This window comes from Lithobates pipiens, unplaced genomic scaffold (genome assembly GCF_037356315.1).
Source record: "Lithobates pipiens isolate NorthernLeopardFrog02 unplaced genomic scaffold, aLitPip1_a1.2 Scaffold_18, whole genome shotgun sequence".
In the NCBI taxonomy this organism is placed as follows: Eukaryota; Metazoa; Chordata; class Amphibia; order Anura; family Ranidae; genus Lithobates; species Lithobates pipiens.
In genome coordinates this window covers 658,041,619-658,178,423 of record NW_027507758.1, presented here as the reverse complement: position 1 = coordinate 658,178,423, position 136,805 = coordinate 658,041,619, and the positions used below count along the sequence as shown (strand labels likewise).

At 50.8% G+C, this 136,805-nt stretch overlaps 2 protein-coding genes across 3 annotated transcripts; one reads left to right on the top strand and one right to left on the bottom strand.

Moving 5' to 3' along the window:
• Positions 1 to 41,550: 41,550 nt before the first annotated feature.
• LOC143989370 (male-enhanced antigen 1-like) lies at positions 41,551 to 72,110 on the bottom strand. Its single transcript, XM_077489470.1, is given in 5 exon segments — positions 41,551 to 41,771; positions 44,524 to 44,592; positions 44,595 to 44,613; positions 45,673 to 45,867; positions 71,996 to 72,110. Coding segments are annotated over 4 exon segments (438 nt in total). The 5' UTR covers positions 45,865 to 45,867; positions 71,996 to 72,110; the 3' UTR covers positions 41,551 to 41,613.
• A 51-nt stretch (positions 72,111 to 72,161) lies between these two features.
• On the top strand, positions 72,162 to 89,528 carry LOC143989369 (kelch domain-containing protein 3-like). Of its 2 annotated transcripts, none has more exons than XM_077489468.1 (11): positions 72,162 to 72,246; positions 77,005 to 77,213; positions 77,278 to 77,442; positions 77,514 to 77,629; positions 79,534 to 79,605; positions 79,692 to 79,905; positions 82,851 to 82,937; positions 84,509 to 84,617; positions 85,233 to 85,306; positions 86,077 to 86,155; positions 89,126 to 89,528. In XM_077489468.1, exons 2-11 carry the CDS (start codon positions 77,060 to 77,062, stop codon positions 89,190 to 89,192), a joined length of 1,137 nt encoding a protein of 378 aa, XP_077345594.1. In that variant the 5' UTR covers positions 72,162 to 72,246; positions 77,005 to 77,059; the 3' UTR covers positions 89,193 to 89,528. The 2 variants fall into 2 exon arrangements, with proteins under 2 accessions (XP_077345594.1, XP_077345595.1); XM_077489469.1 differs by having other exon boundaries at positions 86,077 to 86,212.
• The last annotated feature ends 47,277 nt before the right edge of the window (positions 89,529 to 136,805 follow it).

Sequence of the window (136,805 nt, the reverse complement as noted above, 5' to 3'; positions counted from 1 at the left end):
CAAATCATCCCCTCCCCCATCTACATCACCAACCTCATCTGTAGATATCACCCAAATCACCCCCCTCCCCCCATCTACATCACCAACCTCATCTGTAGATATCTCCCAAATCATCCCCCCCCATCTACATCACCAACCTCATCTGTAGATATCTCCCAAATCATCCCTCCCCCATCTACATCACCAACCTCATCTGTAGATATCTCCCAAATCATCCCCTCCCCCATCTACATCACCAACCTCATCTGTAGATATCTCCCAAATCATCCCCTCCCCCCCCATCTACATCACCAACCTCATCTGTAGATATCGCCCAAATCATCCCCTCCCCCCCATCTACATCACCAACCTCATCTGTAGATATCACCCAAATCATCCCCCCCCCCATCTACATCACCAACCTCATCTGTAGTATCTCCCAAATCATCCCCCCCCCATCTACATCACCAACCTCATCTGTAGATATCACCCAAATCATCCCCCCCCCCATCTACATCACCAACCTCATCTGTAGATATCGCCCAAATCATCCCCTCCCCCATCTACATCACCAACCTCATCTGTAGATATCACCCAAATCATCCCCCCCCCCATCTACATCACCAACCTCATCTGTAGATATCGCCCAAATCATCCCCTCCCCCATCTACATCACCAACCTCATCTGTAGATATCACCCAAATCATCCCCTCCCCCATCTACATCACCAACCTCATCTGTAGATATCACCCAAATCATCCCCCCCCCATCTACATCACCAACCTCATCTGTAGATATCACCCAAATCATCCCCCCCCCATCTACATCACCAACCTCATCTGTAGATATCACCCAAATCATCCCCTCCCCCATCTACATCACCAACCTCATCTGTAGATATCGCCCAAATCATCCCCTCCCCCATCTACATCACCAACCTCATCTGTAGATATCACCCAAATCATCCCCTCCCCCATCTACATCACCAACCTCATCTGTAGATATCTCCCAAATCATCCCCCCCCCCATCTACATCACCAACCTCATCTGTAGATATCTCCCAAATCATCCCCTCCCCCCATCTACATCACCAACCTCATCTGTAGATATCACCCAAATCATCCCCTCCCCATCTACATCACCAACCTCATCTGTAGATATCACCCAAATCATCCCCTCCCCCATCTACATCACCAACCTCATCTGTAGATATCACCCAAATCATCCCCTCCCCCATCTACATCACCAACCTCATCTGTAGATATCACCCAAATCATCCCCTCCCCCATCTACATCACCAACCTCATCTGTAGATATCTCCCAAATCATCCCCTCCCCCCCCATCTACATCACCAACCTCATCTGTAGATATCACCCAAATCATCCCCCCCCCATCTACATCACCAACCTCATCTGTAGATATCTCCCAAATCATCCCCCCCCCCCATCTACATCACCAACCTCATCTGTAGATATCTCCCAAATCATCCCCCCCCCCATCTACATCACCAACCTCATCTGTAGATATCTCCCAAATCATCCCCTCCCCCCCATCTACATCACCAACCTCATCTGTAGATATCTCCCAAATCATCCCCCCCCCCCATCTACATCACCAACCTCATCTGTAGATATCGCCCAAATCATCCCCTCCCCCCATCTACATCACCCAACCTCATCTGTAGATATCGCCCAAATCATCCCCTCCCCCCCCCATCTACATCACCAACCTCATCTGTAGATATCGCCCAAATCATCCCCTCCCCCATCTACATCACCAACCTCATCTGTAGATATCTCCCAAATCATCCCCTCCCCCCCATCTACATCACCAACCTCATCTGTAGATATCTCCCAAATCATCCCCCCCCCCATCTACATCACCAACCTCATCTGTAGATATCTCCCAAATCATCCCCCCCCCCATCTACATCACCAACCTCATCTGTAGATATCTCCCAAATCATCCCCTCCCCCATCTACATCACCAACCTCATCTGTAGATATCACCCAAATCATCCCCCCCCCATCTACATCACCAACCTCATCTGTAGATATCTCCCAAATCATCCCCTCCCCCATCTACATCACCAACCTCATCTGTAGATATCTCCCAAATCATCCCCTCCCCCATCTACATCACCAACCTCATCTGTAGATATCACCCAAATCATCCCCTCCCCCATCTACATCACCAACCTCATCTGTAGATATCTCCCAAATCATCACCCCCCCATCTACATCACCAACCTCATCTGTAGATATCTCCCAAATCATCCCCCCCCCCCCATCTACATCACCAACCTCATCTGTAGATATCTCCCAAATCATCCCCTCCCCCCCCATCTACATCACCAACCTCATCTGTAGATATCACCCAAATCATCCCCTCCCCCATCTACATCACCAACCTCATCTGTAGATATCACCCAAATCATCCCCCCCCCCCATCTACATCACCAACCTCATCTGTAGATATCTCCCAAATCATCCCCCCCCCCATCTACATCACCAACCTCATCTGTAGATATCTCCCAAATCATCCCCTCCCCCATCTACATCACCAACCTCATCTGTAGATATCTCCCAAATCATCCCCTCCCCCCATCTACATCACCAACCTCATCTGTAGATATCACCCAAATCATCCCCCCCCCCCATCTACATCACCAACCTCATCTGTAGATATCTCCCAAATCATCCCCTCCCCCCATCTACATCACCAACCTCATCTGCAGATATCGCCCAAATCATCCCCCCCCCCCATCTACATCACCAACCTCATCTGTAGATATCGCCCAAATCATCCCCTCCCCCATCTACATCACCAACCTCATCTGTAGATATCACCCAAATCATCCCCTCCCCCATCTACATCACCAACCTCATCTGTAGATATCTCCCAAATCATCCCCTCCCCCCCATCTACATCACCAACCTCATCTGTAGATATCTCCCAAATCATCCCCCCCCCCATCTACATCACCAACCTCATCTGCAGATATCTCCCAAATCATCCCCTCCCCCATCTACATCACCAACCTCATCTGTAGATATCACCCAAATCATCCCCTCCCCCATCTACATCACCAACCTCATCTGTAGATATCGCCCAAATCATCCCCTCCCCCATCTACATCACCAACCTCATCTGTAGATATCACCCAAATCATCCCCTCCCCCATCTACATCACCAACCTCATCTGCAGATATCTCCCAAATCATCCCCTCCCCCATCTACATCACCAACCTCATCTGTAGATATCTCCCAAATCATCCCCCCCCCCCATCTACATCACCAACCTCATCTGTAGATATCTCCCAAATCATCCCCTCCCCCCCATCTACATCACCAACCTCATCTGTAGATATCACCCAAATCATCCCCCCCCCCATCTACATCACCAACCTCATCTGTAGATATCACCCCCCCCCCCCATCTACATCACCAACCTCATCTGTAGATATCGCCCAAATCATCCCCTCCCCCATCTACATCACCAACCTCATCTGTAGATATCTCCCAAATCACCCCCCCCCCATCTACATCACCAACCTCATCTGTAGATATCACCCAAATCATCCCCCCCCCCCCCATCTACATCACCAACCTCATCTGTAGATATCTCCCAAATCATCCCCTCCCCCATCTACATCACCAACCTCATCTGTAGATATCTCCCAAATCATCCCCCCCCCCATCTACATCACCAACCTCATCTGTAGATATCTCCCAAATCATCCCCTCCCCCCCATCTACATCACCAACCTCATCTGTAGATATCACCCAAATCATCCCCCCCCCATCTACATCACCAACCTCATCTGTAGATATCACCCCCCCCCCCATCTACATCACCAACCTCATCTGTAGATATCGCCCAAATCATCCCCTCCCCCATCTACATCACCAACCTCATCTGTAGATATCACCCAAATCATCCCCTCCCCCATCTACATCACCAACCTCATCTGTAGATATCGCCCAAATCATCCCCTCCCCCATCTACATCACCAACCTCATCTGCAGATATCACCCAAATCATCCCCTCCCCATCTACATCACCAACCTCATCTGTAGATATCTCCCAAATCATCCCCAACCTCATCTGTAGATATCACCCCCCCCCATCTACATCACCAACCTCATCTGTAGATATCTCCCAAATCATCCCTCCCCCATCTACATCACCAACCTCATCTGTAGATATCTCCCAAATCATCCCCTCCCCCCATCTACATCACCAACCTCATCTGTAGATATCTCCCAAATCATCCCCTCCCCCATCTACATCACCAACCTCATCTGTAGATATCTCCCAAATCATCCCTCCCCCCCATCTACATCACCAACCTCATCTGTAGATATCTCCCAAATCATCCCCTCCCCCCATCTACATCACCAACCTCATCTGTAGATATCTCCCAAATCATCCCCCCCCCCCATCTACATCACCAACCTCATCTGTAGATATCTCCCAAATCATCCCCCCCCCCATCTACATCACCAACCTCATCTGTAGATATCTCCCAAATCATCCCCCCCCCATCTACATCACCAACCTCATCTGTAGATATCTCCCAAATCATCCCTCCCCCCCATCTACATCACCAACCTCATCTGTAGATATCTCCCAAATCATCCCCTCCCCATCTACATCACCAACCTCATCTGTAGATATCTCCCAAATCATCACCCCCCCATCTACATCACCAACCTCATCTGTAGATATCACCCAAATCATCCCCTCCCCCATCTACATCACCAACCTCATCTGTAGATATCACCCAAATCATCCCCTCCCCCATCTACATCACCAACCTCATCTGTAGATATCTCCCAAATCATCCCCTCCCCCATCTACATCACCAACCTCATCTGTAGATATCTCCCAAATCATCCCCTCCCCCATCTACATCACCAACCTCATCTGTAGATATCACCCAAATCATCCCCTCCCCCATCTACATCACCAACCTCATCTGTAGATATCGCCCAAATCATCCCCTCCCCCCCATCTACATCACCAACCTCATCTGTAGATATCACCCAAATCATCCCCTCCCCCCATCTACATCACCAACCTCATCTGTAGATATCACCCAAATCATCCCCCTCCCCCCCATCTACATCACCAACCTCATCTGTAGATATCACCCAAATCATCCCCCCCCCCCCCATCTACATCACCAACCTCATCTGTAGATATCACCCAAATCATCCCCTCCCCCATCTACATCACCAACCTCATCTGTAGATATCACCCAAATCATCCCCTCCCCCCATCTACATCACCAACCTCATCTGTAGATATCGCCCAAATCATCCCCTCCCCCATCTACATCACCAACCTCATCTGTAGATATCACCCAAATCATCCCCTCCCCCATCTACATCACCAACCTCATCTGTAGATATCGCCCAAATCATCCCCTCCCCCATCTACATCACCAACCTCATCTGTAGATATCACCCAAATCATCCCCTCCCCCCCATCTACATCACCAACCTCATCTGTAGATATCACCCAAATCATCCCCTCCCCCATCTACATCACCAACCTCATCTGTAGATATCTCCCAAATCATCCCCCCCCCCATCTACATCACCAACCTCATCTGTAGATATCACCCAAATCATCCCCCCCCCATCTACATCACCAACCTCATCTGTAGATATCACCCAAATCATCCCCTCCCCCCATCTACATCACCAACCTCATCTGTAGATATCTCCCAAATCATCCCCTCCCCCATCTACATCACCAACCTCATCTGTAGATATCACCCAAATCATCCCCCCCCCATCTACATCACCAACCTCATCTGTAGATATCGCCCAAATCATCCCCCCCCATCTACATCACCAACCTCATCTGTAGATATCACCCAAATCATCCCCCCCCCCATCTACATCACCAACCTCATCTGTAGATATCACCCAAATCATCCCCCCCCATCTACATCACCAACCTCATCTGTAGATATCTCCCAAATCATCCCCCCCCCCATCTACATCACCAACCTCATCTGTAGATATCTCCCAAATCATCCCCCCCCCATCTACATCACCAACCTCATCTGTAGATATCTCCCAAATCATCCCCTCCCCCCATCTACATCACCAACCTCATCTGTAGATATCTCCCAAATCATCCCCCCCCCCATCTACATCACCAACCTCATCTGTAGATATCGCCCAAATCATCCCCTCCCCCATCTACATCACCAACCTCATCTGTAGATATCGCCCAAATCATCCCCTCCCCCCATCTACATCACCAACCTCATCTGTAGATATCTCCCAAATCATCCCCCCCCCCCATCTACATCACCAACCTCATCTGTAGATATCACCCAAATCATCCCCTCCCCCATCTACATCACCAACCTCATCTGTAGATATCGCCCAAATCATCCCCCCCCCATCTACATCACCAACCTCATCTGTAGATATCTCCCAAATCATCCCCCCCCCCCATCTACATCACCAACCTCATCTGTAGATATCACCCAAATCATCCCCTCCCCCATCTACATCACCAACCTCATCTGTAGATATCGCCCAAATCATCCCCCCCCCCCATCTACATCACCAACCTCATCTGTAGATATCTCCCAAATCATCCCCTCCCCCATCTACATCACCAACCTCATCTGTAGATATCTCACAAATCATCCCCCTCCCCCCATCTACATCACCAACCTCATCTGTAGATATCGCCCAAATCATCCCCTCCCCATCTACATCACCAACCTCATCTGTAGATATCGCCCAAATCACCCCCCCCCCCATCTACATCACCAACCTCATCTGTAGATATCTCCCAAATCATCCCCTCCCCCATCTACATCACCAACCTCATCTGTAGATATCACCCAAATCATCCCCCCCCCCATCTACATCACCAACCTCATCTGTAGATATCTCCCAAATCATCCCCCCCCCCCATCTACATCACCAACCTCATCTGTAGATATCACCCAAATCATCCCCTCCCCCATCTACATCACCAACCTCATCTGTAGATATCTCCCAAATCATCCCCTCCCCCCCCATCTACATCACCAACCTCATCTACAGATATCTCCCAAATCATCCCCCCCCCATCTACATCACCAACCTCATCTGTAGATATCTCCCAAATCATCCCCCCCCCCATCTACATCACCAACCTCATCTGTAGATATCTCCCAAATCATCCCCCCCCCCATCTACATCACCAACCTCATCTGTAGATATCGCCCAAATCATCCCCTCCCCCATCTACATCACCAACCTCATCTGTAGATATCTCCCAAATCATCCCCTCTCCCTCCCATCTACATCACCAACCTCATCTGTAGATATCTCACAAATCATCCCCTCCCCCATCTACATCACCAACCTCATCTGTAGATATCTCCCAAATCATCCCCCCCCCATCTACATCACCAACCTCATCTGTAGATATCTCCCAAATCATCCCCCCCCCATCTACATCACCAACCTCATCTGTAGATATCTCACAAATCATCCCCTCCCCCCATCTACATCACCAACCTCATCTGTAGATATCTCCCAAATCATCCCCCCCCCATCTACATCACCAACCTCATCTGTAGATATCTCCCAAATCACCCCCCCCCCCATCTACATCACCAACCTCATCTGTAGATATCTCACAAATCATCCCCTCCCCCATCTACATCACCAACCTCATCTGTAGATATCTCCCAAATCATCCCCTCCCCCCATCTACATCACCAACCTCATCTGTAGATATCTCCCAAATCATCCCCCCCCCCCATCTACATCACCAACCTCATCTGTAGATATCACCCAAATCATCCCCCCCCCATCTACATCACCAACCTCATCTGTAGATATCGCCCAAATCATCCCCTCCCCCCCCATCTACATCACCAACCTCATCTGTAGATATCTCCCAAATCATCCCCTCCCCCCATCTACATCACCAACCTCATCTGTAGATATCTCCCAAATCATCCCCTCCCCCATCTACATCACCAACCTCATCTGTAGATATCGCCCAAATCATCCCCCCCCCCATCTACATCACCAACCTCATCTGTAGATATCTCCCAAATCATCCCCTCCCCCCATCTACATCACCAACCTCATCTGTAGATATCACCCAAATCATCCCCCCCCCCATCTACATCACCAACCTCATCTGTAGATATCGCCCAAATCATCCCCCCCCCCATCTACATCACCAACCTCATCTGTAGATATCTCCCAAATCATCCCCCTCCCCATCTACATCACCAACCTCATCTGTAGATATCTCCCAAATCATCCCCCCCCCCATCTACATCACCAACCTCATCTGTAGATATCTCCCAAATCATCCCCTCCCCCATCTACATCACCAACCTCATCTGTAGATATCGCCCAAATCATCCCCTCCCCCATCTACATCACCAACCTCATCTGTAGATATCGCCCAAATCATCCCCTCCCCCCCCATCTACATCACCAACCTCATCTGTAGATATCGCCCAAATCATCCCCTCCCCCATCTACATCACCAACCTCATCTGTAGATATCTCCCAAATCATCCCCTCCCCCATCTACATCACCAACCTCATCTGTAGATATCACCCAAATCATCCCCCTCCCATCTACATCACCAACCTCATCTGTAGATATCTCCCAAATCATCCCCTCCCCCATCTACATCACCAACCTCATCTGTAGATATCTCCCAAATCATCCCCCCCCCCCATCTACATCACCAACCTCATCTGTAGATATCTCCCAAATCATCCCCCCCCCCCATCTACATCACCAACCTCATCTGTAGATATCTCCCAAATCATCCCCTCCCCCCCATCTACATCACCAACCTCATCTGTAGATATCTCCCAAATCATCCCCTCCCCCATCTACATCACCAACCTCATCTGTAGATATCTCCCAAATCATCCCCTCCCCCATCTACATCACCAACCTCATCTGTAGATATCTCCCAAATCATCCCCTCCCCCCATCTACATCACCAACCTCATCTGTAGATATCTCCCAAATCATCCCCTCCCCCCCATCTACATCACCAACCTCATCTGTAGATATCTCCCAAATCACCCCCCCCCCCCATCTACATCACCAACCTCATCTGTAGATATCTCCCAAATCATCCCCTCCCCCATCTACATCACCAACCTCATCTGTAGATATCTCCCAAATCATCCCCTCCCCCCCATCTACATCACCAACCTCATCTGTAGATATCTCCCAAATCATCCCCTCCCCCATCTACATCACCAACCTCATCTGTAGATATCTCCCAAATCATCCCCTCCCCCATCTACATCACCAACCTCATCTGTAGATATCTCCCAAATCATCCCCTCCCCCCCATCTACATCACCAACCTCATCTGTAGATATCGCCCAAATCATCCCCTCCCCCCCATCTACATCACCAACCTCATCTGTAGATATCTCCCAAATCATCCCCCCCCCCCCATCTACATCACCAACCTCATCTGTAGATATCTCCCAAATCATCCCCTCCCCCATCTACATCACCAACCTCATCTGTAGATATCTCCCAAATCATCCCCTCCCCCATCTACATCACCAACCTCATCTGTAGATATCACCCAAATCATCCCCTCCCCCCCATCTACATCACCAACCTCATCTGTAGATATCGCCCAAATCATCCCCCCCCCCATCTACATCACCAACCTCATCTGTAGATATCTCCCAAATCATCCCCTCCCCCATCTACATCACCAACCTCATCTGTAGATATCTCCCAAATCATCCCCTCCCCCATCTACATCACCAACCTCATCTGTAGATATCTCCCAAATCATCCCCCCCCCCATCTACATCACCAACCTCATCTGTAGATATCTCCCAAATCATCCCCTCCCCCATCTACATCACCAACCTCATCTGTAGATATCACCCAAATCATCCCCTCCCCCATCTACATCACCAACCTCATCTGTAGATATCACCCAAATCATCCCTCCCCCCATCTACATCACCAACCTCATCTGTAGATATCTCCCAAATCATCCCCTCCCCCATCTACATCACCAACCTCATCTGTAGATATCACCCAAATCATCCCCTCCCCCATCTACATCACCAACCTCATCTGTAGATATCTCCCAAATCATCCCCTCCCCCATCTACATCACCAACCTCATCTGTAGATATCTCCCAAATCATCCCCCCCCCCATCTACATCACCAACCTCATCTGTAGATATCTCCCAAATCATCCCCCCCCCCATCTACATCACCAACCTCATCTGTAGATATCTCCCAAATCATCCCCCCCCCCATCTACATCACCAACCTCATCTGTAGATATCACCCAAATCATCCCCCCCCCATCTACATCACCAACCTCATCTGTAGATATCTCCCAAATCATCCCCCCCCCCATCTACATCACCAACCTCATCTGTAGATATCTCCCAAATCATCCCCTCCCCCATCTACATCACCAACCTCATCTGTAGATATCTCCCAAATCATCCCCTCCCCATCTACATCACCAACCTCATCTGTAGATATCTCCCAAATCATCCCCCCCCCCATCTACATCACCAACCTCATCTGTAGATATCTCCCAAATCATCCCCTCCCCCATCTACATCACCAACCTCATCTGTAGATATCTCCCAAATCATCCCCCCCCCCATCTACATCACCAACCTCATCTGTAGATATCTCCCAAATCATCCCCCCCCCCATCTACATCACCAACCTCATCTGTAGATATCACCCAAATCATCACCCCCCCATCTACATCACCAACCTCATCTGTAGATATCACCCAAATCATCCCCCCCCCCATCTACATCACCAACCTCATCTGTAGATATCTCCCAAATCATCCCCTCCCCCCCATCTACATCACCAACCTCATCTGTAGATATCACCCAAATCATCCCCCCCCCCATCTACATCACCAACCTCATCTGTAGATATCTCCCAAATCATCCCCCCCCCCATCTACATCACCAACCTCATCTGTAGATATCACCCAAATCATCCCCCCCCCCATCTACATCACCAACCTCATCTGTAGATATCGCCCAAATCATCTCCCCCCCCATCTACATCACCAACCTCATCTGTAGATATCTCCCAAATCATCCCCCCCCCCATCTACATCACCAACCTCATCTGTAGATATCTCCCAAATCATCCCCCCCCCCATCTACATCACCAACCTCATCTGTAGATATCTCCCAAATCATCCCCTCCCCCATCTACATCACCAACCTCATCTGTAGATATCTCCCAAATCATCCCCTCCCCCATCTACATCACCAACCTCATCTGTAGATATCACCCAAATCATCCCCTCCCCCCATCTACATCACCAACCTCATCTGTAGATATCTCCCAAATCATCCCCTCCCCCCATCTACATCACCAACCTCATCTGTAGATATCTCCCAAATCATCCCCCCCATCTACATCACCAACCTCATCTGTAGATATCACCCAAATCATCCCCCCCCCATCTACATCACCAACCTCATCTGTAGATATCTCCCAAATCATCCCCCCCCCATCTACATCACCAACCTCATCTGTAGATATCTCCCAAATCATCCCCTCCCCCATCTACATCACCAACCTCATCTGTAGATATCTCCCAAATCATCCCCCTCCCCCCATCTACATCACCAACCTCATCTGTAGATATCTCCCAAATCATCCCCTCCCCCCCCATCTACATCACCAACCTCATCTGTAGATATCTCCCAAATCATCCCCTCCCCCATCTACATCACCAACCTCATCTGTAGATATCTCCCAAATCATCCCCCCCCCCCCATCTACATCACCAACCTCATCTGTAGATATCTCCCAAATCATCCCCTCCCCCATCTACATTACCAACCTCATCTGTAGATATCTCCCAAATCATCCCCCCCCCATCTACATCACCAACCTCATCTGTAGATATCTCCCAAATCATCCCCCCCCCCATCTACATCACCAACCTCATCTGTAGATATCACCCAAATCATCCCCCCCCCCATCTACATCACCAACCTCATCTGTAGATATCTCCCAAATCATCCCCTCCCCCATCTACATCACCAACCTCATCTGTAGATATCTCCCAAATCATCCCCTCCCCCATCTACATCACCAACCTCATCTGTAGATATCACCCAAATCATCCCCTCCCCCATCTACATCACCAACCTCATCTGTAGATATCTCCCAAATCATCCCCCCCCCCCCCATCTACATCACCAACCTCATCTGTAGATATCTCCCAAATCATCCCCTCCCCCATCTACATCACCAACCTCATCTGTAGATATCACCCAAATCATCCCCCCCCCCCATCTACATCACCAACCTCATCTGTAGATATCTCCCAAATCATCCCCCCCCCCATCTACATCACCAACCTCATCTGTAGATATCACCCAAATCATCCCCTCCCCCCATCTACATCACCAACCTCATCTGTAGATATCACCCAAATCATCCCCCCCCCATCTACATCACCAACCTCATCTGTAGATATCTCCCAAATCATCCCCCCCCCCATCTACATCACCAACCTCATCTGTAGATATCACCCAAATCATCCCCTCCCCCCCATCTACATCACCAACCTCATCTGTAGATATCGCCCAAATCATCCCCTCCCCCATCTACATCACCAACCTCATCTGTAGATATCTCCCAAATCATCCCCTCCCCCATCTACATCACCAACCTCATCTGTAGATATCTCCCAAATCATCCCCTCCCCCCCCCATCTACATCACCAACCTCATCTGTAGATATCGCCCAAATCATCCCCTCCCCCATCTACATCACCAACCTCATCTGTAGATATCACCCAAATCATCCCCTCCCCCATCTACATCACCAACCTCATCTGTAGATATCACCCAAATCATCCCCCCCCCCATCTACATCACCAACCTCATCTGTAGATATCGCCCAAATCATCCCCTCCCCCATCTACATCACCAACCTCATCTGTAGATATCACCCAAATCATCCCCTCCCCCCCATCTACATCACCAACCTCATCTGTAGATATCGCCCAAATCATCCCCTCCCCCATCTACATCACCAACCTCATCTGTAGATATCACCCAAATCATCCCCTCCCCCATCTACATCACCAACCTCATCTGTAGATATCACCCAAATCATCCCCCCCCCATCTACATCACCAACCTCATCTGTAGATATCACCCAAATCATCCCCTCCCCCATCTACATCACCAACCTCATCTGTAGATATCTCCCAAATCATCCCCTCCCCCCCATCTACATCACCAACCTCATCTGTAGATATCTCCCAAATCATCCCCTCCCCCCATCTACATCACCAACCTCATCTGTAGATATCTCCCAAATCATCCCCTCCCCCCATCTACATCACCAACCTCATCTGTAGATATCTCCCAAATCATCCCCTCCCCCATCTACATCACCAACCTCATCTGTAGATATCACCCAAATCATCCCTCCCCCCCATCTACATCACCAACCTCATCTGTAGATATCGCCCAAATCATCCCCTCCCCCATCTACATCACCAACCTCATACCTCATCTGTAGATATCTCCCAAATCATCCCCTCCCCCCCATCTACATCACCAACCTCATCTGTAGATATCTCCCAAATCATCCCCTCCCCCCCATCTACATCACCAACCTCATCTGTAGATATCAGCCCAAATCATCCCCTCCCCCATCTACATCACCAACCTCATCTGTAGATATCACCCAAATCATCCCCTCCCCATCTACATCACCAACCTCATCTGTAGATATCTCCCAAATCATCCCCTCCCCCCCATCTACATCACCAACCTCATCTGTAGATATCTCCCAAATCATCCCCTCCCCCATCTACATCACCAACCTCATCTGTAGATATCTCCCAAATCATCCCCTCCCCCCATCTACATCACCAACCTCATCTGTAGATATCTCCCAAATCATCCCCCCCCCATCTACATCACCAACCTCATCTGTAGATATCACCCAATCATCCCCTCCCCCCATCTACATCACCAACCTCATCTGTAGATATCGCCCAAATCATCCCCTCCCCCCATCTACATCACCAACCTCATCTGTAGATATCACCCAAAATCATCCCCCTCCCCCATCTACATCACCAACCTCATCTGTAGATATCTCCCAAATCATCCCCTCCCCCCCATCTACATCACCAACCTCATCTGTAGATATCACCCAAATCATCCCCCCCCCCATCTACATCACCAACCTCATCTGTAGATATCTCCCAAATCATCCCCCCCCCATCTACATCACCAACCTCATCTGCAGATATCTCCCAAATCATCCCCCCCCATCTACATCACCAACCTCATCTGTAGATATCACCCAAATCATCCCCCCCCCATCTACATCACCAACCTCATCTGTAGATATCTCCCAAATCATCCCCTCCCCCCCCATCTACATCACCAACCTCATCTGTAGATATCGCCCAAATCATCCCCTCCCCCCCATCTACATCACCAACCTCATCTGTAGATATCACCCAAATCATCCCCCCCCCATCTACATCACCAACCTCATCTGTAGATATCGCCCAAATCATCCCCTCCCCCATCTACATCACCAACCTCATCTGTAGATATCACCCAAATCATCCCCTCCCCCCCATCTACATCACCAACCTCATCTGTAGATATCTCCCAAATCATCCCCCCCCCATCTACATCACCAACCTCATCTGTAGATATCTCCCAAATCATCCCCTCCCCCCCCATCTACATCACCAACCTCATCTGTAGATATCACCCAAATCATCCCCCCCCCCATCTACATCACCAACCTCATCTGCAGATATCTCCCAAATCATCCCCTCCCCCCCCCATCTACATCACCAACCTCATCTGTAGATATCGCCCAAATCATCCCCTCCCCCATCTACATCACCAACCTCATCTGTAGATATCACCCAAATCATCCCCTCCCCCATCTACATCACCAACCTCATCTGTAGATATCGCCCAAATCATCCCCTCCCCCATCTACATCACCAACCTCATCTGTAGATATCTCCCAAATCATCCCTCCCCCATCTACATCACCAACCTCATCTGTAGATATCTCCCAAATCATCCCCCCCCCCATCTACATCACCAACCTCATCTGTAGATATCTCCCAAATCATCCCCTCCCCCATCTACATCACCAACCTCATCTGTAGATATCTCCCAAATCATCCCCTCCCCCCCCATCTACATCACCAACCTCATCTGTAGATATCGCCCAAATCATCCCCTCCCCCCATCTACATCACCAACCTCATCTGTAGATATCACCCAAATCATCCCCCCCCCATCTACATCACCAACCTCATCTGTAGATATCACCCAAATCATCCCCCCCCCCATCTACATCACCAACCTCATCTGTAGATATCGCCCAAATCATCCCCTCCCCCATCTACATCACCAACCTCATCTGTAGATATCTCCCAAATCATCCCCCCCCCATCTACATCACCAACCTCATCTGTAGATATCTCCCAAATCATCCCCCCCCCCCATCTACATCACCAACCTCATCTGTAGATATCTCCCAAATCATCCCCCCCCCCATCTACATCACCAACCTCATCTGTAGATATCTCCCAAATCATCCCCTCCCCCCATCTACATCACCAACCTCATCTGTAGATATCACCCAAATCATCCCCCCCCCCATCTACATCACCAACCTCATCTGTAGATATCACCCAAATCATCCCCCCCCCCATCTACATCACCAACCTCATCTGTAGATATCTCCCAAATCATCCCCTCCCCCATCTACATCACCAACCTCATCTGTAGATATCACCCAAATCATCCCCTCCCCCATCTACATCACCAACCTCATCTGTAGATATCGCCCAAATCATCCCCTCCCCCATCTACATCACCAACCTCATCTGTAGATATCACCCAAATCATCCCCTCCCCCATCTACATCACCAACCTCATCTGTAGATATCACCCAAATCATCCCCTCCCCCCCATCTACATCACCAACCTCATCTGTAGATATCTCCCAAATCATCCCCTCCCCCCATCTACATCACCAACCTCATCTGTAGATATCTCCCAAATCATCCCCTCCCCCCCCATCTACATCACCAACCTCATCTGTAGATATCGCCCAAATCATCCCCCCCCCCATCTACATCACCAACCTCATCTGTAGATATCTCCCAAATCATCCCCTCCCCCCCCATCTACATCACCAACCTCATCTGTAGATATCTCCCAAATCATCCCCCCCCCCATCTACATCACCAACCTCATCTGTAGATATCACCCAAATCATCCCCCCCCCATCTACATCACCAACCTCATCTGTAGATATCTCCCAAATCATCCCCCCCCCCATCTACATCACCAACCTCATCTGTAGATATCTCCCAAATCATCCCCCCCCCATCTACATCACCAACCTCATCTGTAGATATCTCCCAAATCATCCCCTCCCCCCCATCTACATCACCAACCTCATCTGTAGATATCTCCCAAATCATCCCCCCCCCCATCTACATCACCAACCTCATCTGTAGATATCGCCCAAATCATCCCCTCCCCCATCTACATCACCAACCTCATCTGTAGATATCGCCCAAATCATCCCCTCCCCCCCCATCTACATCACCAACCTCATCTGTAGATATCGCCCAAATCATCCCCTCCCCCATCTACATCACCAACCTCATCTGTAGATATCTCCCAAATCATCCCCTCCCCCCCATCTACATCACCAACCTCATCTGTAGATATCTCCCAAATCATCCCCCCCCCCCATCTACATCACCAACCTCATCTGTAGATATCTCCCAAATCATCCCCCCCCCCCATCTACATCACCAACCTCATCTGTAGATATCTCCCAAATCATCCCCTCCCCCATCTACATCACCAACCTCATCTGTAGATATCACCCAAATCATCCCCCCCCCATCTACATCACCAACCTCATCTGTAGATATCTCCCAAATCATCCCCTCCCCCATCTACATCACCAACCTCATCTGTAGATATCTCCCAAATCATCCCCTCCCCCATCTACATCACCAACCTCATCTGTAGATATCACCCAAATCATCCCCTCCCCCATCTACATCACCAACCTCATCTGCAGATATCTCCCAAATCATCCCCCCCCATCTACATCACCAACCTCATCTGCAGATATCTCCCAAATCATCCCCCCCCCATCTACATCACCAACCTCATCTGTAGATATCTCCCAAATCATCACCCCCCCATCTACATCACCAACCTCATCTGTAGATATCTCCCAAATCATCCCCCCCCCCCATCTACATCACCAACCTCATCTGTAGATATCTCCCAAATCATCCCCTCCCCCATCTACATCACCAACCTCATCTGTAGATATCTCCCAAATCATCCCCTCCCCCATCTACATCACCAACCTCATCTGTAGATATCTCCCAAATCATCCCCTCCCCCCCCATCTACATCACCAACCTCATCTGTAGATATCACCCAAATCATCCCCTCCCCCATCTACATCACCAACCTCATCTGCAGATATCTCCCAAATCATCCCCCCCCCATCTACATCACCAACCTCATCTGTAGATATCACCCAAATCATCCCCCCCCCCATCTACATCACCAACCTCATCTGTAGATATCTCCCAAATCATCCCCCCCCCCATCTACATCACCAACCTCATCTGTAGATATCTCCCAAATCATCCCCCCCCCCATCTACATCACCAACCTCATCTGTAGATATCTCCCAAATCATCCCCTCCCCCATCTACATCACCAACCTCATCTGTAGATATCTCCCAAATCATCCCCTCCCCCCATCTACATCACCAACCTCATCTGTAGATATCACCCAAATCATCCCCCCCCCCCATCTACATCACCAACCTCATCTGTAGATATCTCCCAAATCATCCCCTCCCCCCATCTACATCACCAACCTCATCTGCAGATATCGCCCAAATCATCCCCCCCCCCCCATCTACATCACCAACCTCATCTGTAGATATCGCCCAAATCATCCCCTCCCCCATCTACATCACCAACCTCATCTGTAGATATCACCCAAATCATCCCCTCCCCCATCTACATCACCAACCTCATCTGTAGATATCTCCCAAATCATCCCCTCCCCCCCATCTACATCACCAACCTCATCTGTAGATATCGCCCAAATCATCCCCTCCCCCATCTACATCACCAACCTCATCTGTAGATATCTCCCAAATCATCCCCCCCCCCCCATCTACATCACCAACCTCATCTGTAGATATCTCCCAAATCATCCCCTCCCCCATCTACATCACCAACCTCATCTGTAGATATCACCCAAATCATCCCCCCCCCCATCTACATCACCAACCTCATCTGTAGATATCGCCCAAATCATCCCCTCCCCCATCTACATCACCAACCTCATCTGTAGATATCTCCCAAATCATCCCCCCCCCCCCATCTACATCACCAACCTCATCTGTAGATATCTCCCAAATCATCCCCCCCCCCATCTACATCACCAACCTCATCTGCAGATATCTCCCAAATCATCCCCTCCCCCATCTACATCACCAACCTCATCTGTAGATATCACCCAAATCATCCCCCTCCCCCATCTACATCACCAACCTCATCTGTAGATATCGCCCAAATCATCCCCTCCCCCATCTACATCACCAACCTCATCTGTAGATATCACCCAAATCATCCCCTCCCCCATCTACATCACCAACCTCATCTGCAGATATCTCCCAAATCATCCCCTCCCCCATCTACATCACCAACCTCATCTGTAGATATCTCCCAAATCATCCCCCCCCCCATCTACATCACCAACCTCATCTGTAGATATCTCCCAAATCATCCCCTCCCCCCCATCTACATCACCAACCTCATCTGTAGATATCACCCAAATCATCCCCCCCCCCATCTACATCACCAACCTCATCTGTAGATATCACCCCCCCCCCCCCATCTACATCACCAACCTCATCTGTAGATATCGCCCAAATCATCCCCTCCCCCATCTACATCACCAACCTCATCTGTAGATATCACCCAAATCATCCCCTCCCCCATCTACATCACCAACCTCATCTGTAGATATCGCCCAAATCATCCCCTCCCCCATCTACATCACCAACCTCATCTGTAGATATCTCCCAAATCATCCCCCCCCCCCATCTACATCACCAACCTCATCTGTAGATATCACCCAAATCATCCCCCCCCCCCCCCATCTACATCACCAACCTCATCTGTAGATATCACCCAAATCATCCCCCCCCCCCATCTACATCACCAACCTCATCTGTAGATATCACCCAAATCATCCCCTCCCCCATCTACATCACCAACCTCATCTGTAGATATCGCCCAAATCATCCCCTCCCCCATCTACATCACCAACCTCATCTGTAGATATCACCCAAATCATCCCCCCCCCCCATCTACATCACCAACCTCATCTGTAGATATCACCCAAATCATCCCCTCCCCCATCTACATCACCAACCTCATCTGTAGATATCACCCAAATCATCCCCCCCCCCCATCTACATCACCAACCTCATCTGCAGATATCACCCCCCCCCCCCATCTACATCACCAACCTCATCTGCAGATATCACCCAAATCATCCCCTCCCCATCTACATCACCAACCTCATCTGCAGATATCACCCAAATCATCCCCCCCCCCCCCATCTACATCACCAACCTCATCTGCAGATATCACCCAAATCATCCCCTCCCCATCTACATCACCAACCTCATCTGTAGATATCTCCCAAATCATCCCCCCCCCCCATCTACATCACCAACCTCATCTGCAGATATCTCCCAAATCATCCCCTCCCCCCCATCTACATCACCAACCTCATCTGTAGATATCACCCAAATCATCCCCTCCCCCATCTACATCACCAACCTCATCTGTAGATATCTCCCAAATCATCCCCTCCCCCATCTACATCACCAACCTCATCTGTAGATATCTCCCAAATCATCCCCTCCCCCCATCTACATCACCAACCTCATCTGTAGATATCTCCCAAATCATCCCCTCCCCATCTACATCACCAACCTCATCTGTAGATATCTCCCAAATCATCCCCTCCCCCCCATCTACATCACCAACCTCATCTGTAGATATCTCCCAAATCATCCCCCCCCCCCATCTACATCACCAACCTCATCTGTAGATATCTCCCAAATCATCCCCCCCCCCCATCTACATCACCAACCTCATCTGTAGATATCTCCCAAATCATCACCCCCCCATCTACATCACCAACCTCATCTGTAGATATCACCCAAATCATCCCCTCCCCCATCTACATCACCAACCTCATCTGTAGATATCACCCAAATCATCCCCTCCCCCATCTACATCACCAACCTCATCTGTAGATATCTCCCAAATCATCCCCTCCCCCATCTACATCACCAACCTCATCTGTAGATATCGCCCAAATCATCCCCCTCCCCCATCTACATCACCAACCTCATCTGTAGATATCTCCCAAATCATCCCCTCCCCCATCTACATCACCAACCTCATCTGTAGATATCTCCCAAATCATCCCCTCCCCCCCCATCTACATCACCAACCTCATCTGTAGATATCGCCCAAATCATCCCCTCCCCCCCATCTACATCACCAACCTCATCTGTAGATATCTCCCAAATCATCCCCTCCCCCATCTACATCACCAACCTCATCTGTAGATATCTCCCAATCATCCCCTCCCCCCATCTACATCACCAACCTCATCTGTAGATATCACCCAAATCATCCCCCCCCCCCCCCCATCTACATCACCAACCTCATCTGTAGATATCACCCAAATCATCCCCCCCCCCCATCTACATCACCAACCTCATCTGTAGATATCACCCCAAATCATCCCCTCCCCCATCTACATCACCAACCTCATCTGTAGATATCGCCCAAATCATCCCCTCCCCCATCTACATCACCAACCTCATCTGTAGATATCACCCAAATCATCCCCTCCCCCATCTACATCACCAACCTCATCTGTAGATATCGCCCAAATCATCCCCTCCCCCATCTACATCACCAACCTCATCTGTAGATATCACCCAAATCATCCCCTCCCCCCCATCTACATCACCAACCTCATCTGTAGATATCTCCCAAAATCATCCCCCCCCCCATCTACATCACCAACCTCATCTGTAGATATCTCCCAAATCATCCCCTCCCCCCATCTACATCACCAACCTCATCTGTAGATATCTCCCAAATCATCCCCCCCCCATCTACATCACCAACCTCATCTGTAGATATCTCCCAAATCATCCCCTCCCCCATCTACATCACCAACCTCATCTGTAGATATCTCCCAAATCATCCCCCCCCCATCTACATCACCAACCTCATCTGTAGATATCTCCCAAATCATCCCCCCCCCCATCTACATCACCAACCTCATCTGTAGATATCTCCCAAATCATCCCCCCCCCCATCTACATCACCAACCTCATCTGTAGATATCACCCAAATCATCCCCCCCCCATCTACATCACCAACCTCATCTGTAGATATCACCCAAATCATCCCCCCCCCCATCTACATCACCAACCTCATCTGTAGATATCACCCAAATCATCTCCCCCCCCATCTACATCACCAACCTCATCTGTAGATATCACCCAAATCATCCCCTCCCCCCATCTACATCACCAACCTCATCTGTAGATATCTCCCAAATCATCCCCTCCCCCATCTACATCACCAACCTCATCTGTAGATATCACCCAAATCATCCCCCCCCCCATCTACATCACCAACCTCATCTGTAGATATCGCCCAAATCATCCCCTCCCCCATCTACATCACCAACCTCATCTGTAGATATCACCCAAATCATCCCCCCCCCCATCTACATCACCAACCTCATCTGTAGATATCACCCAAATCATCCCCCCCCCCATCTACATCACCAACCTCATCTGTAGATATCTCCCAAATCATCCCCCCCCCCATCTACATCACCAACCTCATCTGTAGATATCACCCAAATCATCCCCCCCCCCCCCCATCTACATCACCAACCTCATCTGTAGATATCTCCCAAATCATCCCTCCCCCCATCTACATCACCAACCTCATCTGTAGATATCTCCCAAATCATCCCCCCCCCCCATCTACATCACCAACCTCATCTGTAGATATCGCCCAAATCATCCCCTCCCCCATCTACATCACCAACCTCATCTGTAGATATCGCCCAAATCATCCCCTCCCCCATCTACATCACCAACCTCATCTGTAGATATCACCCAAATCATCCCCCCCCCATCTACATCACCAACCTCATCTGTAGATATCGCCCAAATCATCCCCCCCCCATCTACATCACCAACCTCATCTGTAGATATCTCCCAAATCATCCCCCCCCCCCCATCTACATCACCAACCTCATCTGCAGATATCACCCAAATCATCCCCTCCCCCCATCTACATCACCAACCTCATCTGTAGATATCACCCAAATCATCCCCCCCCCCCATCTACATCACCAACCTCATCTGTAGATATCACCCAAATCATCCCCCCCCCATCTACATCACCAACCTCATCTGCAGATATCTCCCAAATCATCCCCTCCCCCATCTACATCACCAACCTCATCTGTAGATATCTCACAAATCATCCCCTCCCCCATCTACATCACCAACCTCATCTGTAGATATCTCCCAAATCATCCCCCCCCCATCTACATCACCAACCTCATCTGTAGATATCTCCCAAATCATCCCCTCCCCCATCTACATCACCAACCTCATCTGTAGATATCTCCCAAATCATCCCCCCCCCCATCTACATCACCAACCTCATCTGTAGATATCACCCAAATCATCCCCCCCCCATCTACATCACCAACCTCATCTGTAGATATCTCACAAATCATCCCCTCCCCCATCTACATCACCAACCTCATCTGTAGATATCACCCAAATCATCCCCTCCCCCATCTACATCACCAACCTCATCTGTAGATATCGCCCAAATCATCCCCCCCCCCATCTACATCACCAACCTCATCTACAGATATCACCCGAATCATCCCCCCCCCCATCTACATCACCAACCTCATCTGTAGATATCACCCAAATCATCCCCCCCCCATCTACATCACCAACCTCATCTGTAGATATCACCCAAATCATCCCCCCCCCCCATCTACATCACCAACCTCATCTGTAGATATCACCCAAATCATCCCCTCCCCCATCTACATCACCAACCTCATCTGTAGATATCACCCAAATCATCCCCCCCCATCTACATCACCAACCTCATCTGTAGATATCTCCCAAATCATCCCCCCCCCATCTACATCACCAACCTCATCTGTAGATATCGCCCAAATCATCCCCTCCCCCATCTACATCACCAACCTCATCTGTAGATATCGCCCAAATCATCCCCTCCCCCCCCATCTACATCACCAAACCCTCATCTGTAGATATCGCCCAAATCATCCCCTCCCCCATCTACATCACCAACCTCATCTGTAGATATCACCCAAATCATCCCCTCCCCCATCTACATCACCAACCTCATCTGTAGATATCACCCAAATCATCCCCCCCCCATCTACATCACCAACCTCATCTGTAGATATCTCCCAAATCATCCCCTCCCCCATCTACATCACCAACCTCATCTGTAGATATCTCCCAAATCATCCCCTCCCCCCCCATCTACATCACCAACCTCATCTGTAGATATCGCCCAAATCATCCCCTCCCCCCCATCTACATCACCAACCTCATCTGTAGATATCTCCCAAATCACCCCCCCCCCCCATCTACATCACCAACCTCATCTGTAGATATCTCCCAAATCATCCCCTCCCCCCCATCTACATCACCAACCTCATCTGTAGATATCGCCCAAATCATCCCCCCCCCATCTACATCACCAACCTCATCTGTAGATATCTCCCAAATCATCCCCTCCCCCATCTACATCACCAACCTCATCTGTAGATATCACCAAATCATCCCCTCCCCCATCTACATCACCAACCTCATCTGTAGATATCTCCCAAATCATCCCCTCCCCCATCTACATCACCAACCTCATCTGTAGATATCTCCCAAATCATCCCCCCCCCATCTACATCACCAACCTCATCTGTAGATATCACCCAAATCATCCCCCCCCCCCATCTACATCACCAACCTCATCTGTAGATATCTCCCAAATCATCCCCTCCCCCCATCTACATCACCAACCTCATCTGTAGATATCACCCAAATCATCCCCTCCCCCCATCTACATCACCAACCTCATCTGTAGATATCGCCCAAATCATCCCCTCCCCCATCTACATCACCAACCTCATCTGTAGATATCACCCAAATCATCCCCTCCCCCCCATCTACATCACCAACCTCATCTGTAGATATCACCCAAATCATCCCCTCCCCCATCTACATCCTCCCCCCCCATCTACATCACCAACCTCATCTGTAGATATCTCCCAAATCATCCCTCCCCCATCTACATCACCAACTCTTCTGTAGATATCCCAATTCATCCCTTCCCCCATCTACATCACCAACCTCATCTGTAGATATCTCCCAAATCATCCCCCTCCCCCATCTACATCACCAACCTCATCTGTAGATATCTCCCAAATCATCCCCTCCCCCATCTACATCACCAACCTCATCTGTAGATATCTCCAAATCATCCCCTCCCCCATCTACATCACCAACCTCATCTGTAGATATCACCCAAAATCATCCCCCCCCCCCATCTACATCACCACCTCATCTGTAGATATCTCCCAAATCATCCCCTCCCCCCATCTACATCACCAACCTCATCTGTAGATATCTCCCAAATCATCCCCTCCCCCCATCTACATCACCAACCTCATCTGTAGATATCTCCCAAATCATCCCCTCCCCCATCTACATCACCAACCTCATCTGTAGATATCTCCCAAATCATCCCCCCCCCCATCTACATCACCAACCTCATCTGTAGATATCTCCCAAATCATCCCCTCCCCCCCCATCTACATCACCAACCTCATCTGTAGATATCTCCCAAATCATCCCCCCCCCCCATCTACATCACCAACCTCATCTGTCAGATATCTCCCAAATCATCCCCTCCCCCCCCCATCTACATCACCAACCTCATCTGTAGATATCTCCCAAATCATCCCCCTCCCCCATCTACATCACCAACCTCATCTGTAGATATCACCCAAATCATCCCCTCCCCCATCTACATCACCAACCTCATCTGTAGATATCGCCCAAATCATCCCCTCCCCCATCTACATCACCAACCTCATCTGTAGATATCTCCCAAATCATCCCTCCCCCATCTACATCACCAACCTCATCTGTAGATATCTCCCAAATCATCCCCCCCCCCATCTACATCACCAACCTCATCTGTAGATATCTCCCAAATCATCCCCTCCCCCATCTACATCACCAACCTCATCTGTAGATATCTCCCAAATCATCCCCTCCCCCCCCATCTACATCACCAACCTCATCTGTAGATATCGCCCAAATCATCCCCTCCCCCCCATCTACATCACCAACCTCATCTGTAGATATCACCCAAATCATCCCCCCCCCATCTACATCACCAACCTCATCTGTAGATATCACCCAAATCATCCCCCCCCCCATCTACATCACCAACCTCATCTGTAGATATCGCCCAAATCATCCCTCCCCCATCTACATCACCAACCTCATCTGTAGATATCACCCAAATCATCCCCTCCCCCATCTACATCACCAACCTCATCTGTAGATATCACCCAAATCATCCCCCCCCCCATCTACATCACCAACCTCATCTGTAGATATCTCCCAAATCATCCCCTCCCCCATCTACATCACCAACCTCATCTGTAGATATCGCCCAAATCATCCCCCCCCATCTACATCACCAACCTCATCTGTAGATATCACCCAAATCATCCCCTCCCCCATCTACATCACCAACCTCATCTGTAGATATCGCCCAAATCATCCCCTCCCCCATCTACATCACCAACCTCATCTGTAGATATCACCCAAATCATCCCCTCCCCCATCTACATCACCAACCTCATCTGTAGATATCTCCCAAATCATCCCCCCCCCCCATCTACATCACCAACCTCATCTGTAGATATCTCCCAAATCATCCCCTCCCCCATCTACATCACCAACCTCATCTGTAGATATCACCCAAATCATCCCCTCCCCCATCTACATCACCAACCTCATCTGTAGATATCTCCCAAATCATCCCCTCCCCCCATCTACATCACCACCTCATCTGTAGATATCTCCCAAATCATCCCCTCCCCCATCTACATCACCAACCTCATCTGTAGATATCACCAAATCATCCCCCTCCCCATCTACATCACCAACCTCATCTGTAGATATCACCCAAATCATCCCCTCCCCCATCTACATCACCAACCTCATCTGCAGATATCGCCCAAATCATCCCCTCCCCCCATCTACATCACCAACCTCATCTGTAGATATCTCCCAAATCATCCCCCCCCCCATCTACATCACCAAACCTCATCTGTAGATATCACCCAAATCATCCCCCCCCATCTACATCACCAACCTCATCTGTAGATATCTCCCAAATCATCCCCCCCCCATCTACATCACCAACCTCATCTGTAGATATCTCCCAAATCATCCCCCCCCCCATCTACATCACCAACCTCATCTGTAGATATCTCCCAAATCATCCCCTCCCCCCCATCTACATCACCAACCTCATCTGTAGATATCTCCCAAATCATCCCCCCCCCCCATCTACATCACCAACCTCATCTGTAGATATCGGCCCAAATCATCCCCTCCCCCATCTACATCACCAACCTCATCTGTAGATATCGCCCAAATCATCCCCCCCCCATCTACATCACCAACCTCATCTGTAGATATCGCCCAAATCATCCCCTCCCCCATCTACATCACCAACCTCATCTGTAGATATCTCCCAAATCATTCCCCTCCCCCCCATCTACATCACCAACCTCATCTGTAGATATCTCCCAAATCATCCCCCCCCCATCTACATCACCAACCTCATCTGTAGATATCTCCCAAATCATCCCCCCCCCCCATCTACATCACCAACCTCATCTGTAGATATCTCCCAAATCATCCCCTCCCCCATCTACATCACCAACCTCATCTGTAGATATCTCCCAAATCATCCCCCCCCCCCCATCTACATCACCAACCTCATCTGTAGATATCACCCAAATCATCCCCTCCCCCATCTACATCACCAACCTCATCTGTAGATATCTCCCAAATCATCACCCCCCATCTACATCACCAACCTCATCTGTAGATATCTCCCAAATCATCCCCCCCCCCATCTACATCACCAACCTCATCTGTAGATATCTCCCAAATCATCCCCTCCCCCATCTACATCACCAACCTCATCTGTAGATATCTCCCAAATCATCCCCTCCCCCATCTACATCACCAACCTCATCTGTAGATATCACCCCCCCCCCCATCTACATCACCAACCTCATCTGTAGATACTCCCAAATCATCCCCTCCCCCCCATCTACATCACCAACCTCATCTGTAGATATCACCCAAATCATCCCCTCCCCCATCTACATCACCAACCTCATCTGCAGATATCTCCCAAATCATCCCCCCCCATCTACATCACCAACCTCATCTGTAGATATCTCCCAAATCATCCCCTCCCCATCTACATCACCAACCTCATCTGTAGATATCTCCCAAATCATCCCCCCCCCCATCTACATCACCAACCTCATCTGTAGATATCTCCCAAATCATCCCCTCCCCCATCTACATCACCAACCTCATCTGTAGATATCTCCCAAATCATCCCCCCCCCATCTACATCACCAAACCTCATCTGTAGATATCACCCAAATCATCCCCTCCCCCATCTACATCACCAACCTCATCTGTAGATATCACCCAAATCATCCCCTCCCCCATCTACATCACCAACCTCATCTGTAGATATCTCCCAAATCATCCCCCCCCATCTACATCACCAACTCATCTGTAGATATCACCCAAATCATCCCCCCCCCATCTACATCACCAACCTCATCTGTAGATATCTCCCAAATCATCCCCCCCCCATCTACATCACCAACCTCATCTGTAGATATCTCCCAAATCATCCCCCCCCCCATCTACATCACCAACCTCATCTGTAGATATCTCCCAAATCATCCCCTCCCCCATCTACATCACCAACCTCATCTGTAGATATCTCCCAATCATCCCCCCCCCCATCTACATCACCAACCTCATCTGTAGATATCTCCCCAAATCATCCCCTCCCCCATCTACATCACCAACCTCATCTGTAGATATCACCCAAATCATCCCCCCCCCCCATCTACATCACCAACCTCATCTGTAGATATCTCCCAAATCATCCCCTCCCCCCATCTACATCACCAACCTCATCTGCAGATATCGCCCAAATCATCCCCCCCCCATCTACATCACCAACCTCATCTGTAGATATCGCCCAAATCATCCCCTCCCCCATCTACATCACCAACCTCATCTGTAGATATCACCCAAATCATCCCCTCCCCCATCTACATCACCAACCTCATCTGTAGATATCTCCCCAAATCATCCCCTCCCCCCATCTACATCACCAACCTCATCTGTAGATATCGCCCAAATCATCCCTCCCCCATCTACATCACCAACCTCATCTGTAGATATCTCCCAAATCATCCCCCCCCCCCATCTACATCACCAACCTCATCTGTAGATATCTCCCAAATCATCCCCTCCCCCATCTACATCACCAACCTCATCTGTAGATATCACCCAAATCATCCCCCCCCCCATCTACATCACCAACCTCATCTGTAGATATCGCCCAAATCATCCCCTCCCCCATCTACATCACCAACCTCATCTGTAGATATCTCCCAAATCATCCCCCCCCCCCATCTACATCACCAACCTCATCTGTAGATATCTCCCAAATCATCCCCCTCCCCATCTACATCACCAACCTCATCTGCAGATATCTCCCAAATCATCCCTCCCCCCATCTACATCACCAACCTCATCTGTAGATATCACCCAAATCATCCCCTCCCCCATCTACATCACCAACCTCATCTGTAGATATCTCCCAAATCATCCCCTCCCCCCATCTACATCACCAACCTCATCTGTAGATATCTCCCAAATCATCCCCTCCCCCATCTACATCACCAACCTCATCTGTAGATATCTCCCAAATCATCCCCCCCCCATCTACATCACCAACCTCATCTGTAGATATCTCCCAAATCATCCCCTCCCCCCCATCTACATCACCAACCTCATCTGTAGATATCTCCCAAATCATCCCCCCCCCATCTACATCACCAACCTCATCTGTAGATATCACCCCCCCCCCCCCATCTACATCACCAACCTCATCTGTAGATATCGCCCAAATCATCCCCTCCCCCATCTACATCACCAACCTCATCTGTAGATATCACCCAAATCATCCCCTCCCCCATCTACATCACCAACCTCATCTGTAGATATCGCCCAAATCATCCCCTCCCCCCATCTACATCACCAACCTCATCTGCAGATATCACCCAAATCATCCCCTCCCCTTCTACATCACCAACCTCATCTGTAGATATCTCCCAAATCATCCCCCCCCCCATCTACATCACCAACCTCATCTGCAGATATCTCCCAAATCATCCCCTCCCCCCATCTACATCACCAACCTCATCTGTAGATATCACCCAAATCATCCCCTCCCCCATCTACATCACCAACCTCATCTGTAGATATCTCCCAAATCATCCCCTCCCCATCTACATCACCAACCTCATCTGTAGATATCTCCCAAATCATCCCCCCCCCCATCTACATCACCAACCTCATCTGTAGATATCTCCCAAATCATCCCCTCCCCATCTACATCACCAACCTCATCTGTAGATATCTCCCAAATCATCCCCTCCCCCATCTACATCACCAACCTCATCTGTAGATATCTCCCAAATCATCCCCCCCCCCATCTACATCACCAACCTCATCTGTAGATATCGCCCAAATCATCCCCTCCCCCATCTACATCACCAACCTCATCTGTAGATATCGCCCAAATCATCCCCTCCCCCATCTACATCACCAACCTCATCTGTAGATATCTCCCAAATCATCCCCCCCCCCATCTACATCACCAACCTCATCTGTAGATATCTCCCAAATCATCACCCCCCCATCTACATCACCAACCTCATCTGTAGATATCACCCAAATCATCCCCTCCCCCATCTACATCACCAACCTCATCTGTAGATATCACCCCAAATCATCCCCTCCCCCATCTACATCACCAACCTCATCTGTAGATATCTCCCAAATCATCCCCTCCCCCATCTACAATCACCAACCTCATCTGTAGATATCGCCCAAATCATCCCCTCCCCCATCTACATCACCAACCTCATCTGTAGATATCACCCAAATCATCCCCTCCCCCCATCTACATCACCAACCTCATCTGTAGATATCACCCAAATCATCCCCTCCCCCATCTACATCACCAACCTCATCTGTAGATATCTCCCAATTCATCCCTCCCCCCCATCTACATCACCAACCTCATCTGTAGATATCGCCCAAATCATCCCTCCCCCCCATCTACATCACCAACCTCATCTGTAGATATCACCCAAATCATCCCCCCCCCCATCTACATCACCAACCTCATCTGTAGATATCACCCAAATCATCCCCCCCCCCATCTACATCACCAACCTCATCTGTAAGATATCGCCCAAATCATCCCCCCCCCATCTACATCACCAACCTCATCTGTAGATATCGCCCAAATCATCCCCTCCCATCTACATCACCAACCTCATCTGTAGATATCACCCAAATCATCCCTCCCCCCCACCTACATCCACCAACCTCATCTGTAGATATCACCCAAATCATCCCCTCCCCCATCTACATCACCAACCTCATCTGTAGATATCGCCCAAATCATCCCCTCCCCATCTACATCACCAACCTCATCTGTAGATATCACCCAAATCATCCCCTCCCCCCCATCTACATCACCAACCTCATCTGTAGATATCTCCCAAATCATCCCCCCCCCATCTACATCACCAACCTCATCTGTAGATATCTCCCAAATCATCCCCTCCCCCCATCTACATCACCAACCTCATCTGTAGATATCTCCCAAATTCATCCCCCCCCCATCTACATCACCAACCTCATCTGTAGATATCTCCCAAATCATCCCCCCCCCCCATCTACATCACCAACCTCATCTGTAGATATCACCCAAATCATCCCCCCCCATCTACATCACCAACCTCATCTGTAGATATCACCCAAATCATCTCCTCCCCCATCTACATCACCAACCTCATCTGTAGATATCACCCAAATCATCCCCTCCCCCCATCTACATCACCAACCTCATCTGTAGATATCTCCCAAATCATCCCCTCCCCCATCTACATCACCAACCTCATCTGTAGATATCACCCAAATCATCCCCCCCCCCATCTACATCCACCAACCTCATCTGTAGATATCGCCCAAATCATCCCCTCCCCCATCTACATCACCAACCTCATCTGTAGATATCACCCAAATCATCCCCCCCCCATCTACATCACCAACCTCATCTGTAGATATCTCCCAAATCATCCCCCCCCCATCTACATCACCAACCTCATCTGTAGATATCTCCCAAATCATCCCCCCCCCCCATCTACATCAACCTCATCTGTAGATATCGCCCAAATCATCCCCTCCCCCATCTACATCACCAACCTCATCTGTAGATATCACCCAAATCATCCCCCCCCCATCTACATCACCAACCTCATCTGTAGATATCTCCCAAATCATCCCCCCCCCCATCTACATCACCAACCTCATCTGTAGATATCTCCCAAATCATCCCCCCCCCCATCTACATCACCAACCTCATCTGTAGATATCTCCCAAATCATCCCCTCCCCCCCATCTACATCACCAACCTCATCTGTAGATATCTCCCAAATCATCCCCCCCCCCCATCTACATCACCAACCTCATCTGTAGATATCGCCCAAATCATCCCCTCCCCCATCTACATCACCAACCTCATCTGTAGATATCGCCCAAATCATCCCCTCCCCCATCTACATCACCAACCTCATCTGTAGATATCACCCAAATCATCCCCCCCCCCATCTACATCACCAACCTCATCTGTAGATATCGCCCAAATCATCCCCCCCCCCATCTACATCACCAACCTCATCTGTAGATATCTCCCAAATCATCCCCCCCCCCCCATCTACATCACCAACCTCATCTGTAGATATCACCCAAATCATCCCCTCCCCCATCTACATCACCAACCTCATCTGTAGATATCACCCAAATCATCCCCCCCCCCATCTACATCACCAACCTCATCTGTAGATATCACCCAAATCATCCCCCCCCCCCCATCTACATCACCAACCTCATCTGTAGATATCTCCCAAATCATCCCCCCCCCCATCTACATCACCAACCTCATCTGCAGATATCACCCAAATCATCCCCTCCCCCATCTACATCACCAACCTCATCTGTAGATATCACCCAAATCATCCCCCCCCCATCTACATCACCAACCTCATCTGCAGATATCTCCCAAATCATCCCCTCCCCCATCTACATCACCAACCTCATCTGTAGATATCTCACAAATCATCCCCTCCCCCATCTACATCACCAACCTCATCTGTAGATATCTCACAAATCATCCCCTCCCCCATCTACATCACCAACCTCATCTGTAGATATCTCCCAAATCATCCCCTCCCCCCATCTACATCACCAACCTCATCTGTAGATATCTCCCAAATCATCCCCCCCCCCATCTACATCACCAACCTCATCTGTAGATATCACCCAAATCATCCCCCCCCCATCTACATCACCAACCTCATCTGTAGATATCTCCCAAATCATCCCCCCCCCCATCTACATCACCAACCTCATCTGTAGATATCGCCCAAATCATCCCCTCCCCCATCTACATCACCAACCTCATCTGTAGATATCGCCCAAATCATCCCCTCCCCCCCCCATCTACATCACCAACCTCATCTGTAGATATCTCCCAAATCATCCCCTCCCCCATCTACATCACCAACCTCATCTGTAGATATCGCCCAAATCATCCCCTCCCCCATCTACATCACCAACCTCATCTGTAGATATCACCCAAATCATCCCCTCCCCCATCTACATCACCAACCTCATCTGTAGATATCTCCCAAATCACCCCCCCCCCCATCTACATCACCAACCTCATCTGTAGATATCTCCCAAATCATCCCCTCCCCCATCTACATCACCAACCTCATCTGTAGATATCTCCCAAATCATCCCCTCCCCCCCCATCTACATCACCAACCTCATCTGTAGATATCGCCCAAATCATCCCCTCCCCCCCATCTACATCACCAACCTCATCTGTAGATATCTCCCAAATCACCCCCCCCCCCCATCTACATCACCAACCTCATCTGTAGATATCTCCCAAATCATCCCCTCCCCCCCATCTACATCACCAACCTCATCTGTAGATATCGCCCAAATCATCCCCCCCCCATCTACATCACCAACCTCATCTGTAGATATCTCCCAAATCATCCCCTCCCCCATCTACATCACCAACCTCATCTGTAGATATCACCCAAATCATCCCCTCCCCCATCTACATCACCAACCTCATCTGTAGATATCTCCCAAATCATCCCCTCCCCCCATCTACATCACCAACCTCATCTGTAGATATCTCCCAAATCATCCCCTCCCCCATCTACATCACCAACCTCATCTGTAGATATCTCCCAAATCATCCCCTCCCCCCATCTACATCACCAACCTCATCTGTAGATATCTCCCAAATCATCCCCTCCCCCCATCTACATCACCAACCTCATCTGTAGATATCTCCCAAATCATCCCCCCCCCATCTACATCACCAACCTCATCTGTAGATATCTCCCAAATCATCCCCTCCCCCATCTACATCACCAACCTCATCTGTAGATATCACCCAAATCATCCCCCCCCCCCATCTACATCACCAACCTCATCTGTAGATATCTCCCAAATCATCCCCTCCCCCCATCTACATCACCAACCTCATCTGTAGATATCACCCAAATCATCCCCTCCCCCCATCTACATCACCAACCTCATCTGTAGATATCGCCCAAATCATCCCCTCCACTCCTCCAAGGACCTCCTGCTCTGTAGTTCCCTTCTTACCTCCTCTCATGCTCACCTTCAAGACTTCTCCAGAGCCTCTCCCATCCTCCGGAACTCCCTGCCCCAGTCTGTCCGCTCAGCCCCTACCCTGTCCACCTTTAGCAGTTCCCTGAAAACTCTATATTCAGGGAAGCCGATCCCACCCCCCCACCCCCACCTAACTGTCCCCGAGCCCCCCATCAAATCATTCTCTGCAGCTATTACCTTTTGTACCACCACCCCCTCCCTTTAGAATGTAAGCTCTACGGGCCGGGCCCTCCTGTACCTTTTGTACTATAATTGTGTTGTCCCCCCCATACATTGTAAAGCGCTGCATAAACTGTTGGCGCTATATAAATCGTGTATAATAATACTGATTCTCGGGTTTCTGACCTGTCACCTTTGGAGGATCTTTTATTCTATGAATAGTGTAGGACACACTGAAGATCGGGTACTTTGATGCCGTAGTGGGCTCAAGCACTGTGTGGCCAAATCCCCATATTTGTTATATTCAGGTGATTTCATTAGCCTTGTAGGATTTTATGCGCTGAAATATTTTGTTGTGTTTTCTTTGGAGGTAAGGCTGCTTTTCCCCCACAGTTACCTTTTGGATGAAGGCCTCACAGGACGGTCCAAACAAACGTTCTCCTTGAAGGGCGGCCTCTTGATTTGCGTCCTGCAGAAGTTCGGCTGATTAGCATTTGATGTTTCTCGACATGATGACCAACGAGGAAATCTGCCTTATGGAGTCTTCCAAGACATCCACCAAGAAACTCAAAGCTCTCAGGAAATCTTCAGGAAGTGCCAATGGCCGGATCTCGTGGGTCCAAATGTCTGACCCAAACCTGGAGACCATGGTAAACTTCCACTGCAGCCACCGCCGGCTGCGCCTACCAAATACAAGTGCCTAAAAGAGAACCTCTAACCACTTATTTATGGGACCCCCAAGAGTCGTATTCAAGTAGAAAATGGCCAGGTCAACAGCCGGGGATCCCCATTTCTTGTATAATTACTCCCCCATGGGGGGGGGGGGGGGCTCTTTTTCTTTTGAGATGAAAAGATCATTTATAGGAGCACCACTGCTGAAATGTCTCTATAGGAGCGGATGCAGAGTAAGTATATGAACCTTATTTGGGAAGCACAGTGTATGTCTGAGCCGCGTTATTGTGCGTTTTATGCAACGTTGTTGTGTGATTGGACAGCCTCTGATATTTGGTTGGCCAAGTTCCCTACTAGTAGTATATTGCCTAAAATATTTGTAAGTGTCCATGTGGTGTTCAAATGTCTAGTTTTGTGGGAAGTTTATGTTTCTAGTGAAGAAATCTTGATTTTGGTGGGATCAACAACTGCATTTCATGTGTTAATGGCACCATTTTGTCGTGGACTGACTTTCTTCGGCCATTTTATTTTCTTTTGTTGTCACCATGCGGCCATTGTCGTCAGCCATTTTTCCCTCTCTGCCAATCCCTCCACTGACCCCCATTCAGTGTCCTTCACCCCTCTCTACCAATCCCCCCCCACTGACCCCCATTCAGTGTCCTCCACCCCTCTCTACCAATCCCCCCCCCCCCACTGACCCCCATACAGTGTCCTCCACCCCTCTCTACCAATCCCTCCACTGACCTCCATTCAGTGTCCTCCACCCCTCTCTACCAATCCCTCCACTGACCTCCATTCAGTGTCCTCCATCCCTCTCTACCAATCCCTCCACTGACCTCCATTCAGTGTCCTCCATCCCTCTCTACCAATCCCTCCACTGACCTCCATTCAGTGTCCTCCACCCCTCTCTACCAATCCCTCCACTGACCTCCATTCAGTGTCCTCCACCCCTCTCTACCAATCCCTCCACTGACCTCCATTCAGTGTCCTCCACCCCTCTCTACCAATCCCTCCACTGACCTCCATTCAGTGTCCTCCACCCCTCTCTACCAATCCCTCCACTGACCTCCATTCAGTGTCCTCCACCCCTCTCTACCAATCCCTCCACTGACCTCCATTCAGTGTCCTCCATCCCTCTCTACCAATCCCTCCACTGACCTCCATTCAGTGTCCTCCACCCCTCTCTACCAATCCCTCCACTGGTCTCCATTCAGTGTCCTCCCCCCTCTCTACCAATCCCTCCACTGACCTCCATTCAGTGTCCTCCACCCCTCTCTACCAATCCCTCCACTGACCTCCATTCAGTGTCCTCCACCCCTCTCTACCAATCCCTCCACTGGTCTCCATTCAGTGTCCTCCACCCCTCTCTACCAATCCCTCCACTGACCTCCATTCAGTGTCCTCCACCCCTCTCTACCAATCCCTCCACTGACCTCCATTCAGTGTCCTCCACCCCTCTCTACCAATCCCTCCACTGACCTCCATTCAGTGTCTTCCACCCCTCTCTACCAATCTCTCCACTGACCTCCATTCAGTGTCCTCCACCCCTCTCTACCAATCCCTCCACTGACCTCCATTCAGTGTCCTCCACCCCTCTCTACCAATCCCCCCCCACTGACCCCCATTCAGTGTCCTCCACCCCTCTCTACCAATCCCCCCCCCACTGACCCCCATTCAGTGTCCTCCACCCCTCTCTACCAATCCCTCCATTCAGTGTCCTTCACCCCTCTCTACCAATCCCCCCCCCCCCCACTGACCCCCATTCAGTGTCCTCCACCCCTCTCTACCAATCCCCCCCCACTGACCCCCATTCAGTGTCCTCCACCCCTCTCTACCAATCCCCCCCCCCCACTGACCCCCATTCAGTGTCCTCCACCCCTCTCTACCAATCCCCCCCCCACTGACCCCCATTCAGTGTCCTCCACCCCTCTCTAACAACCCCCCCCCCCCACTGACCCCCATTCAGTGTCCTCCACCCCTCTCTACCAATCCCCCCCCCCCCCACTGACCCCCATTCAGTGTCCTCCACCCCTCTCTAACAACCCCCCCCCACCCCACTGACCCCCATTCAGTGTCCTCCACCCCTCTCTACCAATCCCCCCCCCCCCACTGACCCCCATTCAGTGTCCTTCACCCCTCTCTTCCAATCCCCCCCCCCCACTGACCCCCATTCAGTGTCCTTCACCCCTCTCTACCAATCCCCCCCCCCCACTGACCCCCATTCAGTGTCCTCCACCCCTCTCTACCAATCCCCCCCCACTGACCCCCATTCAGTGTCCTCCACCCCTCTCTACCAATCCCCCTCCACTGACCCCCCATTCAGTGTCCTTCACCCCTCTCTACCAATCCCCCCCCCACTGACCCCCATTCAGTGTCCTCCACCCCTCTCTACCAATCCCCCCCCACTGACCCCCATTCAGTGTCCTCCACCCCTCTCTACCAACCCCCCCCCCCACTGACCCCCATTCAGTGTCCTCCACCCCTCTCTACCAATCCCCCCCCACTGACCCCCATTCAGTGTCCTCCCCCCCCCCCCTCTCTACCAATCCCCCTCCACTGACCCCCATTCAGTGTCCTCCACCCCTCTCTACCAATCCCCCCCCCCCCACTGACCCCCATTCAGTGTCCTCCACCCCTCTCTACCAATCCCCCTCCACTGACCCCCCATTCAGTGTCCTTCACCCCTCTCTACCAATCCCCCCCCCCCCACTGACCCCCATTCAGTGTCCTCCACCCCTCTCTACCAATCCCCCCCCACTGACCCCCATTCAGTGTCCTCCACCCCTCTCTACCAACCCCCCCCCCCACTGACCCCCATTCAGTGTCCTCCACCCCTCTCTACCAATCCCCCCCACTGACCCCCATTCAGTGTCCTCCACCCCTCTCTACCAATCCCTCCACTGACCTCCATTCAGTGTCCTCCACCCCTCTCTACCAACCCCCCCCCCCCCCCCACTGACCCCCATTCAGTGTCCTCCACCCCTCTCTACCAATCCCCCTCCACTGACCCCCATTCAGTGTCCTCCACCCCTCTCTACCAATCCCCCCCCACTGACCCCCATTCAGTGTCCTCCACCCCTCTCTACCAACCCCCCCCCCCCCCCCACTGACCCCCATTCAGTGTCCTCCACCCCTCTCTACCAATCCCCCCCCACTGACCCCCATTCAGTGTCCTCCACCCCTCTCTACCAATCCCTCCACTGACCTCCATTCAGTGTCCTCCACCCCTCTCTACCAACCCCCCCCCCCCCCCACTGACCCCCATTCAGTGTCCTCCACCCCTCTCTACCAATCCCCCCCCACTGACCCCCATTCAGTGTCCTCCACCCCTCTCTACCAACCCCCCCCCCCCACTGACCCCCATTCAGTGTCCTCCACCCCTCTCTACCAATCCCCCCCCACTGACCCCCATTCAGTGTCCTCCACCCCTCTCTACCAATCCCTCCACTGACCTCCATTCAGTGTCCTCCACCCCTCTCTACCAACCCCCCCCCCCCCCCACTGACCCCCATTCAGTGTCCTCCACCCCTCTCTACCAATCCCCCCCCCCCCCACTGACCCCCATTCAGTGTCCTTCACCCCTCTCTACCAATCCCCCACTGACCCCCATTCAGTGTCCTCCACCCCTCTCTACCAATCCCCCCCCCCACTGACCCCCATTCAGTGTCCTCCCCCCCTCTCTACCAATCCCCCTCCACTGACCCCCATTCAGTGTCCTCCACCCCTCTCTACCAATCCCCCCCCCCCACTGACCCCCATTCAGTGTCCTTCACCCCTCTCTACCAATCCCCCACTGACCCCCATTCAGTGTCCTCCACCCCTCTCTACCAATCCCCCCCCCCCACTGACCCCCATTCAGTGTCCTCCACCCCTCTCTACCAATCCCTCCACTGACCTCCATTCAGTGTCCTCCACCCCTCTCTACCAATCCCTCCACTGACCTCCATTCACTGTCCTCCACCCCTCTCTACCAACCCCCCCCCCCCCCCCACTGACCCCCATTCAGTGTCCTCCACCCCTCTCTACCAATCCCTCCACTGACCTCCATTCAGTGTCCTCCACCCCTCTCTACCAATCCCTCCACTGACCTCCATTCAGTGTTCTCCACCCCTCTCTACCAATCCCTCCACTGGCCTCCATTCAGTGTTCTCCACCCCTCTCTACCAACCCCCCCCCCCCCACTGACCTCCATTCAGTGTCCTCCACCCCTCTCTACCAATCCCTCCACTGACCTCCATTCAGTGTCCTCCACCCCTCTCTACCAATCCCTCCACTGACCTCCATTCAGTGTCCTCCACCCCTCTCTACCAATCCCTCCACTGACCTCCATTCAGTGTCCTCCACCCCTCTCTACCAATCCCTCCACTGACCTCCATTCAGTGTCCTCCACCCCTCTCTACCAATCCCTCCACTGACCTCCATTCAGTGTCCTCCACCCCTCTCTACCAATCCCTCCACTGACCTCCATTCAGTGTCCTCCACCCCTCTCTACCAATCCCTCCACTGACCTCCATTCAGTGTCCTCCACCCCTCTCTACCAATCCCTCCACTGGTCTCCATTCAGTGTCCTCCCCCCTCTCTACCAATCCCTCCACTGACCTCCATTCAGTGTCCTCCACCCCTCTCTACCAATCCCTCCACTGACCTCCATTCAGTGTCCTCCACCCCTCTCTACCAATCCCTCCACTGGTCTCCATTCAGTGTCCTCCACCCCTCTCTACCAATCCCTCCACTGACCTCCATTCAGTGTCCTCCACCCCTCTCTACCAATCCCTCCACTGGTCTCCATTCAGTGTCCTCCACCCCTCTCTACCAATCCCTCCACTGACCTCCATTCAGTGTCCTCCACCCCTCTCTACCAATCCCTCCACTGGTCTCCATTCAGTGTCCTCCATCCCTTTCTACCAATCCCTCCACTGGCCTCCACCCCTCTCTACCAATCCCTCCACTGATCTCCATTCAGTGTCCTCCACCCCTCTCTACCAATCCCTCCACTGATCTCCATTCAGTGTCCTCCACCCCTCTCTACCAATCCCTCCACTGATCTCCATTCAGTGTCCTCCACCCCTCTCTACCAATCCCTCCACTGATCTCCATTCAGTGTCCTCCACCCCTCTCTACCAATCCCTCCACTGATCTCCATTCAGTGTCCTCCACCCCTTTCTGGCTTAAGAAATAACATTTAAAAAAATGAACAACATACAACACCATTCCCCGAGATGTATCATCAGTCTAGTCTCAAAATATCACCCAAATCATCCTCTCTGATTCTCCTATCTAGCTCCCTTGTCTCCTCCTCCCGGGCTCATCGCCAGGACTCTGGAGCCTCTCCCATCCTTGGATCTCTATACCCCCAGTCTGTCTGGCCATCTATTGTCCACCTTTAGGGAATCTCTGAAAACTCAAATATTGAGGGAAGTCTATCCCAAAGTCTATCCCAACTCCACCTAACAAATGAACTTGTGTCCCCGCCGGACCTGGGATCACCAGACGTGTCCCCGCCGGACCTGGGATCACCAGACGTGTCCCCGCCGGACCTGGGATCACCAGACGTGTCCCCGCCGGACCTGGGATCACCAGACGTGTCCCCGCCGGACCTGGGATCACCAGACGTGTCCCCGCCAGACCTGGGATCACCAGACGTGTCCCCGCCAGACCTGGGATCACCAGACGTGTCCCCACCAGACCTGGGATCACCAGACAAGACAAAGGATTGTTCACATGAAAGGGGGTTGTAAATCCTCGTGCACCCTTTGCATTAAGGTGAAAAACACGTGTCAGTGAGCCCCCCCCCCCCATTTTACTTACCTGAGCCCCGTATTTCCCTCGGCGGGGATGCGCTGTCCTTCTCTCCACAGGTCCCGGCTCTTGATTGGATAGATAGCAGCACAGCCATTGTCTCCCACTGCTGTCAATCAAATCCAATGACACAGGTGCCGGGGCCATCTATGGACGTAAATGCTGGACTTGGGAGCGCCCCCGCAAGGTAACACCCCCGGGAGAGAGCGCTTCTTCTAGGGCAGTGATGGGGAACCTCAACACCCCAGATTTATTGGAACTACATTCCCCATGATCCTCGTGCACGCTGCAGTGTAGTGGAGCATCATGGGAAATGTAGTTCCACAAGATCTGGAGTGCCGAGGTTCTCCATCACTGCCCTAGGAAGTTATCTGATGTGGGGAGGAGCCACGAGAGCAGCCGAGGGACCCCAGAAGAGGAGGATCAGGGCCACTCTGTGCAAAACCAGCCGCACAGCGGAGGGAAGTCTGAGATGTTTGTTATTAAAAAATAAATGATCCATTACAATCACTTGAATTATTTTATATACACAGACGACACATACAAGGTATATACAGCAGAGGAGCTCCTCATTTCTTGCTGGATGCTGGAGCTGCACATCGGGATTGGATGGTCTGATGTACCATGTGATCCCAGTCTTCATCCGAGATCTGCTGAGCCCAACCCGGGACCGAGACCGGGGGCAACTTCACCGCCGCCATCGTCTTCTTCACCAACTCCACGTGATCTGCACAAGGGGAAGGGCATGAGTGATCCGCTGCGATACCCCCCAATCCATCCCCCGACACTCCACCCCCCCCCACTCCACCCCCCCGCTGTGACACCCCCCCCCACTCCATCCCCCGACACTCCACCCCCCCCAACTTCACCGCCATCGTCTTCTTCACCAACTCCACGTGATCTGCACAAGGGGAAAGGCATGAGTGATCCGCTGTGATACCCCCCACTCCATCCCCCGACACTCCACCCCCCCCCACTCCACCCCCCCCGCTGTGACACCCCGACACTCCACCCCCCTCTGTGACACCCCCCCCACTCCATCCCCCGACACTCCACCCCCCCACTCCACCCCCCCCCGCTGTGACACCCCGACACTCCCACCCCCCTCTGTGACACCCCCCCACTCCATCCCCCGACACTCCATCCCCCGACACTCCATCCCCCGACACTCCCACCCCCCCGCTGTGACACCCCCCCCACTCCATCCCCCGACACTCCACCCCCCCCCCACTCCACCCCCCCGCTGTGACACCCCCCCATTCCACCCCCCCAACTTCACCGCCATCGTCTTCTTCACCAACTCCACGTGATCTGCACAAGGGGAAAGGAATGAGTGACCCGCTGCGATACCCCCCACTCCATCCCCCGACACGCCCCCCTCCCCACTCCACCCCCCCGCTGTGACACCCCCCCCCACTCCACCCCCCCAACTTCACCGCCATCGTCTTCTTCACCAACTCCACGTGATCTGCACAAGGGGAAAGGAATGAGTGACCCGCTGCGATACCCCCCACTCCATCCCCCGACACTCCACCCCCCCCCACTCCACCCCCCGCTGTGACACCCCCCCCACTCCACCCCCCCCCAACTTCACCGCCATCGTCTTCTTCACCAACTCCACGTGATCTGCACAAGGGGAAAGGCATGAGTGACCCGCTGCGATACCCCCCACTCCATCCCCCGACACGCCCCCCTCCCCACTCCACCCCCCCGCTGTGACACCCCCCCCCACTCCACCCCCCCAACTTCACCGCCATCGTCTTCTTCACCAACTCCACGTGATCTGCACAAGGGGAAAGGAATGAGTGATCCGCTGCGATACCCCCCACTCCATCCCCCGACACTCCACCCCCCCCCACTCCACCCCCCGCTGTGACACCCCCCCCACTCCACCCCCCCCAACTTCACCGCCATCGTCTTCTTCACCAACTCCACGTGATCTGCACAAGGGGAAAGGCATGAGTGATCCGCTGCGATACCCCCCACTCCATCCCCCGACACTCCACCCCCCCCCACTCCACCCCCCGCTGTGACACCCCCCCCACTCCACCCCCCCAACTTCACCGCCATCGTCTTCTTCACCAACTCCACGTGATCTGCACAAGGGGAAAGGCATGAGTGATCCGCTGTGATACCCCCACTCCATCCCCCGACACTCCACCCCCCCCACTCCACCCCCGCTGTGACACCCCCCCCCACTCCACCCCCCCCAACTTCACCGCCATCGTCTTCTTCACCAACTCCACGTGATCTGCACAAGGGGAAAGGCATGAGTGATCCGCTGCGATACCCCCCAATCCATCCCCCGACACTCCACCCCCCCTCTGTGACACCCCCACTCACCCCCCCCGCTGTGACACCCCCCATTCCACCCCCCGCTGTGACACCCCCACTCCACCCCCCTCTGTGACACCCCCCATTCCACCCCCCCAACTTCACCGCCGCCATCGTCTTCTTCACCAACTCCACGTGATCTGCACAAGGGAAAGGCATGAGTGATCCGCTGCGACACCCCCCACTCCATCCCCCGACACTCCACCCCCCCCACTCCACCCCCCCGCTGTGACACCCCCCCACTCCACCCCCCCCCAACTTCACCGCCATCGTCTTCTTCACCAACTCCACGTGATCTGCACAAGGGAAAGGAATGAGTGATCCGCTGCGATACCCCCCCACTCCATCCCCCGACACTCCACCCCCCCACTCCACCCCCCCGCTGTGACACCCCCCCCACTCCACCCCCCCCCCCCCCAACTTCACCGCCATCGTCTTCTTCACCAACTCCATGTGATCTGCACAAGGGGAAAGGAATGAGTGATCCGCTGTGACACCCCCCAATCCATCCCCCGACAATCCACCCCCCTCTGTGACACCCCCCATTCCACCCCCCGCTGTGACACCCCCACTCCATCCCCCAACACTCCACCCCCCCCCCCCGCTGTGACACCCCCCACTCCACCCCCCCCGCTGTGACACCCCCCACTCCACCGCCATCGTCTTCTTCACCAACTCCACGTGATCTGCACAAGGGGAAAGGCATGAGTGACCCGCTGCGATACCCCCCACTCCATCCCCCGACACTCCACCCCCCCCCCCCGCTGTGACACCCCCCACTCCACCCCCCTCATCTTCTTCACCAACTCCACGTGATCTGCACAAGGGGAAAGGCATGAGTGACCCGCTGCGATACCCCCCACTCCATCCCCCGACACTCCACCCCCCCCCCCCGCTGTGACACCCCCCACTCCACCCCCCGCTGTGACACCCCCCACTCCACCGCCATCGTCTTCTTCACCAACTCCACGTGATCTGCACAAGGGGAAAGGCATGAGTGACCCGCTGCGATACCCCCCAATCCATCCCCCGACACTCCACCCCCCCTCTGTGATACCCCCCCCCCCCCACACACACAGCCGACGAATGGTTTGCTCAGATTGTGTACGCCCCCCCCCCCCCCCAATAATGGTTTCCTTGGATACCTGCGTCCATTGGAATGGAGTTGTGTGCGGAGTCACCCTCCTCCTCATCCTCACTGTCCACAGGGGGTCCGGCAGGTGGAGCCTCATTGCCTAAAATGAGAACATATATAGAATCTTCATTCCTCAGGACGGGGGCCCTTCACTACCCCCGGGGAGCCTACTTCTCCTACTGGGGACTCTCCTCCCCTTGTGGGTGAATTTCCACCCTACCAGCCCCCACATCTTCTTCTTTGGCCTTTATCCTCTACCAGGGGTCTATCTTCCCTATGGAAACCCATCTCTTCTTCCAGGGGGCCCATCTTTCCTATGGGGGCCCCAGCTCCGCCTCCATCTCCTCCTCGGGGGGGTCCCCCCCCCCCATCTCCTCCTCGGGGAGGCCCATATCTACCTCCAGGGGCCTATCTTCCCTATGGAAACCCATCTCTTCTTCCAGGGGGCCCATCTTTCCTATGGGGGCCCCAGCTCCGCCTCCATCTCCTCCTCGGGGGGTCCCCCCCCCCCCATCTCCTCCTCCGGGAGGCCCATATCTACCTCCAGGGGCCTATCTTCCCTATAGAAACCCATCTCTTCTTCCAGGGGGCCCATCTTTCCTATGGGGGCCCCAGCTCCGCCTCCATCTCCTCCTCGGGGGGGGGTCCCCCCCCACCCCATCTCCTCCTCCGGGAGGCCCATATCTACCTCCAGGGGCCTATCTTCCCTATGGAAACCCATCTCTTCTTCCAGGGGGCCCATCTTTCCTATGGGGGCCCCAGCTCCGCCTCCATCTCCTCCTCGGGGGGGCCCCCCCCCCCCCCCATCTCCTCCTCGGGGAGGCCCATATCTACCTCCAGGGGCCTATCTTCCCTATGGAAACCCATCTCTTCTTCCAGGGGGCCCATCTTTCCTATGGGGGCCCCAGCTCCGCCTCCATCTCCTCCTCCAGGGGCCCACTTCACATAAGGGAAAGAGACAGATTTGTGTAAAGTCAAAAGTATGACTTCCCCTCCTCCTCCTCCAGCACACATCTTGCAGTGTCAGGGAAGGACCACCTCCCCAGAAGCCCCCCCAAGAGACACTGGAACCCCTCCCCCCGTCTACACAGAAGGTCCCAATCCTGGAGTCTAGCGGGGATCAGAGGGTTACCCCAGAGGTCAGCCATAATGGGGGTACCTGTAGCCTCTCCTGTAGGTCGGTCTCGGATTGGGTGGTGTCCTCTGGATCCTGGTTGAGTGGTTGGTATTGATATCCGCTCTGCCCTTCCTCTTCATCCTCCTCTTCTCCGGCACTCCACTCTCCAGGCCCGGCGTCCTGCGGGTCCCCCAGCTCCTCGCTCTGGTTCGGGAAGATCCTCTCAGGCCCCATTCTCTGCAATCAAATCAAATGACAACGGATACGACCCGGGGGATGGAAATCAGCCTTGGTTTTTGTTTTGTTTTTTAATGTAAAAAAAAAAAAAAAGAAATAAATTGGATTTTATTTTTAGATTTTTTATAAAATTTATTTTAATAAAATGCTTTTGGAGTAAAAATCGATCTAAAGATAGTTTTCTATTTAAGATCCATTAATAATTTTGTTTATTCAGCATGAAATGGAGCAAGAGGCTGTATATTCTGCAGATATGTCACAGGAACAACGAGATACATATTCCTGGATGTGCACTGAACTGTACGATCGTGTACACTACAAACTGAACGATCGTGTACACTACAAACTGAACAATCGTGTACACTACAAACTGTACGATCGTGTACACTACAAACTGAACGATCGTGTACACTACAAACTGAACAATCGTGTACACTACAAACTGTACGATCGTGTACACTACAAACTGAACGATCGTGTACACTACAAACTGAACAATCGTGTACACTACAAACTGAACAATCGTGTACACTACAAACTGAACAATCGTGTACACTACAAACTGAACAATCGTGTACACTACAAACTGAACAATCGTGTACACTACAAACTGAACAATCGTGTACACTACAAACTGTACGATCGTGTACACTACAAACTGAACGATCGTGTACACTACAAACTGAACAATCGTGTACACTACAAACTGAACAATCGTGTACACTACAAACTGAACAATCGTGTACACTACAAACTGAACAATCGTGTACACTACAAACTGAACAATCGTGTACACTACAAACTGAACGATCGTGTACACTACAAACTGAACAATCGTGTACACTACAAACTGAACGATCGTGTACACTACAAACTGAACGATCGTGTACACTAAAAACTGAACAATCGTGTACACTACAAACTGAACAATCGTGTACACTACAAACTGAACAATCGTGTACACTACAAACTGAACGATCGTGTACACTACAAACTGAACAATCGTGTACACTACAAACTGAACAATCGTGTACACTACAAACTGAACAATCGTGTACACTACAAACTGAACGATCGTGTACACTACAAACTGAACGATCGTGTACACTACAAACTGAACGATCGAAACGATTCTGATATTGCAGTTTTACTAACCTGACAGCTTATTATTCTAAATAGGAAACCTTCATTTTGTTTGCAAATATTAACCCCTTCTGGACCACCCACTGTGTGTGTATATTATATATTACACACACACACACACTGAGCACATACCTGTACGTGATTTTGGGCACGCGATTTGGGGCGCACACTTGTCCAATCACAGCGGGAGCCAATCAGCAGGTCCAGTGGCCACCGATCGCTGGGAGGAGAGGCAGAACGGCAGTCTTCCTATGGTAAACAAGGCTGTTCTATCAGAGAGGGAAAGAGAGATCTGTGATTCCTGCTAAGCTGAAACACGGATCTCTCTCTCTTTTCCTCCAGTGTGTCCTTCCCCCATAGTTCCTAAGCCCTCCCTAGGAGCACACTTAACCCTTTGATCGCCCCCGATGTTAACCCCTCCTCCTGCCAGTGTCATTTATACAGTGACAGTGCATATTTTTAGCACTGCTCACTGCATTGGTGTAACTGGTCACCAAAAAGTGTCACTTAGGGTCAGATTTGTCTGCCGCAATGTCGCAGAAAAAAAATAATAAAATCACTGATCGCCGCCATTAACAGTAAAACAATGAAAAAAATAAAAAGTCCATAAATCTATCCCTTAGTTTGTAGATGTGATAACTTTTGCACAAACCGATCAATAAACTTATTGGGATTTTTTAAAATATTTAGCAGAATATATATTGGGACATCGGTGAAGAGATTTGATTTTTTTATAGCAGAAAGTAAACAATATTTTTTTATTTTTTTCCGAAATTGTCGCTCTATTTATAGCACAAAAAATAAAACCCGCAGAGGTGACCAAATCCCACCAAAAGAATCTCTATTTGTGGGGAAAAAAGGGACATCAGTTTTATTTGGGTACAACGCCGCACAGCCGCGCAATTGTCAGTTAAAGCGACGTATCACAAAAAAATGGCCTGGTCATGAAGGGGGTAAATCTTCCAGAAGTGAAGTGGTTAAAGATTCTAACTACCAGCAAGAATGAGTCCTCACATGTAAAGAGCACCTGTCATTCCAGATCCATCATGGCAGTGCCTGTTAGCGGGCGTCCAATCACCCGCTGCCGCCATGTCCCTCGCCTTGTGTCACCACCGCCCCAACCCCAGCAATCCCATTCAAGTGAATGGGAGTGTCGGGGAGTCACCAGGGGGGTCAGAGGAGGAGCGGCTGCGGGACAGAGGAGCCAACAGAGGAGGGGCCAACAGCTGGTCAGAGGAGGGGCCAACCGCTGGTCAGAGGAGGGGCCAACCGCTGGTCAGAGGAGGGGCCAACCGCTGGTCAGAGGAGGGGCCAACCGCTGGTCAGTGATGACAGTAACTCTTTAAAATTTATGGATTTCAATCAAATCCACCCCGGATACAACATCAGCCAACTGAACAAACGTCTCCGAATCTACCCAAACTACAGAATCAGACCACACAGAGCTCCTCCCCTCCAACCAGAACCTTCCTACTTCCTCCAACCAGAACCCTCCAACCTTTGACCAAATCCCTCCAACAAGAACCCTTCCCCCCACACTTCCTCCAAACATCAGCCTCTCCCGTCCAGAACCTTCCCACCTCCTCCAACCACCAACCACTTCCTACCAGAACCTTCCCACCTCCTCCAACCACCAACCACTTCCTACCAGAACCTTCCCACCTCCTCCAACCACCAACCACTTCCTACCAGAACCTTCCCACCTCCTCCAACCACCAACCACTTCCTACCAGAACCTTCCCACCTCCTCCAACCACCAACCACTTCCTACCAGAACCTTCCCACCTCCTCCAACCACCAACCACTTCCTACCAGAACCTTCCCACCTCCTCCAACCACCAACCACTTCCTACCAGAACCTTCCCACCTCCTCCAACCACCAACCACTTCCTACCAGAACCATCCCACCTCCTCCAACCACCAACCACTTCCTACCAGAACCATCCCACCTCCTCCAACCACCAACCACTTCCTACCAGAACCATCCCACCTCCTCCAACCACCAACCACTTCCTACCAGAACCTTCCCACCTCCTCCAACCACCAACCACTTCCTACCAGAACCTTCCCACCTCCTCCAACCACCAACCACTTCCTACCAGAACCTTCCCACCTCCTCCAACCACCAACCACTTCCTACCAGAACCATCCCACCTCCTCCAACCACCAACCACTTCCTACCAGAACCTTCCCACCTCCTCCAACCACCAACCACTTCCTACCAGAACCATCCCACCTCCTCCAACCACCAACCACTTCCTACCAGAACCATCCCACCTCCTCCAACCACCAACCACTTCCTACCAGAACCATCCCACCTCCTCCAACCACCAACCACTTCCTACCAGAACCTTCCCACCTCCTCCAACCACCAACCACTTCCTACCAGAACCATCCCACCTCCTCCAACCACCAACCACTTCCTACCAGAACCATCCCACCTCCTCCAACCACCAACCACTTCCTACCAGAACCTTCCCACCTCCTCCAACCACTTCCTACCAGAACCTTCCCACCTCCTCCAACCACCAACCACTTCCTACCAGAACCTTCCCACCTCCTCCAACCACCAACCACTTCCTACCAGAACCTTCCCACCTCCTCCAACCACCAACCACTTCCTATCAGAACCTTCCCACCTCCTCCAACCACCAACCACTTCCTACCAGAACCTTCCCACCTCCTCCAACCACTTCCTACCAGAACCTTCCCACCTCCTCCAACCACCAACCACTTCCTACCAGAACCTTCCCACCTCCTCCAACCACCAACCACTTCCTACCAGAACCTTCCCACCTCCTCCAACCACCAACCACTTCCTACCAGAACCTTCCCACCTCCACCAACCACCAACCACTTCCTACCAGAACCATCCCACCTCCTCCAACCACCAACCACTTCCTACCAGAACCTTCCCACCTCCTCCAACCACCAACCACTTCCTACCAGAACCTTCCCACCTCCTCCAACCACCAACCACTTCCTACCAGAACCTTCCCACCTCCTCCAACCACCAACCACTTCCTACCAGAACCTTCCCACCTCCTCCAACCACCAACCACTTCCTACCAGAACCATCCCACCTCCTCCAACCACCAACCACTTCCTACCAGAACCTTCCCACCTCCTCCAACCACCAACCACTTCCTACCAGAACCTTCCCACCTCCTCCAACCACCAACCACTTCCTACCAGAACCTTCCCACCTCCTCCAACCACCAACCACTTCCTACCAGAACCTTCCCACCTCCTCCAACCACCAACCACTTCCTACCAGAACCTTCCCACCTCCTCCAACCACCAACCACTTCCTACCAGAACCTTCCCACCTCCTCCAACCACCAACCACTTCCTACCAGAACCTTCCCACCTCCTCCAACCACCAACCACTTCCTACCAGAACCTTCCCACCTCCTCCAACCACTTCCTACCAGAACCTTCCCACCTCCTCCAACCACCAACCACTTCCTACCAGAACCTTCCCACCTCCTCCAACCACCAACCACTTCCTATCAGAACCTTCCCACCTCCTCCAACCACCAACCACTTCCTACCAGAACCTTCCCACCTCCTCCAACCACTTCCTACCAGAACCTTCCCACCTCCTCCAACCACCAACCACTTCCTACCAGAACCTTCCCACCTCCACCAACCACCAACCACTTCCTACCAGAACCATCCCACCTCCTCCAACCACCAACCACTTCCTACCAGAACCTTCCCACCTCCTCCAACCACCAACCACTTCCTACCAGAACCTTCCCACCTCCTCCAACCACCAACCACTTCCTATCAGAACCTTCCCACCTCCTCCAACCACCAACCACTTCCTACCAGAACCTTCCCACCTCCTCCAACCACTTCCTACCAGAACCTTCCCACCTCCTCCAACCACCAACCACTTCCTACCAGAACCTTCCCACCTCCACCAACCACCAACCACTTCCTACCAGAACCTTCCCACCTCCTCCAACCACTTCCTACCAGAACCTTCCCACCTCCTCCAACCACCAACCACTTCCTACCAGAACCTTCCCACCTCCTCCAACCACTTCCTACCAGAACCTTCCCACCTCCTCCAACCACCAACCACTTCCTACCAGAACCTTCCCACCTCCTCCAACCACCAACCACTTCCTATCAGAACCTTCCCACCTCCTCCAACCACCAACCACTTCCTACCAGAACCTTCCCACCTCCTCCAACCACTTCCTACCAGAACCTTCCCACCTCCTCCAACCACCAACCACTTCCTACCAGAACCTTCCCACCTCCACCAACCACCAACCACTTCCTACCAGAACCTTCCCACCTCCTCCAACCACTTCCTACCAGAACCTTCCCACCTCCTCCAACCACCAACCACTTCCTACCAGAACCTTCCCACCTCCTCCAACCACCAACCACTTCCTACCAGAACCCTCCCACCTCCTCCAACCACCAACCACTTCCTACCAGAACCCTCCCACCTCCTCCAACCACCAACCACTTCCTACCAGAACCTTCCCACCTCCACCAACCACCAACCACTTCCTACCAGAACCTTCCCACCTCCTCCAACCACTTCCTACCAGAACCTTCCCACCTCCTCCAACCACCAACCACTTCCTACCAGAACCTTCCCACCTCCTCCAACCACCAACCACTTCCTACCAGAACCTTCCCACCTCCTCCAACCACCAACCACTTCCTACCAGAACCTTCCCACCTCCTCCAACCACCAACCACTTCCTACCAGAACCTTCCCACCTCCTCCAACCACCAACCACTTCCTACCAGAACCTTCCCACCTCCTCCAACCACTTCCTACCAGAACCTTCCCACCTCCTCCAACCACCAACCACTTCCTACCAGAACCTTCCCACCTCCTCCAACCACCAACCACTTCCTACCAGAACCTTCCCACCTCCTCCAACCACCAACCACTTCCTACCAGAACCTTCCCACCTCCTCCAACCACCAACCACTTCCTACCAGAATCTTCCCACCTCCTCCAACCACCAACCACTTCCTATCAGAACCTTCCCACCTCCTCCAACCACCAACCACTTCCTACCAGAACCTTCCCACCTCCTCCAACCACCAACCACTTCCTATCAGAACCTTCCCACCTCCTCCAACCACCAACCACTTCCTACCAGAACCTTCCCACCTCCTCCAACCACTTCCTACCAGAACCTTCCCACCTCCTCCAACCACCAACCACTTCCTACCAGAACCTTCCCACCTCCACCAACCACCAACCACTTCCTACCAGAACCTTCCCACCTCCTCCAACCACTTCCTACCAGAACCTTCCCACCTCCTCCAACCACCAACCACTTCCTACCAGAACCTTCCCACCTCCTCCAACCACCAACCACTTCCTACCAGAACCCTCCCACCTCCTCCAACCACCAACCACTTCCTACCAGAACCCTCCCACCTCCTCCAACCACCAACCACTTCCTACCAGAACCCTCCCACCTCCTCCAACCACCAACCACTTCCTACCAGAACCTTCCCACCTCCTCCAACCACCAACCACTTCCTACCAGAACCTTCCCACCTCCTCCAACCACCAACCACTTCCTACCAGAACCTTCCCACCTCCTCCAACCACCAACCACTTCCTACCAGAACCTTCCCACCTCCTCCAACCACCAACCACTTCCTACCAGAACCTTCCCACCTCCTCCAACCACCAACCACTTCCTACCAGAACCTTCCCACCTCCTCCAACCACCAACCACTTCCTACCAGAACCTTCCCACCTCCTCCAACCACCAACCACTTCCTACCAGAACCTTCCCACCTCCTCCAACCACCAACCACTTCCTACCAGAACCTTCCCACCTCCTCCAACCACCAACCACTTCCTACCAGAACCTTCCCACCTCCTCCAACCACCAACCACTTCCTACCAGAACCTTCCCACCTCCTCCAACCACCAACCACTTCCTACCAGAACCTTCCCACCTCCTCCAACCACCAACCACTTCCTACCAGAACCCTCCCACCTCCTCCAACCACCAACCACTTCCTACCAGAACCCTCCCACCTCCTCCAACCACCAACCACTTCCTACCAGAACCCTCCCACCTCCTCCAACCACCAACCACTTCCTACCAGAACCTTCCCACCTCCTCCAACCACCAACCACTTCCTACCAGAACCTTCCCACCTCCTCCAACCACCAACCACTTCCTACCAGAACCTTCCCACCTCCTCCAACCACCAACCACTTCCTACCAGAACCTTCCCATCTCCTCCAACCACCAACCACTTCCTACCAGAACCTTCCCACCTCCTCCAACCACCAACCACTTCCTACCAGAACCTTCCCACCTCCTCCAACCACTTCCTACCAGAACCTTCCCACCTCCACCAACCACTTCCTACCAGAACCTTCCCACCTCCTCCAACCACCAACCACTTCCTACCAGAACCATCCCACCTCCACCAACCACTTCCTACCAGAACCTTCCCACCTCCTCCAACCACCAACCACTTCCTACCAGAACCTTCCCACCTCCTCCAACCACCAACCACTTCCTACCAGAACCATCCCACCTCCTCCAACCACCAACCACTTCCTACCAGAACCATCCCACCTCCTCCAACCACCAACCACTTCCTACCAGAACCTTCCCACCTCCTCCAACCACCAACCACTTCCTACCAGAACCATCCCACCTCCTCCAACCACCAACCACTTCCTACCAGAACCTTCCCACCTCCTCCAACCAGAACCCTCCAACCTTTGACCAAATCCCTCCAACAAGAACCCTTCCCCCCACACTTCCTCCAAACATCAGCCTCTCCCGTCCAGAACCTTCCCACCTCCTCCAACCACCAACCACTTCCTACCAGAACCTTCCCACCTCCTCCAACCACCAACCACTTCCTACCAGAACCTTCCCACCTCCTCCAACCACCAACCACTTCCTACCAGAACCCTCCCACCTCCTCCAACCACCAACCACTTCCTACCAGAACCTTCCCACCTCCTCCAACCACCAACCACTTCCTACCAGAACCTTCCCACCTCCTCCAACCACCAACCACTTCCTACCAGAACCTTCCCACCTCCTCCAACCACCAACCACTTCCTACCAGAACCTTCCCATCTCCTCCAACCACCAACCACTTCCTACCAGAACCTTCCCATCTCCTCCAACCACCAACCACTTCCTACCAGAACCTTCCCACCTCCTCCAACCACCAACCACTTCCTACCAGAACCTTCCCACCTCCTCCAACCACCAACCACTTCCTACCAGAACCTTCCCACCTCCTCCAACCACCAACCACTTCCTACCAGAACCTTCCCACCTCCTCCAACCACTTCCTACCAGAACCTTCCCACCTCCACCAACCACTTCCTACCAGAACCTTCCCACCTCCTCCAACCACCAACCACTTCCTACCAGAACCATCCCACCTCCACCAACCACTTCCTACCAGAACCTTCCCACCTCCTCCAACCACCAACCACTTCCTACCAGAACCTTCCCACCTCCTCCAACCACCAACCACTTCCTACCAGAACCATCCCACCTCCTCCAACCACCAACCACTTCCTACCAGAACCATCCCACCTCCTCCAACCACCAACCACTTCCTACCAGAACCTTCCCACCTCCTCCAACCACCAACCACTTCCTACCAGAACCATCCCACCTCCTCCAACCACCAACCACTTCCTACCAGAACCTTCCCACCTCCTCCAACCAGAACCCTCCAACCTTTGACCAAATCCCTCCAACAAGAACCCTTCCCCCCACACTTCCTCCAAACATCAGCCTCTCCCGTCCAGAACCTTCCCACCTCCTCCAACCACCAACCACTTCCTACCAGAACCTTCCCACCTCCTCCAACCACCAACCACTTCCTACCAGAACCTTCCCACCTCCTCCAACCACCAACCACTTCCTACCAGAACCTTCCCACCTCCTCCAACCAGAACCCTCCAACCTTTGACCAAATCCCTCCAACAAGAACCCTTCCCCCCACACTTCCTCCAAACATCAGCCTCTCCCGTCCAGAACCTTCCCACCTCCTCCAACCACCAACCACTTCCTACCAGAACCTTCCCACCTCCACCAACCACTTCCTACCAGAACCTTCCCACCTCCACCAACCACTTCCTACCAGAACCTTCCCACCTCCTCCAACCACCAACCACTTCCTACCAGAACCTTCCCACCTCCTCCAACCACCAACCACTTCCTACCAGAACCTTCCCACTTCCTCCAACCACCAACCACTTCCTACCAGAACCTTCCCACCTCCTCCAACCACCAACCACTTCCTACCAGAACCTTCCCACCTCCTCCAACCACCAACCACTTCCTACCAGAACCTTCCCACCTCCTCCAACCACCAACCACTTCCTACCAGAACCTTCCCACCTCCTCCAACCACCAACCACTTCCTACCAGAACCTTCCCACCTCCTCCAACCACCAACCACTTCCTACCAGAACCTTCCCACCTCCTCCAACCACCAACCACTTCCTACCAGAACCTTCCCACCTCCTCCAACCACCAACCACTTCCTACCAGAACCTTCCCACCTCCTCCAACCACCAACCACTTCCTACCAGAACCTTCCCACCTCCTCCAACCACCAACCACTTCCTACCAGAACCATCCCACCTCCTCCAACCACCAACCACTTCCTACCAGAACCTTCCCACCTCCTCCAACCACCAACCACTTCCTACCAGAACCTTCCCACCTCCTCCAACCACCAACCACTTCCTACCAGAACCTTCCCACCTCCTCCAACCACCAACCACTTCCTACCAGAACCTTCCCACCTCCTCCAACCACCAACCACTTCCTACCAGAACCTTCCCACCTCCTCCAACCACCAACCACTTCCTACCAGAACCTTCCCACCTCCTCCAACCACTTCCTACCAGAACCTTCCCACCTCCTCCAACCACCAACCACTTCCTACCAGAACCTTCCCACCTCCTCCAACCACCAACCACTTCCTACCAGAACCTTCCCACCTCCTCCAACCACCAACCACTTCCTATCAGAACCTTCCCACCTCCTCCAACCACCAACCACTTCCTACCAGAACCTTCCCACCTCCTCCAACCACTTCCTACCAGAACCTTCCCACCTCCTCCAACCACCAACCACTTCCTACCAGAACCTTCCCACCTCCACCAACCACCAACCACTTCCTACCAGAACCATCCCACCTCCTCCAACCACCAACCACTTCCTACCAGAACCTTCCCACCTCCTCCAACCACCAACCACTTCCTACCAGAACCTTCCCACCTCCTCCAACCACCAACCACTTCCTACCAGAACCTTCCCACCTCCACCAACCACCAACCACTTTCTACCAGAACCATCCCACCTCCTCCAACCACCAACCACTTCCTACCAGAACCTTCCCACCTCCTCCAACCACCAACCACTTCCTACCAGAACCTTCCCACCTCCTCCAACCACCAACCACTTCCTACCAGAACCTTCCCACCTCCTCCAACCACCAACCACTTCCTACCAGAACCTTCCCACCTCCTCCAACCACCAACCACTTCCTACCAGAACCATCCCACCTCCTCCAACCACTTCCTACCAGAACCTTCCCACCTCCTCCAACCACCAACCACTTCCTACCAGAACCTTCCCACCTCCTCCAACCACCAACCACTTCCTACCAGAACCTTCCCACCTCCTCCAACCACCAACCACTTCCTACCAGAACCTTCCCACCTCCTCCAACCACCAACCACTTCCTACCAGAACCTTCCCACCTCCTCCAACCACCAACCACTTCCTACCAGAACCTTCCCACCTCCTCCAACCACTTCCTACCAGAACCTTCCCACCTCCTCCAACCACCAACCACTTCCTACCAGAACCTTCCCACCTCCTCCAACCACCAAGCACTTCCTACCAGAACCTTCCCACCTCCTCCAACCACCAACCACTTCCTATCAGAACCTTCCCACCTCCTCCAACCACCAACCACTTCCTACCAGAACCTTCCCACCTCCTCCAACCACTTCCTACCAGAACCTTCCCACCTCCTCCAACCACCAACCACTTCCTACCAGAACCTTCCCACCTCCACCAACCACCAACCACTTCCTACCAGAACCATCCCACCTCCTCCAACCACCAACCACTTCCTACCAGAACCTTCCCACCTCCTCCAACCACCAACCACTTCCTACCAGAACCTTCCCACCTCCTCCAACCACCAACCACTTCCTATCAGAACCTTCCCACCTCCTCCAACCACCAACCACTTCCTACCAGAACCTTCCCACCTCCTCCAACCACTTCCTACCAGAACCTTCCCACCTCCTCCAACCACCAACCACTTCCTACCAGAACCTTCCCACCTCCACCAACCACCAACCACTTCCTACCAGAACCTTCCCACCTCCTCCAACCACTTCCTACCAGAACCTTCCCACCTCCTCCAACCACCAACCACTTCCTACCAGAACCTTCCCACCTCCTCCAACCACTTCCTACCAGAACCTTCCCACCTCCTCCAACCACCAACCACTTCCTACCAGAACCTTCCCACCTTCTCCAACCACCAACCACTTCCTATCAGAACCTTCCCACCTCCTCCAACCACCAACCACTTCCTACCAGAACCTTCCCACCTCCTCCAACCACTTCCTACCAGAACCTTCCCACCTCCTCCAACCACCAACCACTTCCTACCAGAACCTTCCCACCTCCACCAACCACCAACCACTTCCTACCAGAACCTTCCCACCTCCTCCAACCACTTCCTACCAGAACCTTCCCACCTCCTCCAACCACCAACCACTTCCTACCAGAACCTTCCCACCTCCTCCAACCACCAACCACTTCCTACCAGAACCCTCCCACCTCCTCCAACCACCAACCACTTCCTACCAGAACCCTCCCACCTCCTCCAACCACCAACCACTTCCTACCAGAACCTTCCCACCTCCACCAACCACCAACCACTTCCTACCAGAACCTTCCCACCTCCTCCAACCACTTCCTACCAGAACCTTCCCACCTCCTCCAACCACCAACCACTTCCTACCAGAACCTTCCCACCTCCTCCAACCACCAACCACTTCCTACCAGAACCTTCCCACCTCCTCCAACCACCAACCACTTCCTATCAGAACCTTCCCACCTCCTCCAACCACCAACCACTTCCTACCAGAACCTTCCCACCTCCTCCAACCACTTCCTACCAGAACCTTCCCACCTCCTCCAACCACCAACCACTTCCTACCAGAACCTTCCCACCTCCACCAACCACCAACCACTTCCTACCAGAACCTTCCCACCTCCTCCAACCACTTCCTACCAGAACCTTCCCACCTCCTCCAACCACCAACCACTTCCTACCAGAACCTTCCCACCTCCTCCAACCACCAACCACTTCCTACCAGAACCCTCCCACCTCCTCCAACCACCAACCACTTCCTACCAGAACCCTCCCACCTCCTCCAACCACCAACCACTTCCTACCAGAACCTTCCCACCTCCTCCAACCACCAACCACTTCCTACCAGAACCTTCCCACCTCCTCCAACCACCAACCACTTCCTACCAGAACCTTCCCACCTCCTCCAACCACCAACCACTTCCTACCAGAACCTTCCCACCTCCTCCAACCACCAACCACTTCCTACCAGAACCTTCCCACCTCCTCCAACCACCAACCACTTCCTACCAGAACCTTCCCACCTCCTCCAACCACCAACCACTTCCTACCAGAACCTTCCCACCTCCTCCAACCACCAACCACTTCCTACCAGAACCTTCCCACCTCCTCCAACCACCAACCACTTCCTACCAGAACCTTCCCACCTCCTCCAACCACCAACCACTTCCTACCAGAACCTTCCCACCTCCTCCAACCACCAACCACTTCCTACCAGAACCTTCCCACCTCCTCCAACCACCAACCACTTCCTACCAGAACCCTCCCACCTCCTCCAACCACCAACCACTTCCTACCAGAACCCTCCCACCTCCTCCAACCACCAACCACTTCCTACCAGAACCCTCCCACCTCCTCCAACCACCAACCACTTCCTACCAGAACCTTCCCACCTCCTCCAACCACCAACCACTTCCTACCAGAACCTTCCCACCTCCTCCAACCACCAACCACTTCCTACCAGAACCTTCCCACCTCCTCCAACCACCAACCACTTCCTACCAGAACCTTCCCATCTCCTCCAACCACCAACCACTTCCTACCAGAACCTTCCCACCTCCTCCAACCACCAACCACTTCCTACCAGAACCTTCCCACCTCCTCCAACCACCAACCACTTCCTACCAGAACCTTCCCACCTCCTCCAACCACCAACCACTTCCTACCAGAACCTTCCCACCTCCTCCAACCACTTCCTACCAGAACCTTCCCACCTCCACCAACCACTTCCTACCAGAACCTTCCCACCTCCTCCAACCACCAACCACTTCCTACCAGAACCATCCCACCTCCACCAACCACTTCCTACCAGAACCTTCCCACCTCCTCCAACCACCAACCACTTCCTACCAGAACCTTCCCACCTCCTCCAACCACCAACCACTTCCTACCAGAACCATCCCACCTCCTCCAACCACCAACCACTTCCTACCAGAACCATCCCACCTCCTCCAACCACCAACCACTTCCTACCAGAACCTTCCCACCTCCTCCAACCACCAACCACTTCCTACCAGAACCTTCCCACCTCCTCCAACCAGAACCCTCCAACCTTTGACCAAATCCCTCCAACAAGAACCCTTCCCCCCACACTTCCTCCAAACATCAGCCTCTCCCGTCCAGAACCTTCCCACCTCCTCCAACCACCAACCACTTCCTACCAGAACCTTCCCACCTCCTCCAACCACCAACCACTTCCTACCAGAACCTTCCCACCTCCTCCAACCACCAACCACTTCCTACCAGAACCTTCCCACCTCCTCCAACCACCAACCACTTCCTACCAGAACCTTCCCACCTCCTCCAACCACCAACCACTTCCTACCAGAACCTTCCCACCTCCTCCAACCACCAACCACTTCCTACCAGAACCTTCCCACCTCCTCCAACCACCAACCACTTCCTACCAGAACCCTCCCACCTCCTCCAACCACCAACCACTTCCTACCAGAACCCTCCCACCTCCTCCAACCACCAACCACTTCCTACCAGAACCCTCCCACCTCCTCCAACCACCAACCACTTCCTACCAGAACCTTCCCACCTCCTCCAACCACCAACCACTTCCTACCAGAACCTTCCCACCTCCTCCAACCACCAACCACTTCCTACCAGAACCTTCCCACCTCCTCCAACCACCAACCACTTCCTACCAGAACCTTCCCATCTCCTCCAACCACCAACCACTTCCTACCAGAACCTTCCCACCTCCTCCAACCACCAACCACTTCCTACCAGAACCTTCCCACCTCCTCCAACCACCAACCACTTCCTACCAGAACCTTCCCACCTCCTCCAACCACCAACCACTTCCTACCAGAACCTTCCCACCTCCTCCAACCACTTCCTACCAGAACCTTCCCACCTCCACCAACCACTTCCTACCAGAACCTTCCCACCTCCTCCAACCACCAACCACTTCCTACCAGAACCATCCCACCTCCACCAACCACTTCCTACCAGAACCTTCCCACCTCCTCCAACCACCAACCACTTCCTACCAGAACCTTCCCACCTCCTCCAACCACCAACCACTTCCTACCAGAACCATCCCACCTCCTCCAACCACCAACCACTTCCTACCAGAACCATCCCACCTCCTCCAACCACCAACCACTTCCTACCAGAACCTTCCCACCTCCTCCAACCACCAACCACTTCCTACCAGAACCATCCCACCTCCTCCAACCACCAACCACTTCCTACCAGAACCTTCCCACCTCCTCCAACCAGAACCCTCCAACCTTTGACCAAATCCCTCCAACAAGAACCCTTCCCCCCACACTTCCTCCAAACATCAGCCTCTCCCGTCCAGAACCTTCCCACCTCCTCCAACCACCAACCACTTCCTACCAGAACCTTCCCACCTCCTCCAACCACCAACCACTTCCTACCAGAACCTTCCCACCTCCTCCAACCACCAACCACTTCCTACCAGAACCTTCCCACCTCCTCCAACCAGAACCCTCCAACCTTTGACCAAATCCCTCCAACAAGAACCCTTCCCCCCACACTTCCTCCAAACATCAGCCTCTCCCGTCCAGAACCTTCCCACCTCCTCCAACCACCAACCACTTCCTACCAGAACCTTCCCACCTCCACCAACCACTTCCTACCAGAACCTTCCCACCTCCACCAACCACTTCCTACCAGAACCTTCCCACCTCCTCCAACCACCAACCACTTCCTACCAGAACCTTCCCACCTCCTCCAACCACCAACCACTTCCTACCAGAACCTTCCCACTTCCTCCAACCACCAACCACTTCCTACCAGAACCTTCCCACCTCCTCCAACCACCAACCACTTCCTACCAGAACCTTCCCACCTCCTCCAACCACCAACCACTTCCTACCAGAACCTTCCCACCTCCTCCAACCACCAACCACTTCCTACCAGAACCTTCCCACCTCCTCCAACCACCAACCACTTCCTACCAGAACCTTCCCACCTCCTCCAACCACCAACCACTTCCTACCAGAACCTTCCCACCTCCTCCAACCACCAACCACTTCCTACCAGAACCTTCCCACCTCCTCCAACCACCAACCACTTCCTACCAGAACCTTCCCACCTCCTCCAACCACCAACCACTTCCTACCAGAACCTTCCCACCTCCTCCAACCACCAACCACTTCCTACCAGAACCCTCCCACCTCCTCCAACCACCAACCACTTCCTACCAGAACCTTCCCACCTCCTCCAACCACCAACCACTTCCTACCAGAACCTTCCCACCTCCTCCAACCACCAACCACTTCCTACCAGAACCTTCCCACCTCCTCCAACCACCAACCACTTCCTACCAGAACCTTCCCATCTCCTCCAACCACCAACCACTTCCTACCAGAACCCTCCCACCTCCTCCAACCACCAACCACTTCCTACCAGAACCTTCCCACCTCCTCCAACCACCAACCACTTCCTACCAGAACCTTCCCACCTCCTCCAACCACCAACCACTTCCTACCAGAACCTTCCCATCTCCTCCAACCACCAACCACTTCCTACCAGAACCTTCCCACCTCCTCCAACCACCAACCACTTCCTACCAGAACCTTCCCACCTCCTCCAACCACCAACCACTTCCTACCAGAACCTTCCCACCTCCTCCAACCACCAACCACTTCCTACCAGAACCTTCCCACCTCCTCCAACCACTTCCTACCAGAACCTTCCCACCTCCACCAACCACTTCCTACCAGAACCTTCCCACCTCCTCCAACCACCAACCACTTCCTACCAGAACCATCCCACCTCCACCAACCACTTCCTACCAGAACCTTCCCACCTCCTCCAACCACCAACCACTTCCTACCAGAACCTTCCCACCTCCTCCAACCACCAACCACTTCCTACCAGAACCATCCCACCTCCTCCAACCACCAACCACTTCCTACCAGAACCATCCCACCTCCTCCAACCACCAACCACTTCCTACCAGAACCTTCCCACCTCCTCCAACCACCAACCACTTCCTACCAGAACCATCCCACCTCCTCCAACCACCAACCACTTCCTACCAGAACCTTCCCACCTCCTCCAACCAGAACCCTCCAACCTTTGACCAAATCCCTCCAACAAGAACCCTTCCCCCCACACTTCCTCCAAACATCAGCCTCTCCCGTCCAGAACCTTCCCACCTCCTCCAACCACCAACCACTTCCTACCAGAACCTTCCCACCTCCTCCAACCACCAACCACTTCCTACCAGAACCTTCCCACCTCCTCCAACCACCAACCACTTCCTACCAGAACCTTCCCACCTCCTCCAACCACCAACCACTTCCTACCAGAACCTTCCCACCTCCTCCAACCACCAACCACTTCCTACCAGAACCTTCCCACCTCCTCCAACCACCAACCACTTCCTACCAGAACCCTCCCACCTCCTCCAACCACCAACCACTTCCTACCAGAACCCTCCCACCTCCTCCATCCACCAACCACTTCCTACCAGAACCTTCCCACCTCCTCCAACCACCAACCACTTCCTACCAGAACCTTCCCACCTCCTCCAACCACCAACCACTTCCTACCAGAACCTTCCCACCTCCTCCAACCACTTCCTACCAGAACCTTCCCATCTCCTCCAACCACCAACCACTTCCTACCAGAACCTTCCCACCTCCTCCAACCACCAACCACTTCCTACCAGAACCTTCCCACCTCCTCCAACCACCAACCACTTCCTACCAGAACCTTCCCACCTCCTCCAACCACTTCCTACCAGAACCTTCCCACCTCCTCCAACCACTTCCTACCAGAACCTTCCCACCTCCACCAACCACTTCCTACCAGAACCTTCCCACCACTTCCTCCAAACATCAGCCTCTCCCGTCCAGAACCTTCCCACCTCCTCCAACCACCAACCACTTCCTACCAGAACCCTCCCACCTCCTCCAACCACCAACCACTTCCTACCAGAACCCTCCCACCTCCTCCAACCACCAACCACTTCCTACCAGAACCCTCCCACCTCCTCCATCCACCAACCACTTCCTACCAGAACCTTCCCACCTCCTCCAACCACCAACCACTTCCTACCAGAACCTTCCCACCTCCTCCAACCACCAACCACTTCCTACCAGAACCTTCCCACCTCCTCCAACCACTTCCTACCAGAACCTTCCCATCTCCTCCAACCACCAACCACTTCCTACCAGAACCTTCCCACCTCCTCCAACCACCAACCACTTCCTACCAGAACCTTCCCACCTCCTCCAACCACCAACCACTTCCTACCAGAACCTTCCCACCTCCTCCAACCACTTCCTACCAGAACCTTCCCACCTCCTCCAACCACTTCCTACCAGAACCTTCCCACCTCCACCAACCACTTCCTACCAGAACCTTCCCACCTCCTCCAACCACCAACCACTTCCTACCAGAACCATCCCACCTCCACCAACCACTTCCTACCAGAACCTTCCCACCTCCTCCAACCACCAACCACTTCCTACCAGAACCTTCCCACCTCCTCCAACCACCAACCACTTCCTACCAGAACCTTCCCACCTCCTCCAACCACCAACCACTTCCTACCAGAACCATCCCACCTCCTCCAACCACCAACCACTTCCTACCAGAACCATCCCACCTCCTCCAACCACCAACCACTTCCTACCAGAACCTTCCCACCTCCTCCAACCACCAACCACTTCCTACCAGAACCATCCCACCTCCTCCAACCACCAACCACTTCCTACCAGAACCTTCCCACCTCCTCCAACCAGAACCCTCCAACCTTTGACCAAATCCCTCCAACAAGAACCCTTCCCCCCACACTTCCTCCAAACATCAGCCTCTCCCGTCCAGAACCTTCCCACCTCCTCCAACCACCAACCACTTCCTACCAGAACCTTCCCACCTCCTCCAACCACCAACCACTTCCTACCAGAACCTTCCCACCTCCTCCAACCACCAACCACTTCCTACCAGAACCTTCCCACCTCCTCCAACCACCAACCACTTCCTACCAGAACCTTCCCACCTCCTCCAACCACCAACCACTTCCTACCAGAACCTTCCCACCTCCTCCAACCACCAACCACTTCCTACCAGAACCTTCCCACCTCCTCCAACCACCAACCACTTCCTACCAGAACCTTCCCACCTCCTCCAACCACCAACCACTTCCTACCAGAACCTTCCCACCTCCTCCAACCACCAACCACTTCCTACCAGAACCTTCCCACCTCCTCCAACCAGAACCCTCCAACCTTTGACCAAATCCCTCCAACAAGAACCCTTCCCCCCACACTTCCTCCAAACATCAGCCTCTCCCGTCCAGAACCTTCCCACCTCCTCCAACCACCAACCACTTCCTACCAGAACCTTCCCACCTCCACCAACCACTTCCTACCAGAACCTTCCCACCTCCTCCAACCACCAACCACTTCCTACCAGAACCTTCCCACCTCCTCCAACCACCAACCTCTTCCTACCAGAACCTTCCCACCTCCTCCAACCACCAACCTCTTCTGACCAGAACCTTCCCACCTCCTCCAACCACCAACCACTTCCTACCAGAACCATCCCACCTCCACCAACCACCAACCACTTCCTACCAGAACCATCCCACCTCCACCAACCACCAACCACTTCCTACCAGAACCATCCCACCTCCTCCAACCACCAACTACTTCCTACCAGAACCTTCCCACCTCCTCCAACCACCAACCACTTCCTACCAGAACCTTCCCACCTCCTCCAACCACCAACCACTTCCTACCAGAACCTTCCCACCTCCTCCAACCACCAACCACTTCCTACCAGAACCATCCCACCTCCTCCAACCACCAACCTCTTCTGACCAGAACCTTCCGACCTCCACCAACCACCAACCACTTCCTACCAGAACCATCCCATCTCCTCCAACCTCTGACCAGAACTCTCCCACTTACTCCAACCAGAACCCTCCAACCTCTGACCAAATCCCTCCAACAAGAACCCCCCCACCTCCTCCAACCAGAACCCTACCATTTCCTTCAACCACCAACCTCCTCCAATCACAACCCTCTCATCTCCTCCAACCTCTGACCAGAACCCTCCCACTTCCTCCAACCTGCTCTGACCAGAAACCTCCAACCTCCTCTAATCAGAACCCTTCCACCTCCTCCAACAAGAACCACCCCACTTTCTCCAACCTCCTCCAACCAGAACCCTCCCACCTCCTCCAACCAACCTTTCCGACCAGAACCCTCCCAATTCCAACCTCTGACCAGAACCTCCCACTTCCTCCAACCTCTAACCAGAACCCCTCCAACTTCCCCCGACCAGAACCCTCCCACTTCTCCCGGCCACAACCCTCCCACTTTTTCTAACCACCAACCTCCTTCAGAACCCTCCTACCTTTGACCAGAACCCTTCCACTTTCCCCAACCAGAGAGGTCAGGGATGAGGAATGATTAGAAGGGTCAGTGAGGAGGGATCAGGGTGATGGGAGGGGTCAGTGATGAGGGATCAGGAATTATGGGAGGAGTCAGTGATGATGGGAGGGGTCAGTGATGAGGGATGATGGGAGGGGACAGTGATGAGAGAAAAGGATGATGGGAGGGATTGGGATAATGGGAGGGGTCAGTGATGATCGGAGGGATTCAGTGATGATGGGATAGGATGATGGGAGGGGTCAGTGATGATGGGAGGGGTCAGTGATGGTGGAAAAGGATGATGGGAGGGGTCAGTGATGGTGAAATAGGATGATGGGAGGGGTCAGTGATGGTGAAATAGGATGATGGGAGGGGTCAGTGATGGTGAAATAGGATGATGGGAGGGGTCAGTGATGATGGGAGGGGTCAGTGATGGTGGAATAGAATGATGGGAGGGGTCAGTGATGGTAGAATAGGATGATGGGAGGGGTCAGTGATGATGGGAGGGGCCAGTGATGGTGAAATAGGATGATGGGAGGGGTCAGTGATGATGGGAGGGGTCAGTGATGATGGAATAGGATGATGGGAGGGGTTAGTGATGATGGGAGGGGTCTGTGTCGATGAATTAGGATGATGAGAGGGGTCAGTGATGTGGAATAGGATGATGGGAGGGGTCAGTAATGATGGAATAGGATGATGGGAGGGGTCAGTGATGATGGGAAGGGTCAGTGATGGTGAAAGAGGATGATGGGAGGGGTCAGTGATGGTGAAAGAGGATGATGGGAGGGGTCAGTGATGGTGAAAGAGGATGATGGGAGGGGTCAGTGATGGTGAAAGAGGATGATGAGGGGGGTCAGTGATGATGGGAGGGGTCAGTGATGATGGGAGGGGTCAGTGATGGTGAAATAGGATGATGAGAGGGGTCAGTGATGTGGAATAGGATGATGGGAGGGGTCAGTGATGATGGGATAGGATGATGGGAGGGTTTAGTGATGATGGGAGGGGTCAGGGATGATGGAATAGGATGATGGGAGGGGTTAGTGATGATGGGAGGGGTTAGTGATGAGGGATGATGGGAGGGGTCAGTGATGAGGGATGATGGGAGGGGTCAGTGATGAGGAATCAGGAATTATGGGAGGAGTCAGTGATGAGAGAAAAGGATGGTGGGAGGGATTGGGATGATGGGAGGGGTCAGGGATGAGGGAATAGGATGATGGGAGGGGTCAGGGATGAGGGAATAGGATGATGGGAGGGGTCATGGATGATGGGAGCGGTCAGTGATGAGAGAAAAGGACGATGGGAGGGATTGGGATGATATGAGGGGTCAGTGATGAGGGATGATGGGAGGGGTCAGGGATGATGAGGGATCAGGATGATGGGAGGGGTCAGGGATTAGAGAAAAGGATGGTGGGAGGGATTGGGATGATGGGAGGGGTCAGGGATGAGGGATTGGGATGATGGGAGGGGTCAGGGATGAGGGATGATGGGAGGGGTCAGGGATGAGGGATCAGGTTGGTGGGAGGAGTCAGGGATGATGGGAGGGGTCAGTGATGATGGGAGGGGTCAGTGATGATGGGATAGGATGATGGGAGGGGTCAGTGATGGTGGAATAGGATAATGGGAGGGGTCAGTGATGATGGGAGGGGATAGGATGATGGGATAGGATGATGGGAGGGGTCAGTGATGAAGGGAGGGGTCAGTGATGAGGGGATAGGATGATGGGAGGGGTCAGTGATGATGCGAGGGGTCAGTGATAATGGGAGGGATGATGATGGATCAGGATGATGGGAGGAGTCAGGGATGATGGGAGGGGTCAGTGATGAGGGATCAGGATGACGGGAGGAGTCAGGGATTATGGGAGGAGCCAGGGATTAAAGGATGGTGGGAGGGATTGGGATGATGGGAGGGGTCAGGGATGAGGGATTGGGATGATGGGAGGGGTCAGGGATGAGGGAATAAGATGATGGGAGGGGGTCATTGATGATGGGATAGGATGATGGGAGGGGTCAGTGATGATGCGAGGGGTCAGTGATGATGGGTGGGATGATGAGGGAAGTCAGGGATGATGGGAGGGGTCAGTGATGAGGGATCAGGATGATGGAAGGAGTCAGGGATTATGGGAGGAGTCAGGGTTTAAAGGATGGTGGGAGGGATTGGGATGATGGGAGGGGTCAGGGATGAGGGAATAGGATGATGGGAGCGGTCAGTGATGAGAGAAAAGGACGATGGGAGGGATTGGGATGATGGGAGGGGTCAGTGATAATGGGAGGGGTCAGGGATGAGGGATGATGGGAGGGGTCAGGGATGAGGGATGATGGGAGGGGTCAGGGATGATGAGGGCTCTGGATGATGGGAGGAGTCAGGGATTATGGGAGGAGTCAAGGATTAGAGAAAAGGATGATGGGAGGGATTGGGATGATGGGAGGAGTCAGTGATGAGGGATCAGGATGATGGGAGGGGTTAGTGGTGAGGGCTCAAGATGATGGGAGGGGTCAGGGATTATGGGAAGAGTCAGTGATGAGAGAAAAGGATGATGGGAAGGATTGGGATGATGGGAGGGGTCAGTGATGGTGGGAGGGGTCAGTGATGGTGGGAGGGGATGATGGGAGGGGTGAGTAATGATGGGAGGGGTTAGTGATGATAGAATAGGATGATGGGAGGGATCAGTGATGATGGGAGGGGATGATGGGAGGGGTCAGTGATGATGGGATAGGATGATGGGAGGGGTCAGTGATGATGGGATAGGATGATGGGAGGGGTCAGTGATGATGGGATAGGATGATGGGAGGGGTCAGTGATGATGCGAGGGGACAGTGATGATGGAATAGGATGATGGGAGGGGATAGGATGGTGGGAGGGGTAAGTCATGATGGGAGTGGATGATGGGAGGGGTCAGTGATGGTGGAATAGGATGATGGGAGGGGATAGGATGGTGGGAGGGGTCAGTCATGATGGGAGTGGATGATGGGAAGGGTCAGTGATGATGGGATAGGATGATGGGAAGGGTCAGTGATGATGGGAGGGGTCAGTGATGGTAGGATAGGATGATGGGAGGGGTCAGTGATGTTGGAATAGGATGATGGGAGGGGTCAGTGATGATGGAATAGGATGATGGGAGGGGTCAGTGATGGTGGGATAGGATGATGGGAGGGGTCAGTGATGGTGGGATAGGATGATGGGAGGGGTCAGTGATGGTGGGATAGGATGATGGGAGGGGTCAGTGATGATGGGAGGGGGTCAGTGATGATGGGATAGGATGATGGGACGGGTCAGTGATGGTGAAATAGGATGATGGGGGGGGAGTCAGGGAGGATGGGAGGGGTCAGGGATGAGGGATGATGGGAGGGATCAGGGATGATGGGAGGGGTCAGGATGATGGGAGGGGTCAGGATGATGGGAGGGGTCAGGATGATGGGAGGGGTCAGGATGATGGGAGGGATTGGGATGATGGGAGGAGTCAGTGATGAGGGATCAGGATGATGGGAGGGGTTAGTGATGAGGGATCAGGATGATGGGAGGGGTCAGTGATGATGGGAGGGGTCAGTGATGTTGGAATAGGATGATGGGAGGGGTCAGTGATGTTGGGATAGGATGATGGGAGGGGTCAGTGATGTTGGGATAGGATGATGGGAGGGGTCAGTGATGTTGGGATAGGATGATGGGAGGGGTCAGTGATGTTGGAATAGGATGATGGGAGGGGTCAGTGATGTTGGAATAGGATGATGGGAGGGGTCAGTGATGTTGGAATAGGATGATGGGAGGGGTCAGTGATGATGGGATAGGATGATGGGAGGGGTCAGTGATGATGGGATAGGATGATGGGAGGGGTCAGTGATGCTGGAATAGGACGATGGGAGGGGATAGGATGATGGGAGGGGTCAGTGATGTTGGAATAGGATGATGGGAGGGGTCAGTGATGTTGGAATAGGATGATGGGAGGGATCAGTGATGATGGGAGGGGATGGTGGGAGGGGTCAGTGATGATGGGATAGGATGATGGGAGGGGATGATGGGAGGGGTCAGTGATGATGGGATAGGATGATGGGAGGGGTCATTGATGATGGGATAGGATGATGGGAGGGGTCAGTGATGATGGGAGGGGTCATTGATGATGGGATAGGATGATGGGAAGGGTCAGTGATGATGGGAGGGGTCAGTGATGGTGGGAGTCAGTGATGGTAGGATAGGATGATGGGAGGGGTCAGTGATGTTGGAATAGGATGATGGGAGGGGTCAGTGATGATGGGATAGGATGATGGGAGGGGTCAGTGATGATGGGATAGGATGATGGGAGGGGTCAGTGATGGTGGGATAGGATGATGGGAGGGGTCAGTGATGATGGGATAGGATGATGGGAGGGGTCAGTGATGGTGAAATAGGATGATGGGGGGGAGTCAGGGAGGATGGGAGGGGTCAGGGATGAGGGATGATGGGAGGGGTCAGGATGATGGGAGGGGTCAGGATGATGGGAGGGGTCAGGGATTAGAGAAAAGGATGATGGGAGGGATTGGGATGATGGGAGGAGTCAGTGATGAGGGATCAGGATGATGGGAGGGGTTAGTGATGAGGGCTCAAGATGGTGGGAGGGGTCAGTGATGATGGGAGGGGTCACTGATGATGGGAGGGGTCAGTGATGATGGGAGTGGATGATGGGAGGGGTCAGTGATGATGGGATAGGATGATGGGAGGGGTCAGTGATGATGGGATAGGATGATGGGAGGGGATAGGATGATGGGAGGGGATAGGATGATGGGAGGGGTCAGTGATGATGGGAGTGGATGATGGGAGGGGTCAGTGATGATGGGAGGGGGTCAGTGATGATGGGATAGGATGATGGGAGGGGATAGGATGATGGGAGGGGATAGGATGATGGGAGGGGTCAGTGATGATGGGAGGGGATGATGGGAGGGGTCAGTGATGATGGGAGGGGTCAGTGATGGTGGAATAGGATGATGGGAGGGGATAGGATGGTGGGAGGGGTCAGTCATGATGGGAGTGGATGATGGGAGGGGTCAGTGATGATGCGAGGGGTCAGTAATGGTGGAATAGGATGATGGGAGGGGATAGGATGATGGGAGGGGTCAGTGATGGAGGAATAAGATGATGGGAGGGGATAGGATGATGGGAGGGGTCAGTGATAATGGGAGTGGATGATGGGAGGGGTCAGTGATGATGGGAGGGGTCAGTGATGATGGGAGGGGTCAGTGATGATGGGAGGGGTCAGTGATGGTGGAATAGGATGATGGGAGGGGATAGGATGATGGGAGGGGTCAGTGATGATGAGATAGGATGATGGGAGGGGTCAGTGATGATGCGAGGGGACAGTGATGATGGAATAGGATGATGGGAGGGGATAGGATGGTGGGAGGGGTAAGTCATGATGGGAGTGGATGATGGGAGGGGTCAGTGATGGTGGAATAGGATGATGGGAGGGGATAGGATGGTGGGAGGGGTCAGTCATGATGGGAGTGGATGATGGGAGGGGTCAGTGATGATGCGAGGGGTCAGTAATGGTGGAATAGGATGATGGGAGGGAATAGGATGATGGGAGGGGTCAGTGATGGAGGAATAGGATGATGGGAGGGGTCAGTGATAATGGGAGTGGATGATGGGAGGGGTCAGTGATGATGGGAGGGGTCAGTGATGGTGGAATAGGATGATGGGAGGGGATAGGATGATGGGAGGGGTCAGTGATGATGAGATAGGATGATGGGAGGGGTCAGTGATGATGCGAGGGGACAGTGATGATGGAATAGGATGATGGGAGGGGATAGGATGGTGGGAGGGGTAAGTCATGATGGGAGTGGATGATGGGAGGGGTCAGTGATGGTGGAATAGGATGATGGGAGGGAATAGGATGATGGGAGGGGATAGGATGGTGGGAGGGGTCAGTCATCATATACTTTCTGTAGTAACGTAGCGGCTCCGCTCACCTGAAGGATCTTCTTCTTCTCCTCACTTCCGCACAGCCCTCCTCAGACACCTCCGCTGATGATTGGCATATAAAGCGGAAGTTCCGGTGGTGGATGGCTATTAAAGCGGAAGTTCCGGTGGTGGATGGCAATAAAAGCGGAAGTTCCGGTTGGCACTTGAAGTGGAAGTTCCGGTGGTGGTTGGAGATGTCAGATGAGACTTCCGGTGGTGGTTGGCGGATATAATAGAGAGGAGAAGTCGGGAGGGGAAGGTGAGTCCGTCCTCAAACTCCCCCCTATATGTATCTGTACTTGCTATCATGTATTCGCTATTCTCCTCCCCCGCCTGGATTGATGGGTCGGGTGGTGGAGAAGGTTGGTGGGTTCGGGTGGTGAAGGTTGGTGGCGATTGATGGGTCGGGTGGTGAAGGTTGGGGGGGGTTGGTGGGTGGTGGAGAAGGTTGGTGGGGATTGGTGGGTCGGGTGGTGGAGGAGAAGGTTGGTGGGTGGTGAAGGGTGGTGGAGAAGAAGGTTTGTGGGTGGTGGAGAAGAAGGTTGGTGGGTTTGGGTGGTGGAGAAGAAGGTTTGTGGGTGGTGAAGGGTGGTGGAGAAGAAGGTTGGTGGGTTTGGGTGGTGGAGAAGAAGGTTTGTGGGTGGTGAAGGGTGGTGGAGAAGAAGGTTGGTGGGTTTGGGTGGTGGAGAAGGTTTGTGGGTGGTGGAGAAGAAGGTTGGTGGGTTTGGGTGGTGGAGAAGGTTTGTGGGTGGTGAAGGTTTGTGGGTGGTGAAGGGTGGTGGAGAAGAAGGTTTGTGGGTGGTGAAGGTTGGTGGGTTTGGGTGGTGGAGAAGAAGGTTGGTGGGTCGGGTGGTGGAGAAGGTTGGTGTGGGGGTTGGTGGGTCGGGTGGTGGAGAAGGTTTGTGGGTGGTGAAGGGTGGTGGAGAAGAAGGTTGGTGGGTTTGGGTGGTGGAGAAGAAGGTTTGTGGGTGGTAAAGGGTGGTGGAGAAGAAGGTTTGTGGGTGGTGAAGGGTGGTGGAGAAGAAGGTTGGTGGGTTTGGGTGGTGGAGAAGAAGGTTGGTGGGTCGGGTGGTGGAGAAGGTTGGTGTGGGGGTTGGTTGGCATGGGGATTGGTGGGTCGGGTGGTGAAGGTTGGTGTGGGGCTTGGTGGGTCGGGTGGGGGTTGGTGGAGAAGGGTGGTGGGCATTGGGTGGTGGAGAAGAAGGTTGGTGGGTTTGGGTGGTGGAGAAGAAGGTTGGTGGGTTTGGGTGGTGGAGAAGGTTGGTGTGGGGATTGGTGGGTCGGGTGGTGGAGAAGGTTGGTGTGGGGATTGGTGGGTCGGGTGGTGGAGGAGAAGGTTGGTGGGTTTGGGTGGTGGAGAAGAAGGTTTGTGGGTGGTGAAGGGTGGTGGGTTTGGGTGGTGGGGAAGAAGGTTGGTGGGTTTGGGTGGTGGAGAAGAAAGTTGGTGGGGATTGGTGGGTCGGGTGGTGGAGAAGGTTGGTGTGGGGATTGGTGGGTTGGGTGGTGGAGAAGGTTGGTGTGGGGATTGGTGGGTCGGGTGGTGAAGGTTGGTGTGGGGGTTGGTGGGTCGGGTGGTGAAGGTTGGTGTGGGGCTTGGTGGGTCTGGTGGGGGTTGGTGGAGAAGGGTGGTGGGCATTGGGTGGTGGAGAAGAAGGTTGGTGGGTTTGGGTGGTGGAGAAGAAGGTTGGTGGGTTTGGGTGGTGGAGAAGAAAGTTGGTGGGGATTGGTGGGTCGGGTGGTGGAGAAGGTTGGTGTGGGGATTGGTGGGTCGGGTGGTGGAGAAGGTTGGTGGGTGGTGAAGGTGGGTTGGTGGGTCGGGTGGTGGAGAAGGTTGGTGTGGGGGTTGGTTGGTGTGAGGGTTGGTGGGTCGGGTGGTGGAGAAGGTTGGTGTGGGGGTTGGTGGGTCGGGTGGTGGAGAAGAAGGTTTGTGGGTGGTGAAGGGTGGTGGAGAAGAAGGTTGGTGGGTTTGGGTGGTGGAGAAGGTTTGTGGGTGGTGAAGGGTGGTGGAGAAGAAGGTTTGTGGGTGGTGAAGGGTGGTGGAGAAGAAGGTTGGTGGGTTTGGGTGGTGGAGAAGAAGGTTGGTGGGTCGGGTGGTGGAGAAGGTTGGTGTGGGGGTTGGTGGGTCGGGTGGTGGAGAAGGTTGGTGTGGGGGTTGGTGGGTCGGGTGGTGGAGAAGAAGGTTGGTGGGTGGTGGAGAAGAAGGTTGGTGGGTCGGGTGGTGGAGAAGGTTGGTGGGTCGGGTGGTGGAGAAGGTTGGTGTGGGGATTGGTGGGTTGGGTGGTGGAGAAGGTTGGTGTGGGGGTTGGTGGGTCGGGTGGTGGAGGAGAAGGTTGGTGGGTGGTGAAGGGTGGTGGAGAAGAAGGTTTGTGGGTGGTGAAGGGTGGTGGAGAAGAAGGTTTGTGGGTGGTGAAGGGTGGTGGAGAAGAAGGTTTGTGGGTTTGGGTGGTGGAGAAGAAGGTTTGTGGGTTTGGGTGGTGGAGAAGAAGGTTGGTGGGTTTGGGTGGTGGAGAAGAAGGTTGGTGGGTCGGGTGGTGGAGAAGGTTGGTGTGGGGGTTGGTGGGTCGGGTGGTGGAGAAGGTTGGTGTGGGGGTTGGTGGGTCGGGTGGTGGAGAAGGTTGGTGTGGGGGTTGGTGGGTCGGGTGGTGGAGGAGAAGGTTGGTGGGTTTGGGTGGTGGAGAAGAAGGTTTGTGGGTGGTAAAGGGTGGTGGAGAAGAAGGTTTGTGGGTGGTGAAGGGTGGTGGAGAAGAAGGTTGGTGGGTTTGGGTGGTGGAGAAGAAGGTTGGTGGGTCGGGTGGTGGAGAAGGTTGGTGTGGGGGTTGGTTGGCATGGGGATTGGTGGGTCGGGTGGTGAAGGTTGGTGTGGGGCTTGGTGGGTCGGGTGGGGGTTGGTGGAGAAGGGTGGTGGGCATTGGGTGGTGGAGAAGAAGGTTGGTGGGTTTGGGTGGTGGAGAAGAAGGTTGGTGGGTTTGGGTGGTGGAGAAGGTTGGTGTGGGGATTGGTGGGTCGGGTGGTGGAGAAGGTTGGTGTGGGGATTGGTGGGTCGGGTGGTGGAGGAGAAGGTTGGTGGGTTTGGGTGGTGGAGAAGAAGGTTTGTGGGTGGTGAAGGGTGGTGGGTTTGGGTGGTGGGGAAGAAGGTTGGTGGGTTTGGGTGGTGGAGAAGAAAGTTGGTGGGGATTGGTGGGTCGGGTGGTGGAGAAGGTTGGTGTGGGGATTGGTGGGTTGGGTGGTGGAGAAGGTTGGTGTGGGGATTGGTGGGTCGGGTGGTGAAGGTTGGTGTGGGGGTTGGTGGGTCGGGTGGTGAAGGTTGGTGTGGGGCTTGGTGGGTCTGGTGGGGGTTGGTGGAGAAGGGTGGTGGGCATTGGGTGGTGGAGAAGAAGGTTGGTGGGTTTGGGTGGTGGAGAAGAAGGTTGGTGGGTTTGGGTGGTGGAGAAGAAAGTTGGTGGGGATTGGTGGGTCGGGTGGTGGAGAAGGTTGGTGTGGGGATTGGTGGGTCGGGTGGTGGAGAAGGTTGGTGGGTGGTGAAGGTGGGTTGGTGGGTCGGGTGGTGGAGAAGGTTGGTGTGGGGGTTGGTTGGTGTGAGGGTTGGTGGGTCGGGTGGTGGAGAAGGTTGGTGGGTCGGGTGGTGGAGAAGGTTGGTGTGGGGATTGGTGGGTCGGGTGGTGAAGGGTGGTGAAGGTTGGTTGGTGGGTCGGGTGGTGAAGGTTGGTGTGGGGGTTGGTTGGTGGGTCGGGTGGGGGTTGGTGGAGAAGGTTGGTGGGTTTGGGTGGTGGAGAAGAAGGTTTGTGGGTGGTGAAGGGTGGTGGGTTTGGGTGGTGGGGAAGAAGGTTGGTGGGTTTGGGTGGTGGAGAAGAAAGTTGGTGGGGATTGGTGGGTCGGGTGGTGGAGAAGGTTGGTGTGGGGATTGGTGGGTCGGGTGGTGGAGAAGGTTGGTGTGGGGATTGGTGGGTCGGGTGGTGAAGGGTGGTGAAGGTTGGTTGGTGGGTCGGGTGGTGAAGGTTGGTGTGGGGGTTGGTTGGTGGGTCGGGTGGGGGTTGGTGGAGAAGGTTGGTGGGTTTGGGTGGTGGAGAAGAAGGTTTGTGGGTGGTGAAGGGTGGTGGGTTTGGGTGGTGGGGAAGAAGGTTGGTGGGTTTGGGTGGTGGAGAAGAAAGTTGGTGGGGATTGGTGGGTCGGGTGGTGGAGAAGGTTGGTGTGGGGATTGGTGGGTTGGGTGGTGGAGAAGGTTGGTGTGGGGATTGGTGGGTCGGGTGGTGAAGGTTGGTGTGGGGGTTGGTGGGTCGGGTGGTGAAGGTTGGTGTGGGGCTTGGTGGGTCTGGTGGGGGTTGGTGGAGAAGGGTGGTGGGCATTGGGTGGTGGAGAAGAAGGTTGGTGGGTTTGGGTGGTGGAGAAGAAGGTTGGTGGGTTTGGGTGGTGGAGAAGAAAGTTGGTGGGGATTGGTGGGTCGGGTGGTGGAGAAGGTTGGTGTGGGGATTGGTGGGTCGGGTGGTGGAGAAGGTTGGTGGGTGGTGAAGGTGGGTTGGTGGGTCGGGTGGTGGAGAAGGTTGGTGTGGGGGTTGGTTGGTGTGAGGGTTGGTGGGTCGGGTGGTGGAGAAGGTTGGTGGGTCGGGTGGTGGAGAAGGTTGGTGTGGGGATTGGTGGGTCGGGTGGTGAAGGGTGGTGAAGGTTGGTTGGTGGGTCGGGTGGTGAAGGTTGGTGTGGGGGTTGGTTGGTGGGTCGGGTGGGGGTTGGTGGAGAAGGTTGGTGGGTTTGGGTGGTGGAGAAGAAAGTTGGTGGGGATTGGTGGATTGGGTGGTGGAGAAGAAGGTTGGTGGGTCGGGTGGTGGAGAAGGTTGGTGTGGGTGGTGAAGGTTGGTTGGTGGGTCGGGTGGAGAAGGTTGGTGTGGGGGTTGGTGGGTCGGGTGGTGAAGGTTGGTGGGTGGTGAAGGTTGGTTGGTGGGTCGGGTGGGGGTTGGTGGAGAAGGGTGGTGGGCATTGGGTGGTGGAGTACGTTCTCAGTCCCGGTTTTTCCGTCTCTCTTCAGGCTGTGGGGTGCTGACACTTCGGCCCCTCACCTTGCTTCGTTATGCGGTGGGGGGATGCCTCGCTGGACGGTGCACTTGGAGGGGGGTCCTCGGCGGGTGAATCATGCGGCTGTAGCAGTGGGACATCGAGTGTTTTCCTTTGGGGGTTACTGTTCTGAAGAGGACTATGAGACTCTGAGGCAGATCGATGTCCACGTCTTCAATACCGGTATGTGTGCCGTGGTTCCTCCTCCGGTGACCAGACAAGCCTCTGATATCTCCTTTCCTTGCAGTGTCCCTACGTTGGAGAAAATTGCCTCCTGTCATTGGAGGTCAGTCTAAGGTTCCCTACATGAGGTACGGCCACACTGCTGTGCTCATCGATGACATCATCTACATCTGGGGTGGCCGCAATGACACAGAGGGGGCTTGTAATGTCCTCTACGTTTTCCACACAGGTACCACCTATTCCATGTGTGTCTCCCATCCCCCGCTGCCTCCTTACTAACCAGCGGGCTTGTGATTGCAGGCACCGAGCAATGGACAACGCCACGTGTGACGGGCCAGATTCCCGGAGCTCGGGATGGGCACTCCGCCTGTGTCCTGGAGAGAACCATGTATGTCTTTGGAGGATACGAGCAGCTGGTGAGAAGACGGGGATTCAGTACTGAGCACCACAGTCCCTGTGTAGATTTGTATGGGGGGCACATGGTCCCCATACTGGGGAATTAGTATAGGAAGCGTCTGGTGGGAAAATAAACCCCTCTTCTTATAGATTAGCATTGGGCACAAGATGCTCCTATATAGGGGACTATGGTGGGACAAGGTGCTCCGGTATTCTGTATAGAGGACATGATGCTCCAGTATGCTGTAGGTATGGGGGACTATGGTGGGGACACGGCGCTGTAGGTATGAGAGTTTATGGGGGGGGGGGGACACGGTGCTGTAGGTAGGTGTGGGGACACGGTACTGTAAATATGAGGGACTATGGTGGGGACGCAGCGCTGTAGGTAGGTGTGGGGGAACTATGGTGGGGGACACGGTGCTGTAGCTAGGTGTTGGCACTATGATGGGGACATGGCACTGTAGGTAGGTGTGGGGACATGGTGCTGTAGGTATGAGGGACTATGGTGGGGACATGGTGCTGTAGATATGAGGGACTATGGTGGGGACACGGTGCTGTAGGTATGGGGGGATGGGACACGGTGCTGTAGGTAGGTTAGAGGGACTATGGTGGGGACATGTTGCTGTAGGTATGGGGGACTATGGTGGGGACATGGTGCTGTAGGTATGAGGGATTATGGGGGGACACGGTGCTGTAGGTAGGTGTGGGGACACTGCTGTAAGTATGAGGGACTATGGTGGGGACACTGCGCTGTAGGTAGGTATGGGGGACTATGGTGGGGACGCGGCGCTGTTGGTAGGTGTGGGGGACTATGGGGGGGATGCGGCGCTGTAGGTATGAGGGATTATGGGGGGACACTGCTGTAGGTATGAGGGACTATGATGGGGACACTGCGCTGTAGGTAGGTGTGGGGGACACTGCGCTGTAGGTAGGTATGGGGGACTATGGTGGGGACGCGGCGCTGTAGGTAGGTGTGGGGGACTATGGTGGGGACGCGGCGCTGTAGGTAGGTGTGGGGGACTACGGTGGGGACGCGGCGCTGTAGGTAGGTGTGGGGGACTACGGTGGGGACGCGGCGCTGTAGGTAGGTGTGGGGGACTACGGTGGGGACGCGGCGCTGTAGGTAGATGTGGGGGACTACGGTGGGGACGCGGCGCTGTAGGTAGATGTGGGGGACTACGGTGGGGACGCGGCGCTGTAGGTAGATGTGGGGGACTACGGTGGGGACGCGGCGCTGTAGGTAGATGTGGGGGATTACGGTGGGGACGCGGCGCTGTAGGTAGGTGTGGGGGACACGGTGCTGTAGGTGTGGGGTGGGGGACACGGCGCTGTAGGTAGGTATGGGCACTATGGTGGGGGACACGGCTCTGTAGGTAGGTATGGGGGGGACACGGTGCTGTAGGTAGGTTAGAGGGACTATGGTGGGGACACGGCGCTGTAGGTAGGTGTGGGGACACGGCGCTGTAGGTAGGTGTGGGAGGGCACAGCGCTGTAGGTAGGTATGGAACTATGGTGGGCACGCGGCGCTGTAGGTAGGTATGGGACTATGGTGGGGACGCGACGCTGTAGGTAGGTATGAGGGATTATGGTGGGGACGCGGCACTGTAGGTAGGTGTGGGCACTATGGTGGGGGACGTGGCGCTGTAGGTATGGGGGGGGGGACATGGTGCTGTAGGTATGGCGGGGGACACGGCACTGTAGGTAGGTATGGGCACTATGGGGGGGGGGACATGGCAGTGGCAGTTACAGCGGTGCTGTAGGTAGGTTAGAGGGACTATGGTGGGGACACGGTGCTGTAGGCAGGTATTGGGGGGGGGGGGGGGGCACGGTGCTGTAGGTAGGTATTGGGGGGGGGGGGGGGGCACGGTGCTGTAGGTAGGTATGATCTCTGTGTGGTGATCGCTGTCCATCTTCTCTCCCTCAGGCTGACTGCTTCTCCAATGATATTCATAAACTGGACACCAAATCCATGAGTTGGGCGTTGGTGAAGGCCAAAGTGAGTATAAGGGGGCGGAGCCTACCCAGCATTCTTACCGGAGTTGAAGAGAAATGTGGTGTTCTGATTGGTTGGCCTGTCTGTAGGGCGCCCCGGCTCGCTGGAGAGATTTCCACTCGGCCACTGTGATTGGTCACAAGATGTACGTATTTGGCGGCCGTGCAGATCGCTCCGGACCGTTCCATTCCAATAATGAGATCTACTGCAACCGCATCCGAGTGTTCGACATGATGATCGAGAGCTGGCTGGAGGCGGCTCAGTCCACAGCGCCCCCCGAAGGCAGGAGGAGCCATTCAGCCTGTGAGTGTGCCTCCTAGGAGGGGATTGTAGTTCTGGGTATGAGATGTAGGTGGGCAGGTGTAGGGAAATAAAGGTTAATGTAGGCTGGCAGATGTTGATGGCGGGTGATGTAGGCGGCAGATGTTGGTTGCGGGTGATGTTGATGGCGGGCAGTTGCGGGTGATGTAGGCGGCAGATGTTGATGGCGGGTGGGCAGTTGCAGATGTTGATGGCGGGTGATGTAGGCGGGCAGATGTTGATGGCGGGCAGTTGCGGGTGATGTAGGCGGCAGATGTTCATGGCGGGTGGGCAGTGGCGGGTGATGTAGGCGGGCAGATGATGGCGGGCAGTTGCGGGTGATGGTGGGTAGGCAGTTGCAGGTGATGTAGGTGGGCAGATGTTGATGGCGGGTGATGTAGGCGGCAGATGTTGATGGCGGGTGGGCAGTTGCGGGTGATGTAGGTGGGCAGATGTTGATGGCGGGCAGATGTTGATGGCGGGCAGTTGCGGGTGATGTAGGCGGCAGATGTTGATGGCGGGTGGGCAGTTGCGGGTAATGTAGGCGGGCAGATGTTAATGGTGGGTGGGCAGTTGCGGGTGATGTAGGTGGGCAGATGTTGATGGTGGGTGGGCAGTTGCGGGTGATGTAGGTGGGCAGATGTTGATGGCGGGCAGTTGCAGGTGATGTAGGCGGGCAGATGTTGATGGCGGGTGGGCAGTTGCTGCAGATGTTGATGGCGGGTGGGCAGTTGCGGGTGATGTAGGCGGGCAGATGTTGATGGTGGGTGGGCAGTTGCGGGTGATGTAGGTGGGCAGATGTTGATGGCGGGCAGTTGCAGGTGATGTAGGCGGGCAGATGTTGATGGCGGGTGGGCAGATGTTGATGGCGGGTGGGCAGTTGCTGCAGATGTTGATGGCGGGTGGGCAGTTGCGGGTAATGTAGGTGGGCAGATGTTGATGGCGGGTGATGTAGGGGGGGCAGATGATGGCGGGTGATGGTGGGTAGGCAGTTGAAGGTGATGTAGGTGGGCAGATGTTGATGGTGGGTGGGCAGTTGCTGCAGATGTTGATGGCGGGTGATGTAGGCGGGCAGATGTTGATGGCGGGTGATGTAGGGGGGCAGGTGATGGTGGGTAGGCAGTTGCAGGTGATGTTGATGGCGGGTGGGCAGTTGCTGCAGATGTTGATGGCGGGTGGGCAGTTGCGGGTGATGTAGGTGGGCAGATGTTGATGGCGGGCAGTTGCAGGTGATGTAGGCGCCAGATGTTGATGGTGGGTGGGCAGTTGCGGGTGATGTAGGTGGGCAGATGTTGATGGCGGGCAGGTGATGTAGGCGGGCAGATGTTGATGGCGGGTGGGCAGATGTTGATGGCGGGTGGGCAGTTGCTGCAGATGTTGATGGCGGGTGGGCAGTTGCGGGTGATGTAGGTGGGCAGATGTTGATGGCGGGTGATGTAGGGGGGGCAGATGATGGTGGGTAGGCAGTTGCAGGTGATGTAGGCGGGCAGATGTTGATGGCGGGTGGGCAGATGTTGATGGCGGGTGGGCAGTTGCTGCAGATGTTGATGGCGGGTGGGCAGTTGCGGGTGATGTAGGCGGGCAGATGTTGATGGTGGGTGGGCAGTTGCGGGTGATGTAGGTGGGCAGATGTTGATGGCGGGCAGATGTTGATGGCGGGTGGGCAGATGTTGATGGCGGGTGGGCAGTTGCTGCAGATGTTGATGGCGGGTGGGCAGTTGCGGGTGATGTAGGCGGGCAGATGTTGATGGTGGGTGGGCAGTTGCGGGTGATGTAGGTGGGCAGATGTTGATGGCGGGCAGTTGCAGGTGATGTAGGCGGGCAGATGTTGATGGCGGGTGGGCAGATGTTGATGGCGGGTGGGCAGTTGCTGCAGATGTTGATGGCGGGTGGGCAGTTGCGGGTGATGTAGGCGGGCAGATGTTGATGGCGGGCAGTTGCGGGTGATGTAGGCGGGCAGATGTTGATGGTGGGTGGGCAGTTGCGGGTGATGTAGGTGGGCAGATGTTGATGGCGGGCAGTTGCAGGTGATGTAGGCGCCAGATGTTGATGGTGGGTGGGCAGTTGCGGGTGATGTAGGTGGGCAGATGTTGATGGCGGGCAGGTGATGTAGGCGGGCAGATGTTGATGGCGGGTGGGCAGATGTTGATGGCGGGTGGGCAGTTGCTGCAGATGTTGATGGCGGGTGGGCAGTTGCTGCAGATGTTGATGGCGGGTGGGCAGTTGCTGCAGATGTTGATGGCGGGTGGGCAGTTGCGGGTGATGTAGGTGGGCAGATGTTGATGGCGGGTGATGGTGGGTAGGCAGTTGCAGGTGATGTAGGCGGGCAGATGTTGATGGCGGGTGGGCAGATGTTGATGACGGGTGGGCAGTTGCTGCAGATGTTGATGGCGGGTGGGCAGTTGCGGGTGATGTAGGCGGGCAGATGTTGATGGTGGGTGGGCAGTTGCGGGTGATGTAGGTGGGCAGATGTTGATGGCGGGCAGTTGCAGGTGATGTAGGCGGGCAGATGTTGATGGCGGGTGGGCAGATGTTGATGGCGGGTGGGCAGTTGCTGCAGATGTTGATGGCGGGTGGGCAGTTGCGGGTGATGTAGGTGGGCAGATGTTGATGGCGGGTGATGTAGGGGGGACAGATGATGGCGGGTGATGGTGGGTAGGCAGTTGCAGGTGATGTAGGTGGGCAGATGTTGATGGTGGGTGGGCAGTTGCTGCAGATGTTGATGGCGGGTGATGTAGGCGGGCAGATGTTGATGGCGGGTGGGCAGTTGCGGGAGATGTAGGTGGGCAGATGTTGATGGCGGGTGATGTAGGGGGGCAGATGATGGTGGGTGATGGTGAGTAGGCAGTTGCAGGTGATGTTGATGGCGGGTGGGCAGTTGCGGGTGATGTAGGCGGACCTTCTCTGTATTCCCTCTGGGTTGTACCCTCGGGTTGTCTTTATTTCAGTCTCCTATCAGGGCGAGCTGTATGTGTTCGGCGGATATAACGCCAGACTGAACCGTCACTTCCAGGATCTGTGGAAATACTCCCCAGGTAAGTGTGAGATCCTCACCACTGTATATGTGAGATGTGACTGGAGGGCGGGGCGGGGCGAGGGGGCATTTCTGGAATCGGAGCCTTCCAGATAATCCGGGGCAATCCAAGTCTACTTACCCCTTTCCAAACCCGCACCTGGGCACCCCCCCTCCCCACACCCTGTAATAGGTGACAACTGCATTCAGATTGTCCCCCTTAAAGGGACCACAGCCCAAATAGCAGGGAGATATCGCCCTTCCGGGACCCATCCCTAGCATCATGTCGTCTTCGTCTTCTTCTTCGTCTTCTTCTTGGACCCATCCCTAGCATCATGTCGTCGTCTTCTTCTTCTTCTTCTTCGACCCATCCCTAGCATCATGTCGTCGTCGTCTTCTTCTTCTTCTTCTTCGACCCATCCCTAGCATCATGTCGTCGTCTTCTTCTTCTTCTTCTTCTTCGACCCATCCCTAGCATCATGTCGTCGTCGTCTTCTTCTTCTTCTTCTTCTTCGACCCATCCCTAGCATCATGTCGTTGTCGTCTTCTTCTTCTTCTTCTTCTTCGACCCATCCCTAGCATCATGTCGTCGTCGTCGTCTTCTTCTTCTTCTTCTTCTCTTCGACCCATCCCTAGCATCATGTCGTCGTCGTCTTCTTCTTCTTCTTCTTCTTCGACCCATCCCTAGCATCATGTCGTCGTCGTCTTCTTCTTCTTCTTCTTCTTCGACCCATCCCTAGCATCATGTCGTCGTCGTCTTCTTCTTCTTCTTCTTCTTCGACCCATCCCTAGCATCATGTCGTCGTCGTCTTCTTCTTCTTCTTCTTCTTCGACCCATCCCTAGCATCATGTCGTCGTCGTCTTCTTCTTCTTCTTCTTCTTCGACCCATCCCTAGCATCATGTCGTCGTCGTCTTCTTCTTCTTCTTCTTCTTCGACCCATCCCTAGCATCATGTCGTCGTCTTCTTCTTCTTCTTCTTCGACCCATCCCTAGCATCATGTCGTCGTCTTCTTCTTCTTCTTCTTCGACCCATCCCTAGCATCATGTCGTCGTCTTCTTCTTCTTCTTCTTCGACCCATCCCTAGCATCATGTCGTCGTCTTCTTCTTCTTCTTCTTCTTCGACCCATCCCTAGCATCATGTCGTCTTCTTCTTCTTCTTCTTCTTCTTCTTCTTCTTCTTCTTCTTCTTCTTCTTCTTCTTCTTCTTCTTCTTCTTCTTCTTCTTCTTCTTCTTCTTCTTCTTCTTCTTCTTCTTCTTCTTCTTCTTCTTCTTCTTCTTCTTCTTCTTCTTCTTCTTCTTCTTCTTCTTCTTCTTCTTCTTCTTCTTCTTCTTCTTCTTCTTCTTCTTCTTCTTCTTCTTCTTCTTCTTCTTCTTCTTCTTCTTCTTCTTCTTTTCTTCTTCTTCTTCTTCTTCTTCTTCTAAAAAAAAATTATATATTGTGTGTATTCATCATTTTTTTGTTAATTTTTAAATCTCCTACAGTCATCTTAGGGTTTTGGGAGGGGCGGTCACGGGTTGTGGGTGGGACGTTGGGAGGGGCGGTCACGGGTTGTGGGAGGGGCAGGTTCTGAGCACGTCTTTGTGTTGCAGATTCAGGTCGCTGGCAGCGAGTGGATGTCCAGGGAAAAGGTCCGTGCGCTCGGCGCAGGCAGTGCTGTTGCATTGTGGGTGACAAAATCCTGCTTTTTGGAGGCACCAGGTAAGAAGATTCAGAGATCTATATCACCATTTGCTACACTAAGGAGGGAGCAAATGCAGATCAGGGGTGTGGGGCAGGAGTGTGGATGATGGGTGGGACGGGGGGAGGAGGAGTGGATGATGGGTGGGACTGGGGGGGGGGGGGAGGGGAGCGTGGATGATGGGTGGGACTGGGGGGGGGAGCGTGGATGATGGGTGGGACTGGGGGGGAGCGTGGATGATGGGTGGGACTGGGGGGGGAGCGTGGATGATGGGTGGGACTGGGGGGGGGAGGGGAGCGTGGATGATGGGTGGGACTGGGGGGGGGAGGGGAGCGTGGATGATGGGTGGGACTGGGGGGGGGGGAGGGGGAGCGTGGATGATGGGTGGGACTGGGGGGGGGCGGGAAGGAGGAGCGTGGATGATGGGTGGGACGGGGGGAGGGGGGAGGGGAGCGTGGATGATGGGTGGGACTGGGGGGGGGCGGGAAGGAGGAGCGTGGATGATGGGTGGGACGGGGGGAGGAGGATGAATTATGGGTGTGACAGTTGGTGAGGAGGGATTGGCCAGGTTGTTGTGGTAACAGCAAGAGATGTGATTGGCAGGAGCACAGATGATGATTCTGTCATTTCTTCAGCCCCTCCCAGGATCAGGATCCTCATGATGAGTTCAACCTGACGGATCATTCCGATCTATACATCCTGGACTTCAGTAAGTAGACAGAGACCCTCCCCCGGTCTGTCCTTCTGCTGATCCCTATGTATGGTGTGGGGGGGGGGGGGGTCTGTGATCTCTATGGAAGGATGGGGGAGGGGGGGGGGGTCTGTGATCTCTATGGAAGGATGGGGGAGGGGGGGGTCTGTGATCTCTATGGAAGGATTGGGGGGGGGGGTCTCTTGTGATCTCTATGGAAGGATGGGGGGGGGGGGGTCTCTTGTGATCTCTATGGAAGGATGGGGGGGGGGGGGTCTCTTGTGATCTCTATGGAAGGATTGGGGGGGGGGGGTCTCTTGTGATCTCTATGGAAGGATTGGGGGGGGGGGTCTCTTGTGATCTCTATGGAAGGATTGGGGGGGGGGGTCTCTTGTGGATCTCTATGGAAGGATCGGGGGGGGGGGGGGGGGGGGGCTCTTGTGATCTCTATGGAAGGATCGGGGGGGGGGGGCTCTTGTGATCTCTATGGAAGGATCGGGGAGGGGGGGGGGCTCTTGTGATCTCTATGGAAGGATCGGGGAGGGGGGGGGCTCTTGTGATCTCTATGGAAGAATCGGGGGGGGGGGGGGGCTCTTGTGATCTCTATGGAAGAATCGGGGGGGGGGGGCTCTTGTGATCTCTATGGAAGGATCGGGGGGGGCACTTGTGATCTCTATGGAAGAATCGGGGGGGGGGGGGGCCTCTTGTGATCTCTATGGAAGGATCGGGGGGGGGGCCCTCTTGTGATCTCTATGGGGGGGGGTCTGGTGACTATTTCTCTCTTGCAGATCCCAGTCTGAAGACGCTCTGTAAGCTGGCCGTGTTACATCACAATCTGGACCAATCATGTCTGCCTCATGACATCAGGTGGGAGGAGTTTGAAGATGGGCGAGGGTAGCTGCTGAATCACAAAGGGGTTTGGAGGTGGGTGGGGTTTGGAGGTGGCAGTGGGTGGGGTTTGGAGGTGGATGTGGGCGGGTTCACTTGGTGAAACTAGGAGGGTTTAGGAAGTAGATGTGGGTGGAGACGAACAGAACGTAGATGCTATGGAAATGTAGGCGGGGTTAAAGAGGTGGGTGGAGCTGTGTCAGGGAAAATGTAATTTCTTTGCTCTTAAAAGCACAGAAATCTCTTCTCTAATTCGGGGAAAGCGCCCCCTTCTGTCTCTCCATCAGCTTGGCCTCAGTATATCCTGAGCAAAATGGCCAAGTGACTTTTATTTCTACTAAACACATGGATAATAAGAGGCTGTATATATAGTATATACGGGGGGCTCCTGCGCCATATATAGGAAGTGAAAGGCGCAGTTCTATTCCAATAGGAGGAGTTTCTCTCATTTAGATATGAATAGAATAAAAAATGGTGTTTTCTTCTAAATAAAACTCGGCAGCTACTAAATACTCCAATCTATATCTATAAGAAGGTGTCCTTCTCTACCTCTGGGAGTAGTTTGCTATTTGTTTAATAAAATCGATATTATTTTAATCTACTACACTATGGTGGACTCTCTTCCTTGTGTAGATGCTGATAGTATCCAGGGAGGAATTTGATGGATGACGGTGACGCTAGAGAAGTGTGAAGTCCCCCTCCCCATCTATCTCCCGAATTCAAGTATTCCTTATTAACCTCTTGAGACCCGCGCTATAGCCGAATGACGGCTGCAGCGCGGACCTCCTTTGCCGGGACTACGTCTATTGACATCGTCCCGTGCACGAGCGGCCAGCGTGCCCCCTGAGGGGCGCGCTCTGTGATTGGCGAGTCAATGAGACTCGCCTGATCACCGATCCGAGCAAGGGGTCGATCCCGACCCCTTATCACGTGATCAGCTGTCAGCCAATGACCGCTGATCATGTGACAAAACAGAGCCGGTAATCGGCTATTTTTCCTCCTCCAGCTGACAGCGCGAGGAGAGGAAAAAAAAGCCGATCACCCGCGGCCGTGATCGGGACATCAGTCCCAATCACAGCCAGTGTATCAGCACCCACCTGCCCCCTGCCAGTAACCCCCAGAGCATTAATAAAGTGCCACCCAGCAGTGCCATACATCAGTACCCACAGTGCCACCTATCAGTGCCCACAATCTGCCTCAACAACATTGCTGCACCTCAGTGCCGCCTTATCTGTGCCCATCCGTGCCGCCTTATCTGTGCCCATCCGTGCCGCCTTATCTGTGCCGCCCATCAGTGCCCACCAGTGCCGCCTCATCAGTGCACTTCAATGAAGGAGAAATAATGACATGCTTGCAAAATTTTATAACAAACTATTAAACATGATATTTTTTTTTTATTCTATTCTATTCTATTTATTCTATTTTTTCTCTATTTGTGGGGGAAAAAAATGATAAAAATTCCATTTGGGTACAGTGTTGTATGACCGCGTAAATGTCATTCAAAGTGCATCAGCGCTGAAAGCTGAAAATTGGTCTGGGCAGGAGGGGGGTTTAAGTGGCCAGTAAGCAAGTGGTTAAAGGCTATCTCGCTGTATACCTTACAGCAGTGAGGTAATTACCTGGTGTGGCGGCACTAACACGTGAAAATCGCCTGAACCACGAGAGTTGGTTTGGCACTGTGAACACACAACTGCACTATCTTACTTGGTTGTGATATTTCACCATATTACTCACGATTGGACTATCTATGGGTCACTCTGATTAAACCCAATCGGTTTTTTTTTTTTTTTTTTTTTTTTTTTTTTATATTTTTTTTGCTGTATGCACTTTACCACTTTATATTCTATGTTTTATCACAGCACTATTGCCGCTGATATTTGAATTACTTGTATATTACCTTCAAGTCTTATTCTAATATTTTGATATGCTATGCACAGATGCACTTTGTTCTATTTTTTTTCTTGAGATCATTATTTTAGATTTATTAAGCACGTTTGCACTTTGTTTTTTACACCATTTACACTATTATATCTTTGACACCTTTTTAAGATATAGATTGAGTATTTAGGAGCGCAACACCATTTTTTTTTTATTCTATAAAAAAGATAAGAGGCTGCTGACTTTAGAATCGGCCAATCAGACACTTGTATTCATTCAAAAGAACCAATCACACACACGTATATATTCAAATAGAAATGCAGTAGTGGTGTGTGCAAGCGGTGGTGCGGCGAGCACATGGCTCCGAACACGATTGTGCGCACATTCCCACTGCTACCAATGACGGGAGCCGTACTCCATCATGGCTCAGTGGGCCATAATTTTGTATGGTTATACTATAGTTCCCACGTACACAGATCTGCTTACTTAAGAGTTTAGATGCGGTCGCCATGGAGTGGCCAGTCCCTTGGTGAGGTATAAATAACCTTAAAAGAGCAAACAGATCCGCCGTGTCCATGGGAAGGTTTCCCCAGCCAGTGGTCTTCCAGCAACGTCTGTATGTGCGAATTCCCTTACATGAGTGTATTGCAACAAAACTGACACTGGTGGGCGCCTGACAACATACATTAATAAAAATGTCCACAACAAGCTGGTTGGTAGGAGTGTGGATGTGGTCAGTAACCATAACTAGAAGGGATCTGGAGATGGGTGTGGTCAGTATATAGAATTTGATGTGGTGGGGGTGGCCAGTAGGCAGGATTAAAGTGGGATTAGTTGGATCTAGGAGTAATCTAGAAATGGGTGGGGCCAACAGCTGGAACTATGGGTGGAGCCAGTGGGATGAATTAGGATGGGCCTGTTGGTGGGTTAGATCAGTAGGAGGGAGCTGTAGGTGGGAGAGGTCAGTAGACAGAAGTAGGAGAGGTTTGTGGGTGGGGTCATTAGAAGTGGGAGGAGTCAGGGTTAACACTGGGTGCATGATGTCCTCCTTCTCACTGTTCTTTCCTTCAGGTGGGAGCTCTTGGCTATGACAACAAACAGCACTATCAGCCGCCCCCTACCGTCGTACCATGGATAGGAGGAGGAAGTGGCGCCCCCTACCGTCGTACCATGGATAGGAGGAGGAAGTGGCACCCCCTACCGTCGTACCATGGATCGGAGGAGGAAGTGGCGCCCCCTACCGTCGTACCATGCATCGGAGGAGGAAGTGGCGCCCCCTACCGTCGGACCATGGATCGGAGGAGGAAGTCTTCGCACACACAGGGTCCTGCTCTCACACTTGCTGCCTTTTTCTGCGTCTGCACTCAGTGTTATTATATCCGTGGGTCTCCAGAGAGATTTTTATAATGTTATTATTACCCCGAGAGGCGGGGCTGAGATGTATCATTTCAGTAATAAAATCACTTGAATCATACGGAGTGTTCTGACTGTTTATAAGTGTGGCCCCGATATCCGATGGAGGATACACCAGCTACAACCATTGCATATATTCTGCAGGGGTGGGGGCTTCATTCTACAGTGGGGGGGGGGGACAGAGAGATGGAGGGGGGAGGGACAGAGGGGTGTGTGACGGAGAGGGGTGGAGGGGAAGAGAGGGACAGAGACAAGGGTGGGGGCCTAGAGGGGTGTGTGACGGAGAGGGTTGGGGGTAAGAGAAGGGACGGGGAGAGGGACACAGAGAGAGAGGGGTGGGGGTAAGAGGGGAGAGGGACAGAGAGAGAGGGTTGGGGGTAAGAGAGGGAGAGAGAGAGGGGTGGGGGTAAGGGGGGAGGGACAGAGAGGGGTGGGGGAGGAAGAGAGGGACAGAGAGGAGGGGTGGGGGGAAGAGAGGGACAGAAAGAGGGGTGGGGGGGAAGAGCGGGGAGAGGGACAGAGAGGGGTGGGGGGAGAGTGACAGAGAGAGGGGTGGGGGTAAGAGAGGGGAGAGGGACAGAGAGCGAGGGGTGGGGGTAAGGGGGGGAGGGACAGAGAGGGGTGGGGGAGGAAGAGAGGGACAGAGAGAGAGGTGGGGGAGGAAGAGAGGGACAGAGAGAGAGGTGGGGGAAGAGAGGGGAAAAGGACAGAGAAAGGGATGGGAGGGGGGACAGAGAGAGGGAAGGGGGGACAAGGAGAGAGGGGGGACAAAGAGAGGGGGAGGGGGGGGGGACACTGACTGGGGACAGAACATAACCAAAAGAAAATTCTAAAAAATTGACTCTTATTGAAAAAAAAAAAAAAAAGTTTAACTGGGATTTTATGTATATCTAGTTTATCAGGTATACAGTGAAACAGAAGCTGTTAATACAATAAGTCGTACAGCAGAAATATAATGAGTTCAGAACTCGGCCAACTGAGCCTCTTATTAGGTCACTCCTGCAATGGCGGGGGAGGTAAAGTTCCGACCCAGTAAAGTCGGCCTCTGGTAAAGTGGTGTGTGGGTTTTTTTTTTTTTTTTTTTTTTTTTTTGCATACTGTAACCATAGTAACACCGTACTAATCTGAGGAGATGATCAGGATCTTTTTATTTTACACTTTATGATTACCTAAAAAAATATATAATATTCAGAAAACAATATGTAGCACTGACTCCTGAAGGAGCCGCTGATTTGATTTGGGCCTGCACTCTAGTAACAACACCCCACTAACTTGGCTCTATCCCCTTGACACAGCTGTGGTGCAATACAGTACAATATAATACAGTGCAAGGTACATGTAGTATAACCTCAGGATCCACTGGCTCCACCTGCTGGGAGAAAACAGTACGCCACACAACTGGATGCTTAACCACTTCAGCCCCGGACCAATTGTCACCCTAAGGACCAGAGGTCTTTTTCCAATTTCGCACTGCGCTGCTTTAACTGGTAATTGCGCGGTCATGCAATGTTGTACCCAAACGAAATTTGCGTCCTTTTCTTCCCACAAATAGAGCTTTCTTTTGATGGTATTTGATTGCCTCTGCGATTTTTATTTTTTGCGATATAAATGGAAAAAGACCGAAAATTTTGAGAAAAAAATATATTTTCTACTTTTTGTTATAAGAAAAATTGAATAAACTCAATTTTAGTCATACATTTAGGGCAAAATGTATTCAGCCACATGTCTTTAGTAAATAAAAATGTCAATAAGCGAATATTTATTGCTTTGCGCAAAAGTTATAGCGTCTACAAACTAGAGTACATTTTCTGGAATTTACACAGCTTTTAATTTATGACTGCCTATCTCATTTCTTGAGGTGCTAAAATGGCAGGGCAGTACAAACCCCCCCCCCCCCCCCCAAATGACCCCATTTTGGAAAGTAGACACCCCAAGGAAATTGCTGAGGGGCATGTTGAGCCCATTGAATATTTTTTTTTTTGTCCCAAGTGATTGAATAACGACACAAAAAAAAAAGTTTACAAAAAGTTGTCACTAAATGATATATTGCTCACACATGCCATAGTTATATGTGGAATTGCACCCCAAAATATATTCTGCTGCTTCTCCTGAGTACGGGGATACCACATATGTGGGACTTTTTGGGAGTCTAGCCGCGTACGGCACCCCGAAAACCAATCACTGCCTTCAGAGTTTCTAAGGGTGCAAATTTTTGATTTCACTCCTCACTACTTATCACAGCTTCGAAGGCCATAAAATGCCAAAATAGCACAAAACCCCCCCAAATGACCCCATTTTGGAAAGTAGACACCCCAAGCTATTTACTGAGAGGCATGTTGAGTCCATGAGATATTTCAGGCGATCGGGGAGGGTTTGTGTGCCTACGTGTTAGTGTAGTGTTGGTGCACTTACTTTCACTTCTCCTCGTAGTCAGGTCAAAAAGACCGCCCCGAGGAGAATGACATCACTTCCTCCCTGCCTGTGTTTACTATACACAGTGGGAGGAAGCTTCTCATTCGCCAGGAGCGATGGAGAGGGGGTGGCCAGAAACCAATGGCCATCCCCTCATCCCGGATTGCTCCTGCAGAGAAACGGACCACCGCATCCAGCGGGAGGGGGTCTGATCGGACCCCCCACCCGCTGGAAGGCAAGCACATACATGTACGTGCTTGTGCCTGTACATGCCATTGTGATGACGTACATTGGCATGCGGCGGTCCTTAAGTGGTTAAACAATAGTGTATTTTACTGCAAAAATATTCAAAGAGGTGATTACAGTAATTGTACTGTCATCCCAACATAGGATGACAGTACAATGGAATTCAATATACATATAGATAAATATCCGGGAGCTCCCATTACTTTTTTAAGCGATGTGTGAGATCTCACTTAAAGTACTTGGTCTTTGGTCTTCTTGTCTTCGCTAGCCAAAATAATTCCTTGTGATTTGTAATCCACAGGTTAAAGTAAGTTAAGCTAAGGTAAAGGTGTTCCTGATATAACTTCAGTACTTCTACTACAAGCCTTGGGATGTCAGAGTAGGTAGGCCTCAAGCCTACTCAGTGTCAGTTGCTCTGCTCCTCCTCCTTGGAACTATAAATCCCAGTGAGGGCTGTGTATGAGTCTAACTGCGTGTGAACGTTAACAAACTGTGGGCCGTGACCCACTCACCAACTAGATCGGAGCTCCGTGTAGTAGCTTTGGTCCGGTGACTGCATCTTGCTTCTCCGTCAGCTGGGCCTGTCGCTCTGTTCAGCTGGGTGAGCCCGGTCCTCTGATGCTCAAACGAGTGTCTCTGGATCTCTCCAATCCGGTCACTGTCTCTCTGGTACCCAAACAAGCGAGATTTGCATTCTGCAAAGGCTGTGGGCCCTGCCTCCGGGAGGACCTTCACACAGATCCTCACAGGCTAGCCATGCGATCCCCAGAGACCTAAAATGGCCGCTCAGGGTCCTTTTATGTCCTACCCAGCATGCACTGCCAGAGAAAGTGTTCATGGGTAGGTCATCAAGCCTCCTGGGTAAAAGGGTAAAAGGGTCAACCTTCTGATCAAAATAACAGTCACTTCCTGTATATCTCAAACCTTTTGCTATGATTAAGCACTACAGCTAGTGTGAAACGTCAGCAATTTTTCCTTGTTTGCTGAGCTTTGATGTGATTTTCCAATAAAAGAAAGTTGCTTTCTAAAGAGTGCGGCAGTCCAGAGCTTGTTTTTCGTCTGTTGCTAGTGGTAATAGCCAGCATCTGTGGCTTCCCAGCCGAAGAGAACAGTTCACAGCCTGCATGTGTGCTCCTGGAGCGGTGAGATCCCTCCTCCTTCATTCTAAAAAAAAACCTTGACCTGTCACTTCTGGTGTGACTGTGTCACCAAACAGCTGTTCGCGCAGCTTCACTGCGCATGCGCAGACTATTTTTGGTCGAGAAAAATTATAGACTCGGGCAGGCGGAGGCGGTGCTAGTTGCTTAATTACATCATCGGCAGCCCCGCCCCTAACACACCCCTAGCCTGCTCTGGAGAAGGGTGGCACGCCTCATGCACTGTGTGTGTATGGGTGGTCGAGATAAAAACAGCTGCACCCCCCCATCATATGCAGCCACTTCTGCCCCCCATAGATGCCCATAGATGTATTTTTAACAATGAAATAAACAGAAAAATAACATAAATATGATAAAATATAAACAGCAAACAGAACAGAGGGGTCAGTCGTGTAGTGGGAGCACATCCATGTATCCATGTAGTGGGAGCACCCTAGGGGAGAAGGGTGTCCCCGTCCTCAGGGGAGAGAAGGGTGTCCCCGTCCTCAGGGGAGAGAAAGGTGCCCCCGTCCTCAGGGGAGAAGGGTGTCCCCGTCCTCAAGAGAGAAGGGTGTCCCCGTCCTCAGGGGAGAGAAGGGTGTCCCTGTCCTCAGGGGAGAGAAGGGTGTCCCCGTCCTCAGGGGAGAGAAGGGTGTCCCCGTCCTCAGGGGAGAGAAGGGTGTCCCCGTCCTCAGGGGAGAGAAGGGTGTCCCCGTCCTCAGGGGAGAGAAGGGTGTCCCTGTCCTCAGGGGAGAGAAGGGTGTCCCCGTCCTCAAGAGAGAAGGAGGGCAGGTAAGCCCATCCTAAATACTCACATAAAATGCAAATAAGGTGAAACAAGTGTAAAAGCCAGGGCCAGCAGGAATGTCCATCCCGGGAGCTGAGGCATGATGGGGCTGCGCGCTATTGGGGCACATACAAAAAGCCCCCCTGAAACATAGAGACTTGGGTTGATGGTATTCATGGTGAGACAAGACGCTACGCCAGTAATAACTGCCTAAAAGTAAAAAGATGTATAATCAATATATCGAATTATACCAAAAAATCTAAAGATATCTATCTATTGGTAGTATTTGGGGACCGAAAAACTGTGGATGTGATTATCCCTTTCATGACTAAGGCCGCGTACACACGGGCGGACTGTCTGACGGACTTGGTCCGCTGAAACGTGTTTCAGCGGACAGTCCGCTCGTGTGTGGGCTTCAGCGGACTTTTTCAGCGGACAGTCTGGCGGACTAAGTCTTTCGGAATTTCCGTAATACAGTCAGTCCAAACTTGGTTTCAGCAGACAGTCCGCTCGTGTGTAGGCAAATTGGACGGACTAAGTATGGCGCATGCTCAGAAAGGATTTACACGGCCGAAGGTTGCGTTGCAGTGTATTGGACGTCGTATTTCTAGTCCCGTCGTACGTGCTGCACACGTCATCGCGCACGCTTTCAGCGGACTGTCTGTTCATCGTGTGTGGTCAAGTCCGTTCATTCGAAAGTAGGACGGACTGTCTGTCGGATTGTCTGACGGACTTAGTTGGCCAGACAGTCCGCCCGTGTGTACGCAGCCTTAGCCTATTTTTGGCATTTGGTGTTTACAAGTTAAAATCCATTTTTTTGCTAGAAAATTACTTGGAACCCCCAAACATTATATATGTCACACGGTATTTGCGCAGCGGTGTTTTAAACGCAACTTTTTGGGAAAAGGGACACTTTCATGAATTAAAAAAAAAACTAAACAGTAAAATTAGCCCAATTTTTTGCATAATGTGAAAGATAATGTTACACCAAGTAAATAGATACCAAACATGTCACAGTTTATAATTGCACACACTTGTGGATTGACGACAAAGTACGGTACCTAAAAATCTCAATAGGCGACGCTTTACATTTTTTTACGGTTACCAGGTTAGCGTTGCAGAGGAGATCTAGTGCTAGAATTATTGCTCTCGCTCTGACGATCGCGGTGATACCTCACATGTGTGATTTGAACACCGTTTACAGACTTCGGTATGCGTTTTCTTTGCTTCACGAGCTCGTGGGGATGGCGGGTGCTTTAAGAATTTATTTTTTATTTTTTTATTTCTTTTATTTCTTTTAAAATGACTAAATTAAAAAAAAAAAAAAAATTGATCACTTTTATTGCTGTCACAAGGAATGTAAACATCCCTTGTGATAGTAATAGGTGGTGACGGGTACTCTTTATGGAGGGATCAGGGGTCTAAAAGACCCCCCACCCCTCCTTTACACTTCAGTGTATTCAGATCGCTGAAAACGGCGATTCTGAATACTGTATATATTTTTAAAACTGGTGCCATTGGCAGCCGAGTAAACGGCTTCATTCCAGTTCCTCCCCAGCAGCCGGAGGCAGTGGACATGCAATCGGTGCTCCCGATCGAGCGGGAGCACCGGTAACAGCGGCAAGAGGCCGCGGGGGGGACGTCCCCTCCCACTCCTCTGTCATAACAGCCAAGCGGCTTTTAGCCGCTCGGCTGTTATGACGGCTACTAAACGATCTGAGAACCCTTTGCCCTTCAGCAATTCTTCCTCGGTAGCCAAGCTGCAAGGTTCCACCGCTCCGCCTGAGGACAGCAGATTGGACCCTGAGAAAGGAGATCCTCCTGGACTGGGAGAATCCAGGGGGGTTCCGCAGACAGGCCCCTCAGAATGGAGAACCACGGCCTCCTGGGCCAGTGAGGTGCGATTAGAATAAGGGTAGTATTCTCCACCTGAAACTTCCTTAACGCCGGAATCAGAACAGGAGGGGGGAAAGCATAGCACCTGGAGAATCCCCAACTCTGTGCTAGTGCGTCCACCCACAACGCCCCGTCCGCCCTGTTTATGGAAAAGAAGATAGCTACCTTCGCATTTTCCCTCGAGGCAAAGAGGTCTATCGAAGGAATCCCCCACATTTGGGTGATCATTTCGAAAACTTCCTGCTTGAGAACCCAGTTGCCTTCTCTCAATTTTCTCCTGCTGAGGAAATCTGCCACCTGATTTTGCTCTCCTTTCAAATGGATCGCTGAAAGGGACAGGACATTTGCTTCAGCCCACCTGAGGATGACTTTTGCTTGGGCCCATAAGGACCCGCTCCTGGTGCCCCCCTGTCTGTTGACGTAAGCCACTACCGAGGAATTGTCCGACCTGACTCTTACATGATGTCCCCGGAGTTCTCTCTGAAAGGTCCTGAGAGCCAAATCTACTGCTCTCAGCTCCCTCCAATTCGAGGATCTCTTCGACTCCCTCCTTTCCCAGGTACCCTGTACCAAACGGGAGTCTAGGTGTGCACCCCAATCTGAGCTGCTCGCATCGGTTGTGACCACCCTGGATATTGGTAAAATCCACTCTAGGCCTTGGGACAAATTTGCTCCCTTTCTCCACCACCAGAGGGACCTCTTTACCTGAGTTGGAACCGAAACCAAAGAATCCAGAGACCCCTGGCTGTGGTCCCAAACCTTCAAGATAAATAGTTGCAGAGGACGGAAATGTAATCCCGCTCACTGAACTGCTGGGAGCGTGGACGTCAGCAAGCCCAATGCCGACATGACCTTCCTTATTGAGATCTGGCGGCTGCCCTGGAGAAACAACAGTGCCTTGTCTACATTTTGGATTTTCTCTAAAGGAAGGGAGACCTTTTGTTCTATTGAGTCCAACACATACCCCAGGAAGGTGACCCTCTGGGAAGGATTTAAGTTGGATTTCTCCAGGTTCAGAAGCCAACCCAAGCTTACTAACAGGTATTTTGCTACCTGTAGATGTTGAATCAACTGCGTCGGAGAAGGGGCAAACAGGAGAAGATCATCAAGATACACGATCACCGAGATTCCCCTGAGACACAGGAATGCCAGAACTTCTGCCATCACTTTAGTGAAGATCCGGGGGAAGAGGATAGCCCAAAGGGAAGTGCCTTGAACTGAAGGTGTAGCACCCCTACTGAGGTTCTCACTGTCAGCCTGAAGAAACACTGGTGGCTCTCTGCGATGGGAATATGCAGGTATGCATCTTTTAAATCTATCGATGCCATGAAACAGTTTGGTGGAAGAAGTGCCTTCACCGAGTAAACTGAATCCATCCGAAACCTTCTGTAGGTGACTGAGACATTCAGAGGCTTCAGGTTCAGGATGAGCCTGAACTTTCCCGAAGGCTTGCGAACCACAAAGATGTGAGAATAGAAGCCCCTGCCTGTCTCTCCTGCTGGGACCCGTACTACCACCTCCTGTTCCTCTAACTCCTGCAGAGAGGAAAGAAGGGCAGACGATTTTTCTGCACATTTTGGCAGCTCGGTGACAAGGAACCTCAGAGGAGGGAGCACTGAAAACGCCAAACGGTAACCCCTTCTGATGATCCCCAACATAAACTGATTGGGGGTGATCATCTCCCACTGTGGGAGGAAGGCCCCCAACCTTCCTTCCACCGTGACCCTGTCATTGAGACTTTTTGGGCTGTTCAGGAGGGCGAAAAATTGCCTTTGAGCCCCCAACTTTTCTTCTGCTGATCAGTTCTAGGGGCTCTTTTTGACTGCTTCCCAAATTTCCTCTTAAGGGGAAAGGCCTTTTTCTTATCTGCTGTGCGATCTAGCACTGCTTCAAGACCAGGCCCAAACAGCAAGTCTCCTGTAAAAGGGATCCCACAGAGCTTTGCTTTGGACGCACTGTCCCCCTGCCACGTCTTCAGCCATAAGGCCCTCCTGGCTGAGTTGGTCAGAGCCGAGGACCTTGCAGACATTCGCACGGATTCATCGGAAGCATCCGCAATGTATGCTATCCCCTTAAGCAGCATGGGAAAGGAGGATAGAATAGTCTCCTTTGCCGTCCCTGCTTCAATGTGCGCATTAATCTGGGTAAGCCAATACTCCATATTACGAGCCACCACTGTGGCTGCCATGGCAGGCTTAAGATTTCCCTGTGATGAATCCCAGGCTTTCTTCAGAAGTGAATCCATTCTTCGATCTATAGGGTCTGAAAGTACCCCCATGTCCTCAAAGGCCAGATCAGTATGCCTGGACAACTGAGAAAAGGCAGCATCTAACCTGGGAGATTTATTCCAGACAAGAGCCTCCTCTTCCACAAAAGGAAACCTTCGTTTTAATGCACCAGAAAAGAAAGGTTTCCTTTCAGGATCCTGCCATCCCTTTCTGATGGCATCGATCAAGACGTCATGAACCGGGAACACTCGCTTTTCCTGTTCCCCCATGCCTTTGTACATCTGATCGTGGAGTGACAATGCCTTCCTTTCCTCTTGTATACCTAAAGTGGTATGAATAGCTCCCAAGAGCTCCTCCACTTCTTCCAGGGAAAGTTTATACCGTGAGGTTCTTTTGGATTCTCCATCCAAACCCTCACCGTCAGATTCCCCTTGGGAGTCTGAGACGACACTGTCAACCTCTTCCTCAGCTTCCTCTCTGGAGCCCCCTGGATTCTCTTCACCCGCAGGAGGAACATCCACTGGGCTAGGTGGTACACTCTGCTGCGCTGGTGGAGGAGTGCTCTGGGGCTGAGGCCACTGCAAACTAGAAAAAAAACGTTTTGAAGGACTGGAAAGTATTAGAGAGTTCCTTCACAGAAGCCGCCAGATCTGCACCCTGTTCTGCTGCCTGCTCCCTAACCAACCCCTCAATACACTCCTTACAAAGTGCCTTGGACCAGGAATCCCCCATAGAGGCTCTACCCAAAGGACACTTCTTCCTAGAACCATGGGGGGACTTGCTCGTGGCTTTCTGAAAAACAGAAATAAAAGAGAAAGCAGCATAAGATTTTAAAAGGAAAAGAAACACCAGCGCTACTTAGAGGACCACCGGGAGTGCCCCCCCTAGGATCAACCACCACCAGGATCCCAGACGCACTGCCCTTCCCCCCGACCACCAAGGGGGAAAAAACACCAGTGGAGCTACTGGTTATAAAGAAAGGGAACACCTCCTCAGGGTTCCCCTTACCTTTGAGTGGCTGGTGCTGTTATCCCCAGGAGCTCTTGAAGCCCCTGCTTTGGGCATTCTCCTGTTGAGGAAGAGTGGGTACGAACGTGCCTCCGACAGCTGCCTGTACAACTTAGAAAGAGAGGCTGCACCAGCCGAAAGCTTGGTCCCCTTTCACAAACCGTGTCCGGAACCGGAAGACGCGGATCCAACGAAGATGTCCCCCCACACCGGAACTGACGTCGCCCGTCATCCGGTCCGGCCTCCAGCTCCAAGCCGACTAAAAACACAGGGGGACCTTGGACGTCTTGTTGCAGCGCCCCACTGGGCGAAATGAAGGGATGGACCTCCCCAAACTTCCTGCTTTCCCCAAGCGAAGTTTAGAGTGCGTGTAAAACGGTCAGTACGAAAGTCCAGCTCCCCAGCCGACCGGACTGCCGATTCTTGTTGTAGCACCCAACTGGGCGAACGAACGGATGGACCTCCCAAACGTCCTGCTTTAGGCAGGTTTCCGTTACATCAGAGGGGGGCGGGGTCACCCATACGTCACAGGGAACCCCGGGTTTCCCCTTGCGTCAGAGGGGGGCGGGGTCAGGTGATGGGTGGCCCCGCCCTCCGTATATAAGAAACGTCAGGCCGCCGGAATCCCTGCAGTGTCTCCTCCATGGAGACAGAAGAAGGATGGATTCGCTGCGCTGGATGAGATGAGCCATCGCTGGAGAGATGACCATCCGTCGCTGGATAGCAAGAGTGGATTACCACCGCTGGAATCTTTTTTTTATTTTATTTTTATTTTTAATAAAGGAATTTTTCAAAAGTGCGTTTGTCTTATTTAACTATTTTTTACACTTTCTTTGTGAAATGGTAGGGGTACTTTTGTACCCCCTTACCATTTCAAACAGGGAGGGGGCTGGGATCTGGGGGTCCCCTTGTTAAAGGGGGCTTCCAGATTCTGATAAGCCCCCCGCCCGCAGACCTCCACAACCACCGGCTACGGTTGTGGGGATGAGGCCCTTGTCCTCATCAACATGGGGACAAGGTGCTTTGAGGGGTCACAGACCCCCAAAGCATCCTCCCAATGTTGAGGGCATGTGGCCTGGTACGGTTCAGGAGGGAGGGGGGCCACTCTCTCATCCCCCCCTCTTTTCCTGCGGCCTGCCATGTTGCGTGCTCGGATAAAGGGTCTGGTATGGATTTTTAGGGTGGAACCCCACATCAATTTTTTTTTTAATTTGACGCGGGGTTCCCCTTAATATCCATACCAGACCTGAAGGGCCTGGTAATTGAATTTGGGGGACCCCCATGCTTTTTTTTTTAAATGTATTTATTTATTTTTTTATTAATGACTTTCAATGAGTGTTCTCTGTATTACGGGAGCCGACAATTCATAATAGCTGCGAGTGATTTTAAAGGACTTTTTTTCCTGCATAAATGACACTTTGTGCAGGGACAGTTCTAAGCACGGGAAACATGCGCCCCTTCACAGGCATACTATAGACCCCCCCCACCCTACGAAATTTAAAGGGATATTACACTTTTATTGTTTCACTTTAATCATTATTAAAATCACTGCTCCCGAAAAAACGGGCATTTTTAAAACTTTTTTTTGCATTGATCCATGTCCCCTGGGGCAGGACCCGGGTCCCCAAACACTCCCCTGGGGCAGGACCCGGGTCCCCAAACACTTTTTAGGACAGTAACTTGCAAATTAGTCTTTACAATTAGCACTTTAGATTTTGAACGTTGGAGTCCCATAGACTTTAATAGGGTTCTAAAGTTCACACGAAGTATGCTGTATACTAGCTCCGTCGAATCTTCTTTATACATTCGACAGACACCATAAGCCTTCAAAGACAGATTCGACCGTAATTCATGTGGATTTTCGGACGAATACAATTTTTTAACGAAAAACGAAATAAATAAAAATGAATTTCGGGAGTAACTAAATAAATTAAGTTTTCGGACGAAAACGAAATTCCGAAACGAAATATTTTACTCTGCACATGTCTATAAATGAGGAGTACTCGGAATGGTCGGGGGAGGGTAGTGGGGTCCCCCAGGGTTCTGTGCTGGGATCAATCCTATTTAATTTGTACATAAATGACCTGGAGGAGGGGGATGGGGGAAACAGTCCAATCTCTCTTTTTGCGGACAATACTAAGCTAAGCAGGGCAATAACTTCTCCGCAGGAAGTGGAAACCTTCCAAGAAGATCTGAACAAATGAATGGGTGGAGGGGCAACTACATGGCAAATGAGGATCAATGTAGAAAAATATAAAATAAAGCATTTGGGCGGCAAAAATCTGAATGCAATCAATAGACTGGGGGGAGGGGAACCTCTGGGGGGATCTAGGATGGAGAAGGGCCTGGGGGTCCTAGTAGATGATGGGCTCAGCAATGCCAAGCTGCTGCTAACAAAGCAAACAGAATATTGGCATTAAAAAGGGATCAACTCCAGAGATAAAATGATAATTCTCCCCTCTACAAGACTCTTCCGGCTCCGCCAATCCCTACTGCTGCTCAGACCTTGAAAATCCTCAATCCAGCCAAGAGCTGAGCAGTTCTGGATTCAAGCCATGGAACCCGTCATTGAGGTCATGGGGTGAATGGAGCCCCACGATTATCCAATGAAAATTCTTACTTTGATCTGAGGACACATCTCCAGCTGACTACCCCGGCAAAGACCATTACATCAAGCCTCTGTAATAAAGGGTCCAGGCCCTCTGGTAAGAGGCTATGCTGCTTGTGGGGGAGGTATCTGCACGAGGTGGGGCTCTTCTGGATTCATCTGCAATTTCACGGATTTGTGTTTTTTGAGTTTTTTCACAATTGGACTTTTTCTAACACTTTATGAGCAAAATGTATGTTTAGCGCAACACTTGTTTTTTGTATATGCGATGTAATGTGATTATATCTCACTTTAGTACCTCACTGTAATGGTTTTATTTCATATGTATGATTTTTTTTTATTTATTTTTGCACAATGCTTTGTATTACTTCTGTATGAATTATACGTCTTTATACTGATTTTCTAATGGTAAAAAAAAAAAAAATATATCTTAATTTGCTTACCATATTCTTCATTTTACAAGTAAGCAATTAATAGCCAACGCACACACAATAGTGGTGTCACAGAGCATTTATAAAGAACAACCAGAAGCTGTTTGCCTTCAGACTCTCTCTCTCTAATTGAAACTCCCTAAACCTCTATGAAGAGAGCGGGCAGGGAGGGAAGGAGAAGGGGGGAGATCAGTCATTCCTCTGACTCATCTCATTAACTCAACCTTTTTATAATTAGTTCAAATTGTTTGGAATTATAAAAAAAAAAAAGACAAGAACAACATATAAAAATACAATTTAATGCTAATTCCAATAATACAGTATATACATACATGAGCTCCATCAGGGTTTAATGGGGGTATTCCAGCATATTGTTCAGATATTGACTATAATCTAATATACAGAAAGCTCAGGAATAAGATTGTCTTCATTTCAGAACTTCACATGTTGTATTAATAACTACAGTATATAGTGAAATATAATATCCATATCAATATATACAGTATATATATATATATATATATATATATATATATATATATATATATATATATATATATACCTACCATCAGGATGGGCTGCTATGTGGACAGACTCTACAATGGTGTCAGATCATTGAATAATATCTTAAATCGGCTCCTCCTCTTCTCGCTCCCTCCGGCTGCACTCCAGGGGGATTGGTTCTTGCACATGCCCCCCTTCCATTGGCAGTACGCCCCCCCTTTATGCCCCTTACCCCTGCAGTGCTGCTGGCTCCTCTTCTCGATCCCTCCAACTGCACTCCAGGGGGATTGGTTCTTGCACATGCACCCCTTCTATCTGCAGTTCAGCCCCCTTTGTGCCCCTTACCCCCGTAAGCGCTGCTGCCTTCTCCTCTTCTCTGCCCCTCCAGCTGCACTCCAGAGGGATTGGTTCTTGCACATGGGCCCCTTCCATCTGCTGTCTGCCCCCCCCTGTGTGCCTCTTTCCCCTGCAGTGCCTCCGGGTTCTCCTCCTCTCCCTCCCTCTGGCTGCACTCCATTCATCACTAAATCATAGTAAACTGTTTACTATGCTTCAGTTTGTGAAGGAGCAGGAAGCCTCAAAGCCTCTTCATTCACCTGTGCAGCTGGGGCTCCAGAGAAAGGGGCTGATAAATCGCTGTCCTCAGTCACTTCCGGCCCGGGGGAGGGGGGCCCTGTCAGGTAGGCTGTATGGGGCCCCGTGATTTCTAACAGCAGTCCTGTCACCAGGATAGTGAACTTTTGCATGACAGGTCCTCTTTAGCAGGCTACCATTCAGTTATATATATCGGAGATGCATCACATCCCGTATTAATAAATTCCCAATCTATAGAAAGAATCGGTTCTTCTTCTTCTTCTTCTATTATAATAGTTTTTAATCTTAAATACAGAATTTACACTAAATACAGAGAATGCAGGCTCCGCCCCATGACATCACTACACTCCGCCTCCTCCGGTGTAAGTGCCAGGCCCGGCACCGTGGATCGGGGTCGGTATTTATTGGTGCCCAGAATGTCGGCCAGCATTTTGGTGGCGTGTTGGGACTGTCCAGAGGCGTACTCCTCCAGGCTCCGCCCCATCACTCGGTGTAAGTTATTGGTAAGTTTGGTGACGACGTCCTTGAAGTTGCCGTTCAGCACGCCGTTCCCGGTTATATTACTCAGGAAGAACCACAAAACAGGCAAAACGTGGCGCTCCACGGCCTGCGGCCTCCGGGGGTAGACAGAGGATACCAGACCTGGGGGGACAATGGAGAAATGTTGAGGGGTTCATTATAGAAATAATAATAATAATGCGGTGAGAACCCGCCACATAATACAGTATTCGCCTTCAGGGGCTTCTTGTAAATGCCATCAGACGTGGCCTGAAGTTTTGTTGGAGCAACAGCACTATGTGCCTCACCTTGTAGACCATGAAAGTACCAGTGTTAGTCTTCAAATCAGTCCCATCCCCCGCTGAACCTCCTGAATTCTAGACGAAGAATTCTGCCCAGGAAGAGATTAAGCTCCACCCAGTGGCATAACCAACAGCCAGAGTGGCCCACGTGGCACCTGGGGTAAAAGGGGCTCCGTAATGTGTAGTTATGCCCCTAGTCACCCCCCCTGCCAATGCTAAGCAGTGCCCTCAGAGCCCAAGACCAGGAGTAGAAGGGGCCACATAATTCATAGTTACACCGCAGGCCCCACCCCTGCTGATGTTAAGCAGTGTCTCAAAGATCCCTGAAGTAGAAGGGACCTTCATAATTTCTGGTTACACCCCTGCTGATGCTGAGCAGTCCTACCAGAGCCCTGGAGTAGGCGAGGCCCCATACTTCATAGTTATATACCCTTGGCTCCACCCCGCTGATGTTAAGCAGTGCCCCTAGATCCTTGGAGTAGGAGGGGGTCCCATTATTTGTAATTAGACCCCTGGCCCCACCCCTGCTGATGCTAAGCAGTGCCCCCAAGGCCCTGGAGAAAAAGAAGCCCCAGAATTCATAGTTACACCCCTGCTGATGTTAACCATTGCCCCCCCCCAGAGCCTCTACTGCCCATCGAAGTGCTGGTATATGACAGTTTAGTGGCGGGCGGGGTTTAGCACTGTAGGGGGTGGGGCTTAAAGTGCATCTCTGACCAAAACTTAGAGAAAGAAATCCCGATCAGCTTTTTTCTGTGGCGTGTGCCCGCTGGGGAGATTCACGGACTATTTGGAAGCCGTTGCTCTACCACCCTCTGAAAAGGGATCCACCATGGATTTTACTCTCAGTCTTCTTGTTGAGCTAAGACTGGCTGTGGATCTTGTTGAGTCAGCAAATTGCAACACTGTACACACAGACTGGGTCATAGGAGGTTTGTCTTCTACACAAAGCGACATTTGAGGCAGAACAGCCGAGGAGCCGTGTGCCGACCGACACAAAGACTTACAGGAACCAGATGGTTGTGTTCTTCCCCTATAAACATGTTGGGGAGGTCAGGCTCCCCATAAATAAAGTATACTATGTGCGTTTGTATTGTGTGATTGTAGCGTATGATTTTGTCATATGATTGTATTGTTTGTTTGTATCATGTATGATGGTGTTGCATGTTTGTATTGTATGTTTGTATTGTATGATGGTGTTGCATGTTTGTTAGGCATTATTAGGCACGGATGATGATGATGATTGGTGGCGATGAGGAGATGTAGAGGACAGGAAGTGATAGAAATGTGTGTATTGGGGACACGGATGATGATGATGATGATGATGATTGGAGGTGATGAGGAGATGTAGAGGACAGGAAGTGATAGAAATGTGTGTATTGGGGACACGGATGATGATGATGATTGGAGGTGATGAGGAGATGTAGAGGACAGGAAGTGATAGAAATGTGTGTATTGGGGACACGGATGATGATGATGATGATGATGATTGGAGGTGATGAGGAGATGTAGAGGACAGGAAGTGATAGAAATGTGTGTATTGGGGACACGGATGATGATGATGATGATGATTGGAGGTGATGAGGAGATGTAGAGGACAGGAAGTGATAGAAATGTGTGTATTGGGGACACGGATGATGATGATGATGATGATTGGAGGGGATGAGGAGATGTAGAGGACAGGAAGTGATAGAAATGTGTGTATATAGCGCCAGGGACCCCCATATACTACCTAATAAAGATTTGAACCCCCTGATTGCCCCTAGTTAACCCTTTCACCACTGATCACCGTATAAGTGTTACGGGTGACTCTGGTTAGTTTGCTTTTTATAGCATCAGGGCACCCACCATTTATTACCCAATAAAGGTTTAACCCCCTGATCACCCGGCGGGTGATATCAATTAGGTTTTAGGGTCAGGGTCTGCGTCGCCCCAGGCAGCGCTAGGTTAGTGCCAGTACCGCTAACACCCACATGCAAAGCATAAACCTCCCGTAGGGGTATAGAATCTGAACAGATCAATATCTGATCTGATCAGATCTATACTAGCGTCCCCAGCAGTTTAGGGTTCCAAAAAAATGCATTGTTAGCGGGATCAGCCCAGATACCTGCTGGCACCTGCGTTTTGCCCCTCTGCCCAGCCCACCCAAGTGCAGTATCGATCGATCACTGTCACTTACAAAACACTAAACACATAACTGCAGCGATCGCAGAGTCAGGCCTGATCCCTGCCATCGCTAACAGGTTTTTTGGTAGCGTTTTATATTTAAATCCGGAAGGCGGTGCTTGGATTTCAGGGTCCCGTACGTGGCTAGGCTCCCAAAAAGTCCCCCACATGTGGTATCCCCGTACTCAAGAGAAGCAGCAGAATGTATTTTGGGGTGTAATTTGACTTATGCCCATAGCATGTGTGAGCAATATATCATTTAGTGACAACTTTTTGTAAACTTTTTTTTTTTTTTGTGTCGTTATTCAATCACTTGGGACAAAAAAATAAATAAAAAATATTCAATGGGCTCAACATGCCTCTCAGCAATTTCCTTGGGGTGTCTACTTTCCAAAATGGGGTCATTTGGGGGGGTGTTGTACTGCCCTGCCATTTTAGCACCTCAAGAAATGAGATAGGCAGTCATAAATTAAAAGCTGTGTAAATTCCAGAAAATGTACTCTAGTTTGTAGACGCTATAACTTTTGCGCAAACCAATAAATATTCGCTTATTGACATTTTTTTTACTAAAGACATGTGGCTGAATACATTTTGCCCTCAATGTATGACTAAAATTGAGTTTATTCGATTTTTCTTATAACAAAAAGTAGAATATATCTTTTTTTCTCAAAATTTTCGCTCTTTTTCCATTTATATCGCAAAAAATAAAAATCGCAGAGGCAATCAAATACCACCAAAAGAAAGCTCTATTTGTGGGAAGAAAAGGACGCAAATTTCGTTTGGGTACAACATTGCATGACCGCGCAATTACCAGTTAAAGCAGCGCAGTGCAAAATTGTAAAAAGACCTCTGGTCCTTAGGCTGTTAATTGGCCCGGGGCTGAAGTGGTTAATAGACATACAGAGTGAGGCTCAGGAGCGAGCGAGCGCCTACACACACACACACATATCCCCCCCATAGCAGGCACTTCATTTAGAGAAGAGGAGGCATGCCAGCGGGGGACCCGAGAAGAGGAGGACCCCAGTGCAAAAAGCAGGCACGTTTGACATGTTTGCTATTTAGGCCGGGTTCACACTATAGCGATGTGGGAACGCCGCGAATCCGCGGCGTTTACCCGCATCGCACACCTCCCGCCGGCAGTTCACACTGCCCTATGCGGACGGCTGGGGGTGTTAATGTTATGTTAATGACACCCCCAGATCCGTCCGCATATCGCAGTGCGATCTGCCGACTCGCACAGGAATCGGATCGCATGGTGTGAACCCCCATGCGATCCGATTCTGTTGCGGACCAAAAAAAGGGTCCCGTGCGAGTTTGCTGCGGGAGCGCTGCGAATTCAGCCATACTATCTGTATACTATCTGTATACTATCTGTATGGCTGAACTCTCATCGCTACGGAGATCGGATGTGATTTGCTGTGCGAATCACATCCGGATCTCCCCCCGCAGCGGTGTGAACCCGGCCTAAAAGGGTTTTTTTTTGTTTGTTTTTTTAAATTTCACTTTACTCAATTGTAAACAAACAAAAGTAAAACATCTGGCCAAAGGCTAGCGGCCGTCTCTGAAAAAGCAATATGTGGTGGATCATTACAAGGGCCTGCCTGGTTGCATACACACTGAAACTCCTACAGGTTTGACCTTATTATATGGTTTTGGTAAATGTAAAGGAAAATAACATCCAGCAGAAAATCTGATAGTGTGTATGGGGCTTATGACCCTGATTTACTGTCACTTTATTACTAGGGTGTGAGTTTTCCTGATATGATGGCCAAACTCCACCATCTGCCATCACTGTCCAATGAGAGGAAAATACCAGTCTCAATACACGACTGGAAATATTACCCTAGTGATAACTTTCCCCACCCTGATAAATAAGGTGCCAGTAGAGGAAGGAATAAAAGAAATAAAACCAGGCAGAGGCTCTAACCTTTCACTGCTCTGTCCCTAAATGTCCTTACAGAAGTCCTTCTATGAGTAAGGCCCCTTTCCCCCCGGGGGGCGCTTTGCAGGCATTACAGTACTAAAAACAGTGCCTGCACAGCGCCCTGAAACAGCCTCTTCTGTGTCTCCAGTGTGACTAGGACAGTTCAACATGCACAGTTCTTGAGCCGGCCGAGTCCAGTACTGTGAGCCAGCCATGTGTTCATGTCAGAGCTGACAGTCTATGTTACACAGCACAGCCCCGCCCAGCCCTTCCCTACTCCACACCATTGGCTGGCAGAGGTTGGACCTGCTCAATCTGAGCAGTTGGCTGGAATCCAGTGAGGCTCCTGGGAGGCGGGACCAACCAAGTAAGTGAGCTCCTCCTCTCTCCTTCTCTCTGCAGCCATAGAGTTTTTTTTCTAGCAGCCTGTGCCAGTAGCTTGCCCTCCTAAGGCAAGGTGGTATGATGTGGGCTCTCACTGACATGCTGCAGTGCTGGTGTACTTGCAGTCATCCTGCATGTTGCCCCTGGGACATAGAGGATGCACATTTTTACTGCATGTTCTGGAAGTGCACAAAACGTCCTGCATGCTGCATGTTTGGTGAACTTTCAGAACATGCAGCAACAATGAGTAACCTAAAAGAAGTCGGAGGGGGTGCGACAGCCGCCAGTACACCCGCACTGCAGCCATACCGCAGCACACCAGTGTGAGCCTAAATGCTTGTATTCACTCAAAGTGAATTTCTACACCTAAGTGGAGCCCAGGGGCGGACTGACCATTCGGTCGCTCGGTCACAGACCGAGGGCCCGGCCACTAGGGGGCCCCATCAGGGTTGTCAGCCATAATAAAAACCAGGGACAGTATGTAAAAAATCTGTGTTTTTTTTTACTTCTGTCCCTGAAATGTCCCTTAGGCCCCTTTCACACTGACGTCCCGTTCAGGCCCGCCTGTCAGTTTTTCAGGCGGACCTGAACGGGTGCTCCATAGAGCTCTATGGAGCGTCGGATGTCAGCGGTGACATGTCCGCTGACATCCGACCCGCTCCGATCCGAAAAAGTGTGACGGAGGAAAAAGCTATTTTTCCATCCGTCTGTGGATCGGATCGGATGACGACGGGCACTGCGGTCCGTCATCATCCGATCTCCCATAGGGGAGAGCGGCGCTGTGACAGGTCCGTCCCTGCGCAGTGTGCAGAGACGGAGCTGTCATCTCCCTGCTCAGCGGGGATCGGCGGAGTGATCCCCGCTGAGCAAACGGACATCCACGGGGCGGATCAGAACTGATCCGCCCCGTGTGAAAGGACCCTTACCGACATACTTTTAATGTAAAAATCCCGAGATTGTAGTTGCCCCGCCTCTCCACTGCCTCCTCAGCCAATGGGAAAACAGTGTATCCGCCCCCTTCTTCAGCGCGGCTTATTCGAGATATGAGCAGGAGATGCCGACAGCTGGAGGAGAGAAGAAGAAGAAGAAGGAGGAGGGGACAGCCTGCAGCCTGATAGATGGTAAGCAACTGAGCTGAATGTATTATTATGAGTGGTTTATCCTTGTCAGCAAGGGGGGGGGGGAGGCTGTGTTTGCTCAAGCAGAGCTCTTCCTGTCTCTGAAGCAGTTAGATCGTTTGTCTGAGGAGAAGTGAACTGCTTCTGGAGGATATGCTGAATGTCTCCCCCCCCCCCCCACATCTGTGCTACACCTCCCTACTCATTACCTGCTTACCAGTACACAGGCACAGTCCCCTCACATGCATTCCTGTACTACAAGTCCCAGCATGCCAGGAGATGGAGGCAGCAGTGTGTTCCATCAGACTTTTTATAGTGTGTGTATATACTGTGCAGGCATGTGTCTGTGTCTATAGTGTGTGTGTGTGTGTATCTATATATACTGTGTGTGTATATATATATATATATATACTGTGCACTTGTGTGTGTAAATACTGTGCAGGCATGTGTCTGTGTCTATACTGTGTGTGTGTGTGTGTATCTATATATACTGTGTGTGTATATATATATATATACTGTGCACTTGTGTGTGTAAATACTGTGCATGCATGTGTCTGTGTCTATACTGTGTGCGTGTGTGTGTGTGTATACTGTGCACTAGTGTGTGTGTGTGTCTGTAAGTATACTGTGTTTGTGTATATACTGTGCATCTGTGTGTACTGTGCATGCGTGTGTGTATACTGTATGATCCATGTGTGCTCCAACAATCCTGTGCCCGTGAAAAATGCCCTTGTTGCCATTCGGAGCCATCTGATTGGTGCACTGCTGAGCTCAACCTCGGATCAGGCAGCAAGGCAGGTCCGGGTGCACACCTGTGCAGTGATAACATGGTGCACAGCTTTTATTCATATGCCCCACTGCCCAATCTGAGGCCAACCACTGCAGTTCACTATTCCGCTGACTCTACGACAGCACATGTGCAGTTCAGAGCCTGCAACATGTGGCTTTATTTTTTTTTAAAGGCCTTGCCCACCAGCTGCCTACCTCACCAAGCACCAAGGTGCAAAGGTGTGTGTGTGTGTGTGTGTGTGGGGGGGGTATATTCATGGAAGGTGGCACTCTGGGGGCTCTGCCGCAGGGCATGTCAAAAGTGTCCAATCTGTCTGCCATAATGTCGCAGTCCCGCCGCCATTACTAGTAAAAGAAAAAAAATTATAATAAAAATACCATAAATCTATCCCCTATTTTGTAGATGTGATAACTTTTGTGCAAACCAATCAATATACGTTTATCGTGATTTTTATTTTTTAACAAAAATATGTAGAAGAATACATATTGGCCTAAACTCTGGAAAAAAATGTGTTTATATCTATCCATCTCTCTATCTATCTTACTTTTTTTTTTATAGTATAAAGTAAAAAATATTGCTTTTTAAAAAAAAGTGTCTGCCTTTTTTTGTTTATAGCGCAAAAGACTCAGTTAGACTTACCGGTGACGGTATTTCTAAGAGCCTTTCAGGACAACCCCGGAGAGAGTAGCTCCACCTTGCAATCAGGAAACACATGCCCACTTTAAAAACACCTCCTCCTCCTCCATGGCTTCAGTTATTGTGGCCTTCCGACGCTGGAAAACAAAGCACAGAAAGCACAACACCATGGTAGAACTTAATACATTTACTAAGCATAACCTAGGGAGGGAAGTAACGGTTGTCCTGAAAGGCTCTTAGAAATACCGTCACCGGTAAGTCTAACTGAGTCTTTCTCAAATCGCCTTTCAGGACAACCCCGGAGAGGATAACCGAGAAACTTACCCTAGGGCGGGACTACTGCCTGCAGTACCTTCCTGCCGAAGGCCTGATCTGCTGCAGACAGTAGATCTAACCGGTAATGCCGGAGAAATGTCGAATAACTGGACCAAGTGGCAGCCTTGCAGATTTGTTCAGGCGTGGCACCGGCCCTTTCAGCCCAGGAAACTGCCGTGGATCTAGTAGAGTGGGCAGCAATACCTGAGGGAGGTATTTCTCCTTTTGCTTTATAGGCTTCTGTTATAGCCAACTTAAGCCACCTACCCAGCGTACTTTTAGAAGCTTTCTCCCCCTTGCGTGATCCAGAAAATATCACAAAGAGGGCGTTTGATTTTCTAAATTCTTTAGTAACTTTCAGAAACTGTAAAAGACATCTTCTCACATCCAATGTGTGAAAAACTTCCTCTCCTGCATTTGCTGGGCTTGCAGAGAATGTAGGTAACACTATTTCCTGTGATCGATGGAAAGTTGAGGATACTTTCGGTAGGAATGCTGGATCCGTCCTCAGTACCACCCTGTCCTGATAAATTCTAAGGAAGGGTTCTGTAATAGCTAGAGCTTGGAGCTCGCTGACTCTCCTGGCCGAGGTGATGGCCACCAAAAAGATTGTTTTTAAAACCACCTTCTGTAAAGAAGCTTCTTGTAAGGGTTCAAACGGTGCTCCCGAGAGACCCTGTAAAACTGTAGACAAATCCCAACTGGGAAAGTCTTTAAGGGCTACTGGTCTATTTCGAGCAAGAGCCCTAAAAAATCTAGAAATTAAAGTTTCTTTAGATAAAGTCTTTTCAGAGAAAACTGATAAGGCAGCCACCTGAGTCTTCAGGGTACTGGCTGCGAGACCCTTCTCCATTCCTTCATGGAGAAACTCCAAGACGGACACCGTGCTCTTGACCTTGAGTTCTCTAGAACTGCACCAGGAGTTGAACTTTTTCCAGACCTTCATGTAAATTGCCTGTGTAACTGCCTTCCTACTGGACAGCAGGGTCTTTACTACTTTATCTGAGAGACCTTTAGCCTTTAACAGGTCCTCCTCAGAAACCAGGCGGTTAGCTGCAGGAGTTCCACTTCTGGATGACTTACTGTCCCCTGGGATAACAGATCTTTTCTGAGTGGTAACCTCCATGGGGGCTTCGAGGCTAGGTTTCGAAGACCCGCGAACCAGGGTCTTTTTGGCCAAAAAGGAGTGACTAGTATTAAGTCTGTCCTTTCTTCCCTGAATTTCCTCAGTACTAGTGGAATTAGAGGAAAGGGGGGAAAGGCATAGCACAGCTGGTAATGCCAGGGGTGAGCGAATGCATCCAACCCTATTGCTGCATCTCCTCGGTGAAGAGAAAAAAATCTGTCCACCTTTGAGTTCTGCTGGCTGGCAAAAAGGTCTACCTGAGGAACCCCCCAGGCCTCGGAGATCATCAGGAACACTTCCTGATTCAGACTCCATTCTGCCTCTAGCAATTTGCGCCTGCTTAGGAGGTCCGCAAACAAATTCTGAGAGCCCTTCAGATGCACTGCCGATAGTGAGGCTGTGTTCTGTTCTGCCCAGGCTAACAACAGATTGGCCAGCTCCATCAAGCTCCTGCTTCTGGTTCCCCCTTGCTTCATAATGTAGGTAACCGCTGTTGTGTTGTCTGACAACACCTGAACATGGTGGCCTCTCAAACTCTGCTGAAATGCCACTAAACCCAGAAAGATCGCCTTCAACTCCCTCCAGTTGGATGATCTTTGAGCTTCCTGTTTGGACCAGACCCCCTGAGATGTCTGACCATCCAGATGGGCTCCCCAGCCCCAGGCACTTGCGTCTGTAGTAAGGCGCTTGTCCACAGGAAAGGTCCACACCAGGCCCCTTGAGAGGTTTGCCTGGTCTCTCCACCACCAAAGAGCCCTTTTCGTCTTTGACGAAATTTTTAGCTGTTTTTCCAAAGGATCCTGATGGGACCAGCTTGACAGAACCTCCCTCTGAAGGGGTCTGGAATGGAACCTGGCCCACTGAACAGCCGGGATTGCTGCCGTAAGCAGGCCCAGAACTGCCATAGCCATCCTGACTGAGACTGTCTGGTTGCTCTGTATCCGCTGTACAGCTAGCTGTAACTTTTCCTGTTTTTCCAACGGCAGGAAAACTTTCTGGAGAATCGAATTTAATGTATACCCCAGAAATTTCATTTCCTGTGAGGGGGTCAGGATTGACTTCTCTAGGTTTAGAAGCCATCCCAGGCCCTCGAGGTGAGACTGGGCCCTCTGGAGATTGACTAGGACCTGCTCCCTGGAGTCTGCAAAAAACAAAAGGTCGTCCAGATAAGGAACAACTGGAATCCCCTTCAATTTCAGGGGTTCCAAAGCCTCTGCCATAATCTTCGTAAAGACCCTGGGAGAGGACGAGAGTCCGAACGGCAGAGCCCTGAATTGGAGGTGCCATACCGAACTCCCTACCTTCAATGCCAGGCGCAGGAACTGCTGCGATGCCTGATGAATTGGTATATGAAGGTAGGCATCCCTTAGGTCCAGGGATGCCATGAAGCATTCTGGGGTCAACAGCTTTGTGATGGAGAAAATTGTATCCATCCTGAAATGTTTGTACCGAATGAACCTGTTCAGGAATTTCAGATTCAGGATTAGACGGTACTTCCCTGAGGGTTTTTTCACCAGAAAAATATGTGAATAAAAACCCCCGCCCTGCTGGCTTACTGGGACTTGAATCAGAACCTCTTGCTGTATCAGCTCCTGTAACAACAGCTTCATTGCAGAGGCCTTCTCCTGATCCCTTGGCAATGTTGTCACATAAAACCTGCTCGGGGGTGGTTCTGAAAACTCCAACCTGTACCCCTGGTCGACAACGCTCTTCACGAACAGATTTGGAGACAGCCTGTCCCATTGTTCGCGAAAAGCTGACAGTCTCCCCCCCACTGGGGAGATATTGTCACTTGTTCTTAGGGGACTGCTCTGGGGGAGATCTAAAGAGGACTCCACCCCTGCCTTTGCCCTTCTGTGAACCCCATCTGCTCTTGTGCTCCTGGTCTTTTTTATGGGACTGCTGAAAAGCACGAAAATTCTTTTTTAGCCATCTGCTTTTTCTTAACTGGAAAAGCCTTCTTTTTATCGGCTGTTCTATCCAGCACAGACTCTAAATCAGGACCAAAGAGCAAGTCACCCGAGAAGGGAAGACCACACAGCTTGACCTTAGAGGCAGTGTCCCCAGACCATGTTTTCAGCCAAACTGCTCTCCTGGCTGAATTTACAAGAGCCGAAGACCTAGCGGCCAGTTTAACTGATTCTGCTGATGCATCCGCCATGTATTTGACTGCATTCAGGATCAGTGGAAAGGACTCTAAGAGATCCTTGCGGGGTGTCCCCGCCTCAATATGGCTCTTCAGCTTCTCTACCCAACATTCCAGATTCCTGGCCACCACCGTAGCTGCCATTGCTGGTTTTAGACTGACTGACGCGGCATCCCAAGCTTTTTTAAGGATGGAGTCAGCTTTTTTGTCCATTGGGTCTTTAAGGATCCCCATATCTTCAAAGGCTAGATCCGTTCGTCTGGATACCTGCGAGAAAGCTGCATCGACTCTGGGTTTCTTATTCCAAACCTCTGAGTCCTTATCTTCGAAGGGAAACCTTCTTTTGAGAGCTTTAGAGAAGAAAGGGGCTTTTTCTGGGTCCTTCCACTCCTTTCTCACTGAGTCTGAGAGGACCCTGTGGACAGGAAAAACTCGCCGTTTTGTTTCGTCCAACCCCTGGTACATTTTGTCATGAACTGACAGTTGTACTCTTTCTTCCTGAATTTCTAGAGTAGTGTAGATTGCTTTTAAAATATCATCTACTTCCTCTAGTGATAGCTTGAATTTGGAGCCCCTGCTATCTTCTTCCTCTTCCTCCTCCTCAGAATCCCTGAAGGAGATGAGAGTACTACCCCCTTCGTCTCCAGACTCTTCAGTTTCCACCTATCTGGATGACGACGCCCTGGGGCTGGGCGGTAAGTTCTGAGGCTCGGTCTGTGCGGGAGGGTTTTGTATCAGGATGGACTTGACTGAACTCAAAGAGTTTGTCAGCTCTTTAACCGAAGAAAACAAATCCTTATATTGTTGAGATGTTTCCTCTTCCACCAATTCTCTGATACAATTTCTGCACATTGCCTTCTGCCATGAATCTCTGAGGGGGGTTTTGCAGGAAGGACATTTTCTCTGACCTGGTCTAGCTTTTCCTAGTGATTTTTCCTGAAACGACATACAGGTTTAATTCACTAAAAGCTCTCAACAACCAGTTGCTTAACACCAAGCCAGTGCAGAGACCCACCGCCAAACAGACCTACTAGTGAGACCCCAGAACTAGGCTGCAAAAGGTCAGAGCGAAGTCCACCTCTGACCTGCAGCGACAGGCCCCCAAGAGGGGGGAACAAACAAAGACATACCCACAGTAAAGCAGAGGGTGCCAGTGCACCTTACGTACCTGGGCTGGACCGGTGCTGGGGGCGCCTGTCTCCGCCATAGCTGGCTTGCACTCTTCCATCGTTTGAGTGAGGCAGCTATTTTACAAACAGCTCTCATTTTAAATTTTCCCGGCCGCCGCGTCATCAAGGCCGGCCGGAAGCGGAAGCACACGGTCACCTGACCCGCCCCATGACCCCTGCGTTCCAGGCGCTGAACCACGGCGCCACGCCCCCTCAGAGCGCCCGCGCGTCACCGTGAACGACGCCGTCGCCGCCCGGGACCCGGCGCCGAAAACGGAGCCATGCCGCTGACCTGCAGCGGCCTCCGCCAGCAACAGAGCCCTCCCTGCGCTAACAAGCGGACACCGGGCACCCGACGCCGGCACTCCGAGGGTCCTTACTCCCGTGAGATGGCGGGACCAGGAGCTCCAGGAGTCCTCTCCCCGTGGAGATGCTGCTGGGGGTCAAAGAGAAACAACCTGCAACAAAAGGTAAGCCTTACTCCCCTGCAGAGAGTGTAGCTCTCCCTGGTTCAGGCACATGCTTCCTCCAAGGAGGAAACACAATAACTGAAGCCATGGAGGAGGAGGAGGTGTTTTTAAAGTGGGCATGTGTTTCCTGATTGCAAGGTGGAGCTACTCTCTCCGGGGTTGTCCTGAAAGGCGATTTGAGAAAACTAAAAATCCCACAAAAGAAAGCTCTATTTGTGGGAACTAAAGGACATCACTTTTGTTAGGGGAAATACCTCGCACGACTGCGCAATTGTCAGCTAAAGCGACGCAGTGCCGAATCGCAAAAAGTGCTCTGGTCAGGGAGGGGGGTAAATACTTCCGGGGCTGAAGTGGTTAAGACTCTCCCATTGACCATGCCCATTGTTCTCCATGGTTCACTATGCATGCCACAGATCATCATCTCCCTGGTAGGGGTCCCAGTGCAGTATTTTGCCCAGGGGACCATGATGTTAAGGTGGCACTGCCCATGAGAGGCTCGTGGTGCCTTTACTGGGTCACCAGCTCTAGGTCTCCTGCCACCCTGCATGTCGCCGAGCTTGGTGCCCCTCCTCTAAAAAAAAAAAAAATGGCTGCCACGTGGCGGCCATCTGTAAGCCTGGGGGCCCCATAATCTCTTATTGCCCGGGGGCCCCATAAGTTGTCAGTCCGCCCCTGGTGGAGCCCCCCTTTCAGAAGATTTGAGGATATTATTAAACCCAGAGACTGGTGGACTTAGGCCACAATAGACAGATTGAAGTTCTGCAGACATTTCAATCTATCTCTGTGCAGACGGGTTGTACAGAATTTGACTCCATCAACTGACAGTACAACCAGCGTGTCTTTATGTTTTTTAGCGATCAGTGCTGGCTGCTATAGCTGCCAGCAGTGATCATTGTATTCTGATGGCTTGGAAACTTTCACCTCAGAGCACACACCGACACACGGCTCTTACGGAAGCTTGGTAATTCAAGTTCTGGGCTTCCCTAACATTACAGCCCTGTGGGGCTGTGACCAAGTCTGGGCAAAAGCTGGGATATGACATTACTTACCTCATATCCCTGCCACTCCTAAACCTGCTCCACTGCAGCACCAGGCCCACAATAAATAAATGGGGGGTAGGTTGCGCTATGGAACCTTAAGAATAAATGAATATGAGTAAAGAAAAGGTAAGAGCAGCCTCTATTGATTTCCACCCGGAGGTGGAAAAGTGCAAAAACAAAGAGAGAAAATAGATATGGCGCTATACCGATATGTGGGGACTACCAATATGTTGGCATATGGAGTGTGGACATAAATGTGCTATATTGTGTTAGTGAATATCACATAAGTGAGGGTATATATAATTCTCAGCGTGCTGGTTGATTTAGCACAGAGACACGTATAATATATATTTTTCAGCGTGCTGGTTCATAAAACCCAAAATCACAAAAGAGCGAAAAATAAACACAAAATAAAGATCACGGTATCGCAAACCTTGTGACCCTCTTATGCAATACTTATCTCTATGCCATAACAGTATGCGATTATTGTTAAGGTGCAAGTGCAAATAAATTCATATAAAGCTGAAAAATGGGACTGGGTGTGATACCTAGTGAAATAACCGCGAGTGTTATACTAAGGTGCACAAATACAAAAATGAATATCACAGTGATAGCATAATCTAATATTTAGTCCAATAGTGATACTATATGAAAAATATCATAAAACCTAAATGCCATAAAATATAAATGCAATAAAATGATATGATACAAAAAATAGTTAATAAAATAAAAAATAGGAATATGCAAAAAATGTGCAAAAAATGTGCAAAAATGCAGGTAAATTGTAAACATTGAACGTGATGGAGCAAGTCTCTAGTAAGTGACGGAAAGATCCGCAAGTGCAAAAAAGGAGGGGAGTGGTGATTTCCAGCTGTGTTCTTCACATTCGGTGGCTATTAGTGTATTAAATTATTATGTTCTCACCGGAAGAAGGACCCCATCCGGGGTGGATCAACTTTCACAATATTAGCTATTGTGCGGCTCTCTGGCTTCCTTCAGCTGTAAAAGTTAGGGATCCCTCGTTCCTCCGTGGGTGCAATATGCCACGTTTATATAAAGTAGAGAAGAGGCACATCCATAGTGTGATACCGTTTTAAAATGTTGTTTATTGCAGCAAATGGATTAAAAATACTCACAAACAGGTTGTTTAAAAGTGCGGTAGTGTATACAACTTTAAAATTCCCGCTCTGTTATCTCCGTCTGAGCTCGAGGTGTACGCTGCCTGGCCACGCCCTACGCGTTTCGTCACACGGACGTCATCTGGAGCGGCCATTTTCGTACACCTTTCATGCTTTATAGGGTGTATTGTGTCTATCGCGCATGCGCGATCAATCGGCGCCATTTTAAGTGAGGGAAATGCCCTCATACAAAGGTGCTGCTCGATAGGCAATATACACTGGAGAATTGGGACATTAAACGAACCAATACCGGACATGTAACATTAATCAAACATAATAAAATAAAATGCTGGTATACAGATTGAGATTCCTAGCAGGTATGGGAGCGTTTATACCGAAACACTCCATGAAAATGTTGATAGTGTTAAAATAAAGGTGGGTGTTGACTATTGTTGTCTTGCAGGGACATGGAGGGTGTTATATATAAAGAGAGTATGGTGCGCTGCTCTTCCACCAGAGTGAATGGGGATTCATAAAATGGTGAAAATGTTCATTGTAAGCAGATAGAATTAGTGTGAATACAAACAGGAATTGGATGTTGGTGGAATGAGATTGAGGCAGGGGGGGACTGCACAAAATATATATGAAATGGGAAAAATATAAAAATGTAAAAAATATATATGTATATATATAAAAAGAGTGTGTACATATATGTATATATGTAAATGGGATCAATTAGAAATCTTTCCATTGTGTAATATATAGGAGGACTAATAAGGGACTATGTAAAAAAGAACAAAATGAAAAAAATGAAAAAATGAAAAAAATGAAAAATAATGAAAAATAATGAAAAATAAGGGAATGTAAAAATGGAGAAATATACTGGAAGGGGGTACAAAAAGACAATGTGAGGAAATGTGACCACACAATTGTATATATAAAAAAAAATTTATTTGTACTTATGTGTATGTAGAGAGTCTGCGAACTGTATTTGGGAGTTGCCTCCAGGGAATTTATTTTCGTTTAAATAACGTTCGACCCTATTTTATACAATGGATAACATTCGACCCTATTCTCAAGCTTCTAGATTAATTGTTATTCAGAGAGGGATTCTCACTTTATGCCAACGTAATGGTATTATATTCTCATGGGGGAGAGATATGTAATTGTAGCGTAGTAAAAACAGAAAAATATAAAAATAAAAGTAAATATAAAAAATATATATAAAAATAAAATATATATGAAAAGATGAAAAAATATATATGAATGAAAAGTAGTGGATTGTGTGGTTGTCATAATGGCTATCTTTATAGACCACGGTATGACAGGTAAAAAAATCAGTATGTCAAAGCATCAAAAAGTGTCAAACACTCATGTAAAATCAGTTTAAAATATTTTTTGAAGCTTTATGCCTATAAATGTCAGTAGGGGAACAAGGATAAAGAAATGATGATATTATCTAAATTTGGTGGCATAAAATTTTCTGATTGGTTGAATGTATTACATTCGACCTGGATAAAAGACTGTTCAAATACATTGATAGCAGTTAAAAATGATAAAAATTGGTTGGATAAAAATTGGTTAAAAAACAATTGAGGTCCAGGTCTATATTCATTCCTGTAGGATGTAGCGTTTCCAGGTTAAAAATGCACTTCGTTTCATTCTGTGAAATTTTGATGGTCATATCTTCTCCTCGCCAGTGTCCTTTGATTTTGTCGATAGCATAAAAGGTCATTAGTTTAGGGTCTTGGTTATGAAAGTCTCTAAAATGTCTCGAGACGCTGTGTTTATCATATCCTATTTTAATGTTTTTGATGTGTTCTCTAATCCTCTCATGTAGTTCTCGTGTCGTCCTTCCTATATATTGTTTGTGGCAGGGGGACTCTATGACATATGTCACATGAGTGCTTTTGCAGGAAATTAGCTCTTTTATCGAGAATTCTCTTCCATTCGTGGTGGAGGTGAATTTAGTAGTTTTCCTGTGGGTCTGTTTACTTCTGCGACAAGGAAGACATTGCCCACATTTAAAGAACCCTTTTAGATGTTTACTGATCTTGATGTTACGTGTAGTGATGGCCGAACGGTTCGCCCGGCGGTCGTTTCGCGGCGAATTTCGGTCGTTCGCGGTCCGCTCGTTCGCACGCCTTTTCCCGTCGTTCGCCCCGGCTGACTTACGTGTTTAATGTGTAAAAGAACTTTGACCTATGATGACACATCCATCATGGGGTACAGGACAGCCAATTGAGACATGACAGCACATGGACACTTGGACATTCCCCCTAACTTATAAATACACCCGATCCGGCGGCCATTTTACTTTCTTTCTTCTGTCACTATAAGGAAAGGTTGCTGTGTGGAGTAGGGACAGATAAAACGCTAGCTATTTGGTACACAAAAGTTCTTTTCAGGACTGGTATAGGTGTTAGGTGTATATAGGTTTGCTGTGCTACTGATTGTTGCAGCAGCCTGAGTGTCTTTTGTCAGTTTACAGAAAGGGACAGAGCGCTGTGTCTGCTGCTATTTTAGGGACAGCCAGATTAGTCATCATCATCATCATCATCATCATCATCATCATCATCATCATCATCATCATCATCATCATCATCATCATTAGCTGTTACTATCAGGTCCACAAAAGAGCTGTTCCAGTAACCACTAATCGTTCCAGTATATTCTTTTTTGCCAGTTTATATAGGGACAGGAAGGAAGCAGTGTGTCAGGCAGTGAGGGTCAGATTAAAGACTTGCTGTTACTATTAGTTCCACAAAGGTTCTTTTCAGGACTGGTATCAGTGGTATGGTAATAGGCTTGTACACGTATAATATTCTTTCTTCCAAATATAGAAAGAATATTATACTTGACTGCTGCCCTTCTGCTGCAGTCTGCTAATCATTCACAACCCACTTGTTCCACAAAAGTTCTTTATCAGGACTGGTAACTTAGTCTGTGTAGGGTGCTACAGTACATAGGTGGGAAGTTGCAGAAGGTGCGTTCAATTACTTTAAAGGACACACCAGACTTGGTTGAGTGTCTCGCTCAGCCTTACTCTTCTGCACCCTCCTCATCCTCTCGATCTGCACCCTCTTCTTCACTCTCTGCTATGTGCACCCCCAAAGACACTACCACCAACAACACGACCACCACCACCACCACCACATACCTTCCGCTTGAGTCACAGGAATTATTTTCCGATCCATATCAAGAGGACATTTCTGATGCACAGCCACTCTTGGTATTGGATCAGGAAGAGGAGGTAGCAACAAGCGCTACTCAGCAGACTGACAACAGTACCCAGATCAGCCCAAGGAGGAGGTTGGTCCCCGGTGTTGCTGCCTACTCCGAGATCTCTACTTATAGCGGTGGGGAAGGTGACGTTGATGATGACGTGTCTAGTGATGTCACGTGGGTGCCCACAAGAGAGGAAGAGGAGGGGAGTTCAGAGGGAGATATGGACCAGCAGATAGGGAGGAGAAGCAGCAATGACTTACATTGCACAGCAGGGACAAAGCAGACTGTAAATGTATCAGGAGCAAGTCATCGACCATGTACGGTCAGATCTGGCGCTCCCAGGATGCCGGCACATGGCTCCGCAGTGTGGGCTTTTTTTAACGTGTCCGCTGCTGACAATAGCGTTGCCATCTGCAATCTTTACAGTCAACGCATTAGTCGCGGTAAGCCCAACACTCACCTAGGGACGACCGCCTTAAGAAGGCACATGAGCTGCCATCACCGAGCCGAGTGGGAGCAACGGAACACACAAAGCCACACTGCAGGCTCTCACCGTCCAGCCTCGTCTTCTACTTCTCCTTCTCTCTCCTCACAATTGTCCTCCACTCCACCTTCCATCACGCCAAGCTCCTGTTTTTCTGCAAAAAGGCAGGCTTCCGTGGGCCTAATGTTCGAGCGTAAAAAAATGATGACGCCGGATAACCCTCTTGCCCAACGGTTGACGGCTGGCTTGTCAGAACTCATAGCCCGCCAACTACTGCCATATAAACTGGTGGACTCGGAGGCCTTTCGCAAATTTGTGGCCATTGGAACACCACAATGGAAGGTCCCAGGAAGGAAGTATTTCTCAGAGAAGGGCATCCCAGAGCTATATGGCCATGTTCAGCGGCAAGTGAATGTATCTCTGGCACACAGTGTCGGTGCCAAGATACATCTGACCACAGACACGTGGTCTAGCAAACACGGGCAGGGAAGGTATATCACTTTTACTGCCCACTGGGTGAACCTTCTGACGGCTGTCAAGCATGTAACCCGTGGCACCCGTGTAGATTTGGTTTTACCGCCACGGATTGCATGCAGGCCTGACTCTTCTTCTCCTCCTCCTCCTACTCCATCCTCCTCCCTCTCCTCCTCAGCTGACTCCTCCTTTTCTGCTGCTAGCGTCTCTTCCGCTGCACCGCCCACGCTCCCCAGAACCTATTCCACATGCCAGGTGAGACGTTGCCATGCCGTGCTGCGTCTGTTGTGCCTGGAAGCCAAGAGCCACACTGGCCCGGCACTCCTTTCAGCTTTGCGTTCACAGGCAGATCAGTGGCTAACACCGCTCAATTTGACAGTTGGTAAAGTGGTGTGTGACAACGGTGCCAATCTGCTTAGCGCATTGAAACAGGGCAAAATCACGCACGTGCCATGCATGGCACACGTCTTAAACTTGGTCGTGCAGCGATTCCTTGTCAAATACCCTGGGGTCCAGGACATCTTGCAGCAGGCAAGGAAAATCTCGGCCCATTTCAGAAGATCTTACACGGCCATGGCTCGCCTTGCTGACATTCAGTGGCGACACCATCTGCCGGTCAGACGTCTTATTTGCGATTGCCCGACGCGATGGAACTCAACCTTCTATATGCTTGATAGGCTGCTCCAGCAGAAACGTGCAGTTAATGTCTACCTGTATGAACTCTGCGGCAGAAACGGTTCTGGGGAGCTGGGGTTTTTTCACCGCGCCAGTGGCTGCTCATGCGCGACGCATGCAGACTTCTGCGGCCATTTGAGGAGATCACCAAACTGGTCAGTCGCAGCCATGGCGCCATCAGTGACATGGTACCTTATGCCTTCTTTATGGAGCGTGCATTGCGTCGTGTCATTGATCAAGCTGTGGAGGAGCAGGAGCAGGAAGATGAGGAAGTCGCAATGCTGGATGAATTCCCAGGGGGGGCTACTCTATCTGAGACAAGTCAACAACAGGAGTCTGAAGAGGAGTCAGAGGAGGATGGTGCCGGGGCGGATGAGGAGGAGCAAGAAGAGCATGCTTTAAACCTTTCTGGGATCCCTGATGTGTGTGGATGGGGAGAGGAGAATGAAGAGGACGACATTATCCTGGATGATGAGCAGGAGCCAGGCCACCACACCGCTTCCACTTTAGTGCAAATGGGGGCCTTCATGCTCCAGTGTTTTAACAGGGACCCCCGTATAAAAAGCATAAGGGTCAAGGACCAGTACTGGGTGGCAACGTACTTAGACCCCCGGTACAAACACAAAATGGCGGAAATGTTACCGCCGTCACAGAGGGCTGTCAGAATGCAGCACTTCCAGGCCTTGCTTCGAGAAATGCTACATTCTGCTTTTGCGTGCGCTGGCAGAGGAGCAATTCCCACTCCCAGAGAAGGAGTTGCGGGTACCAATCCAACAGCGCCTGCAAGAAGAGGCCGGTTTGAAGATGTGTTGGTGACTTCGGATATGAGGTCATTCTTTCAGCCGACCCATCGACAGGTGTCATCCGGATCCAGCATTAGGGAACGCCTAGACCGTCAGGTGTCCGACTACATTGGGTTAACGGCCGATGTGGACGCTCTGAGGAGTGATGAACCCCTGGACTACTGGGTGGGCAGGCTTGACCTCTGGCCAGAGCTTGCCCAATTTGCAATCGAACTGTTGGCTTGCCCTTCATCCAGTGTCCTGTCCGAAAGGACGTTCAGCGCAGCAGGGGGGATCGTGACCGATAAGCGTACTCGCCTAGCTCACGACAGTGTTAACTACCTCACATTTCTAAAAATGAATGAGGCATGGATCTCGGAGGAATTCAACACATGTGACCAGTAGACCATGTATATGTCTATAAACTATTTTTTTTAATCGAGCACACAGACCTTCTTTCTTCATTTGGCTCACTTCCTTGTCCAAAAAAAGCACACCGTACTATATGCCCCTACCCTCCTCTTTGAAGAGGTTGAGCGGTGTCATATTTCTACTGGGGCTGCTTATGAGGGGCTCCCACCATCCCTGTGCTGTGCTGACTTCCTCCTGGGGGTTCTTATTATGAGGGGCTCCCACCATCCCTGTGCTGTGCTGACTTCCTCCTGGGGGTTCTTATTATGAGGGGCTCCCACCATCCCTGTGCTGTGCTGACTTCCTCCTGGGGCTGCTTACGGTGCTGCTGTCAGCGCTGTATGTCACGGTGCTGCTGTCAGCGCTGTATGTCACGGAGCTGCTGTCAGCGCTGTATGTCACGGAGCTGCTGTCAGCGCTGTATGTCACGGTGCTGGTGTGAGTGCTTAATGTCACGCTTCTGATGTCAGTGCTGTATGTCACGGTGCTGCTGTCAGTGCTGTATATCACGGTGCTGATGTCAGTGCTGTATGTCACGCTTCTGATGTCAGTGCTGTATGTCATGGTGCTGCTGTCAGTGCTCTCTATCACGGTGTTGCTGTCCATGCTGTATGTCACGGTACTGGTGTCAATGCTTTATGTCACGCTGCTGATGTCAGTGCTCTCTATCACGGTGCTGTTGTCATTGCTGTATGTGACGCTGCTGGTGATCATCTCCTGCACCCTCTTCTCTGCCTACCCTGGTCCCTGACCTTCCCTCTCCTCCATTGCCTTCATGCGCTCCACAGTCCTGAATTGTCAGAACAATTTCCCATATAAAAAAAGAATGCTTGTAGTTATGGATCCCAAATTCACCTCATACATGTGTTATGTCATTGGCCATGTGGTGGGAGTATGATTTCCCTGCTAATAATTACCTAATGGCCGCAAATTCGCCCTAAAGGTTTGAAACGTTCGCCTCCCATTGAAGTCAATGGAGCCCGCGGCGAACGTTCGGTTCGCGGTCCGCGTTCGCGAAACGTCCCGTCGGAAGTTCGTCCATCACTAGTTACGTGGAGGGTCGATTGTATTTTTGACAATTTTGCTTCTCAGGTTGGGGGCTCTTTTATAGATGAATGCTGGGTTGTTAGGTAAAATTTGTTTTAGCACGTCATCAGTTTTTAAAATGGGCCAGTGTTTCTTTATGATCTTTTCTACTTCCTTGTGCTGTCTGTTAAAACCAGTGAGGAAGGCTGTCTCTACGTTCTTATTTTTCTTACCAGTTATTTTATTTTCTATTAGTTTTTTCCTCTCCATTTTATTTACGGTTTCTTTAAGGGCCCTCAGGTAGGACTCTTTGTACCCCTTATGTATGAATCTTCTGATGATGATTTCAGCTTGTTTATCAAAATCCTCTTTTTTGGTGCAATTTCTGTATACTCTTAGGAGTTGTCCCTTGGGTATATTGCCAATCCATTTGGGATGGTGGCAACTTGAAGTGGGTATGTAGCCATTTTGATCCGTGGCTTTAAAAAAGGTTCTTGTACCTAGATGACCTTCCGTTTTAAAAATTTGTAGGTCTAAATAATCTATGCTATGGTTGTCCCATTTGCCTGTAAACGTAATTCCATAGATATTGTGGTTTATTTCTTCTAGAAAGGACTTTAATTCCGTCTGGGATCCTCCCCAAACGATTAAAATGTCATCTATGTATCTTTTATACATTTTGAGGTGCTTTCTAGATGTTCCGTAAATTTGTTCCTCCTCCCAGTGGTCCAGGAAAAGATTTGCCACGCTGGGTGCATATTTTGCACCCATAGCTACTCCTTTAGTTTGTACGTAGTATTTCCCTTTGTACCAGAAGTGATTATGGCTCATCGCCAAATCCAGTCCCTCCAATATATAATCTATTTGTTCTTGTTTTAATTCTGATTTGTTATGGAGGGCCCACTCCACTGCATTTAGGCCGTCTTTTTGTCTGATGTTAGTGTATAGGGAGTTGACGTCGATTGTGACTAGTAGATCCTGGTCTTCTACTTTGATGTTTTCCAATTCTTTTAGTAGTTGCCTGCTGTCCCTTAGGTAGGATTTCCCCTTTGTTACTAACGGTTGTAAGTAACCGTCTACATAGGCTCCCAATCTTGAGAATACGGAATCTATTCCGCTTACAATGGGTCTTCCGGGAGGTTGCGTTTGGCTCTTGTGGATTTTTGGAACGTAATAAATGACTGGAGTTTTCGGTGCGTTGGGTGTTAGGTACCTTGCCTCCTTTTTATTCAGGATCCCTTTAGATAGACCTTTTTGGGTGTATTTGTGAAGTTTCCTATTATATTCTTCTTTTGGGTTCTTCTTTAGTTGTTTATAGGTATCAGGGGTATTAAGGAGATTGGACATCTCCTGTTCATAATCTGTCTTGTTGAGTATGACTAGTCCACCTCCCTTGTCCGCCGGTCTAATGACTATGTCTTTATTCTTCTCCAATTGTTTGATATGCTTCCAGATCCCCTTTTTCTTGGAAGGTTTAATTGTCAATGCCCTGATGTCTCTTTCCACCATTTTTTTAAAAACCTTAATACCTTCATTCTGTGGTTGATTCGGATTAAAAGTAGAATTATTTCTTAATGTTGAATGTTTGAAACTTGATTTTTCCTCTGCCCTCCCTGCGTTTTTTGTGTTAGCAAAATATTTTTTAATGTTTAATTTTCTGACAAATTTTTGTACGTCAATAAAAGTTTCGAATTTGTCCAGGTCTTTGTCTGGAGCAAATTTTAAACCTAGGTCCAGTATTTTTAGTTCCTCTTCATTGAAGGTTACCCTACTCAGGTTGTAAATACCTTCTCCTAGTATTCTCGCCTTCTTTTTCTTGACACCTACTCTCTTTCCCCTCTTGCGTTTTCTTCTGCCCATCTTGGTGGTCTGTACTCCCTCCTCTGATTCTCTTGGTAATCTTGATGTTCTAAATGTTCCCCTCTCATGTTCCCTGGGCCCGACCACCTGGGGTTCCATCCGTTTCTTCTGAATTGATCTTGATGTTGACTTCTCGTTGGGTACCGAAACGGTCTCCATCCTCCTCTTGGCCCAAAAGGAGGGTTCCCTGGAGGTCTGTATCCTTGGCCCCTGTATAAAAAATCCCTTTGGTACCTGCCTTGGGATGGGGTGGTTTGGGGATATCTTCTAAGAGGGGAGTACCTGTTCTGGTGTCTTGGGATACTGTGTAAGTCTGGTTCTCGTTGTGGTGGTCCTCTGGGAGTGTCCCATTCTCTTCTATTCTGGTATCTGTTATTACTTGTTTCTGGCCTTCTGTGGTTTGGTGTATGTGGTGCCCTAATTCTTTCTGTCCTGTTGGGTGTGGGAGTGGGTGGTTGCCATGTTTCTTCTGTTCCATTTGGTTGGTCTTCTTCTGAATCATCACCCATAGATATATTGTTGTCCTCTTCTGTATAGGTGGTGTCCATTTGCCACTTGTAGATTTGTTGGTTTTTATAATCTAGTACATCCCTCCGGAACTTCTTCTGTTTTTTTTGTTGAATATCTCTATCGTACTTTTTAATCATTTCTTGTAGGTTTTTTTCTTTCTCTTTATATTCATTTGTATTGTTATGCGGTGATAATTGGTCTTTAATTAGTGAGATTTCCGTCTCAATATTTTTGAGTTTGACCTGCCTCCTGACTACGATTTTTTGTAGGAGTAGGGTTTCGCTTTCATTGAAGAATTTATACCAGTCCTCCATCAAGTGTTTGTCGTTAAGGGCATCATTGGGGGAAACATCCCATCTTAGCCTTCTTGGAGTGATCTTTTCAGAAATGTACATTTCCAAGATGGCTATGTCCCACCATACTCTTAATTGTTTTTCTAGACTATGTTTAAGCTGTTTGAACAGACTATCTAGGTCTTGCTTAATGGCTACATGTTCTTGGTTAAAAATGTCCGTTAAATTAATGGCTCTGCTATCAACATATTTGAAGAGATCCATTGCTGCAACCTAATACAAGGAGTCAAAGGAGGCTCCGAATATGTGGAAATAAATAAATGGGGGGTAGGTTGCGCTATGGAACCTTAAGAATAAATGAATATGAGTAAAGAAAAGGTAAGAGCAGCCTCTATTGATTTCCACCCGGAGGTGGAAAAGTGCAAAAACAAAGAGAGAAAATAGATATGGCGCTATACCGATATGTGGGGACTACCAATATGTTGGCATATGGAGTGTGGACATAAATGTGCTATATTGTGTTAGTGAATATCACATAAGTGAGGGTATATATAATTCTCAGCGTGCTGGTTGATTTAGCACAGAGACACGTATAATATATATTTTTCAGCGTGCTGGTTCATAAAACCCAAAATCACAAAAGAGCGAAAAATAAACACAAAATAAAGATCACGGTATCGCAAACCTTGTGACCCTCTTATGCAATACTTATCTCTATGCCATAACAGTATGCGATTATTGTTAAGGTGCAAGTGCAAATAAATTCATATAAAGCTGAAAAATGGGACTGGGTGTGATACCTAGTGAAATAACCGCGAGTGTTATACTAAGGTGCACAAATACAAAAATGAATATCACAGTGATAGCATAATCTAATATTTAGTCCAATAGTGATACTATATGAAAAATATCATAAAACCTAAATGCCATAAAATATAAATGCAATAAAATGATATGATACAAAAAAAAAGTTAATAAAATAAAAAATAGGAATATGCAAAAAATGTGCAAAAAATGTGCAAAAAATGTGCAAAAATGCAGGTAAATTGTAAACATTGAACGTGATGGAGCAAGTCTCTAGTAAGTGACGGAAAGATCCGCAAGTGCAAAAAAGGAGGGGAGTGGTGATTTCCAGCTGTGTTCTTCACATTCGGTGGCTATTAGTGTATTAAATTATTATGTTCTCACCGGAAGAAGGACCCCATCCGGGGTGGATCAACTTTCACAATATTAGCTATTGTGCGGCTCTCTGGCTTCCTTCAGCTGTAAAAGTTAGGGATCCCTCGTTCCTCCGTGGGTGCAATATGCCACGTTTATATAAAGTAGAGAAGAGGCACATCCATAGTGTGATACCGTTTTAAAATGTTGTTTATTGCAGCAAATGGATTAAAAATACTCACAAACAGGTTGTTTAAAAGTGCGGTAGTGTATACAACTTTAAAATTCCCGCTCTGTTATCTCCGTCTGAGCTCGAGGTGTACGCTGCCTGGCCACGCCCTACGCGTTTCGTCACACGGACGTCATCTGGAGCGGCCATTTTCGTACACCTTTCATGCTTTATAGGGTGTATTGTGTCTATCGCGCATGCGCGATCAATCGGCGCCATTTTAAGTGAGGGAAATGCCCTCATACAAAGGTGCTGCTCGATAGGCAATATACACTGGAGAATTGGGACATTAAACGAACCAATACCGGACATGTAACATTAATCAAACATAATAAAATAAAATGCTGGTATACAGATTGAGATTCCTAGCAGGTATGGGAGCGTTTATACCGAAACACTCCATGAAAATGTTGATAGTGTTAAAATAAAGGTGGGTGTTGACTATTGTTGTCTTGCAGGGACATGGAGGGTGTTATATATAAAGAGAGTATGGTGCGCTGCTCTTCCACCAGAGTGAATGGGGATTCATAAAATGGTGAAAATGTTCATTGTAAGCAGATAGAATTAGTGTGAATACAAACAGGAATTGGATGTTGGTGGAATGAGATTGAGGCAGGGGGGGACTGCACAAAATATATATGAAATGGGAAAAATATAAAAATGTAAAAAATATATATGTATATATATAAAAAGAGTGTGTACATATATGTATATATGTAAATGGGATCAATTAGAAATCTTTCCATTGTGTAACACAGAATGAAACGAAGTGCATTTTTAACCTGGAAACGCTACATCCTACAGGAATGAATATAGACCTGGACCTCAATTGTTTTTTAACCAATTTTTAACCAACCAATTTTTATCATTTTTAACTGCTATCAATGTATTTGAACAGTCTTTTATCCAGGTCGAATGTAATACATTCAACCAATCAAAAAATTTTATGCCACCAAATTTAGATAATATCATCATTTCTCTATCCTTGTTCCCCTACTGACATTTATAGGCATAAAGCTTCAAAAAATATTTTAGTGTTTGACACTTTTTGATGCTTTGACATACTGATTTTTTTACCTGTCATACCGTGGTCTATAAAGATAGCCATTATGACAACCACACAATCCACTACTTTTCATTCATGTATATTTTTCATCTTTTTATATATATTTTATTTTTATATATATTTTTTATATTTTTTATATTTACTTTTATTTTTATATTTTTCTGTTTTTACTACGCTACAATTACATATCTCTCCCCCATGAGAATATAATACCATTACGTTGGCATAAAGTGAGAATCCCTCTCTGAATAACAATTAATCTAGAAGTTTGAGAATAGGGTCGAATGTTATCCATTGTATAAAATAGGGTCGAACGTTATTTAAAACGAAAATAAATTCCCTGGAGGCAACTCCCAAATACAGTTCGCAGACTCTCTACATACACATAAGTACAAATAAAAAATTTTTTATATATACAATTGTGTGGTCACATTTCCTCACATTGTCTTTTTGTACCCCCTTCCAGTATATTTCTCCATTTTTACATTCCCTTATTTTTCATTATTTTTCATTATTTTTCATTTTTTTCATTTTGTTCTTTTTTACATAGTCCCTTATTAGTCCTCCTATATATTACACAATGGAAAGATTTCTAATTGATCCCATTTACATATATACATATATGTACACACTCTTTTTATATATATATACATATATATTTTTTACATTTTTATATTTTTCCCATTTCATATATATTTTGTGCAGTCCCCCCCTGCCTCAATCTCATTCCACCAACATCCAATTCCTGTTTGTATTCACACTAATTCTATCTGCTTACAATGAACATTTTCACCATTTTATGAATCCCCATTCACTCTGGTGGAAGAGCAGCGCACCATACTCTCTTTATATATAACACCCTCCATGTCCCTGCAAGACAACAATAGTCAACACCCACCTTTATTTTAACACTATCAACATTTTCATGGAGTGTTTCGGTATAAACGCTCCCATACCTGCTAGGAATCTCAATCTGTATACCAGCATTTTATTTTATTATGTTTGATTAATGTTACATGTCCGGTATTGGTTCGTTTAATGTCCCAATTCTCCAGTGTATATTGCCTATCGAGCAGCACCTTTGTATGAGGGCATTTCCCTCACTAAAAGAAGAAGTAAACCCTGATGGGTGTTACTTCCTCTTTTTTTCCCTGCAAAGGTAAAGCATAATGGACTACTATGCATCGCATCACATCGCATCGCATAGTAGCTCATTATGTGTCACTTACCTGACACAGGAGCCAGCGAAGTCGCCGCTGTCCCCTGTAGTCCGCCACATCCATCTTGCTTGTGGCGTCTCGCAGCTCCGACGAATCACAGCGGCGCAACCGCGATGACGTCACTCCCGCGCATGCGCACGGGAGTCGCGCCTCGCAGCTCCGCCGCTGTCATACGGCGAAGCCGCGATGACGTCACTCCCGCGCATGCGCACGGGAGTCGACAAATTTGGCAAATCCATTCTTGGATTTGCCGCATTTAGTGCGCCTGCGCGCCGCTGTCTACGGCGCATGCGCCGTAGACAGCGGTGCCCATTTTCGGGCAAATATCTCCTAAACCATATAGGTTTAGGAGATATTGCTTGGACCTACAGGTAAGCCTTAATCTAGGCCTTAATCTAGGCTTACCTATAGGTCCAAGTTGTTTGGAAGGGTTTACTTCCTCTTTAACCACCTTCAGACCGGACCATTTTGCTGGTAAATGACCAGAGGTCTTTTTACAATTTGGCACTGCGCTGCTTTAACTGGTAATTGCGCGGTCATGCAATGTTGTACCCAAACAAAATTTGCGTCCTTTTCTTCCCACAAATAGAGCTTTCTTTTGATGGTATTTGATTGCCTCTGCGATTTTTATTTTTTGCGATATAAACGTAAAAAGACCGCAAATTTTGAAAAAAAATGATATTTTCTACTTTTTGTTATTAGAAAAATCCAATAAACTCAATTTTAGTCATACATTTAGGCCAAAATGTATTCAGCCACATGTCTTTGGTAAAAAAAAAGTCAATAATTGTATATTTATTGGTTTGCGCAAAAGTTGTCACATCTACAAACTAAGGTACGTTTTATGGAATTTACGCAGCTTTTAGTTTACGACTGCCTATCTCATTTCTTGAGGTGCTAAAATGGCAGGGCAGTACAAAACCCCCCCAAATGACCCCATTTTGGAAAGTAGACCCCCTAAGGAAATTGATAAGAGGCATGTTGAGCCCATTGAATATTTTATTTTTTTGCCTCAAGCGATTGAATAATGACAAAAAAAAAAATTTTTTTTTTTTTTTACACAAAGTTGTCACTAAATGATATATTGCTCACACATGCTATGGGCATAAGTCAAATTACACCCCAAAATAAATTCTGCTGCTTCTCCCGAGTACGGGGATACCACATATGTGGGACTTTTTGGGAGCCTAGCCGCGTACGGGGCCCCGAAAACCAAGCACCGCCTTCAGGCTTTCTAAGGGCGTAAATTTTTTAGTTCACTTCTCACTACCTATTACAGTTTTGAAGGCCATAAAATGCCAAGATGGCACAAAACCCCCACAAATGACCCCATTTTAGAAAGTAGACACCCCAAGCTATTTGCTGAGAGGTATGTTGAGTCCATGAAATATTTTATATTTTGCCACAAGTTGCGGGAAAATTACAAACTTTTTTTTTTTTTTTTTTCACAAAGTTGTCACTAAATGATATATTGCTCACGCATGCCATGGGCATATGTGAAATGACACCCCAAAATAAATTCTGCTGCTTCTCCTGAGTATGGGGATACCACATATGTGGGACTTTTTGGGAGCCTAGCCGCGTACGGGGCCCCGAAAACCAAGCACCGCCTTCAGGCTTTCTAAGGGCGTTACAGTTTTGAAGGCCATAAAATGCCAAGATGGCACAAACCCCCCCCCCAAATGACCCCATTTTGGAAAGTAGACACCCCTAAATTTAGGGGTACACTAGTGAGACTAGGTAATAAATGGCGGGTGCCCTGAAACTATAAAAAAATAACTAACCAACCAGCGTCACCTGTAACAGTTATATGGTGATCACTGGTGAAAGGGTTAACTAGGGGGCAATCAGGGGGCTTTATGCGGTAGTATATGGGGGTCCCTGGCGCTATAAAAAGCTGCGGCGAACCTAAATACCTACCTGCCTAACTAGCGTCACCTGTGACACTAATACAGCGATCAGAAAAATGATCGCTTATTAGGCTGGGTTCACACTGGAGCGATGCGGGAACGCCACGAATCCGCGGCGGGTTCCCGCATCGCATGCCTCCCGGCGGCAGTTCACACTGCCCTATGCGAACTGCTGGGAGTGTCAGTGAAATGTTAATGACACCCCCAGATCAGTTCGCATATCGCAGTGCGATCTGCAAACTCGGATCGCATGGTGTGAACACCCATGCGATCCGATTCTGCTGCGGGCCAAAAAAAGGGTCCCGTGCGAATTTGCGGCGGGTGCGGCGAATGGCTGAACTCGAATCGCACAGAGATCGGATGTGATTTGCACTGCAGTGCGGTGCGAATCACATTCGTTCTCATAAACCGCTGCAATGTGAACCCAGCCTTAGTGACACTGGCGACGGGGGGTGATCACAGGGTTAAACCTTTATTGGGGGGTTAGGGGGGTACATTAGAACTAAAGGGGGCTAACTCTAACTGCCCTAACAGTTATTACAGTCACAAATGACACCAATGCAAAAAAAATAAAAATAAAAAAAAAATAAAAAAAAATGACATTGGTGTCACTGTGACTGGGGGGCAGGGGTAATTGGGGGGGTAATTGGGGGGGTGATCGGGGGGGTGTGAGTGTGCCTGGCATGTTCTACTGTGTGTGTAGAGTGTTGGTGCAACTCACCGATCCGCTCTCCTCCGTGTCGGAACGAAAAATACCGACACGGAGGAGAGAATACATCACTTCCTCTCCTGTGTTTACATTACAGGAGAGGAAGTGATGTCACGGGGGATTTCTATTCGTCGGGAGCGATCGCGAGGGGGTGGCCATGAATGAATGGCCGCCCCCTCGTCCCGGCTCCCGGACGAAAACCGACCGCCGCAGGCACCGGGCGGGGGCCCGATCGGGCCCCCGACCCGCGGGAGGCAAGGGACGTACATGTACGCCCATATGCCTGCCCGTGCCATGCTGTCGACGTACATCGTCGTGCGGCGGTCGGCAACTGGTTAAAATGGCGCCGATTGATCGCGCATGCGCGATAGACACAATACACCCTATAAAGCATGAAAGGTGTACGAAAATGGCCGCTCCAGATGACGTGCGTGTGACGAAACGCGTAGGGCGTGGCCAGGCAGCGTACACCTCGAGCTCAGACGGAGATAACAGAGCGGGAATTTTAAAGTTGTATACACTACCGCACTTTTAAACAACCTGTTTGTGAGTATTTTTAATCCATTTGCTGCAATAAACAACATTTTAAAACGGTATCACACTATGGATGTGCCTCTTCTCTACTTTATATAAACGTGGCATATTGCACCCACGGAGGAACGAGGGATCCCTAACTTTTACAGCTGAAGGAAGCCAGAGAGCCGCACAATAGCTAATATTGTGAAAGTTGATCCACCCCGGATGGGGTCCTTCTTCCGGTGAGAACATAATAATTTAATACACTAATAGCCACCGAATGTGAAGAACACAGCTGGAAATCACCACTCCCCTCCTTTTTTGCACTTGCGGATCTTTCCGTCACTTACTAGAGACTTGCTCCATCACGTTCAATGTTTACAATTTACCTGCATTTTTGCACATCTTTTGCACATTTTTTGCACATTTTTTGCACATTTTTTGCATATTCCTATTTTTTATTTTTATTTTATTTTATTAACTTTTTTTTGTATCATATCATTTTATTGCATTTATATTTTATGGCATTTAGGTTTTATGATATTTTTCATATAGCATCACTATTGGACTAAATATTAGATTATGCTATCACTGTGATATTCATTTTTGTATTTGTGCACCTTAGTATAACACTCGCGGTTATTTCACTAGGTATCACACCCAGTCCCATTTTTCAGCTTTATATGAATTTATTTGCACTTGCACCTTAACAATAATCGCATACTGTTATGGCATAGAGATAAGTATTGCATAAGAGGGTCACAAGGTTTGCGATACCGTGATCTTTATTTTGTGTTTATTTTTCATTTTTTTGTGATTTTGGGTTTTATGAACCAGCACGCTGAAAAATATATATTATACGTGTCTCTGTGCTAAATCAACCAGCACGCTGAGAATTATATATACCCTCACTTATGTGATATTCACTAACACAATATAGCACATTTATGTCCACACTCCATATGCCAACATATTGGTAGTCCCCACATATCGGTATAGCGCCATATCTATTTTCTCTCTTTGTTTTTGCACCAGGCCCACAATGCCCTTAATCTGGCCAGTGCTCCGGCATGCGCCTGCATGTGCATTTCTTACTATCCGCAATTGAGACAGGAGGAACCTGCACCCTGGTGAATCTGGTGTTCATGCCGGGGAGACAGCAGGACTTGCGTGTTTAGTCTGCTGCGCTCACTGTGACTCTCAGCTACTCTGCTTGCTTGGCTTGTCCAGTGGTGTGGTGCTCATTCACCAGAGAACTCAGGTAGTGCTTAGTGTGGTGGCAGTGACAGCACAGTCTTTAGTCTTCATCTTCCTGCAGTCTCATTGTTCTGTGTACTGGGTGTGGGGAAGGGGCAAGCTCTTTTTCTCAGTCTCTCTGGGGGCAATCATGCAGTCTCTTAGAGACTGCTCCATTCTCTGAGAGACTGCTCCACTTCACACTGCCTGTACAGAGACTGACTGCTTCACAGTGCCTGCACAGAAAGTGACTGCTCTCTCTGTGCAGGCAGTGTGAAGCGGGGTCTGTGCAGGCAGTGTGAAGCGGGGTCTCTCTGTGCAGGCAGTGTGAAGCGGGGTCTGTGCAGGCAGTGTGAAGCGGGGTCTCTCTGTGCAGGCAGTGTGAAGCGGGGGTCTCTCTCTGTGCAGGCAGTGTGAAGCGGGGTCTCTCTGTGCAGGCAGTGTGAAGCGGGGTCTGTGCAGGCAGTGTGAAGCGGGGGTCTCTCTCTGTGCAGGCAGT

Coding starts and splice junctions, on each gene's coding strand:
- LOC143989369 (XM_077489468.1), top strand. CDS start 77,060: ATGCCTCGCTGGACGGTGCACTTGGAGGGGGGTCCTCGGCGGGTGAAT. Junction 79,606..79,691: donor GGGCGTTGGTGAAGGCCAAA/GTGAGTATAAGG, acceptor GCCTGTCTGTAG/GGCGCCCCGGCTCGCTGGAG. Junction 84,618..85,232: donor CTGCTTTTTGGAGGCACCAG/GTAAGAAGATTC, acceptor TCATTTCTTCAG/CCCCTCCCAGGATCAGGATC.